The 144,179-nt window shown below is 39.2% G+C and overlaps 6 protein-coding genes, 6 long non-coding RNA genes and 1 other non-coding gene across 17 annotated transcripts; 6 read left to right on the top strand and 7 right to left on the bottom strand.

Annotated features, from left to right (window-relative positions):
• Window positions 1-37,872: 37,872 nt before the first annotated feature.
• LOC139192071 (uncharacterized) lies at window positions 37,873-39,157 on the bottom strand. Its single transcript, XR_011575868.1, has 3 exons — window positions 38,533-39,157; window positions 38,335-38,454; window positions 37,873-38,249 (listed from the first exon to the last, which is right to left on the bottom strand). It is a non-coding gene; the product is annotated as an uncharacterized lncRNA (long non-coding RNA).
• Window positions 39,158-42,548: 3,391 nt separating this feature from the next.
• On the bottom strand, window positions 42,549-44,976 carry LOC103405045 (1-aminocyclopropane-1-carboxylate synthase). Of its 2 annotated transcripts, none has more exons than XM_029094941.2 (4): window positions 44,704-44,976; window positions 44,452-44,547; window positions 44,160-44,320; window positions 42,549-43,983 (listed from the first exon to the last, which is right to left on the bottom strand). In XM_029094941.2, exons 1-4 carry the CDS (start codon window positions 44,848-44,850, stop codon window positions 43,002-43,004), a joined length of 1,386 nt encoding a protein of 461 aa, XP_028950774.2. In that variant the 5' UTR covers window positions 44,851-44,976; the 3' UTR covers window positions 42,549-43,001.
• Window positions 44,977-55,085: 10,109 nt separating this feature from the next.
• On the bottom strand, window positions 55,086-55,634 carry LOC114821364 (uncharacterized). Its single transcript, XM_029093443.2, has one exon. The coding sequence runs from the start codon at window positions 55,632-55,634 to the stop codon at window positions 55,086-55,088; it is 549 nt and encodes a 182-aa protein (XP_028949276.2).
• Window positions 55,635-57,259: 1,625 nt separating this feature from the next.
• Window positions 57,260-59,224, top strand: LOC139191831 (uncharacterized). Its single transcript, XM_070812855.1, has 6 exons — window positions 57,260-57,446; window positions 57,536-57,693; window positions 57,792-58,016; window positions 58,140-58,478; window positions 58,640-58,991; window positions 59,079-59,224. Exons 1-6 carry the CDS (start codon window positions 57,260-57,262, stop codon window positions 59,222-59,224), a joined length of 1,407 nt encoding a protein of 468 aa, XP_070668956.1.
• A 5,096-nt stretch (window positions 59,225-64,320) lies between these two features.
• LOC139192606 (uncharacterized) lies at window positions 64,321-66,987 on the bottom strand. The gene is made up of 3 exons (XR_011576821.1): window positions 65,073-66,987; window positions 64,733-64,907; window positions 64,321-64,628 (listed from the first exon to the last, which is right to left on the bottom strand). It is a non-coding gene; the product is annotated as an uncharacterized lncRNA (long non-coding RNA).
• A 933-nt stretch (window positions 66,988-67,920) lies between these two features.
• On the top strand, window positions 67,921-70,229 carry LOC114821658 (uncharacterized). The gene is made up of 4 exons (XR_003769355.2): window positions 67,921-68,453; window positions 68,588-68,800; window positions 68,882-69,060; window positions 69,697-70,229. It is a non-coding gene; the product is annotated as an uncharacterized lncRNA (long non-coding RNA).
• A 4,115-nt stretch (window positions 70,230-74,344) lies between these two features.
• LOC139192599 (uncharacterized) lies at window positions 74,345-88,416 on the top strand. Of its 3 annotated transcripts, none has more exons than XR_011576812.1 (2): window positions 74,345-74,778; window positions 88,135-88,416. It is a non-coding gene; the product is annotated as an uncharacterized lncRNA (long non-coding RNA). The 3 variants fall into 3 exon arrangements; XR_011576813.1 differs by having other exon boundaries at window positions 88,132-88,416; XR_011576811.1 differs by lacking the exon at window positions 88,135-88,416 and adding an exon at window positions 78,798-79,076.
• Window positions 74,427-75,461, bottom strand: LOC139192601 (uncharacterized). The gene is made up of 2 exons (XR_011576815.1): window positions 75,011-75,461; window positions 74,427-74,784 (listed from the first exon to the last, which is right to left on the bottom strand). It is a non-coding gene; the product is annotated as an uncharacterized lncRNA (long non-coding RNA).
• On the bottom strand, window positions 84,885-86,328 carry LOC139192600 (uncharacterized). Its single transcript, XR_011576814.1, has 2 exons — window positions 85,407-86,328; window positions 84,885-85,316 (listed from the first exon to the last, which is right to left on the bottom strand). It is a non-coding gene; the product is annotated as an uncharacterized lncRNA (long non-coding RNA).
• A 5,686-nt stretch (window positions 88,417-94,102) lies between the features above and the next one.
• Window positions 94,103-94,207, top strand: LOC139192629 (small nucleolar RNA R71). Its single transcript, XR_011576844.1, has one exon. It is a non-coding gene; the product is annotated as a small nucleolar RNA R71 (small nucleolar RNA).
• A 508-nt stretch (window positions 94,208-94,715) lies between these two features.
• LOC139191830 (pyrophosphate-energized vacuolar membrane proton pump-like) lies at window positions 94,716-117,134 on the bottom strand. The gene is made up of 2 exons (XM_070812854.1): window positions 116,634-117,134; window positions 94,716-94,799 (listed from the first exon to the last, which is right to left on the bottom strand). Exons 1-2 carry the CDS (start codon window positions 117,132-117,134, stop codon window positions 94,716-94,718), a joined length of 585 nt encoding a protein of 194 aa, XP_070668955.1.
• Window positions 117,135-130,035: 12,901 nt separating this feature from the next.
• On the top strand, window positions 130,036-134,327 carry LOC103451302 (8-amino-7-oxononanoate synthase). Of its 2 annotated transcripts, none has more exons than XM_008390732.4 (12): window positions 130,036-130,218; window positions 130,397-130,773; window positions 130,851-130,954; window positions 131,040-131,147; window positions 131,565-131,803; window positions 131,904-131,945; window positions 132,076-132,163; window positions 132,375-132,508; window positions 132,809-132,897; window positions 133,461-133,611; window positions 133,696-133,764; window positions 133,932-134,327. In XM_008390732.4, the coding sequence occupies exons 2-12, from the start codon at window positions 130,539-130,541 to the stop codon at window positions 134,056-134,058; spliced, it is 1,386 nt and encodes a 461-aa protein (XP_008388954.3). In that variant the 5' UTR covers window positions 130,036-130,218; window positions 130,397-130,538; the 3' UTR covers window positions 134,059-134,327. The 2 variants fall into 2 exon arrangements, with proteins under 2 accessions (XP_008388954.3, XP_008388946.3); XM_008390724.4 differs by having other exon boundaries at window positions 133,696-133,816.
• Window positions 134,328-136,724: 2,397 nt separating this feature from the next.
• On the top strand, window positions 136,725-137,342 carry LOC139191829 (uncharacterized). The gene is made up of 2 exons (XM_070812853.1): window positions 136,725-136,931; window positions 137,013-137,342. Exons 1-2 carry the CDS (start codon window positions 136,725-136,727, stop codon window positions 137,340-137,342), a joined length of 537 nt encoding a protein of 178 aa, XP_070668954.1.
• The last annotated feature ends 6,837 nt before the right edge of the window (window positions 137,343-144,179 follow it).

Raw genomic sequence — 144,179 nt, 5'->3', positions numbered from 1 at the left:
ATGCCCTAGGTTTTATATTCTTATATTTTTAATTTTATTATTTCTTGCATTTTATTTTGAAGTCATATTTCATTTTTAGTTTAATTTCAAATTTTCTCTCTTTTCCATTAAAGCTTCTCAATTACAATTTGTTTCAATTTAGTTAGTAAGATTTTTAGAATTAATTCGATCTCTGTGGGACGAAATCCGTGCTTATATGCTATACTGTCATTTGATTCGTATACTTGCGAGCTCAAAAATTCGAGACTTATGAGCCTAATTTCGGTTATCTAATTTTCGCAACACTCTTTACAAGTTCGCATGGGGGTGAATCAATGAATATCTCTAATCCAAAGGTTTTATTTGTTATCTTTTTATCTAAGGGTTACGATCAGGACACCCATTTGTTGATACAAATATCGTAGGGTCCACTTCGTACGGTAATTTAACGAATCTAACTGCTTATCTTTTAGGTATTCCCTCAAAGATCATGTATGCTAAAAATCCTCCAAATTTAAATGATAATCATTTTAGTGTTAATATGGTCAGAGGACACCTATTTTGACATAGATTTTGTCCAACATTTTGTAAGGGCCACTTCGTAATGTATTTTAACAATCCAACTGTCTATCTTTTAGGTCTCCCAAAGATTATGTCCATAAAACATCACCCAAATCTAAAGCTTTATGACCGTTGGATTAAATGATAGTCGTTTAAGTGTTTCTCCAAATGTGATCATGTGCATTGGTTGTACATGACTCGGTAACGACATAAACATCAATATTGTAACCAAATATCAACGTTCTATTAACAAGGATGCATTTACATATCAATTTCAAATATCCTCCATATCAACAATATGTCAATATCTATAAAATATCGATGAAATATCTATTGAAAATGTACATTGTTAATATGAATTAATATTGAGTAGCAATATTGTCGTTCATGCTAAGAGGATTTTTACCACCTGGAAAAGTGGAAATAAAAATACTTAAAAATACTTGCAAGAGAACAAGGTAATTATAGTATCAACAACTCAAGCAAAGTAGTTCTCCTCAGAATTGAATATATATTGTGTATTTAAATTGATTCTTAATTAACCATTTAAATAAAATTTTGAAAAGTTTGATTCTATGACTTAAAATAATAAAAATAAATTTAATAAATACAATTTAAAGGATTCGGCAAAAGTAAAATAATTAAAACGAAAAGGTTTTTGAAAATCAAATTGTAAAAGCACCAAGGTTTTGCCGTCATCTTAATAATTTCACGTAGTTCTTCCAATTAGGGATGGGCAAGGCCAGGCCAGGCCCAATTTTGAAGGGACCAAACCAAACTCGGGTTTAAAAGAAACGGGCCGGGCCGGGGTGGTTACAACAAATTTTAATACAAGAACGAGACCTAACCCAGCCCTTTTGAAACGGGCCGATTCGAGCCTGGTCCACGAGTCCATTTTCATATTTTTCTTTTGGTCATGAACGACCTCGTTGAGGTCGTTTTCCACAGCACAGAAGGGGACCAAGCTCCCTCATTTTTCCCCATCTATCTTGCCTATCTTTCCCAATCCTATATCGAGGTCTCTGTCTCTTGACTTCGATTGACGACGATGGTACGAGGGTCCAGATTAGAATATGACTTAGATCGACGATAATGCAAGGCTCTAGATCGGTTTGATAACTCATATATTTCATAAATTTATACCATCCATTCCTAGTCTCTTTGTGATATTTTTGAGTTAAACTAGTTGCGTTTTACTCTCTTTTGTGTTAATGTGCAGTTAATTGTATTTTAGAGCCATTTGAGGGTAAATAAGGCAAAATGGTGCTGAAAAAGGAGAATTGAATAAGGATTTTGATGTAGAGAGAGATTCAAAGTGAACAATTGAATATGGTGATGAACGTCTAAAATATATGCTCCATTACTGGGATGTCTTGACATTTTATAACAGCCTCTTTAACCTTATAAAACAGAGAGTTTCAACCACTTTTAAAAAAGCTTCCCCTTGGGGTCGCCCAAAGCTCTCTCTCTTCTTTTTCTGTGGCCTTTCTTCCAGAAATAAAATCCTTTCTCCATTCACCATCTGCAGCCACCAAAGAAACCACGCAGCAGCGCTGTTCTTGGAGAAGTTCAACATCAGAATTGCTTTAAGGGGGTTTCTTCTATGAGCTTTAATTTCACTCATGTTGTTCTTGATATTTATATATTATGTAATCATGTTGTGTAATTAAGCTCATAGCTGGGGATTTCGATGTAGCCTTGCAAAACTATTCTATGTTATTAAGTTAAAGTATTCGATTCATCAATCTGTTTTCTTGTTTCATTCACTGATTTCATAGTTCAATTTGTTTGTTTATCTTAATGTTTGATCACCATTAGGGTTTCTTATAGATTATTTGATCAAGGTTATAGTACACATCATGCTTAATCTTGATAGACATGTGAATGAATGAAGATTGCTATGCATGCATCTTGCCATGTGATTTCTTTGGTTCTTGGAAGTTTTCTTGTTCTTAATGGATTCTTATTTGGTAATCTAAGTTGAACATAACAACTAGGTTGCAGATTATGAATACTTGATCACAACCACACATCAAATGGATGATCATAAATGAGTAAAAAGAACCCTAGTTGCATCTTAGAGAGTTGAATGTGTTTTGACTTAATTTTCAAGGAATTGGCTTGTAATGGTGAAATCGGTATCCCTAGTTCCATTCCCATTATTTCTGAATTAGCCTATCATTTAACTTTATCTTTCTTGCATTTTTAAGTTATTTTAGTGTCCAGTTCAAAAAGCTAAATTCAAGTTTTCATTTTCATTGTTTAGTTAGGGTTCACATAAAGCTAGTAATTTGTAGACTTCTAATCAGTCCCTGTGGTTTGACACCCTTACTTGTGCCATTATACTATCCTTATATTTGCACTTAGATGGAACACAACACGGTTCAGTAGAGATCTAATGCAGTTGACGCAATTAACGCAGTCGATTCGAGGGGTGGGAGGGAAAAGAGAGTGAGGAATGGGTAGTGCCATCAAGGAAGAGATAATGCGTGAACCAAAGATCTCAATGCCTGTGATAGGGTGGTGGTTGTTGCTACGGCGGTGATGGGATGATGATGGATCAGTGGTCTAGGTTTTCAGTGATATTGTCGAGGGAAATAAAGATGAGTATAAAAGATGAGATGAGTGTCGAAACTATGGAACTCGGGAGGGAGGGAGACTGGAAGGAGGACAATCAAGAAGATGGGTTGTCGTGGTGGTCGCCAGACTCGTGACAATGGTGATGTTCTGGGTGGTGAAGAAGATGATTGACAAAGACAGAGAGTGTGGGTGGAAGGGAGGAGACACAAAAGAGACTCAGGTTTGATTGAGACCTAGGGTAAAAATTAACATTTAAGATTGGATGATATTGTACGCTTTAATCTCGTCCGTCCATTACAATTACAAACGGGCCGGTCCGGGGCCTCGTTTTTAATATATCTAGACTCGGCCCGCCCCTAAAATGGCATTGCCCATCCCCGCCCTACCCTGTTTTCCCTCTTAAAAAATTAAAACCGACCTGTACCCGCCCCGAGCCTGGATTACTCGCCCCGACCTGTGATTCTTATACACTTTTGCCTGCCCCTACTTCCAATTACTTATGACTTACTCATTGATATTTTGAAGGTTGGGGTTTCCTAATTTATACTCTACTTGGATCCCTAATATAGAACGTATATTAAACATGCAAAGCTCATTAAGTTTTATGAAAACCCCTTGAAAAACCATGCATCCCTTAAGATGTGGTATTCATTCTAAGTGAAATTACAATTATTAACCACAAGAAGCCTTTACCAATTTCAGGGACAACCCTACAACCAAAATTGCATCAAGCATTAAGACAAATAGATAGTTTCAAACTCGGTGATTAATAATACAAAATGTTGATGCACAAAATCAGTGAGGACTTTGGTACAACAGAAAATGTTAAATTTGTGACATTCGCTAGATTGCTTCGGTCACTAGTGTGGATAAGTATGTAAATGGATAGAGACAGGGAAGCAAACACAAGATGTACGTGGTTCACCCAAATTGGCTATGTCTATGGAGTAGAGGAGTTCTCATTAATTGTGAAGGGTTTACACAAGTACATAGGTTCAAGCTCTCCTTTAGTGAGTACAAGTGAATGATTTAGTACAAATGATATTAGGAAATATTGTGAAAGAATGATCTCTATTTATAGAAGATAGTTTCTAGTTTTATTCTGACATTGACACGTGTCGTGTTGTGATAGGCTTCTGATGTTGACACGTGTCATGCTATGATAGGCTTCTGATGTCGACATGTGTTGCGCTGTGATTGGCCTCTTGGTTGGAGGGAAACTCTTCTGGGTCCTTGATGGTATAATGTTGACCGATGCTCAATAGTTTCGGGATTGGTTAAGTATGGTACAAACAGTGCTCCCCTAAGTTCCCGAGTGAGGAAAGCTCATCGGTTGGGGACTTGCAAGATCCAAGCTATTAAGTAATCATGAAACTTCTAAGTACCAAAGTGTGGTATCATTTTCACTTGCCTTATCTATCTCATACGTAGATGTGGCATCTTCTCTGGCAGTACTTTTCCTCCATCCAGGGGTGGTATCTTTAACTGATGAAGATGCACAAGGTAATGTATCAAATTCACTTGAAGCTTACTTGTAGTTTTGGGCTTGGTCAAGTGCGATACAAAACCCTATAGTAGGAGTCCCCCAAGTCTCCGAGCTAGGTGATTTGCCGAAAGAGGTAACAGACAAGGTAAGCAATCAGACTTCCAAGCAAGCAACCTGGATCGGAGGTTTGACTTCGGCTTCCGATTAATTGTTCTCCTTCTCTTTATGTCGTAAACAGCAACAAGGATAAGGAGAAGCAAATAGAGAAGAGATGATATGAGACACTTTTGCTTTTGAAGAAGTAACTTTCCACATGCTTATTCTTGAACTGGGCTAGAGGGTTTTCTAGTTTCCTCCAGAGTATAAGGTCGACTCAAGAATTTGAGGGTTAAAACAAGTCCATCAAATCAAGAGTGCGTTTGACCTTGATGATATGGGATACTTTTGCTGTTGACGAAGTAATAGATGAATTGGCACGTGTTCTGTTGCGCTTGTCTCCACATGCTTCCTTGTATCCTTCTCATTTGCCCTATCTGTTCCTCAGGCAGATGTGGTATCTTTTCTGGAAGCATAAGATGTTGAAGTTGAGTACTCGAGAGCAATGCCAGGTAAGTAATCAGGCAAGAGGTTCCAGGCAGTCAGTTCCTGACTAGAAGCTTGATTCCAAGTGTTGACTGATTGCTCTCTTTCTCCTTATCTTGCAGGTAAGAACAAGGGCAAAGGAAAAGACAAGGAAAAAGCATGATATGGGATACTCTTGTTTTTTACCCTTATGATATGAGATACTCTTACTCTGGTGTGGCTGGTTTGCATAAGTATTATTGGGGGGGAAAGAAAGCTGAGTATTTCAAGAGGCTTCGTTGGGAGTGCCCTCTTAGATATGAGGAAGGGTTGAGCATTTTTATAGGTCTACTTGTCCATGGAGGATGAAGGTCGACATATGTAGGGGTCTCCCTAACAACAAGTAGTAATGCTATTCTTTTACCCTTCTTGGTCGTAGCTATGTAGTGGGAGCTGCAAGTTTCACGTGTTTTAACTTTGTCAGAGCACTTTGAAAAAGTGGTATGTGGTATCTGGAAAGCTGATGTTGCGTGTGAAGATTGCAGACAAGTTTTATCCAAGGAAATCTGGCTCTCGAAGTTCGGAGGGCGATGCCTCTTCGGTTTTCGAACAAGCAATCCTGTCAGGGATTTGGCTTTCGAGATTCGGAGAACGGTGCCTCTTCGATTTTTGAGAAAGCAATCCTGTTGGGAGTCTGGCTTTTGAGATTCGGAGAGCGGTGCCTCTTTGATTTTTGAGAAAGTAATCCTGTTGGGAGTCTGGCTCTCGAGATTCGGAGGACGGTGCCTCTTCGATTTTTAAGCAAGTAATAAAGTTATTCCTTTACCCTTCTTGGTCATAGCAATGTAGTGGGAGCTGCAAGTTTCACATGTTTTAACTTTGACAGAGCGCTTTGAAAAAGTGGTCTGTGGTATCTAGAAAGCTGATGTTGCGTGTGAAGATTGCAGACAAGCTTTATCCAAGGAAATCTGGCTCTCAAAGTTCGAAGATCGGTGCCTCTTCAGTTTTCGAACAAGCAATCCTATCTTGGTCAGAGAACGGTGCCTCTTCAATTTTTGAGAAATCAATCCTGTTGGGAGTCTGACTCTTAAGATTCGGAAAGCAGTGTCTCTTCGATTTTTTAGAAAGTAATCCTGTTGGGAGTCTGGCTCTCAAGATTCGAAGAGGTTCCTCTTCGATTTTTGAGCAAGCAAACTTGTTGGGAGTGTTTTCTCGAATGTGAGTAAAGGTTGGGCATTTTTGCCAGTCTGCCTTGCCACGGAGCATGGAGGTTGACACACATTGGGACTTTCTAGTTATCAAGCAGTGGTGTTATTCCTTTACCCTTGTGGGTAATAGTAGGGTAGCTGGACCTTCAAAATTTATGTGTCTAAACTTTGTCAGAGATCTTTGGAAAAGTTATCTGTGGTATCCGATGAGCTGATGTTATGTGTGGAAAGTGGTGCCTCTTCGAAATTCAGAGAGTGGTGCCTCTTCGAAATTCAGAGAGTGGTGCCTCTTCGAAATCCAGAGAGTGGTGCCTCTTTGGAATCCGGGGAGTGGTGCCTCTTTGGAATCCGGAGAGTGGTGCCTCTTTAATTTTTGAATCAAGGGCCCTGTTGCCTTTTCTTTTATAAGGGCACCAATTGTGTGCAAGGAGTACATTCAGAAAGTTATTACTATAGGAATTTTCCCCTTACTTCAGAGATTTATTGCACCTTATTTCTCCTTCATCATTTCTGAGAATGTCTGGTCCATCTGACCGTCGTTTTGACTTGAACTTTGGTGAAGAGGTAACCATGCCTTCTCAAGACAACATATGGCGCCCATCCTTCTTATCCCTTACTGGTCCTCTTACCGTTGGGGACTCTGTGATGAAGAATGATATGACCGTTGCGGTGGTGGCCAGGAACCTTCTCACTCCTAAAGATAACATACTACTTTCCAAACGGTCTGATGAGTTGGCTATTAAGGATTCTCTGGCTCTCAGTGTTCAGTGTGCAGGTTCTGTGTCTAATATGGCCCAACGCCTATTTGCTCGAACCCACCAAGTTGAATCATTGGCGGCTGAAGTGATAAGTCTCAAACAGGAGATCAGAGGGCTCAAGCATGAGAATAAACAGTTGCAAAGGCTCGCACATGACTATGCTACAAATATAAAGAGGAAGCTCGACCAGCTGCAGGAATCTGATGGTCACATTTTACTTGATCATCAGAGGTTTGTTGGTTTGTTCCAAAGGCATTTATTGCCTTCGTCTTTTAGGGTTGTACCGCGTAATGAAGCTCCAAATGATCAATCCTTGGTGCCTCCTCCTTCTGGAGTTCTGCCTAATACTAAGGCTCAAAATGATCAACCCTCGGTGCCTCTTTCTTCACTAAGTTCTTTGAATTTTTCCTTTTGTTGAAGCTTTATGAGTGAAGCATGTAGGTTGAGGTAGTGCTCCCTTAATTTCCCGAGTGAGGAAAACTTCTTGTTTAGAGACTTGAAAAATCCAAGTCACTGAGTGATTGTGAGACTTCCGAGTATCAAGGTGCAGTAGCATATGGAGTCCCCCAAGTCTCCGGTCGAGGGAGTTGACGAATGAGGCATTTCCTTTCTAAGTGGTAGCCTAAAACTCCTTCTTTATATATATTTGTTATGAAAGTTGTTAGGTCCAAAGAAGAGGAGGCCTAGGCAATTTTATTTTTTCGATTTTTTTTTCGATTTTTTGAATTTTTGAATTTCCGAATTTTTGAATTTTCGAAATTCCGAAAATATATATATATATATATATATATATATATATATATATTTTAAAGCTTTGTAGATGAAGCTTTGTAGGTGAAGCTTTGAGGTTGAAGCTTTGTTGGGCACTATGAATTGATTTTGCTTCACACTATCTTGATCAAGATAGTGTGAAGCTTTTGTAGGTGAAGCTTTTGTGTTGAAGCTTTTGTGGGTGAAGCTTTTGTGGGTCAAGCTTTTGTAGGTGATGCTTTTGTGGGTGAAGCTGAAGCTTTTGTAGGTCAAGCTTTTGTGGGTCAAGCTTTTATGGGTGAAGCTTTTGTAGGTCAAGCTTTTGTGGGTCAAGCTTTTGTAGGTGAAGCTTTTGTGTTGAAGCTTTTGTGTTGAAGCTTTTGTGGGTGAAGCTTTTGTGGGTGAAGCTTTTATGTTGAAGCTTTTGTGGGTGAAGTTTTTGTGTTGAAGCTTTTCTAAGTGAAGCTTTGGAGTTGAAGCTTTGTAGGTGAAGCTTTAGAGTTGAAGCTTTTGTTGGGTACATTGAGAATTTGTAGTTGTCCTCCATTGATGAAGCTTTGTTGAATTCCCTTTTTTTTTTTAGGAAACTAGAAATTTGAAAATGTGGGAGAGACAACATATACAAATTTTGCTTCCACACTGTTGAGCAAGAGATTGTGATGTAAGCCACACCTTGTAGTAGTCGAAGGTTTGGATGAACCATATAAATTGAATTTACTTCGAAGGTCTGAGAATTGTAGTTGGCCTCAATTGATGAAGCTTTTGTTGGCACCATAAATTGGTTTTGCTTCACACTGTCTTGATCAAGAGTGTGTGAAGCTTTTGAGAATTGTGGTTGAACTTCTTTGATGAAGCTTTTGTTGACACCATAAATTGGTTTTACTTCACACTGTCTTGATCAAGAGTGTGTGAAGCTTTTGAGAATTGTGGTTGAACTCCTTTGATGAAGCTTTTGTTGACACCATAAATTGGTTTTACTTCACAGTCTTGATCAAGAGTGTGTGAAGCTGTTGAGAATTGTGGTTGCCCTCCATTGATGAAGCTCTTGTGGGCATCATAAATTGGTTTTGCTTCACACTGTCTTGATCAATAGTGTGTGAAGCTTTTGAGAATTGTGGTTGAACTCCTTTGATGAAGCTCTTGTTGGCACCATAAATTGGTTTTGCTTCACACTGTCTTGATCAAGAGTGTGTGAAGCTTTTGACAATTATGGTTGCCCTCCATTGATGAAACTCTTGTTGGCACCATAAATTGGTTTTGCTTCACACTATCTTGATCAAGAGTGCGTAAAGCTTTCTACGAGTTGGAGTGTTTGCATTGTTACAGAGGGGAAATGTTTGAAGCAGATGCAAGAGAGTTGAATAGCTTGATCTTCGTATGCCATGCACTGAAGTTGCTGTTAGCTTGCAATAAGACTTTGTTGGTGACTATAACTCTTGTTGGGCATAAGTGCTTCCCTAGTTGAGTTGTCAAGCTTGAGGGTTTTTGATTATTTGTGAATGCTAGGAGTTCACATGTACAAGTTGTACCATTTGTCTTCTGGTAGGTGGAATGAATGGTGAGTTGCTTTCATCATTTGGTTGGTGGTACGAAGGTGAGTTCCTTCTTCCCCTGGTTGGTGGCATGAATGGCAAGTTTCCAAATGATATTAGAGTACGGGTTGTACATTTCATCACCTGGTTGGTGGCATGAAGAAGAGTACAGGTTGTACATTTCATCACCTGGTTGGTAGCATGAAGATGAGTTTTTTCTTCACCTAGTTGGTGGCATGAGTGGTAAGTTGCCAAATGGTATTAGAGTACGGGCTGTACATTTCATCACCTGGTTGGTGGCATGAAGGAGAGTACGGGTTGTACATTTCATCACCTGGTTGGTGGCATGAATGGCAAGTTGCCAAATGATATTACAGTACGGGTTGTACATTTCATCACCTAGTTGGTGGCATGAGTGGCAAGTTGCCAAATGATATTAGAGTATGGGTTGTACATTTCATCACCTAGTTGGTGGCATGAAGGAGAGTACGGGATGTACATTTCATCACCTGGTTGGTGACATAAAGATGAGTTCCTTCTTCACATTTCATCACCTGGTTGGTGAGAATAAGGGCAAGGTGTCTAGACACATTGTAGCAAGTGTCGAATGACACAAAATATGTTGAAACCTTTCAAAGCACAGTTGGCTTATGTATGAATGTGTTGGAATGTATGATTGAACGAATCTACTGTGAAGTTGTTCGTTTATTTGTATAGTCTTGTTGACATATACTTAGACTTTGTTTCATGTTTGAAGCATTCATGTTGAAGCTTTGAACCCGAGTGTTTGATTGCTAGAAATGTAAGAGGATTAGGATCGATTTGTCTAAATCACCTCTTTATTGAATTCATGCCAAATAGTCTTCGTTACATAGGATGTTGAATGGCTAAAGCTTAACACTTGTACAATGTGAGTTTACTTGTAATAGTAATTCAAGTGATCAGCATTCCATGGATGGCCAAGGGTCTTGCCATCGAAGCTTCTAATCTTGTAGGAGCCAGGGCGACTGATGCCAACAACTTCAAACGGTCCATCCCAGTTTGGACTAAGTGTTCATTCACTCAGGACTTTGTCGTAGAGTAGTCTTTTCTTCAATACCCAGTCCTTCACTTTGAAAGAACGAGGTTTAACCCTTGAGTCATAGTAGTTGGAAATGCGCTGCTTGTAGGCGACATTCCTCAAATGAGCCTGATTTCTGTGTTCCTCGACTAGATCTAAGTTGAGGGTAAGTTGTTTGTCATTTTTGCTTTGCACGTAGTTCTGGACTCGGAACGTTGCTTGCTCAAGCTCAACTGGGACAACTGCCTCTGTACCAAAGGCAAGTGAGAATGAGGTTTCTCCTGTTGATGTCCGATACGAAGTGCGGTATGACCAAATAACTTGGGGTACAAATTCTGGCCAACAATTTTTAGCCTTGTCCAAGCTGGTTTTCAAAGTTCGCTTGAAGGGGGTGTCGATGATCCTCCTTGTGAGAGGGCCAGGCCTGGGTTGGTTCCAGTCAGGTATCTCGGCCTAACGTTCAGCCTTTAACTTGTTTACTTCTTCAAGGAGCTGTAGGACAAGGGGTCTTCAGTGGAGTCATGTACCACTGGGATTTTCTTTTGTAAGTCTCCATCGCCTATTGGAAGTAGGAAAGTTTGAGCAAGGGCGTGTGATTTTTCCTTGGACTCGCCGTACTGACTTCTAGGGGAGTTTGTCGGAATACCTCAGAGTCCCCTGTACCTTCATGTTCCTCTAGGATATGTCATTCCTTCCCTAGATTGGCAGCTGGCCTGGGTCGTAGGAGGGGACCAAGTCTTTCAGAAACCCTTGGGTCATTGATCTTCGAGCATATATGGAGGGGATTATCTCGACATTGCTTTAGGAAGTCTCGGCAGTCACGATAAACGGTTTTCGATCCTTCCAACCCTTCTGCAAGGAGGTGTCTTCCTCCATTTCTCCTGCTTCGGGTTAAAGCAACTGGGTTGAGAGAAGTCTCATGTTGATCAATGTTTTGATGATTAGCTCGTTCCTCATCAGGGATACCCATGTCGAATGAAGGTGACCCTTCGTGTTGGGGGGCACCCAAATGATGGTTGATGTCCACAGGGGCAACAAGCTCGCGTGTTTGAGTACGCATAGTTTCATGGAGCGTCTCAAAGAGCTTTTCATACTGCTATTGGAATACCTCATTCTTCATTGCTATCTTGTTGTTTTGAGCTTCTAGCTCATCGACTTTAGCTTGAAGAGCAACCCTCTTTCCTTCCTTCTTTCGTTGCTTCGCACTAGGTGTAAGAGGGGTGTCATTCTGTGTGTTGTGGCTTCCTTCGCTCCCTATGTTGGAGAGGGAGGCCTGGTCAAAAAAGAGTGTACGAATGGTGGAAACCACCTTGACAAAGCTGAATAAAGTGGGACTAAGTGTCGTTTCCCACAGATGGCGCCAAATGTTGATGCACAAAATCAGTGAGGACTTTGGTATAATAAAAAGTGTTAAGTTTGTGACCTTCACTAGATTGCTTCGGTCACTAGTGCGGATAAGTATGTAAATGGATAGAGACAGGGAAGCAAACACAAAATGTACGTGGTTCATCCAGATTGGCTACGTCTACGGATGTTGTGAAAGAATGATCTCTATTTATAGAAGACAGTTTCTAGTTTCATTCTGACCTTGACACGTGTCGTGTTGTGATTGGCTTCTGATGTTGACACGTGTCGCGCTATGATTGGCTTCTGATGTCGACACGTGTCGCACTGTGATTGGCCTCTTAGTTAGAGGGAAACTCTTCTGGGTCCTTGACGGTATAACGTTGACCGATGCTCAGTAGTTTCAGGATTTGTCAAGTATTGTACAAACACAAAATATGCATGCATAAAAGCATAAGTAAGTTTAAAAGAAACGACTATTCTTGCTAAGGCTCGTGGCCTCGCCATAGCAAAAGGGATTAGTTACGCACAATCATAAAGAAAAATATTATTAAGAACATAGATAGAAAACACATTGTAAATAAACTTGAATTGTCAAAAGCTCTCTAAGTCGAATTCTCTAAAGTAGTGCGTTTTTTACCCTAATGGCTAATTAGCCTATGTCTAGTACTACAGAATAAAATCCTTCCAAGAACAGATCTTCTAAAAACTATGCAACAAAATAAGTTAAGAGATACTAGGAAACATAATCCCTAAATGAAAAGGAAAATCTGCCAGCAAAAAAATAAAGCCACGTTCTGGACTTTAGACATAGGGGTGGGTTCAATTATTTGTTTTGGGTATTATTTTCTAAACCCAATTTGTAAGTTAAAATGTGCTAAACCCAATGTGTTGCCAAACTTTAAGCTCAAAATATTAAAAAAGGCCTATAAAAACTCTAAACCCTAACCTATTATTTCTCCCCCATATAAGGTTCCAGAACCAAACCTCTTCCTGAAGTACCTATATTCATCTCCATAGCACTGTCTACTTCTGCCCCAGCTTTCTTTTCCAAATCTACTCTCATATAACATGTAACAGAATCCATTAACATTTATTTCGGGTAGATTACTTGCATAATTTGTGATGGAAAAGAATCCATCACACACTAAATAAATCCACCCACGCATTACTTTTACTAATCAAGTTGTCGACATGCAGTTACAAGCATACAGCCCTGATCTTTGAACAACATCATACAAATTAATTTTTCTAAATCATTTGTACGATTTTTGTGTTGTGAGGTTGTTAGTTTGGACTTTGGAAGACTTGATTGATGATTTTATTTCAACTTTAAATGTTTATTTTCATTGTCCTTGATTCTAGTTAGAATGCTTATGTTATGATTGTGTTGGAAATGTTAAAATTTAAAATTTTAATGTTTTTCATTTTTTGAAGAAAAAAAAAACAAAAAACCGAAACCGAACCGGAAAAAACTGAACCGAAAAAAAACCGAACCGAACCGAAATTTCGGTTTGGTTTTGGTTTTGGCAAAAAACCGAACCGATTTGAACCAAACCCACCCCTACTTAGACACCTCCAAAACAAGTTCAACATGACTTATTTTAAAGCTTAAGATGTCATAAACATATTTGTAGAAAGGTGCGAACCCAGAAAATGCCATCTTGGATGCCAAAAGGCTCAAATAAGCCCAAAACGTTACTTTGACAGTACTGCACGCTGCTTCTTTTTTTCATTGCTATAAATTAACCACTTCGTAGAAAAATCTGAAACTCTGAGACGAACAAGTTGAAAGACTGACGAACATCTTCCAACTGGAATTACTCCAAAACTTGTCCACTTGATTACTTTTTGGGATGTGATATCCACACACCCCATTTTACTTCTCACACACCTTTTTAATTTTCGACCGTCGGATTGGATGAATTGAAGAAGATCAATGGACATAAATTATCAAGGGGTGTGTGAGAAGTCAAATAGGGTGTGTGGATAGCACATCCCTACTTTTTACTCAAGAGAAAGTCACATGTCCTACATTAGAAATATACTTTAAAATATCAAAATTCTCACAAAAAACTAATAAATTAATACTAAGAATAGAGCAAAATATATATTATAATATTGAATCATCGCACGCCATAGAGCACAAAAACTGTATTATTTGATATTGCTAATAGGCCGAATTTTTTGTTGGGCTGTCCATCTGTACATCGGCCGGACCAATCTTGAGATTGCATCCTCCCTTGTAGGATATTGGATCATACCAACCTCTTTTGGAATGAGTCTTACGCCAGAAGTCCAGTTTGAATAGAGGGGTGTGGTGGATGGATTAGAATTTGGTGACCTCAAATCCAAATTCTTAGACTAATTCAAACATTGAATTCATATTTGTCCTAAATCCTTCTGGCATCTTAGAATGGACTCTCTTTTTAAAATTCTTATCGACTCCGGGTTTTGGATCTTGAAAAGCCTTAACTGAAATGGCTTGGTGATTCAATGTGGTTGATTTGGCTCATTGTGCATTGTGTTCATACAAAACATTTTTAAGAACACGTGCGTAAACTTAAATTAAGTTTAGAATTCCAACCTTTAGATTTCATAGAAGGATGAATTTTTGGCTTGGTGATTCAATGTGGTTGATTTGGCTCATTGTGCATTGTGTTCATACAAAACAATTTTAAGAACACGTGCGTAAACTTAAATTAAGTTTAGAATTCCAACCTTTAGATCTCATAGAAGGATGAATTTTTTGTTGAGACTCTCAAGTGTTTGCCCTCTCCTAATATCCACATGAATGAATCTCAAGTTGATGAAGAAAGAAGACGACAAACTGCTAGGTCCTTGTCCTCTACTAGGTGCGTCGGCAAGGAGTATAGGGTGTGGTGTTTTGTTTTCCAATTTCTCTAAATTTCTAAAACCTAATTCCCCCTTCTCTCAAATTTTTTTATTACACAATGTGTAAAATCCACTCTGGGTCAAAAGACCCTCTAGTCTTATATATATATATATATATATATATATATATATATATATAACAATTCCATAAACCAGTAGAAGTACAAATTAATCCTCCACCACACATATATGCCGCATGCGATACAATTCGTTTGGGCTTGTCGCACAACCCTTTCGTCACTGGATTTTTGCCTAGCTCGCTGCTAGTTTAGTTATTTAATTAATTTGGTCTTTCATTTCGAACTGAATTTCCTTATTTTATTTGAGTTTGAATAACTTACAATAAATATAAGGCCTAAGTAGGACTTAAGTTTGAAACTTTGAGTACATATTTGAGAAATATGAAAACGGAGTCTACTTCTATGTCTTGGGTTTTGTTAAAAGTCTTAGTTAAGCTTAAGCTTAGTGCACCATTGAGTTTTGTCCGATTCATCTTGGGCCGTTGGGTTATACCGGTTAGCAACACAAAAACCCAGTTTAAACTTGCTCCTTCCAACGGCTTTTTGTTTGCCCAAAGTAGGCAAAAGGTTATTGGCGAAAAGGAAAAAAGAAAAAAAAAAGCCAAAAGGTTCAGTTAAGTATGTGAATAAAACATAGAGTGTTATACCACGTACCACTATTAAAATGGTGAGGCATGTGTGTTAAAAAGTTAATAACTTAAAAAATAAAATTTCTCACAATTTATATAAAAACATGTAATGTATCACCCGCCTTTCAGTCACAACAAAAAATTTCTCGTTAGGTACCACCAAGTTAAAGGCAACTAAGCATGTACTTCCGTGGAAAAAGGAAAATTGTAGGCACCAAATACTTTGTTCCGAATATTCAACATCGATCTTGGGGAAAGAATCGCAAGACAAAGACATTTTCTTTGAGTAAAATGAAATTATTATTCACTCCTTCTCCTTGTATGTCTAACAAATGCACAAATTCTTGAAAGCACAATAAGGAAAAACTTGTTCTTACATATTAAAATATGACTTGTTTGTAAAGAAAAACGACTCATCCCAAATAAGCAGCCGACTAGGCATTTGTTCTTGAATTTAAACCTTTTTTGGATCACCATATTCCAAGCGGCTCCATCCTGAAGTGGCATTCCTCTTGCAACATTTGTCTTTTGAATACAAAATTTGAAGGTTGAAACCTTACGTAAGGACAATTGGAGACCGTCGTACTTCACCTGTGACCCTCACCACTTCATACCCTATTTTAAAATCGAGCATGCAGTACTAAATCCAAAATTATCTCCAAGGTGAAGGCAGGTTAGGCCTTAGGGTCAGATTTTTTTACTCTGGACATGCATGAGCTTTCATGGAAGGTGCCCTGCCGGTAAAAGTTTATGAGGTGACCAAATCACTGTACACCACTACTTGAGCGTGATATCAGGGATATCTCAGCCACTTTGGGAGGCAATACGGAAAGCTAAAATTTGTATGTGTTACATAAAGGAATACACCGCCTTTGACATTGTATTGAAATCAATCAACAAATTTGTTGATATAAGAGAGATGGTGGGGGAATCAAACTCAGACATTAGTTGTATTGGTGAATGCTCTTAATTGCTAGAAATCTATTGTATAAAGGATGCATGATATAAGATTTTAATTTGTACCGTAAAAAAATCAACCCTTTACTGATGTTTGATGTATTATCAAACGTCTAAAATTAGAACCATACATTTAATTAAAATTCATGAAAACAATGGTGGTAAGTTGTTTGGTAAGTGAATTTGCTTAACGTCGTACACGACATTCCCACACAAACTCACCATGAAATGGGCCAGCTAGCTATTATGTCTGCAACCAAACAAAAAAGTGATATGGTATTGGTAACCTGTCCCCTTGATTCATTAATGATAATGACCTATACTGAACTCTCAAACGAAATAGTCATTGGTCAATAACATATCCTGCAAATTGATCCTTGCTTGAAAAAAAGGCTCTTCACGAAAAAGTATGTGCACGTAGAAACTTAAAATATCGATCGTTGCGTTCATTCCTGTTGGCCCCTTCAAGCTTCACTACAAAAAGCTCGTATAACTTTATATATACATGTAATAAAAGTTTGTGCACGTACAAAGAAAGCTTTGTGTACTCGTAGAAAGAAAACTTTTTCTTTTTCTGTATCAATATTCTCTATGTACTAATATTGAATTGAAGCTGCTGCATGCTAAACAAGAAATCACAAATTAAACAACCAGAAAGTGAGAAATAACAAAGCATTTCCATCATATAGCCCTGTAGTGAAGACAAACATCTCATTTGCTCAATCATTCTCAAAAAAATTCAACTGAGAAACTAATCTATCTGTGGAGCCTTATTGGTAGATACCCAAAATTTCTTGGTATGGGAAGTACTTACGTGGGTTAGGAAGCGCTAGTGTGCGCTCAAGCAATCAGCCATTTTCATGTGATGTGGCCCTCCTTTGTCTCCACCCATGTATTCATGAACTACGGGAGAGCATATCAGTTTGCTTTTTTCACTGGGGTTCTAGAGAAACCCACATCATATCGAACTTTAACGATTCGAATTATTTGTTTTTTAAGTTGCACCTCATAGATTATTTTTACAAAATATTAGTCAAATTGGAAATATTTGAGGTATCTAATTGAGTTCAAAGGAATTGACGAACACTATGTTCTAAGAAATGAAATTTTATTGTGACAATCAAATAGGCAAATGGTTTAGGATTGAATTGAATTTTTGCATAGATAATCTATTAATCGAGACTTATAAAATAGACAATTCCGATCATTCAAGTTCGATGTGAAATGACACCCACAATTAATCTCCATGTTTAGAAAAAAATGAGGATCTATTCCCCTCAAATGCGATACCCCAGGGCTTGCTCATGTTAAACCCACATGTTCATCCATACCCACGTAACCAAAATTTTCATGTCCTGCCGCCAACCGAAAAAACTACCTTGAATAATGGTAATTTGGATATATTTACTTCTAATTAATTTTTGAGAGAACTACATAATTTTTTTCTACCTTTCATGTCATTGTCTCTATATGAAGATGATAGTTGTAAAGTAGACACTGTACGGTTATTTTAGGTCTAATGGTAATGCGAAATGTTTGGTGTCTGCTTCTTTGTCGAAGTACAATTTTATCTGTCAAAAGGTTTCCGTGTCTGAATTTTTTCTCGTCTTGTCTGCATGAAAAGTAATTAATTAGCTGTTTCCTGACTTAGACACTGCTTTGTTGAAGTACATAGAGCACCTCTAAGAGTTTAATTAAATTTTTGCTAAATTAGATAGTGAATAGTGCTATGCTAGTCAGTTTAACTTAATATTTTCATCAAAACTTTTTATATTAACATAATTTTACGACTAAATGTTAGGTAGACCAATTTTTTAGATTAAAATTACAAACTATATGATGTGTTACCAATAAAAATAGAGAATTTTCATGAAAAGGCTTGGACTAAGTTTATTTTAATAAAAAACTATGCCATAACTTTATTTAATGAAAAAGACTTAAATTTTAATGAAAAACTCTTAAACTTTAATAAAAATGACAATTTTTTTTTAACAAAAAAGACATAATTTTAATATTAAAAAAAAAGACTGAAGTGCAGACCCGCGCGCCACTCATACAAACTGTTTATGAAACATACTACACTGTTTATAAAACTGAATGGTACTACGCTGTTTATGAAACTTATTACACTGTTTATGAAAGTTAACGATACTACACTATTTAAGAAACTTAACGGTACGACACTGTTTATGAAAATTAATAGTACTATACTGTTTATGAAATTTAACGGTTGATGCTTGTCCCAGATTTTCAAGTTTTTTCACCATAATGCAATAAAAAGATTTATTTAAAAAAAAAACCATGATAGAGATCAACATCAACGCCCACACCTGACTGACTCCCTCCCAACCATACTGCCCCAAATGTGGTTCTGAGTCGAACATAACCCACTTCAATTTGAAACTTTAATTTTAGAGGAATAAAGTATGTTTGGATTATGTCAAAGGGTTATGCAACTGAAGGATTGGTTGGGTGCTCTTTGCACGCACCTTTAGATAGGTTTTTTTGTTTTTTTTTTCTTTCTCTTGTTCTTATCATTAAATAAAGTTATAGCATGATTTTTTGTTAAAACTCAAAGTTTTGAAACATTTTTTATTAGTTTTCCTTAAAAAATAAGCACATTAATCAATACTTAAGTAATAATTTAACCATCAACCAATACGTCATATGATTTACAAAAATATAGTTTAAATTGTTGGCCTCTCTAGCATTATCCAACATTAATATTTTATTACATTTTCAAGAGGGAGATCTTTAAAAGGAGAGAGAAAAAGAATTGAATAGTTGGTGACTTTTAATAATTGGATGGATACCTAAACCATATAATATAAGATGGATGGATGAAGTGAAATAGTGCATCATGTCTGTTGTGCGATCTTTGTATGCCACTAAACCTTAATAAAATATTTTATAGGACGGCAATAAGGCCAACAATACTCTATGACACGGAATGTTGGCGGTCAAGCATCAACAACAACAACAACAACAACAACAAAGCCTTTTCCCACTAAGTGGGGTCGGCTATATGAATCCTAGAACGCCATTGCGCTCGGTTTTGTGTCATGTCCTCCGTTAGATCCAAGTACTCTAAGCCTTTTCTTAGAGTCTCTTCCAAAGTTTTCCTAGGTCTTCCTCTACCCATTCGGCCCTGAACCTCTGTCCCGTAGTCACATCTTCGAACCGGAGCGTCAGTCGGCCTTCTTTGCACATGTCCAAATCACCGGAACCGATTTTCTCTCATCTTTCCTTCAATTTCGGCTACTCCTACTTTACCTCGGATATCCTCATTCTCAATCTTATCCTTTCTCGTGTGCCCACACATCCCACGAAGCATCCTCATCTCTGCTACACCCATTTTGTGTACGTGTTGATGTTTCACCGCCCGACATTCTGTGCCATACAACATCGCTGGCCTTATTGCCGTCTTATAAAATTTTCCCTTGAGCTTCAGTGGCCTACGACGGTCACACAACATGCTGGATGCACTCTTACACTTCATCCATCCAGCTCGTATTCTATGGTTGAGATCTCCATCTAATTCTCCGTTCTCTTGTAAGATAGATCCTAGGTAGCGAAAACGGTCGCTTTTTGTGATCTTCGCTAAATTGCTCCGGTCATTAGTGTGGATAAGTATATAAATGGATAGAGATAGGAAAACAAACACAAGATGTACGTGGTTCACCCAGATTGGCTACGTCCACGGAATAGAAGAGTTCTCATTAATTGTGAAGGGTTTACACAAGTACATAGGTTCAAGCTCTCCTTTAGTGAGTACAAGTGAATGATTTAGTACAAATGACATTAGAGTACAAATGACATTAGGAAATATTGTGGGAGAATGATCTCGTAATCACGAAACTTCTAAGTATCGGAGTGTGGTATCGACTTGCCTTATCTGTCTCATAGGTAGATGTGGCAGCTTCTCTGGAAGTACTCTTCCTCCATCCAGGGGTGGTATCTTTAACTGGTGAAGATGCACAAGGTAATGTATCAATTTCACTTGAAGCTTACTTGTAGTTTCAGGCTTGGTCAAGCACGATACAAACCATGTAGTAGGAGTCCCCCAAGTCGCCGAGCTAGGGGATTTGCTGAAAGAGGTGACAGACAAGGTAAGCAATCAGAGCTCCGGCTGATTGTTCACCTTCTCCCCATCTTGCAGCAGCATGAAGGATAAAGAGAAGAAAAATGAGAAGAGATGATATGGGATACTTTTGCTTTTGAAGAAGTAACTTTCCACAGGCTTATTCTTGAACTGAGCTGGAGGGTTTTCTGGTTTCCTCCAGAGTATAAGGCCGACTGAAGAATTTGAGGGTCAAAACAAGTCCATCAAATCTAGAGTACGTTCGACCCTGCTGATATGGGATACTTTTTCTTTTGACAGAGTAATGGATGGATCGGCACGTGTGCTGTTACGCTTGTCTCCACATGCTTCCTTGTATCCTTCGCACTTGCCCTATCTGTTCCTCAAGCAGATGCGGTATCTTCCCTGGCAACATAAGATGTTGAAGATGAGTACTCGAGAGCAATGCCAGGTAAGTAATCAGGTAAGGGGTTCCAGGCTGTCAGTTCCTGGCTGGGAGCTTGATTTCAAGTGCTGACTGATTGCTCTCTTTCTCCTTGTCTTGCAGGTAAAAACAAGGCCAAAGGAAAAGACAGGGAAAAAGCATGATATGGGATACTCTTGCTTTTAACCCTGATGATATGAGATATTCTTGCTCTAGTATAGCTTGTTTGCAGAGGTATTATCGGGGGGAAAGAAAGCTGAATATTTCGAAAGGCTTCGTTGGGAGTGCCCTCTCAGATATGAGGAAGGGTTGAGCATTTTTGCAGGTCTGCCTGTCCGTTGGGGATGGAGGTCGACATATATAGGAGTCTCCCTAACAACAAGTAGTAATGCTATTCCTTTACCCTGCTTGGTCATAGCACGGTAGTGGGAGCTGCCAGCTTCACATGTTTTAACTCTGTCAGAGCACTTTGAAAAAGTGGTATGTGGTATCTGGCTCTCGAGATTCGGAGAACGATGCTTCTTCGATTTTTGAGAAAGCAATCATGGTGGGGGTCTGGCTCTCGAGATTCGGGGAGCAGTCTCTTCGATTTTTGAGAAAGTAATCATGTTGGGAGTCTGGCTCTCGAGATTCGGAAGGCGGTGCCTCTTCGATTTTGGAGTAAGCAATCTTGTTGGGAGTGTTTTCTCGGATGTGAGTAAAGGTTGGGCATGTTTGCTAGTCTACCTTGCCACGAAGCACGGAGGTTGACACACAGGGACTTTCCAATTATCCAGCAGTGGTACTGTTCCTTTACCCTTGTGGGTAATAATATGGTAGCTAGACCTTCAAAATTTATGTGTCTAAACTTTGTGAGTGCTGTTTCTTTGCTATTCTTTTACCTTTCTTGGTCAGAGCGATGTAGTGGGAGCTGCAAGCTTCACGTGCTCAACTTTGGCAGAGACTTTGACAAAGTTATCTGTGGTACCCATGAGCTATTGTTGCGTGTGGGAAGTGGGTGATTGAATAGTAAGATTCATGTGCTTTCTACTTCACCAGAAGTCTTCGACAGAATGCCCATAATTTCCGCAAAGCTGAGTGTGCGTGTGACAGGTGCTGACAAGGCTAGAAAAGAAGGTGCCTCTTTGATTTCTGAGATCGGCCCTCGTGGTCTCTGAGCAGCCCAGCTTTTGAGAAAGCGAGCGCCTCTTCGATTTTTGAGAAAGCAATTATGTTAGGGGTCTGGCTCTCGAGATTCGGGGAGCAGTGTCTCTTCGATTTTTGAGAAAGTAATCATGTTGGGAGTCTGGCTCTCGAGATTCGGAGGGCGGTGCCTCTTCGATTTTAGAGCAAGCAATCTTGTTGGGAGTGTTTTCTCGAATGTGAGTAAAGGTTGGGCATGTTTGCTAGTCTACCTTGCCACGAAGCACAGAGGTTGACACACAGGGACTTTCCAATTATCCAGCAATGGTACTGTTCCTTTACCCTCTCTTCGATTTTTGAGAAAGTAGTCATGTTGGGAGTCTGGCTCTCGAGATTCGGAGGACGGTGCCTCTTCGATTTTGGAGCAAGCAATCTTATTGGGAGTGTTTTCTCGAATGTGAGTAAAGGTTGGGCATGTTTGCTAGTCTACCTTGCCACGAGGCACAGAGGTTGACACACAGGGACTTTCCAATTATCCAACAGTGGTACTGTTCCTTTACCCTTGTGGGTAATAATATGGTAGCTAGACCTTCAAAATTTATGGGTCTAAACTTTGTTAGTGCTGTTTCTTTGCTATTCTTTTACCCTTCTTGGTCAGAGCGATGTAGTGGGAGCTGCAAGCTTCACGTGCTCAACTTTGGCAGAGAACTTTGGCAAAGTTATCTGTGGTACCCATGAGCTATTGCTGCGTGTGGGAAGTGGGTGATTGGACAGTAAGATTCATGTGTTTTCTACTTCCCCAGAAGTCTTCGACAGAATACCCATAATTTCCGCAAAGCTGAGTGTGCGTGTGACAGGTGCTGACAAGGCTGGAAAAGTAGGTGCCTCTTCGATTTCTGAGATCGGCCCTCGTGGTCTCTGAGGAGCCCAGCTTTTGAGGAAGCGAGCGCCTCTTCGATTTCTGAGATCGACTTTCGTGGTCTTTGATCAGCCCAACTTTTGAGAAAGCAAACACCTCTTCGATTTATGAGATCAACCCTCGTGGTCTCTAAGCAGCCCAGCTTTTGAGAAAGCAAACGCCTCTTCGATTTCTGAGCAGGCGCCTCTTCGATGTCTGAAGCTCCGTCGAGTGCAGCTTTTTATAGGGGCTGGCATTAAGTTCCAAAGCACACTTGAATCTCCACCAGTAGAAGCTCCATTCTTGCACTTCTAAGATCTTGATTTGTCCGACCTCTTCTCTCTTCAATACCTTTGAAAAATGTCTGGCCCCTCCGACCGTCGTTTTGACTTGAACCTTGTTGAAGAGGCAGCCCCGCCTTCTCCAGACAACATATGGCGCCCATCCTTCGTCTCCCCTACTGGTCCTCTTACCGTTGGGGATTCCGTGATGAAGAATGATATGACCGCTGCGGTGGTGGCCAGGAACCTTCTCACTCCCAAAGATAACAGACTACTTTCCAAACGGTCTGATGAGTTAGCTGTTAAGGATTCACTGGCTCTCAGTGTTCAGTGTGCAGGTTCTGTGTCTAATATGGCCCAACGCCTATTTGCTCGAACTCGCCAAGTTGAATCATTGGCGGCCGAAGTGATGAGTCTCAAACAGGAGATTAGAGGGCTCAAGCATGAGAATAAACAGTTGCACCGGCTCGCACATGACTATGCTACAAACATGAAGGGGAAGCTTGACCAGATGAAGGAAACTGATGGTCAGGTTTTATTTGATCATCAGAGATTTGTGGGTTTGTTCCAAAGGCATTTATTGCCTTCGTCTTCTGGGGCTGTACCGCGTAATGAAGCTCCAAATGATCAACCTCTGATGCCTCCTCCTTCTAGGGTTCTGTCCAGTACTGAGGCTCCGAATGATCCCCCTCCGATGCCTTCTCTTTCTGGGGCTCTACCGACTGCTGAGACTTCTCCTAAGCAACCTTTGTGAAGGCTCCATCTTGTTTGTTTATTTTGACTCATGTATATGTACATATTTGTAGCTTATCGGGGATATCAATAAATAAGTTTTCCTTCATTTCAACGTATTGTGTTAAATACACCAAAGCCTTCTTCGCTAAGTTCTTTGAATTTTCTTTTGTTGAAGCTTGTATGTTGAAGCTTTCTGAGTGGAGCATGTAGGTTGGGGTAGTGTTCCCTTAATTTTTCGAGTGAGGAAAACTTCTCGGTTGGAGACTTGGAAAATCCAAGTCACTGAGTGGGATCGGCTATATGAATCTTAGAACGCCATTGTGCTCGGTCCTGTGTCATGTCCTTCGTTAGATCCAAGTACTCTAAGTCTTTTCTTAGAGTCTCTTCCAAAGTTTTCCTAGGTCTTCCTCTACCCCTTCGGCCCTGAACCTCTGTCCCATAGTCGCATCTTCTAATCGGAGCGTCAGTAGGCCTTCTTTGCACATGTCCAAACCACCGTAACCGATTTTCTCTCATCTTTCCTTCAATTTCGGCTACTCCTACTTTACCCCGGATATCCTCATTCCTAATCTTATCCTTTCTCGTGTGCCCACACATCCAACGAAGCATCCTCATCTCCGCTACACCCATTTTGTGTACGTGTTGATGCTTCACCGCCCAACATTCTGTGCCATACAGCATCGCCGGCCTTATTGCCGTCCTATAAAATTTTCCCTTGAGCTTCAGTGGCATACGGCGGTCACACAACACGCCAGATGCACTCTTCCACTTCATCCATCCAGCTTGTATTCTATGGTTGAGATCTTCATCTAATTCTCCGTTCTTTTGCAAGATAGATCCTAGGTAACGAAAACGGTCGCTCTTTGGTATTTCTTGATCTCCGATCCTCACCCCTAACTCGTTTTGGCCTCCATCTGCACTGAACTTGCACTCCATATATTCTGTCTTTGATCGGCTTAGGCGAAGACCTTTAGATTCCAACACTTCTCTCCAAAGGTTAAGCTTTGCATTTACCCCTTCCTGAGTTTCATCTATCAACACTATATCGTCTGCGAAAAGCATACACCAAGGAATATCATCTTGAATATGTCCTGTTAACTCATCCATTACCAACGCAAAAAGGTAAGGACTTAAGGATGAGCCTTGATGTAATCCTACAGTTATGGGAAAGCTTTCGGTTTGTCCTTCATGAGTTCTTACGGCAGTCTTTGCTCCTTCATACATATCCTTTATAGCTTGGATATATGCTACTCGTACTCCTTTCTTCTCTAAGATCCTCCAAATTCATACATGTCCGATGTAAAGTAGGAGCAGCCAAAATTGAAAATAGGATGAAAGAAATCGGTTAAGGTGGTTTGGAATGTGAAACGAAAACCTACAAACACTTTGGTTAGAAGATGTGATTATGAGACAAATGCTCAGGACCAAAGGGGTAAATGAAGACCTAAAAAGACTGGGAAAAAGACTCTAATATGCCAAGAAATGAGGAAAACATGAAAGAATCTAAAACGTCCACATAGAACTCCGTGTAGGCCAATAGGGGCCATTTCGTCCTTTTGCAAATTAAAAAAAAAAACAATTTACGCCAAAATTTCGGGACGCATTGTAACAACCACGAGCATGAAATACAAAATTTAAATAGTGAAATTCGAGGATGGGATTTCACAATTGGTCTCCTAGTTGGAGAAACTCATATGCTTCGGCAAGGTGCCTCGGTACAAAGACTTTAGTAGGTCCATGAGGGTATAAAGTGATTGGTGCTCAATTGTTTTGGGGGTAGAGCATCTCCACCGGTCCCTTTGTTGCCATTGCAATTGGGTTAAATTGCCTCCAAGCCACAAAAACTTTCTCCACCGATCAAAAATTAAAGAGGCAATTGGGCCAAAGGCTTGCAACCTTGCAAGAATTACACGGACTTGCGCCTGTTTAATCAGCAGGAGGGTGAGGGAAGGCCCCACCTATGTGACAGCCAAGCCCAGAAACCCATGTGACAGCACAATTTCAGCACGCTTGCAGACCTTTGGATTTCCAATAGTTCTTTTATCTTAATCGTTAGATTTTGTACGATTAATAAAATTTGATAATTTTGTATCGCCGCCACGTGGTGCTTTGTGAGCGTTTGATTCAAAAAATTGGAAACTAGGATGGCCATGATTAATGCAACTCTAAAAAATCCAAAATAAGAAAAAAAAATCATAAAAATTACCAAAAAAAAAAAAACTTATAAAGTTCACACTTTAAAAATCTTACAAAGTTCAAAACACTTGCAAATTAAACATTTAAAATTACTCAAAAATCTACGGTGATAATGATATGTAGGGATAAGAAGAACAAAAGAAAAAAAATAAAAAAATATTTGAGAATAGTAATCGCCCTTACCCTTCCTTCTTCCAAACGGGTGGACTTGCACAAAAGTAACTACTGATTAGAGTGAATAGTAAGAACAATTTTATTGCCCTTACCTTCCAATTGCCCTTGCCCTCCACCAATGGGTGGAGACGCTCTTAGTGAAGTAGGTACAAACAATGCTTCTCAAGTTTCCAAAGTGAGAAAAACTTCTCGGTTGTGGACTTCTGTTGTAAAAGGGGAGGAAAACCCTTGCCCTTTCAAAGTGATCCCTCACCTCGCTTTAGAGAGAGATCTCAGTCCAAAACTGTACCCTCTCTACTTTCTCAAAGGTAACTAGCCTCCTTGTATAATGTAACTCACATTTACACAGTGGATACGAATCTATACCGACGTAGACGTAAACCATGACATATCTATAAGAATTGTGCTTGATAGTTTGAGTGTATTGTATTAATGTTTATATAGAGATTACAAGTAGAGTTTGAGTGAAGAGCAAACTCTTCAAAACAAACCAAAGATAATTTACAGATGATACTATTAACAAATAATCTATTTGAATTCAAAATCATTCAACAGCCAAAGGATTGGACTGTTGAAAAGTTTCATCTAAACCTTCCTGTTGACTCATTCCATTGTGATCTCCAATAAGTTTTGTGGCAGGAAGCTTGGATTTCAAACATAGCTTATTAATATCTTATTCATTCTTGTGTTTGTGGGATTTACTTCCGGATCTAAGTTGGTCCAAAATCGATTCAATTTTATGAATCATCAATTCAAACAATCCATATATGAAGGAAAGTTCAAGAAAAACATGAAGAGTAACGTACAGATCTATGCTTAATTACCTACCGTACTATTGCTGAGGTACAAGATTAAAGTGTATGTTTCTTTATAATTAAGTGATTTGACTAAGTAAATATTTTTTGCACTCCAAAAGCTTTAAAGGAAATATATATTTACATCTGCCGTTTGGGATCTCGTTGGCCGTCCTCTTTGACCCTTGATTACAAGAAAAATATTGAGATAGTTAAATATGCTAATTAAATTATGGTGTATGGTAGGCCTACCTGAGATCTTCAATTAGTTTTAATGCACGCAGTCTTACTAAGACACTGATAAGTTATAAACCCAGAATATTTGTACATCAAAAACCAGGTTTTATTGAGGAACACATGCAGAAAATCAACAAAGAGCATGGAAATCGACAAAAATTCCGACTTCCATATTTTAATTGATAATTTATAGGAAAAAATAATTGATACATATTAATTATAACTTAATGAGAGCTAACCAATTAAATCCTATCACATGCAAAGATCATGGGCCGTTTGGGAGGTTACTTATCAGAAATTTGTTGAAATAATCGAACAACAACCAGATCAGAATCATCATAAATTTGATTTAATTTGAAACTATAATACGGATGGTAGGTGAATTATTTAAATTTAAATATGTTCAACCAATTTTATATTTTTATTTTTTAGATAATATTTTGCTTTTCTTTTTGGAAGATAATATTTCACGCACTTTCTAATCGATACATGTCAACGGGGGGCTAGCAACATTTTATTCTTGTCACATGTCATCGAAATGGCTATTACTTGGACTTCGCATAATAAGATGAAGAAGGCTAATCTAAATTATGAATGAATCCGAAATTCATATTAAACAACACAAATTAAGGAGGCTGCTCACCCCAATGTCTTATTTTCTCATTTATAGTATATAGAGTTTTGTTCTCCTAAGGTCCTCAATTTTGAGCACAAGATCATATGGCTGTTAACTGGACTTCGCATACTAAGATGAAGAAGGCTAATCTAGATTATGAATGAATCCATTAAGGGATATTTTGGACGCGGTCCCTAATCCTTAACATTCTTTGATTAAATCCTTAATAGTATTCAAAGTTTGATCAAGGTCCCTTGACTTTGTACACCTCATTATATTACTATTAATATTTATATTTTTATTTTTATAGTTTTGACATTAATTGTTTGATATTTTATGAGATTTATAATCCTATAAATTTAAAATCCATCATTATAATACTATTAGAAACGGTTACAATAAAAAAATTCAAACATTTTAACATTTTGATTGTATAAATGGATAAAAACTATGTAAAAATAAGAAATAATAAATGACAAAAGAATGTATCCATAGTGTTAAAAAAATTGGTACATTTTACAAAACAATGGTACATTTCACATATAACAAAGTGGTACATTAATAAAGAAAAATGGGTACATTAGAAATAAATTAGGGTATAGATAAAATATTAAAAATTATGAATACAAATGAATTTTTAAAAATATAGGCGCTAAAAGAAATTAATATATGGGTATAAAATAAAACTAAAAAGAAAATACTATAAATTTAAAAAAAAAATGTTGCAAATTAAAAGTGGGTACAAACTAAAAATATAAATATATGACACAAAGTTTAGGCATAAAACATAAGTATATCATATGTAATTTTTCTATTATTGATTAAATATACAATGTCACGTGAGGGTATACACACGGGTACAAACACAAATAAAACTTTAAAAAATATGGGCACAAAAAGAAACTAATATATGGGTACAAATTAAAAATGAAAAGAAAATTGGTACAAATTAAAAAAATATTTGCAAATTAAAAATAGGTACAAACTAAAAATAAAAATATATGATAAAAAATTTAGCCATAAATATAAATATACTAATTGTAACATTTTTAACATTAAAGGAATATATTTAAAAATAAAAATATTTTATTATTCAAATAATTAATGATGTTATTAATACCCAAGGACCTTAATAAAAAATTGAAAATGAATAGGATTTTAATCAATGGAGTAACAAAAACAAGAATGTGAACCTAATTTTCCCTTATATTAAACAACACAAATTAAGGAGGCTGCTCACCCTAATGTCTTATTTTCTCATTTACATATTTATAGAGTTTTGTTCTCCTAAGGTCTTTATTTTGAGCACATGTGAGGACTAAACGCATATTAGCCACAAAATTATATTCATATATATCCAAAAGCTTAAAATATTTGACAGCTTAATAAAGCAAAATAAGAAAATAAGTTTTCTAATTGTTCATGAGTTTTAAGTTGGTTTTGCTTTATTAAGGTGTCAAATATTTTAAGTCTTTGAATCTATACTAATATGATCTTGTGGATCCTTAGGAGAGCAAGACTGTTACATTATGATCTCACCCATAATAAACAAAATTGAAACACTATTTTCCACCCACTTTATTCCATAATAAACTCTAATATATATAAAAATTATTTTGTAATATTTAGAAGAATAAATATTAGAGTGCTAATAAAGTCAGCTGAGCCTCCACTCACCAAGCTTCCATTCTTGATTTTTATTCCGGTTAGAATTCCAAAATCTGGTCACTTCCTAGATCTTCAGCCAATTACAACTCTCTTTCCCCTTCTCTCCAAACACCCTTCCACCAACGCAACCCTGTTCCAAAATCTTGTGTAGTGCTGACAATCCGCTTTGAACTTCCACAACAGTTCCAACTTTAGGTTCATTATTCCATTCTAGTACTCCTTTTCAGTTCAACATGCATTGTCATACAAAGAGAACTTCGTGACCCTCAATGGCTTTAAAATTATTAATGATTACTAAACCAAAAACTTTCACTTTTATTTTTGGTAGAGCAATAGTGTTAATGAGTTAGATATTTAGTTGTTAGGGAGACAGAAATCGGTGCGAGTTGAACACACACCAGAGTGCATAGATATGATTGCTTTCCGTCAATGCGGCAAAACGTCATCTGCTAAACCATTTTATTTTTAGTTTGACAAAGAAAAAGATATTTTATTTATAGACATTTGATAAATGATGGGAAAACATTTCACCCTTTCAAATTTTCATACTATAAGAGCATATTTTGTACAAAATGACAGAAATAAACTTTAATTAGACATATCTTGCGTAGGCTAAAATAGCTCAAGGCTCTTCAGAGGGTCAGTTTAGAGCATCTCCACTCATTGGTGGAAGGCAAAGGCAAACACAAACACAACAATGTTATCCTCAAGCCCAAAAACACCTCCATGTAATCCAATAAAGCAAAGGCAAGTGGTGTGCCAACCACTGCCCACCCAAAAGTCGAGTAGGAGAAGCCCAACCTTGTGATAGAGGAAAAGCCGACGTTAGTATGATGTCAAACCGATGCCAACGCATATTTTATTTTATTTTTCTTGCTAGGGGAGTGTGTTCTTAGAAGGAGAATGGCCCGACAAAATTGAAAAGGTGGACCCCACTGCAAGGCAAGAAAGGCAAGACGGGAAGGATAGGGTGATCATATCCTGACACATCAACAATGAGTTTTCTAATTCAAAATGTTTTTGTAGAAGTGAAAAAAAAATCACATCATGAGAAGAAGACTTATCATGAAAGATAAGGAAGTTCCATACACATAATGGACCGAGTCACAATGACTTTATCCCCTATGTTGAATGCTATTAAGAATATAATTGTTTCAATTTCGCAGTTGGTTAAATTATTAAGGGATTTTTTTTTTTTTGCCTTTTTTAAATTAATTATATTTGTGTAATACTATGCTTTTGCCTTGTATTTGAAATAATTTAATATAATTAAACATTTTCAAACTATAAAAAGAATGGAATAGTACTTGGCCTTGCCATTTCAAATGATTGTGTGGGGCCATGATTTTTCAGTGCCAGAGTAAGGCTGATCCGCATACAGTTAGCTCAGAAATCCAGTCATAGACTCACCAGTTTTGGGCAAAGCTGTATTAGACAGGGTAGTGGTGCCACCATCAATCGACTTCGGGGCATTAGGCAGAGTCTTAGCGACTCTGTTGGATGACCATTCTTGATCCACAAGACACGTGATCTGATACGTATATGGACACAATAAAATCCTATAAGTATGGGAGTTCTTACAATCTAAGGATTGGCATGCGCCACAAGTAATGACAACTCCTAAGAGGGTGCAATATCTAATTCTAGATATCCTAAAGGATTCTCTCAGCTTAGAACAAGGATTCTATCCTAAAAATGTCTCTTTCTCCACAGAATAAATACACCCACCTAAGGTTCATCTATGGTAACGCAATCTAAACACTTGAATTCTCTTGCCCACTGCTTGAGTCTAAAATCATTCACTAACTTGACCATTGGAGAGCATTTGGCTAAAACACCCCCCTCCCCTAGGCTCTTGGCTTGCTCATTATTGTTTCACTGTTTTGCATGTTGCTCTAATTTGTGCTTAACCACTGCTCACGGAGGTGCACGAATTTGGTTCCAACAGTTAAAGTTACACAAAGGCAAGTACTATTTAGTATAAATAGTGCCTCTACCCTTGCTTTGCCCTTGTCTTTGACTGATAGGTGGAGATCCTCTTAGGCCCTGTTCTAGCCCAAAACTTCTCAAGGGAACAATTTATGAAAAAATGGTAGCCAATGAAAACCAGTCTAGCTTTATCATCTAAATTAACACTAGAAAATGACATTACTAAATCCTACTTAGGACAAGTTCGAGATTATCCAAGATAGTCCTAGGAGTCTAGCTCCATGAGAATACCATTAATATGTGCTTTTTCTCGTGGGGATGTGCATTTTCTCATGGGGATGCAAGTACTATATATATAACCTATTCCTATAATGGTTCCTAACTCTTCTTTTGATCGAAAAACATTTTAGCATATTTCACTCAAACTAGAACATGTGAATTTGTTTTTATTAATATAGCCTACTAATGGGATATGCATACATGTCACTTGCGCATATTATAATACGTGAAAGGTTCATCATCACCTAAATATATTAAAATTTGACTTTCCTACACACGGTTTCAAAAATGTAGAGGGTATTAAAGCATTAGTGGAGATCTGCCGTCGAACGTCAGCAACGTATATATGACATGAGCATATGATTCAGTCACCTTCTCAAGCCGCAAACTACAGTGGTACCATTAAGTATGCTATATGGCAATTGGCAAGGAATGTATGTGTTTGGGTTAATATTTGAACATTGGGTTGCAAGTGTATGGAAGCCCAGAGATACCAACTAAAGGGAGACCTGCCCGAAGCCTAAGCATCAAGCCCAGAGACAAATTGGCGCATTCCCATTAATGCATAGGCCATGTGCCTATGATTTTAAATGTTAAGTAATGGGGACTAACTCACAATCAGCCAAAAAGCACTTTTAAGTGGTAATACAAGTAAAAAGTTGATGACTCACTACCCTCCAAGTGCTTTTGGGCAAGAGCAATGTCACAGCAGTCGGGCTAATTCACCTATAAAAGGAAGAAAAGGCCCCAGAGACAACGATACTCAACCAATCAAACAAACAAACAACCAAACTCTGCTCTCAAGCTAGATTTACATCCAAAAGTTGTAATCAGCCCAAATCCCAGTCCTTTTAGCAATAGATTCCTTAGAAAAGCTATCTTTTGTCTAATTTATTAGCTCTACTACTCACCCGGTAGTATTGATCTCCTTTGTAATTTATGTACAACTCATTTCCAGTCATTTAGGTCACAAGCAATCTACAATACCGGTCATTTACATTCCTCTGTCATTTACATTTCTAGTAACCTTGTCATTTACATGTTGTTACATTTCTCCACATAAGTAAAGTCCTTATCTTTAAGGCAAAGAAAGAACATTGTTTTGAGCCACTGCCACTCAATAGCACAATCTCTTGGTTAGAAGTTGAACTCAGCGGCAATCTCAATCATTCAAATCTCGTCTACTAGCGGCATCTAGTAGTGGCATGCTCGCAACCCACCAGTTCCATGTTCGAGTAAATTCCTGGCATGTCTGTGATGCATATGGTGAATTTAGGGGGTGGGCAGATTAGCTCGCCCAGTGGGACACATTTAGTCTTGTATGCCAAGAAGAAGAAGGAAGAAGAAAACCTTCAAGTGGAATACAAAATACGAGCCACCCCAGTGTCTACCAAAATCAAGCATGACAGATCAGCTAGAAGATTTCCCCATCTCACAAAGAAAAGATATTATGGGAAGCCTGACCTCATCCGAGAAGTTAGGAAGGAATGTGACCAATGAAAACTTGCAAGCCACTATGATGCAAGTACTGAAAACTATAGAGTGTATAACTCTGGAAACCAGAGGAGAAGTAAGCAGACTCTATTCTTTGATAGGGGGTTTGCAAAGAAGATTAGATCTGGAGTACTTTACTCCAAGAAATAGTCATGCCAGGGAAGTAATGAGAGAAGCTAATCCTGAGAAAGAACCAGTTATTCCCTTGTTTCCTTTGCTTGAGGAAAAGAAGGATAAAGGAAAAAACAAGGAAGAATATGGACCTAGTTAGCCAGTGTTGGAGGAAATGCTAGAAGCGGAGTTGCCCTACCCCTTATTATTTTCACTAGATAGTAGGGGGTAGAATAAGAAGGAGAGACCAAGGTATGGGATGCCCCCGTTGATTAGAGAATCTAGTGGAAAAGGCGACCCTACCAAGGTAGAGAAGCCTCCTCTTTATAGCCCTCTATCATTGACCAGTAAAGGAGGGGATGCTAAGTGGAGAAAGCTCGAACCAAGGAAAGAGACTTTCTAGAGCAATGATCGCAGCCCAAAGTGGGAAGCCCTACATACCCTATACAACAACGCGGCTCACCAACAACTCAAGGATGAATTGGCCGAGCTAAGAAGGGTGATAGCTTAGAATGCTCAACCCCAAGCTCGCCTGCTGTTCAGAATCACTTATCAAAAGCCATACTCGTAGTATATTGATGAGCAGAATCCTTTTCTTCTCAACTTTAAGATGCCCGTATTTCCAACTTTCAGAGGAGATGATGGCAGTGTATCCTTTAGAGATCACATCTTCAAGTTCTCCAACCATTATGTGGCATTTGAAGATAATCCTAATTATAAGTTGAGGTTGTTTAGGAACTCGTTGGTTGGCTTGGCATCTCAATGGTACTCTTTGTTGCCCCTCCAATTCTATTGCTAACTGGGGGTAAATGGAGATAGCCTTCCATGAACAGTTCTATAGGATGAAGCCTGAGATGTCCATTAATGACCTTGTGGAGGTGAAACAATATGAACATGAGTCTACAGAAGACTTCATGATGAGGTTTAGAAGGACAAGAATAAGGTGCCAGTTCCCTATCAATCATGCCCAACTCATATTCGTTGCTCAAAAGGCTTTGTGGCTACCTTTAAGGAAGAAGTTTTATGATGTGCAGTTCAATGAGTTGCAAGAGTTGGTGATTGCTACCACAAAGTATGAGAAGCTGTTGCTTGAAGAACAGTAAATGAAGCACTCGTCTAAGGTGCCCCATTTCTACAAAAGCAAAGCTGCAATCCACCAAGTGGATTTTGAAGAGCTAAAGCCAGAACAAAATGATGGCCATGGAAGGGAAGGGATGGACATGTGTGTAGCAGAGATGACTACCCCCTTTAAGCCTTTAATAGTGAAGGGGTTAGTCCAGCCAGTCAAGGATCAGAAAGTGGTAATGAATGATGATGGTTTTATCCCTATGAAACCCCCTAAATACTAGAGTTACTCTTTTAATTTAACCAAGGTCGTGAAGATCTATGAGGAGTTCGTGCGGGCAAGAGTGATTGTACCCGACAGTACCAAGAAGATGCCTAAGCCAGAAGAGCTAAAAAGGAAGAAGTATTGCAAACTGCATTATACTTCTAATCAATCCATAACCAACTGTGTCCAATTTAGGGATTGGATACAAGACCTTATAGTGAAAGGAAAATTGCTGCTGGAAAAACCACAAGCGAATATGATGATCGACATGGATCCCTTCCTAGAAGCCCCAATAAACATGATCAACCTAATGTGGGCTGAGAAGGGAAATGGAAGGTCACCTGGGAAGTAAAAGCAAAAAGGAGGCAAGTAGTTGACAGGCCAACATAAGGAGCCATCAAGTTGCCTGAGAAGCCTAAAGCAACCATAGTAAAAGAAGTGGTATTATGTGGCAGGTGTCAGTGTGAATGTGAGTTGGAAGTACCAGCATCATGAGCTATCATTGATCAGGAGTTGATCAAAAGAAGAGAAAACGAATAACAAAAAACCCGTAAAAGTGTCTTACGAACAGTTGAGAGAGAGACCTTAAGAAATGTTTTCCAAAGGTTGGGAGGAGATTCTCAATCGTAGGGCTAGTTAAAAGTATTCAGAAATTATGAAACCTCTGAAGAAGTGGAAGACAGAGAAGCCAAAACACCAAGATGGGTGGATGTGAGGCCACCCCAGCCAAGCTATGCTGGTGAAGATGTCAAAAGAAGGGAAATGATAGTGAATCTAGTCACAAAGAAGAATCATGCCTGACGCGGGCGGAAATGGTATGTGGTTGGAAAAGATAGGAAACTTGTCAAGGAAATTGGAGCTTCTATGATTAGGAGAGTTCAGAGGTATCACAAAACCCTTATGAACTCATTAAAAGTCCCCACTGCCTCAGAAACCTACGAGAATATGAAGTTTGAGAAAGTACCTCATGGGGAAGAAATCAACTTCAGTGGAAAACAAAAATAGGTAGAGTTAGCAAATAGCAAGACTGAATAGGAAGGAGATCATGTGCCACATAACCCGCATCCAGGAAAGTACAAAATCTTGATGAGAGCTCAAGAGGACATGGTGATGATATCAACACCAAGATGGAGCCTGAAGCCAATATGCTTGGGAACTATCTCACCTGAGAGAGGGTTGCCCGCACCATTGCTAGTTGATACTCTCTGTGAAAACTCAGCACGGACACAGAACTTTGGCATAACTCTGGAAGAAAGGTTGCCCGAGTTGATGCTACCCAAAGAAGCAGAAGCCTGGTTAAATGATTCATGAGCCACATTGGGAGCAAGAATAAGGACTTACCTAGGCTAGCAACTTCCACATAAACATGACATATGTTCTATCTGCTATGTTTTGTCCCAAGCATAATCAACCCGGCACAATGAAGGGTGATTACTTGGCAACAGAACCTATGATGGCACATGTTAGTGTTGAAGAAGTAGGAAAAAAGGAGTTGGGCATAATAGTTTGCCCAAGCTTGCAAGGAAAGAGCCCGATAGAGTGTACTCGGACATAATGGTCTTCAGTCGCCCGAGTTTGACCCTAGCTAACCATCTTAAGCCTATTTATATAACTACTTATCTAGAGGGAATACCCTTCAAGAGGGTTTTGATTGATGAAGAAGCTGCAGGTCAATGTGTTGCTATACAAGCAAATGAAAAAGATGTCTAGAAATGAGGAAGATTTTATCCTCACGGATCTAACAGTTTCCAGTTTCTCCGAAGCCATTACTAGAACTCATGGGATATTGCCTTTGGAGGTTGACTTGGGCTTCATGCAAATCATGCTAGCCTTCTTCGTTGTGGATAGTACTTCCACATATGAAGCTTTACTGGGCCAATATTGGATTCATCAGAGTCTCTCGGTGCATTCCACCCTACATCAACAAGTAGCAGTTTACCATAAGGAAGGAGCTATAAGACCAGGATTTTGGGAAATGGTGGAGGTCGAGTCACGGCCATTCCTCCCCACTGCCAATGTGGCAGAAGCCAACTTTTATAATCCTAGTATTGGGATTCTTCAGTGCTTAGAAGCTGATAAGGACGACTACCCGACTAAGGTGACGGCCCAAAAGCTTCTGGAACAAAGGTTATTCCTTACCAAAAAAGAATGGGATAGACCCCATATTGTCCCTACTCTCCAACACCAGTAATGACAGAACAAAGAATAAAGGACCAAGTAATTGTAGTCAGGTCCTTAATTAAAAGATTGTGGTGTATGGAAGAGAGAAGAAACAGGAAAATGAGAATTGTTGCCCGAGCATACAACAAATGGGTAAAAGTTAAAAACCTTCAAGTAAGGAGAGCTAGTATCGAAAACAATTCTACCTTTAGGAGCTCAAGTTGGAGGCTTTAGGAAAATGAGTCTTACTTGAGGAGGACCTTTTATCATTCACCAAGCACTGGATAAGGGAGAATATTGCTTGACAGATTTGGAGGAAAACTTGCAAACACATCCAGTTAATACCAAGTTTTTAAAGAGATATCATCCAATTCTCGGGGATGTTAGAAATTGTTGTATTAAAGAGAGTTAGTGATTTTAGAAAAGAAGTGAAGTTAGATGGTGCTGTAAGAGCTTTAATATAATGCAAGAAGTAAAGGCAAAGAATAATGTTATTTCATAAAAAGAAAGTTACAATGGCCTTAGCCTAACAAATCTACATCTTCACCTATAGTGATTATTCTGGAGTGGTAAGTCTGCATAGTTGAGAAAATTCTGCTAGGCTCGGCCAAAACAGTGCTCCTATTGATAAGTTAAGACTTGGCATCTTCTAGTTCCATATTTGCCTTCTTCACTTCTTCAACTTGCTGCTGAAGTTTACCAAGGAGAGTCGCTTGCTCAGCCCTTAGCACAGTTAGTTGCTCCTTTAACCTTTGGATCTCAGAAGACACTATTTTGATCCTCTCCTTGGTGGTTGATCCTTCATCCACCAACTGTTGGATATGAGTTGAAACAGTGGATTGTTTCTCTTTAAAACACCTCACTCGATTGGCTTGCCTCTCAGCCCTTAGATATTGATCCCTCAGAGCTCTCAAGTTCTCGAAATATGAGAGGAATGACTCATACTGAACTTTTGATAGTTGATCAGCCTTAAACAAGTTAGTTACAACCTTTTCTACATCATGGAGGGCCTTGAGACTGAATGATGCTGAGAATTTTCTCCTTGACCACTCTTGGAAGACTCGGCATTGATCTTGAAGACCTGAAGACTCAGAAGGATACCTTAAGGATCTTAGCTTTGCCTTAAGTTGCCCAAACTCTTTAAAAAGCTTGGGTAAAGATGTTTTTATAGAAGTAGGTGCAGAAGTGGAAAGTAGTGTTCCAGCTTCTTTAGAGAGTGTAGCAAGACAGGAAGTTTCAATAGAAAGAGGCGCTTGAGAAATAGGAGCAGTTAGGGTCTTAATCTTCTTCTTAGGCCTAGGGATAAGAGTCCCCGTGACCCCAGAAGCTAAGAGAGGTCGGGGAAGCTCGGTCTTACGCAATAGATGAGGAGGATATTTGCTTGAGTCTTCACCAGAACCCTGTGGGAAACCAAGAAAATAAATTAAGAAGAAAGATTATAAATCAGGACATAGAACAAAGAGTAAAACAAGAAAAGTGGTGTACCTGAGTTAAGCCTAAAGCCTTGGAAGAAGGAGAAGGATGAGTGGTGACATATGGGTGTTGAGAGGGATCATCTTTGCTAACTAAAGGATGAGAAATGGTGCCCAAACCTTCACCAGAGGCCTGTGAAATAGAAAAAGATAAGTGTCAACAAACTAACTAATGCAGAAAAGAAAAACAGAAGGAGAAAAGTTTCTATACCTTAGTAGGACCCTAAGAAGGAACGGGCAAGCTAGCCCTATCTGCAGCTTGAGAAACTTGCGGGTTAATAACCTCTGAAACCACAAGGATCTCAGGGAATACATGCTCCATAAATGCAGATGTTGTCGATTGATGAAAGGTTGGTGCAGGGGAAGACTGAAAAGAGTAAACAGAAAATAAGTATAGAATGAGGAAAGGAGGCTTCAAGCATAAAAGTGCTAAAATAATAAATACCACCAAGTTAGTATCCTTGTCTACAAAATGCATCATTTCCTTTGTCTCTGGATTGAATTAGGAGGTTGGAGTCACCGACAACACAGGTTCCTTAACCTTAACCTACAAAGATAAAAGACAAGTGTTAATAAGATTGGTAGATAGACAAGTCAAAAGAATGAAAGAGAGATATACCTTTGAAGACTTAGCCCGAGGATGAGAAGTTTGTACCATTCAGGTTGAAGGTGAAGAGGCCTTAGGTGAAGAGATCTTTTCTTCCCTTATGGCCTATTTCAAGCAATCGGGCAAATAGTTAAGAAAAGGAAGAGGTTAAGGGAATAATCTTGAGAAGCAGGCCATACCTCTAGTACTTCAAGGGTAGCATCTTGCAAATCTTTAACCTGTTGATGCATCTCGGCCCCTAGAGGATCATCCTTGGAAACAACAGTAGGCCTCTTGGTTTTGTAAGGACCTAAACCCAAAAGAAATTGATTTTTTAGTTCTTAAACACAAAATGCAAGTAAGAAGGAAAGGTTGAAACAAAATTCACTTATTGGAGGCTTTCTGTTTCTTCCTACCTATGCCCGCCTTAGCCTTGGAAGCGGAAGACTTGTAGGATTTTGAAGTCTGTGGCCTTATTATCTTCTTGGTGGGGGTTGCCCGTGACTCAAGAATGGAGGGCTGAGCCTAAGGTTGCTCTTCTGGCTCAGACTCTGAAGTCTCCACTACAGTTGCCTGAGGCTCCATTACAATCTCTACCTCACCCGCTGAGTCTCTAAGCGACTTGAAGACATCTCTGCCCTCTCCAGCACCTTGCATTTATGCCTCAGCTACAACTTTTTGAAGGATGAAGGCGTTTGCAGCATTTTCATCTTGCCCGATGACCATCTCTGTAGGGTTGCCTTGAGTTGCAAGTACAAAGAAATCAGTAAAATGATTCAAGTGGGTAGATTCATAAGAATTTCAAGTTAAAAAAGTAAGAAATACCTATTAAAAGGAGCTGGTTTTTCTGATGAACCATTTCCTTCTAGGTCTCAAGCTCATTTGAGCTAAGATAAGACTTGATAGAGAGATGATTGAAGAGGCGATCATGGGCTTCGTGCAGGTCTCATCCATATATTGTGGTCCACTTTATCTCCCACCAAGAAGCAAAGCTTGAAGTACATTCAAAATTAAGAGCCATGGGCTTTCAGGCGACCTTGCTCATGACCTCAAAACTGCGTCGGGTGGCTTGAAAAGTAACTTCAGGTGGAGAATAAAGATGGTAGAAGGTGCCACATTGAACGGAGTCAAAGAATGGCACCAGAATAGCTTGTCTAAAGCCCAACTGCCTACTATAGAAGTTTGGGTGATCGACTTCTAGCCCGCGCTCGTAGCGGTCAGTCCTCACACCTCAAGCCAGATCCCTCGACTGGATGCAACTGATAAATCTCTCTCTACAAATAGGACTAGCATATTCTCCAAAAGCGTCTTGGAAAGCTTGGTCACTGAACCATGGGTATCTCCTAAGCACTAAAGCGCCCCACTCCAGATCTACCCGAGTCCTGCAGACTCTGAAGAAGTACAGATATCAGAATGTGAAATGATTGGTAGGAGATGCTTCAGCGAGGATTCGGCCAGGGGCCACTTCTTCTAAGAATTCTAAGTTGGGAGCCCGAAGCTTGAAGAGATACCATTGAAGCCAAAGCTAGATCATCCAAGTTAGGCCATTAAGGTTGGTTTCGAATGGTTTACCCTTTGTGATCTCATACAAAATATGATAGAGATGAGCAAGGAGGAAGGGGCCCGTGGTCACAACATCAAAGTTATGAAGAGCTTCCACCTGAGGAATCCATTTGATCTTCATTGCCTTGGACTTATTGGGGAAGACATGTTTGTTGAGCCAGTAGAAGAGGAAATACATATGCTCTTGATCTCTGTTGGCTTTGGAGGAAGAGGGGCCAAATTCCTTCTTGGAAAATGAGATAAAACCCATGAAGGAAGTTCCATAACTCTTAAAAGTCATAGAGTTATACTCCAAATGAAGAAAGGGGGGATGATTGCTCGAACTTTCAGCGGTCGGACTAGAAGGAGGAACCTAGTCGTAGGTAACGTCCACAATTTTGCCTGAAGACCTATGCCATATCCAGGATAGTTAAGGACATTGGACCCATCCTGAAGTCAAAGGTATTGGTGCCCGAGTTCTAAAAGAGAAGAATTGTTGTAAGAAGCTCGGGTTTAACGATCATGGTGGTTTTAGAGAGCATTCTCAGCTCATAAATTTCGTTGTTCATCCACTTCTGCTTAAAGGTGGGCTCGAGTTCTTTTATCCATTGTGTCTATGCCTCATCTTTCATGACTGGGAAGCCACGACGTTGGTTTGACCATTTAGAGGAAGAAATGCCCGACTTAGCCTGAAATGAGTTGGAGGTGAACCATTTCTCCTTGGGCATGTTTATTTCAACAGCAATAAGGACCTGAGAAGTCCATGCAGGTCCCAAAGAGTGCACTCCTCCCTCATTGAACAAGAGTTCAGTGTACAGGCCTGCGTGAGGGCGATGAAGGCCATTGAGTAAGCGGCGCATGGTGGAAATCCCCTTATCAGTCTCGCAGGAGGATTGGATTTGAGTAACTTTGGGTGCCATTAAGGACTTTGAGAAGAAGATAGAAGGAAAAGTTGGAATTAGGGGGCAAGAATTGAGAAGGCAAGAACGTACTGGAATTTCTAAGAGTTCGAACGCTTGAAATGGTTAAAATGATTTGCTGAAGAGGTTAAGTGAGGATTATATAATAAGTGGTTAATTAACAGTGGAATTCATGGATTAGTGCAAAGGTTTTAGTTAGCAAACGATTGCTTTAAATGGTGTAAGTCCCGAGAGAAGGCGTGCGACGGCTATTTAATCATTATTAGCGCTTGGGATTATAGCCTCAACAATGATTAAAGGGGGCACTGTTTCGGTTAATATTTGAACATTGGGTTGCAAGTGTGTGGAAGCCTGGATATACCAACTAAAGGGAGACTTGCCCGAAGCCCAAGCATCAAGCCCAGAGACAAATTGGCGCCTTCCCATTAATGCATAGGCCATGTGCTTATGATTTTAAATGTCAAGTGATGGGGACTAACTCATAATCAGCCCAAAAAAAAAAACTTTTCAGTGGCAATACAAGTAAAAAGTTGATGACTCACTACCCTCCAAGTGCTTTCAGGCAAGAGCAAAGTCACAGCAGTCGGGCTAATTCGCCTATAAAAGGAAAAAGAGGCCCCAGAGAGAACGACACTCAACCAATCAAACAAACAAACAACCAAACTCTGCTTTCAAGCCAGATTTGCATCCAAAAGCTGTAATCAACCCAGATCCCAGTTCTTTTAGCAATATTTTCCTTAGAAAAGATATTTTTTGTCTAGTTTATTAGCTCCGCTACTCACCCGATAGTATCGATCTCCTTTGTAGTTTATGTACAACTCATTTCTAGTCATTTACTTTACAAGCAATCTACAATACCAGTCATTTACTTTCCTCACCCTTGTCATTTTCATGTTGTTGCATTTCTCCACATAAGTAAAATCCTTATCTTTAAGGCAAAGAAAGAACCTTGATTTGAGCCACTCCCATTCAATGGCACAATCTCTTGGTTAGAAGTCGAACTCAGGTGCAATCTCAACCATTCAAATCTCGTCTACTAGCAGCATCTAGTAGTGGCACGCTCGCAACCCGCCAGTTCCCTGTTCGAGTAAATTCTTGGCATGTCTGCGATACCCATGACGAATTTAGGGAGTGAACAATATGATTATGGGAGTTCGCGCTAGAATAGAATATACATGATACACTAATCACATTGTATAGAATCAATAATGCATCATAATCACAATGGAGTAATTTTTGTTTTCGAAGACATAAAGGAAATTTGGTGCCACACAATCACCAAAACTAGTTTTACAAAGGGGTGTGATATCCACACACCCCATTTTACTTCTCACACACTTTTTTAATTTTCGGTCGTCCAATCGGATGAATTAAAGAAGATCAAGGGACAGAAATAATCAAAAGGTATGTGAGAAGTCAAATAGGGTATGTGGATAACACACCCTTTTTACAAATGAAGCGAAAGCCACTTCACATCCCCAAACACGGACCGTGTGCACTTCTCTACATTCGGAGAAAAAAAAAAACTAAAACGAAAAAAAAATTCAACCAATTAACTTTTTGGCAGAAAAAATGTTTGGTCTAAAATGTAATTTTCCTTAGCGGTTTCTTGTACTCAGACCAGGCTACCTTTCATCTACCGGGAATAGGACCGCGGTCATCGAAGGATAGCCGGGAAACCCACTTTGTGAGCGACTGTCTTCTTGAGTGGCTTAAATGGCTGCTTTGGCTGCCGCCATTGACCTCAGGGACGTTGTAATACTCCCCCACAAATGCCTTCAGTCTCTGCATTGCCAAGTCCAGAGTTCTCTCGGGCAAGTTGGCAAAGCAGACACGGAACCAACCAGGTTCCGTGCAATGACAAGACGATCCAGGAGATATATTGAGGTGAACTTCGTATACAATCTTTTTCCAGAGCTCCATTTCGGCTTCAAAGGTGTTGGACCTAAGCAAGTGCCTCATATCCACCCAACAGAACAAGCCAGCATTGCCGTTGAGGCAGCTAATGCCAGATTTCTGAAGGCCGGAGACGAGCTTTTTCTGACGTTGTTTGAGTCTTTTGTGGTTCTCGGCTATGTAGTTCTTAGTGAGTTTTTTGTCGGATAGCATGGCGGAGAGAAGGTGCTGAGTTTGAGAAGAAACAAGACCAAAGCTTGACATTTTTGTAGCGGCGGCCACAACCATGTCGTCGTTGGAGTAGATGGCGCCAACTCGAAAACCCGGAAGGCCAAGATCCTTAGAGAGGCTATAGACAACGTGAACTCGCTGCCAAACTTCGGAATTCTCATCACAGTTCCTATCTTTGAGAACTTCCATGACGCTTATAAAGGATGGGGAGCTAAAAGCTGTGCCGGAGTAAATTTCATCGCTAATGAGGTGGATGCCCTTGTCTTCAACGAAGGAAAGGAGGAGGTAGAGTTCGTTTCTGGTCATTGTGGTGCCCAATGGGTTTGATGGGTTCGTGACCAAGACTCCTTTGACTCTGAGATTGCGTTTTTCGGCTTCTTGGTAGGCTTCTTCCAGAGCGGTTTCAGTAATTTGGAAGCCATTGGAGCTTGTGCAGTGAATGGGTACAATCTCGACTCCAGTTCGCCACTTAAGGTCTCTATCAAATCTGTAAGACACGTAAGAAAATACTCGGCTATTAGGGATGAAATTAGTGTTTAGTTATTTCTTATCCCGAAATGGAGTTCATGCCCCACGTCAGAATACTAAGAAAGTAGGTCTTACAGTTCAAATTGTTTGTTAAAAACAAAGAAAAAAAAATGAAGTGAAGGTTAATATACGTACCCTGGGTAGTATGGGGTAGGAATAAGAACGGCTTCGCCGGGGTCAGCAAGGCAGAAAATAAAGGTCTCATTCGCTGAAGTTGCACCGGCGGTGAGCACTAAGTGGTTGGGATCAAAGGTCACTTTGTTCCCTCGGATTTCCGCCATGAAATCTACCATTGCCTGTAAGAAAAAAATAATCAAAAGCTGAGTTAGACATGCAACCGGCTAGAAGACTTGTTCTAGTAGTAGCTTTTAATTGCATTAACGAAAAGTGAGCTTATACTATAAATTATTATAATTTATAAGTTTACCTTTTTGAACGCGGGAAGGCCATGATAATCTTGGAAGAGAGCAAGCTCTGCAAATATGGATTCTCCATTTTTTTTAAATGCAGCTGCTTCTGGATTCTTAGCCAGCCATGACTCGAGAAGATCAAAACAGAGCTAGAAAAAAAAAATATTGAAACGCGCACAAAGTTTATATACTAAATATAACTACATATGGTAACATATATGCATGGTAGTAATAAAAAATTAAGCTCGTAAATTATAATAATTAATTACCTGATTTTCTGCTAGACCCATCTGAATAATCCCGTTTGTGTTGTGGACCTCATGGTAGGGGTTCTTCTCATACTCTTGCCAACCTAAGAAGTAGGAGGAGTCTTGGCCGTGAGAGTTGAACGTAGCGTTTCTGGATAACATGCGCATTTTGGTTAATTTTCTTGTGTATGGATACAAGCTGTAAGAAAGAAGTGTGGAAAGGAAGAGAAAGCAATAGAGAGAGAGTTTGAGGTTTTGGTTTTGGATTACAAGTTTGAAGTGGGATATTGGATGTTGTTGGACTGGAGGGGTCTATATATAGCAAAAAAGTAATAATATAAATTTAAATATATAGAAATTATTTGTCTAACAAAGGAATGACACGTCACACTGAGTAGTCATATTTTTTATAAATGTTAAGGAGATTATCTTAAAATTGTGCTTTCTATGAATTCTCTGTTATCTTACATTTTAACATTAATTTTTGCCCCGATATTATAAATATTGTACCAAAAACATGATAAATAAATTATGAAGAATCTCATTTTTAAGAAAGTCTCTTTAGATTTCTCTGGTTCTTTTTCTTAACATTATGATCCAAGTATTTTGATTCAATAAAAATCCAAAAACAACATGATAATTAATTGTACGCGCTTTTGCTCCACCATCTAAAGACATTGATCATGAAGGACCTTCAGACACTCCCAAATCCCAAAGCAATGAAGTTTTAGTGTTTACTAATCAACATTAAATAATTAATTGAGGGTAATACTAAAGACTAAATTTGTAAATAAAATTTTGGAAACTAAATTATATGGTAGTTGATGATTGATTTATTATTTAAATATTGATAAATGTGTTAATTCGTATAGGTGACATATTATATAATTTGCAAATTTTATCTCCAAATTTAATTTTCCATGTATCATCCATTAATTTATTTTCTCACTATTTGCTTGGACTGGGAAGTGGGTAGGGCGTTCACCATTACCTGGCATTACCTACAAACTTGCGTGGGGATTATAAGTGTACATAGAAGCATTAATCGGCTTGTAATTGAAAAAAAAACAAAGAAACAAGAATTAATACTCGGGTCTAGTTTTGTTTACAAAACCTTACCGACAACAAGTATCATAGAAAATGCCAAGAGCGACCCACCCTGGTCCATATGCTTCTTGACTCTAGTAGCCACAACTAATTTTGTCGGGCATTTTTCTCACTTTCTATTTTTTTTAAGGAAAATTAATGAAAAATACTTAAAAACTTTGAGTTTTAAATAAAATAAAGGGTAAAATAAATAATAACAGGATTGACTTTTTAATGTAAAAGTGTGAATTTTTGTTAAAATAAACAATACTGAGATTTTTTCGTTTAAGTTTTTTTTTTTTAACCTTTTTTTTAACCTTTAAGTTCGCACAGGTTTTTATGTCTGCTCAGTTCATTACTCCAATTACCAAACAATGTTTTGATTTGAGTCAACCTCGAAAATCCGGTACGAACAAAAATGGCATCTCTCTTTTTTTCTTCATTTAACATCATCACTCTATCCCCTTTAGAATTAGGTATACAAAACAAGGAAAACACTAGAATCATTTGTTATAATAAAACCATTTTTGTTAAGGAAAACTAATGAAAAGGGTTTGAAAACTTTGAATTTTAACGATAAGGATAAAATAAAGGGTAAAGTGAATAGTAACAAGATTGACTTTTTAATGTAAAAATATGATTTTTCATTAAAGTGAACAGTACCGAGAGTTTTGCGTTAAAGTTTACTTTTTGTTAACCGTTCATTTAGAGGAGAATTTGGATTTTCCATGAGATAAATAATTTTAAAAAAGTTGAGATTCCACTAAAAATTAATTGGTAATATAAGAATAGCCTAAATTACTTATAAGTCGATGGAAGTGCTAGAAAAAGAGTTGTAAACACGAAATTCTTGCAATAAATAACCCAAGAATACGTATACAAAGTAATAATTGGTATTAATGAATTTAGGGTTACAATCTCTGCTACAATTTTTAATCCTCTGATTCGATCTTCTGGGTGAAAAAAAGTGTGTGTTGTTGATCCGAAAATCGTGATGACTTGATCTCGAATAAACAAATGCCTCAGGGTTTTGGCTAATGGCGATGGAGGAACCGGCATGTGTAAAGGTGCTTGGTGGTTCTTCACAAGTATGACAAAGAACGCAGAGATTTTTCTGTATCTTCTGAGTGTTTGGGAGTTTGAGAGTCTAGGTGTTTTGATGAATTTCTGACCCATTTCTTTGTCTTGGAGCCTCGTATTTATAGGCTCTCCTAGTCTTGCCTACAGTTGGATTTGGCCTTGATTGTGGATTTTATTCATCGATGAAAGAACCAGAACTTGATTTGAAGCTTGGTTCGTGATTTGACTCCATCAATTAATCAATCACATTTTAAATTTAAATCAATTAATTTATTTGATTTAAGTTAAATTAATCAAAGAATTAATAAGGATAAATCCTTAATTAATTTTTGCCAAATGTTGACACGTGTCACTCTTGATGACTCGTCTAGTTTTGATAAGCTACATGCTATTTGTACGATTTGTGAGACACATGGTGCATGCCAAGTAAGCCCTAGCACGTCAAGATTTTATTGTGTTGGTAAACATTTACTTCACTAAAATTTTGATGTCTACGAATGACCCCATTTCAAGGCATGGTGTATATATGTGCTTGTCACGTGTAGAATGTGCGTTTTGAAGTCCCTCCACATAGTGAATGTATTTTGATCAGTATGCTTTGAAGTCTCTCAACATAGATGTCGATGCAAGACCATTGAGGCTTGATCTATAATTGGGCTGAAAGTTTCTTCAAGGGCCATCGAGGCTTGTCTTGAATGAAACGGGACCATGAAGAGTTTCACGTGATGGTGGACGAATCGGTATGTGTTTTTTTTTTTTTTTTTTTTTTGTGCTTGTTGAATCTCCACAAGCTTGATGAAGAATTATAATGTTTTCTTTGGGCAAAGAGCTTTCTGGTTTCCTCCAAAGGTTTGGATTTACTTCATTCCTCTAGAGCGAATTTTATTCAAGGGTGGTGTACTCTTGGTCTTGAATTAGACTTATAATTTCTTTAGGGGTCGTCGAGGTTTGATCTTGAATGAATGGGACCACCAGGAGTTTCATGTGGCGGGCAATCTTCGACTTTAATGTGGATGAACCAACACATGTATTTGTTGTGCTTGGTAATTCTCCATGAACTTGATGAAGAACACAAGTGTGAGCTATGAAACATGGTTCACAAACTTATGGTTTAAAGCCTCTCAAAGTGAACGCTTTCGTGCTTATTTAGGCTACCACCGTTAATATGAAATGAATGAATAGGCATATGAGGACCCTATGAGACGGACTTGTAATTTAATTTGAAGCCTCTCCTCTTCTTTTAGACTTGTGATTTGAAGGCTTCTATTTTCCTTTGGCAGAGATGCACACACTTTACCTATTTGGCTCCATAAAGCTTTATTAGACTTAGTTCTTCCTTCGGGAATGTGGTGAATTATAAAGTGTAATGACTCAAAACTACTCTGCGAATGTAGGGAAGCTCTAGGGAGGGTAATGAAAGTGGATCGGACAAAAATGAAAAGTTTGTAAATTTTCTAAAACGCAGTTTTTGGGGTCTAAAGCCATCTCCAACCAAATAGTCCAGAGGGCTAGAGGGCCGAAAATAGACCGAAAACTGTCTCCAACCGAGGGCTAGGCCAAAAGGCTTGTGGGCCCCATTGGACAAAAAAGGGCCAAAGGGCCAACTGGTTGGCCCAACCTCGCCAACAAGCCAGCCTTGGGCCAAGCCACATGTTGACATCATATTTAATTTTTTTATTTTACAAAATTAAAAAAAAATTAAAAATTCTATTTTTTTCCTATAACTTCCTAAGTCATTAAACAACATTAAGTGACATTAAGTAACATGAAACAACATTAAACAATATTAAACAACATTAAATAACATTAAGTAACATTAAACAACATAAAAAAAATTAACAATATGAAATTTAAACAACATTTTTTAAAACATTTAACAACATGAAAATTATTGACAATCCATAACATAAAATTATTGAGGTAATTTAATTTAAGTAACCATAGTAATTCAATTAAAATAATAAATTATGTTTGGCCCTATGACTCTTTGGACCTCGGTTGGAGATGATTTTTTGTCACAGGGCTATGTTTGGCCTATGGTTCTTTGGCCCCTTGGTTGGATATGGTAAGAAATATAGCCTTGCACTATTCATTAAAATATTATATTCTTGGAGGGCCAAAGGGCTAAAACAAGCCCTCTTGCTTCCTTCGGTTGGAGATGGCCTAAATAACCTTGGATGACCGAAATCCATCTTATGTCACGTTAATGTTCGCATTGCTTGTCGGCTCACTCGCTAATGTTTGCATTGCCAGTTGCATTTTTGCCACTATTGTACACTGCATTGCTTGTTGTTGCACCGCTGCTGCCTTGCTGCACTGCTTTCTACGTGTTGCACTGTTATGGCTGCTTCTTCGTGCTGCACTGCCATGGCATTGACTGCCGCACACTGCTACCGGCTGCAAGGGTTATTGCCTCGCTACAAGGGCCACTACTGGTTGCGAGGATTGTTGCATGGTGTTGTTCACTATTACACATGGGTCAACTTGCTATGATATCATGACAAATTTGAGGATCCACCATAAAATCAATCAATAATATAGGGAATAACCCAACTTATAGTTTGATGCAAGGCCCATTCTCCCATCAATGTATTCATCTCAATACTTCTGTTAATTATGATTCCATGAAATTATATACACTATATACTTTCAAAGGATTTAACATTAGATTATTTATGAATTAATAAAAAAGGTACTATAAATTTCCTTCTATTATGGGTTCGTTTGGAAGTGTTTTTAAAATGTTTGAAAGCGCTTTTAGTGAAAATGTTTTTGAAACCAATCTTCAATAAAAATTCAAGTGCATCATGGAAAAGCACTTAAAGTGCTTTCTACAAGAAGTATAGAAGCAAATACCTGATGCTTCTTCCAAAAAGCACGCTTTTGGAACCAAAATCAATTTCACCAAAAGTGCTTTCAGTCATTTTAAAAGTACTTCCAAACGAGTCTTGTGACAAACTATTATCAGATAAATTAAAAAGAAGACTTTCAAAAGATGACTCATTTATATCATCAACTTACCCATTGCATCTAAAATACTAGTTTCATACCTTACTTCAAAACTAGAATATGCATGCAACTATAAAGTTTTCAAGCAATTAGCAGTTTAGCATTATAAAGAAAACACACAAACTAGTTAGTAAAATCCAGAGATACCAATTACAAATAAATTTTTGAAAAAAAAAATTACATTTAACAAAAACAAATGAAGAATAATTATACACAAATTAAACAACTAATCTCCATACACTGAAAACCAAATAACTAATATCTATCACCGAACTAATAATTATATTGAAAATATAATAACAAAAAGAAAGAGATATTATATCTAGAATCCAAATACTTTATTTAGGGGGTCCATTTTTTTTAGAAATCAAATATTTTATTTAACGAGCTCAATATATAATGAGTATATGGTATACAGACGCAATTCAAAATCAAAATGGTGTGGTTGTTTATAAATGATTTTATTACCAAATACCTTAAATCTGGTTTTGTTTTCTGTTATTCCAACTAACTTAGTATTATTGTTTGCATAAAAAACTGTATTATCGCCAAAATCTAAACCATCTTTCAAATCCTTTATTAATATTTTCTTTTCTCTCCTAATACGCTGCCCATTGGTTGGACTTCCGAAAATTGAGATGCAAATCGTGATTGAACAACCGAAAATTGATCAATTTTTATAATTCATGAGTGGGGCATCCTAATTGGACTACCAAACTTGAGCAGCAAATCTTTGGTAGTCGTATTTTCATGATAATGTCTTGCCTCTTGGACGGCGGTGATCGGGTGTGCTTTTCAAACTTTGAAATGCATTGTTAAAGCTATAACATAAAAATAAAAAATAAATAAAAATACTTAATTAGGTTGAAAATATAAAGTGATGGTTGGATTACGATTTTATAAAAGCAAACAACAATTATTATTCTTAACAACTTCTAACCCATAGTCCGCCCTTTGTTTGTGCTACCTGATTTCTCAGTTTTACTTCCCATTGTAATTCGCATAGATTAAAAGTCTTAATAGTTGTCGCGACAGGAAGTAATAAAGTTCAAAACCCACTTAACAAATGCATTTCTTTGGTTAATTAAAGTGATTAAGAGAGACAGTTGATCTCTTTTTAAATTTGTATTTGATTGAAGCAATTAATTAGTACGTAACAAGGCTGAGTAAGTAGGCGATGGTGATGGGCCGCTTCATTCACTGGCTCCCAGATTTGAATCAAGAGAAGTTAGTGACACCTCACTGTGGCATATAGCTGCACTGATCCTCTCTGGGGTTGATGGCTTCCTATTAGAAGCCTAGGTAGGTCGGTCAATATCAAAGAAACAACCGTATTTTACGGGGTAATTTTCATTGTATTACTTCATTGAAATATATACATATACAATCCTTTGCTCCATAAGGAAACAAATAAAGGAAACAAACAATATCCAACCTAATAAGGACTCCTAGTATTTACAATATTTTACTTTCCTTTTTTTCCCTAAATACCGACTCACGTTTAAACTCCCCCTCAAGTTGGTACAAAGATATCACACATGCTCAATTTGACTAGTGAGTCATCAAACTTCTGACTACACAACGCATGAGTAGGAATATCTGCAAGTTGCTCATCCGAGTTCACAAACGGTATTGACACAATCTTCTTCTTAAGCTTCTCTTTAATAAAATGTTGATCAACCTCTACATGTTTTGTCCTATCATGCTGCACTGGATTATCAGCTATATATATCTCTCGCGGACTTGTTATCACAATATAGTTTCATAGTCTCATTCAGCTTAAACCCAAGACCCCCAAAGAAGTTTCCGAAGCCAAAGAATCTCACAAATGTCGTGAGCCATGCCCCTTTTGTTTCTTATTTCACCATGTAACCAGATTTCCTCCTACAAAGGTAAAATACCAGAAGTAAACTGCTTATCACTTACATTACTTGCCCAATCAGCATCTGTGAATCCCTCAATCTTCAAATGCTCGTGCTTCTCATACAAAACTCCTTTCCCTAGCCCAGACTTCAAATATGCTAGGATACGCATATGATCTACGCTCGGTGAATGCATAAACTGACTCACTACACTCATAGTATAGGCAATATCCGGACATGTATGAGCTAAATAAATTAGTCTTCCTACAAGTCTCTGATAACTACCCTTATCAACTGATTTCTGATTCAGATCCAAACATAAATGATGCTTTTCAACAATTGGAGTGTCTACCAGCTTACACCCTAACATACCAATTTCTTTTGAGAGATTATATTCACACACCCCAAATTACTTCTCCCACACCTTTTTAATTTTTTAATATTTTCTACACACCACTAACACTTGATAGAAAAATATTAAAAAATTAAAAGGGTGTGGGAGAAGTAATTTGGAGTGTGTGAATATAATCTTCCTTTCTTTTAATAAATCTAGGACATATTTACGTTGAGACAAGACGATACCTTCAGAAGAGCGAGCAACTTCAACCCCAAGAAGGTACTTAAAATCTCCTAGGTTCTTCATTTTGAACTCAGCTGCAAGATTTTCCTACAACTTCGAAATTTCATCAAAATCATCCCTGCTTATAATCATGTCATCTACATGGATGATTAAGGTTGTCACCTTATTTTGTTTCCATTTCACAAACAACGTGTGATCAGAATGACTATGACAATACCCATTCTTTTTCATAACCTAAGTAAACCTATCAAACCACGCACGAGGCGATTGGTTAAGTCCATAAAGTGACTTACGCAACCGACATACTCCGTTATTTCCATCAGCACTCTACCCGGGAGGAAATCCATATATACTTCTTCCTCCAAATTCCCATGGAGAAAAGCATTCTTTACATCGAACTGTTTTAATGGCTAGTCCATATTGGCAGCTAAAGAAATCAGAACACGTATCGTATTCATCTTGGCAACTGGAGAGAACGTTTCCTAGTAATCTACACCATATGTCTGGGTGTATCCTTTAGTTACCAACCTTGCTTTGTACCTGTCAATTGATACATCAACTTTGTATTTAACTGTAAATACCCACTGGCATCCAACCATCTTTTTTCCTTTGGGTAACACGGTCCCCTCCCATGTATTATTTTTCTGCAACGCCAACATTTCCTCATCCATTGCTTTTGCCCACTTTGAATCCTTTATAGCTTCCTCCACATGGGTTGGTACTCGAACTAACTCCATATTGTCCACCAAAGTTCGGCACTCCGGTGCAAGACCATTGGATGAGACATAGTTGGCTATTGGATACTTCACCTTCCCTTTCGAAGAAAACCTGTCAGGTGGCACACATCAATTGTGTCTCGGTGGCAACTGATACGCACTTACATTATTATTTGGATTAGTTATATAATCATCAACAACATTTACCTCAGGTATATTTAGAAAAGACATATTGGGCGACACTAGGGAACTAGAGAGAGAGGTTATATCCATGGTGACATACATATGTCAGGTCTCATGGTGATAACATTTATATCCTTTTTGTTGAGGCAAAAAACCCACAAACACACACCGTAGGGCACACGGATCCAACTTAGTGCGATGAATTTTCTGAATGTGCACATAAGCCACACACCCAAATATTCGAGGAGTGAGAGTATTAGTAGACACCACTAGAGCATGTTGAGTGAGGACTTGAAGAGGTGTTCGAAATTCGAGAACCTGAGACGACATACGATTAATCACATATACTGCATAAGTGATAACTTCAGGCCAAAACACCTTAGGAACAGAGGCTCCAAGAAGTAGAGCACATGCCATTTCTAAGATATGGTGATTTTTCCTCTCAGCAACCCTATTTTGTTGTGGGGTATGAGGATAGGTCATTTCATGGAGAATGCCTCGATCACAAAGAAACTCTGACAATGCTAAATTAATATACTCACCACCATTATCTGAGCATAAAACTTTAATCACAGACGAATATTGTGTCTGAATCATCTGAGAGAAAGATCTAAATACCATACCAACATCACTTTTATTTTTTAACACATATAGCCAGGTCATACAATGTAACAAACCATTTAATGCCAGAAGAAGTAACATCTGGAGAAGGCCCCCAAACATCCGAGTGTACAAGTTCAAAGGGCAAAGACCTTTTATTTAGACTAGGAGGAAACGAAGCACGATGGCTTTTAGCAAGAAAACATACTTCACAATGTAAGTTTCATTCATTTATTCCACTAAATAGACTAGGCAACATATGTCGTAAATACCCAAAAGATGCATGCCCTAACTGATGATGCAATAACCATACTTCTTGTAAATTACTAGCACGAGACACTCGAACCGCATTAGCTCTACTAGGAACGACGTCATCCACATAGTACAACTCCTCTTTCTTAGTTCCACGTCCAATTATCTCCTTGGTCTGAATATCCTGAAGTAGACAAAAGGACGGATACAGTAGAACAACACAATCCCATTGTTTAGTAACTTGTGTTATTGATAATAAATGATGGGAGAAAAAGGGAACAAGCAAGCAACGATGCAAAGGGAGAGATGAGGTGAGATGCACGGTGCCTGCGCCACACACGGGTGCAAGGGTACCGTTGGCAGTTGCTATGATTTTCCTGTAAGTTGTGGTCATATATTGAAACATATTTTTATCATACATTATGTGATCTGTTGCACCAGAATCCAACATGTATGTTGCTCAGTTTTGGAGGCTAAAAGAACACGTCCCGTAGTACCAGACAAGTCACCCTGAGTAGTACAAGTCAACAAAGTTTGACTAAGATCACTAGAACTAGGCTTGGCTCCTTTGGCTGTTGGTGTAGCAGCGGCAAGAACAACCTCCACTGGTTCCCGCTGTTCCACGTTCCTTGGCACGCAACTTCTTCTTATATTCTGGAAACCACTCAGGCACCCTATGCTTGGTGAAACAGTGAAACATGTTTCTTTAGTATGACGAGTCTCACAATAGAAGGTACACTTCAAATCATCTTTATTTTCTCAGGAAAAAGGATGAGAATTTAAAAATTGATTAGAAGCATTAGAAGGATGGATGGGTGCAGGTGGCCAAGAGATCATGGCCACGGACGACAACCCTCATTGGTTGTTACTCCTACTCATCATAGTGGCATGTAGGTGTGTTTCACGCCTAACAACAGAAAACACCCCATCAATAGATGGTAAGGGTTGAGTACATAAAATATCATTACGTACTTTATCAAATATTTCATCCAAACCTACCAAAAAAGTATACACACAATCGATTGGAATCTCTTCCTAAATTGTCTTGAGATCTGTAGCACATCCCATCTTAATTGGTCTCCATTGATCTAACTCTTGCCACACGGACTTGAGGTCAGCGTAATACACACCAACCGACCAGCCTTCTTGACGAAGTCTGAATGATTTGACCTTCAATTCATAAATTTGAGAAATATCTGAACCATCATAATAGGTCCAAGCCAGCTTTTCCCAAACTTCTTTAACTGTACACAGGTGAATAAAAAATCCCATAATAACAGGTTCCATGGAATTGATCAACCACCCTTTTACTATTGCATTCCCTATCTCCCATATCTCATATTTAGCATTATCCTTAGCAGGTTCCTCGGTGCTCCCTGTCACGAAGCCCTTTTTACCATGTCTAGCAATGTGCATCTCCAATACCTTGGACCAAATAAGATAATTTGATCCATTAAACTTCACGGTGCTTGATACAGCCGATGCATCGTTCTGAATCACAATGAGACTCACTACCGGGTTGTTGGTTGGTGTGCGGAAACCACCTTCCAACTTCAAGGTTGAGTCATCTCTTATATTTGCCATCGCGACTTACAGAGAAGAAGGAAAGAATCACAAAACCTAAGTTGTGCAATAAAACCTTCACGACAGCAGTAAGACACTGCTCTGCAATACCAGGATACATAGCCTGACAGATTTATTCAACAATAGTGCATGAACCAAGTTGACTGAACACAGCAGCGGAAGAAAAATTTTGTTTTATAGTTTCTAGGATTACGTCAGCTTGGCTCTGATGCCAAATAGAATTTTATGAGGTAATTTTCATTGTATTACTTCATTGAAATATATACATATACAATCCTTGTTCCATAAGGAAACAAATAAAGGACACAAACAATATCCTACCTACTAAGGACTCCTAATATTTACAATATTTTACATTCCTTTTTTTTTCCCTAAATATCGACTCACGTTTATAGAAACAACTATGAAGTAACCCTAATATTGGCTATCATATATGAAGGTTTAACACCCTTATAAGCATTTATGGTCTTGGTTGTATATAGGTATGTATAGTATATATAAATTTCCCTTCTGCTGGAAAAAAAATTCAGTGAGCAAGTTTAAATGATGTAAATTAACCATCTAGATCGGAAGATGTAAAAAAATGTAAAACTTAAAATTTATATCTATCAGTTAGACCCAAAATTACATCATCTCCTGAAAATAAACAGAATAATGCCTTTTTTTACTTTTCAAATTTGCAATTTTCATTGTGATATTCCCAACGGGTGGAGACCTAGTTGGACAAATATGTTGTAAAATAAGGTTCCACTACATTTCACCATAAAAGAAAACAGAAAGTCCATTTCAATCGCATGAAGAACTGTAGACTTTGATTCTTTTGTACATATATATATATATATATATATATAGTTATATTGTTAGTCTTTATTTAAAGATCATTCTTACAAAAAAAAAATCAAATTAAAACTATTAAACTATTTAGTTATAGCAAAAAAAAAAGAAAAAAAAGAAAAGACAAACATGGAATATCTAAAAAAAAAAGAGAAAACTTGATGAGAGTCAAACTTTTTTAGGCATAATTAAGAATAATCTACTTTATTAAAATAAGTCCAATCTCTTAAGTTTAGGATTATTTCTTTAATGATAAGAATTATAACATCTTTAACGAGACTTGGGATAAGCAGGATATTGAGGGTCAGGAAGAACTTGGAGCGAGGTAGCTCTCGGAGCAGGAGGTGTTTTCAGGGTGGAGGTGGCGAGGGGGATAATGCAAGGTATCGAATGTGGTTGGGTGGTGTTTTTCCACTAGAGGATCCCCTCCGACGGTTTGGGTCTTTCTCAAATGATGTGGTGCGTGAGGGTGGTGCGTTACTTGTGGCAGTTCCTAACTTGAGGGGGCTCGTTACCTTGGAGTTAGGGGAACGGTTGGTAGCGGGCAATAAAAGGTGCAGAGATAGGGATTCTCATGCTAGAGACGAGGTTTCTATTGGTTCTAAGAAGGGGTGCTCTAGTTCATCGGTGGGATTTGTCGGCTAACAACCCCACCGTTCACAATGAATTGCCTAAGTTGGAACTGCCGGGGGTTGGGGGACTCTCGTGCAGTTCAAGCGTTGCTGGAAATTATCCAGTGACAACATCCTCTTTTGGTCTTCCTTTGTGAAACCAAATGTAGTTCTCAAGCTATGGAGATTAAGAGAGGTGGATTGGGGTTCCAAAATTCAGTTATGGTGGCAAGTAACGGAAGGTCAGGGGATCTGTGCTTGCTTTGGAAGGAGGAAGTCGAGTTAGTGGTTCAGTTTTCATCCCCGAATCATATTGATGCTGAGTATAGGTTTGGACGGATTAGTGGCGGTTTACAGGGTTCTACAGGTATCCGAATATTGTTGATTGCCATCTGTCCTGGGCATTATTGGCTACATTAAGTCAACAATACTCACTTTGATCGTTGTGTGTGGGAGATTTTAATGAGGTGCTCAGTGCTTTGGAGCAGCTTGGAGGGGCGGGATGGAAGGAGAGTCAAATGCATGGTTTTCGTCAAGTGGTGCATGAGTTCCAGTTGGTGGATGTAAGGTTTGTTGGTAGTGATTACACATGGATGGATAATAGAGAGGATGAGGTGCGCTTGCCACACAATCCTGGATCAGTTTGTTTCCCTGCTTTCGGATTTGTCACCTTAATCCATCCAAATCGGATCATTTACCTATTGTGGTGGAGATTCAAGACTCGGTGGGTGGTGTTTCTCGGAAGCCTCGTCGATTCCGCTTTGAGGAGATGTGGTTGCTTAAAGCTAGTTATGAGGAAACTATAGCAACTATGTGGAATATGCTGCGAAGGGGGACGACCTTAGTGCAGGTTTGTGACAAGATTAGAGCCACTAGGGTGGCTTTGCTCGAATGGCAGCGCTCTACTTTTGGGAATACTAAATTGGAGATTGCGAAGGTAAGGGACAAACTAGGCGTGTTATTCGAACATCCTTCATCGCTGAACCTTATTGAAGGTTGAGGAGTGTTAATGCATGAGCTTGATACTTTGCTTGGCTGAGAATAAACGTATTGGAGACAGAAGGCACGGACTCAGTGGCTCAAGGAAGGGGATCGAAATATGAAGGTTTTCCATACTCGTGCTTCGAATAAACAAAGGAAGAATACAATAAAAGGGTTACGGGGGGAGTATGGGGTGTGGTATGATTCACGGGAAGGGATAAATGACATGGTGGTGAGCTACTTTCAAATGATTGTTAAGATGCAAGAAGTTCTTAATAATGCGTTGCAGGAGGTACTGGGGGCAGTTTCACGTCGTGTTACCCCAGAGATGAATATCTGTTGTTATAGCCATATTCCGTTGAGGAGATTAGAATGGCGGTGTTCCAAATGCACCCATCCAAATCTCCAGGGCCAGATGGTATGTCCCCACTCTTTTATCAACAATTTTGGCATGTGGTTGGGTTGGATGTTGTCGAGGCGGTTAGGTCTTTCTTGTAGTCTGGGTATTTTGGCAAAGAAATGTGTTTTACCCATGTGGTGTTGGTTCCTAAAGTTAATGAGCCACATGATATGTCTTAGCTACGCCCTATTAGTTTGTGTAACATGCTTTATAAAATTGGAGCTAAAGTGATTGCAAATCGCCTTAAGGGTATGATGGTAACGATTATCTCGCCAAATCAAAGTGCTTTTATGCCAAGGAGGCTTATCTCTGATAACTCTTTGGTGGCGGTGGAAATTGGGCACTTTTTGCATAATAAGATAAATGGTCGGGATGGCTTCTTTGCTCTTAAACTTGATCTTAGTAAAGCATATGATCGAGTTGAATGGAGATTCCTGGAGGTTATGATGGAGAAGTTGGGATTTGCTGGCGAATGGATTAAGATAGGGATGACTTGTGTTACATCTTTGTCATACTCTTTCTTGGTCAATGGTTAGCCATGTGGTTATATATTGCCGACCCGGGGACTCCAGCAAGGAGATCCATTGTCACCATATTTATTCCTATTGTGTGTTGAAGGTTTATCAGTGCTTATTGCCAAAGAGGAGCAAGATGGGGCTTTGAGTGGCATTCAGTTGTGTGGTGATGCTCATTCAATTCATCACCTTCTATTTGCGGATGATAGTTTCCTTTTGGAAAAGAAAATGTGGATGAATGTGTGGTGATTCAACGGATCTTTGATATCTACTCTCATGTGAGTTCATTTGATCAAGGAATGTTAGCAGGCTTTTTGGGGGTTCAGTTAGTGGAGCGGTATGAGAGATACCTAGGTTTGTTGACTTGTGTGGGGAAGGATAAAAAGTAAACGTTTTCGTATATTAAGGAGAGAGTGGCACAACGCTTGAATAGGTGGAAAAGCAAGCTTCTAAGCCATGCAGGGAAGGAACTTCTTACAAAGGTGGTTGCCCAATCTCTTCCTACGTATGCCATGAATTGTTTTCTGCTCTCGAAGACTTTTTGTGATAAGTTGCATCAACTTATGGCACGGTTTTGGTGGGGGAATGGATCAGAAGATAGAAAAATTCATTGCCGTTCTTAGGATAAAATGTGTAAACCTAAAGGTGAAGGTGGGTTAGGCTTCCATGACCTCTATGCGTTTAATATGGCGGTGTTGGCAAAGCCAGGGTGGATGGTCATTCACCATCCCTCGTCACTAATAGCACAAATCTTTAAGGCAAGGTACTTCCCGATTTCTTCATTTTGGGAACCGAAGGCACCCTCATCGTCGTCGTATTGCTGGGAGAGCATTGTTAGGGCTCGAGAAGTGTTGGTAAAGGGTTCGAGGTGGGTGGTAAGAGACGGGCGGCAGATTCAGGTTTGGATGGATAGGTGGTTGCCAAGACCTAGCACTTTCAAGGTCCTCTAAATGCCTCATCCAAAGCAGGTTCATATGAAAGTTGAAGAGTTGATTGATACTTCCACAAGGGCGTGGCGTACCAATTTGCTATCGGAATTATTTAGCCCATAAGAGGTATCTCTCATTCTTTCTATCCCGCTTAGCTTTCGTGCTCGGCAGACATGTTAGTTTGGCACTATGGTGAACGGGGACGTTTTTCCATAAAGAGTGGGTATTGGGTGGCTCAGCAATGGCTCCAGTCTACAGATAGTAATGCTTCCTCTTCTTCCAATGCTAGTGCTTATGCAAAACTATGGAAGCATCTTTGGAAGGCTAATATCCCACCTAAAGTGAAAAACTTCACTTGGAGGGTGTGCCATAACATTCTTCCCACTAAAGTGAATCTTACGAAGAAAGGTGTGAGGGTGGAGTCGGAGTGTGGGATATGTCAGGGAGAGGAGGAGGTTGCGGAACATGTCCTTTTTACTTGTTCATTTTCCAGAGCAGTATGGTTTAGTTCTCCGTTAGGCCTGAGAAGGTTTAGGGGCTATTCTTTTCTGTTAAAAGAGTGGATGTTGGAGATGCTTGAACGATGGTGTTGTGGGGTATTTGGCTCGAAAGGAATGCACCGGTGTGGAAGGGATCCAACGTCCCACCCATGGTTGTTGAGCAGCAGGTGTCATCATGGTTGTTGGTGTTTTAGGAGGCTAATACGAAAACAACTAGGACGGGTGGTCTCCCTTCCCCATGGTCGGCTCCCCCTTCCCAATGGTGGGTCAAGCTTAACACTGACGGGGCACTGAGAGATCGAGATAAGCTCGGTGGGGTAGGGGTAGTGATTCGGGACTGGAGGGGATGACACTTGACGGCAAGGGTGCAACAGTACCCAGGCATTGTCTCAGTTCTGATCCTTGAGATGTATGCAATTAGGTTTGGCTTGCAGTTGGCTCAGCAGTAGGGTTTCCAATAGGTGGTGGTGGAGAACGACTGTTTGAAGGTTATTACAACACTCAATCACTTTTTCTGACGCCTTTGTGCTTGGTATGATTGCGGAGGACGTCCTGCAGCTGGCATCCAATTTCCCTATGGTGAGATGTATCCATGCTAACCGCTTATGAAATGGTGTTGCACACCATCTTGCCAAGTTTGCTTTGTCTAGTGGCAATAACTTAGTCTGGTTTGAGGAGCCTCTTATCATTATTCAGGAGCTTCTCTTCCAAGATTTATGTACTCTTCATGAGTTTGATTAATGACTATATCGCTTTCTATTATAAAAAAAAAAAAATAGACTGATAATAAAAATTGATTTTTTTCCTAATTATCTCTTTAATTATTTCTTCTTATTTCTTTTTTTCTTTTTTGTTGTTTCTTGTTCTTCTTCTTGCTCTAAACCTATTCATAGATTTTTTAATTTTTATAATCAACCTATATTATATGTTAATTGTATTTATGTACACATATATGCTAGATTTTGTTTTATAATCAACATGCATCACAAATTAATGTGTCTAGCTTGTAGGTATATTATGTTTTTATTTCTTTTAGTTAACTATTATATTATATCAGTTTTGTAGGTAGACATCTTTTCTCTTCATATATAGTAGGTAGTTACCAGATAATACTTTAATTTGAATATTTAAATATTCCAAAGCTGAATAAATGATATAAAAATTAAAATATTAAAACATTTTTAATTGAAAGGACAAAATTGGTATCAAGGCATGTAATTGGATAGCTAGACTCATTCTAAAAACAACTTACGTTTCTGGACCTAGATCCAAAATATCCAAAAGAAAACAAACAAAAATTAAATTGTGAGGCTTTGAATTTTAGAAAAAATTGCAATATCGTTAGGGGAAGACCAAAAGACTACCAAACAGTTCGGGAATCCGAAAGTACATTGTAGAGGATAAATTTTTTATTGTGACGGGAACACAAGTGGTATACCACGTGTTTTAATAGAAGTGGTGATAAATTTATTTTTTAAGTTATTAACTTTTTAGCATACATTTCCCACCATTTATATAATAACACGTAGTGTACCATTCCGTATACCGGTTACACTAAAAAATCCCTCACAGAGTGGTCTGAGTGGGCATAAAGAGAATACCTCTTATCAACTTATTTGAGGAACCCTTAAAAGATCATCACACTGTTCCATGCATTCACTTTTCACAGACGATGAATATCTTGGCATAATGGATGAAGATATGACTATCACATTGTTTCACTAAAGCTCGTTCTTTTTATAAATAAAGTTTAAATTTACATATCTTGACAATGTTTGTTGGATTCTAATAACAATTATTTTTTTTCATTAGCGTCCACTGTAATGCTTTGAAATTGATCATGTATGTAATCAATAATCCTTGCATTATAGTCCAAGCTAATTAAGATTATTACCCATGCATTTAGAACCATACGTGAAGTCTGGTCTCTCATTTGGCTAAAATGATCTGATTGATGCAAATATGTGAAAACTAATTAAGGTTGGTCCACTTTGCTGGATTGAAGCATGGTTATGGGACGACAATTAAGATATGACCAGATACTTCAATTCCCAAATAATCTAATCAACTATTAGTGTTTTAAACGACCAAATCAATTTACTTAATCTCGTATTAGCCATTGCTGGCTAGCTAGCAAAAAACGCAAGATGGAAAGGACATGAACACAGATAGAATACGATGAAGATGGAAATAATTAAAGAACATGTGATAGTAGCCACGTGGTTTGTAGTGGAGAGGGGGTTATTAGGGCACGTGAAACTCTCGTTTAAGTCCCCCCCAACCACACCCAGCGAGCTCTCTGTAAGCAAGATATACATTTACAGTTGGGGGACCATGGGAGACGTATTCCATGCTGACAACTAACATGATGCTCACGTTAGACCATTCCAGAAGACATTGCCATGGACCATTTGCCCCCTTTTCTTCAATTACGTAGGTCCCTTAATTAATTCATAATTCCTCGTTCATATATTGATTAGGAATCCCTGTTCTCGTTAACTCTAATGTCCAAAAAAATCATGGTCATTCACTGTTCGATATTAACCTAACCGCAGAAAAAAAAATAAACAACAAAAGAGTTGAATGGTACCACCATTGAATTAAGATCAAATGATGAGCGACTAGAACATGTTTGGTGTATTGGTTAGTTACACTCCAATCCAATTTACATTTGTTAATTTGTATATATGCATACATTTTGTTATATATTATAATTTTATAATATTAACCATTTGAAGGTCAACGAAAGCTATGGATACCGGCCATTTGACTACAAGAAGCAGAATGTAAATTCAACCCTATTGCGTGCGAGAGGAGATCACATTCACGTCCACACATTCATGAATAACCCTCCTCGTATATATCTTAGTTACAGCGTATTCAGATATAGATTCAGAGACTCATAGATTCATGAATCCCCCATATATATCTTAATTATAACGTATATATAGTTAGCTAATTACGTCGGATTTAAATTAAGCTATATATATGGTTCTCTTCTCCCATACATGGACGTACGTGTTCGAACTCTTCCCCTGCATACGCATGCAATTTGACATATAGAATGCGACAAGACAATTAATTAATTACGGTATGTGTGTCGCTATATTTTGCTTCCCCATTTTCATGCATGATTTTCATTCTTTTCATCTGCATGTCAACCTATATATGGTAGAACCTCAACCACATATATATGTTCACAATTACTGATTGCATATTGCACTACCAAGTTTTACCATCTCGAGGATAATCATGTTCAGAGTATATCTCACTTACGTTGAAGAATATTCGATGTGCACTTTTGGACAAAGGATAATTTGTTCCCCACATTAATATTGGAAATGCACATATTCTACCATTCTCAAATAACGTATTTTTATCATACATGACTTACAATTAGAATTGTTCAGCTTATAAATCTTCATTTGAAGATCATTCTTATAAGAATTATTCGAATCGGAGATTGTTTATAGTTATTCAAATGTATCAAATAAAATGACGGTTCCTATGTTACTTGATACTCATACCGTTCTATCTGTTCTATAAATTTGGATGACTAAACGATGTCTAATTCAAATGACTTTTGTAGGAACACTACAGGAAAAAACATTTTGCCGGACGGAAAAACGTCATAGGCTCAACGGCAATTTGTCACCGTAATACTAAACTGATAGAGGTTCGTCAGACAAAAATAGTCGGGCAAAATCCATCACGCGGAGTTTTATACGACGGATTAAAAAGTCCGTCCGGTAAGTTAATATTTAACCGACAAAGACCGCTGTCGGCAATGCATGTATTTAACGGACATGATTCTTCTTACTCGAAGGAAAGTACCTCGTTCGATAGGAAATAATTATATAGTGGGGTGAGCTTATCCCGACAGAAGAGTAGTAATATGAGATTTGAGCGACGACAGTTCAGTCGATGAAAAATTTATTAAATTAAAATAATATTTAATTTTAACAATAAAAAGGAGAAAAATAAAAATATTAAAATCAAACATTTTTAAAAAATATTGTAAAAATGGAAAATAATATTTACAGCTAGGACGGCTCTTAGGACGGCTGCTAGGCCGCATAATTCATTGCCCTTCCTTCACCCAACCTTGTCCATCAGCACATGAAAAGACACATCTAGATCCAGTGTTAGCTCCTCCGCAGGCACGTCAGGATGATTATGGGAGAGATTGGCGACGTACTCAGCCTTCTTCTATACCATAGAAACCTATAAAAAGAAACCCAAAGAATACAAAGTTAGATTATCGATTATAATTAAAACCATGATTATTGTAATGAAATTATAAATAAAAAATACCAAAATACACTTACATAAATTTTCGTCCGCAACCTCATTGCCATGATTAGCATGGCTCTCCCCCCAAATCACCGGCACCAGGAACTTTTCCCCAACCTCTCGCCGACCCAGCAAGGTAGGGGGTCGAGAACCGAAATGGTGATCGTACGGCTTCTTGTCTTGGTTTTCTATATTTGTCGCTGATTTTTTCTGTCCATTACAAAATATTTGTTTAACTTGAGTAAAAAAATTACATTAAAATAAAAGCTAAAATATTTGTTTAACTTAAGTAAAAAAATTACATTAAAATAAAAACTAAACTATTTGTTTAACTTAAGTAAAAAATTATAAAAAATAAAAACTAAATTTCATTACCTGATAATTTTCACTCTTAAAATGAATTAAAGCCACGTCCACTCGTACCCTCTCCAATAACTCTTGGGGAGGGTCTACAAGTGCTGCCTCAGGCGTCAGACAAGTCTCATAGTACTTGTGGAGCAAATAAAAAATCAAAGAGTTGGTTTAAAACGACAAAAAATTAATTTTAAAAAATATTATTAAATTGAGCAAGTATTTGTACATTTATCGAAAGCTGGTGGTTCATCTCGGCACGAATCGACGCTCTATGCATAATCCAGGAATCGGCATCTATAAGGCATTTATTGCAGATGAGGGTACCGCACTCATGAGTCAACAAGTGTTTTAACTCCTAAGGATGGTAGGGAGGTGTCTCTCCTACTATAAAATCCTGTCTCCGGAATTTCACTATTCATTAAGTATCTCGTAATTTAAGTTCGTATTTCACGTTTACGTCATTTTTATTACTTAATTTTAATTCCGTAAATTTTGGAAATTAAATCGAATATTTATCGGGTTTGAATTTTCGTAATCAATCTTTATCTTTCGTTGACTTTTCGAAGTTTTAAATAGTATTTTTAAATAAATCTCGAACCCACGAATGCATAGGCGAAAACCGTTTGTGAGTCCGAGTTATAACGGTATAGTTACGGATGTTTGAAGTTGTGAACTATAGATTGTGGGAATTATTTAATTCCCACATGTGGGTTAAAGGTCAAGTTAGTTTAAAAAGGGGACCAATCAGATTTTTTTTTTAAGGGAGAGAAAGGACCAATAAGGGAAAGGGACATTTTCTTTTTCCCCATTTTGGTCAACATGTGCTCTTTCACAAAACCGGCTCTAACCTGGCCAAATTCCAGCCAATCTTCACCAAATTTCAGGCCATTCTCACCCTTCCACCACCTGCAACTTGTTACACAACCTCTCATTTACCAAATTTGCTCAAAATCAAGGGTTTTTAAGGCCAATTTCTGGTAGAACTCCACAGGAGAACCTGGGGGTTCTCAACGATGATTCGTCATTCCGGCGAGTATCACCATTCACCATCACCCTCAATCAACTTCCCTTGGACCCAGGAACAAGACCCAACTGGTGGTTGGGGCGTTGGAACACCAAGGAAGCTGAATTGAAGAACACCCACCTTAGGGTTTTCGGTGGGTGCAAGCCAATTTGAGGGCCTTCCCGGCCAAATTGGACTCGGCCATAGGTATAAAGTTTGCTCTACTTATTGAGCCTTCATTCTTGTATAATTTGATAATTTTTGGAAAAAGTTGAATTTTCCGATGTGTGACATTCGATTTATGAAATGTTGTTGGTTGAGTATAGTTTTGATAAGGTCCGCAACTTGAATATTCTAGCAATTGACGATCTTTACCATTGAGTTGACACCAAATTTTTAGTATGCTATTGTAGAGATTGTTTAAGGACCTTAGGAACTTACTAGTGAAAATCTAGTTGTTGGATCTTACAGAGCAAGTGATGTAAGATCATGGACCATACCTTTGATCAACGGTTTGATTCTCATTAAATGTCGTTGTGGGAGACTTATGAGAGTTTTGGGTATGTGAATTTATCGAGAGAAATCTAAATGTGGAGTTGTGCTTTGTTTTTGGCGGTGATAGAGCTTGATGCCTTCAATTCCATGCTAGAGTGCGTTAGTGTGGACCTCAGGTGACCTTAATATATGTGATATTGGTGATTACCCTGTTTTCGTAATTGTTATCCTATGTGGATATGACTTGGTTTTATAAATATGTTTTCTATTGAATTGTTATTTTTAATGTTTAGCCATTGATTTAAGTTTATGAAATGAGATTTGACATGTATATATTAAAATATGGTTTGATTGGTTTGATTGGCAAGTTGTGATGAAATGTGAGGACTAGTGGTAGACCATTAACCCGTGGTGATGGGGATTTGTTGCTTCGATATGGTTTCATCTCCTACTTTGTTGATTCGTTCTAAATTTAGTATTTGTGTCTTATTTCCCTTGGTTGAGCTTTTGTAAATTAGGTAACTTGTGCTTGTCTCATTTCTTTGAGCTATTGTATATATGGTTGTTGGCCTTTCGCGATTCCGTTGAGTGGTGATCCGGAATCGTATCCACTCGGATTCCGTTGAGAAATGGTCCGAAATCCCTCATACTCTGCAATTCTGTTGAGTAATGATCCAGAATCGTATCCATCTTGGGTTTCATTAGTGGTCCTGCATCCGCATTGGGGGACTGTACTATATATGGACCGTGCTTGGTTAATCCGCATTGGGGGACTGTACTATATATGGACCGTGCTTGGTTAATCCGCGTTGGGCGATCCTTATGACCATGTATGCTTAGGAGTGATCATGCTTGGTTAATCCACATTGGGTGATCACTTCCTAACAAATGTAGGAGTGACTCTGCTTGGTTAATTCGCATTGAGGAGTCACTGCATACTTGGTTACTTTCTTAGGGATGGCGCTGCTTGGTTAATTCGCTTTGGGGGGTCACTTCCTCTTTGGTTACTTATGTAGGCTTTGGCCGAACTGGGTCCATCTAGCCTTAGTTTTTAATGTTCGTATGATCGATGGTTTTTGAGAATCTTGTGATTTGAATTAGAAAAACCGTTGGATGTCTGGGTAACTGCTTCGGAGTTTCCAGTGACTTGATAATGATTCCATAAAGCATGATTCTATACTGGATGTTTATAGATTGTGATCGATGGTCTGTTTAATTGAATATCACATACTTGTATTATTGTCACTCACTCGAGTTTCGCAACTTACCCGAGTGTCTGATTTACAGTGAGCTATCTCCATGATGTAGGCATTGATTTTACATATGACAGGTCTGGGTAGATAACGAGAAGTAGGAGCAAGAGTGAGAGCACTAAGAGCAAGAGTGAGAATGGCGCAATGAAGAAGAAAGAACAAGGTGATGGGCTTATAACATTTTAAACCCTTACCCGATAGATGGTTCGTCGAGTAAAACCTTTTAAAATTTTGACACATGTTCATTACCCTAATCATTCATTACGTAAATCGGCAAATATTTCAAAAAATTCAAAATTTTGGTTAAGTAAAACAACTTGACTCGACGAAATATCCAGATGGTCGGGCAAAGCTAGTCAACTTGACCTGACGACAATGTCACCCAGGCTCTCATTACTAAGTCAATAGCCAGCCTTGACAGTTTTGTGCAAACCGAGCTGGTATTCCGATCTGCTAGTCAGCCTCACAACCACAAGCATGAGCTTGTGGAAGCCTTAGCCCATGACCAAAGAGCTCTCCACCAGTCCGAAGAGTCCAGGGGATCTGTAAAGGGTTAGCAAGCAACCAAATCACCCCTGTATCACAGGCTTGGATCCCATTCGATTACCTCTCGATCCCAAATCATCAATGAACGAGTAATAAAGTCAACAGGTTAGTGCCGAGATGCTAAGACAGATTTTGGCAAGTGTACAACTTTTTTAATTTATTAATATCTTTAACTTTAGTTATTTAATGTGGTTTTAACTGATTTTTTGGTTTTTTTTTTTTTTTTTTGGCATTTCAAGCCAACTTCGAGATCAACATGGAGGACAATGGAATACTGACTGCCTAGGGTGGGTGTGGAGGGAGCGGTATAAGGGGTTGAAGTATGAGCTGCACTGTTGCTACAAGAATTGTGCACCTCCTAATGTAGCTTTTACTAATCCACCTGTAGAATTTCGGGAGAGGATACGTGAGTGGCAATGGATGTGCACTCAGTTTCAAGTGAAAAATTTAAGGTAAGTTTTATTTATATTTTAATTTTAGTTTAGTTTTTCAATTCTTTTAGTTAAGTTTAATTAATTTTTTTTAATTTATAGAAAAAATCAGCGACAAATAAAGGCAATTGGGAAAAGAAGTCATACCTTCATTATTTTAGTTCTCGACTCTTATCTTACCACGATGAGGAATAGCGGATGAGTGGTTTGCATTTCCTGGAAGTGGAGGTTTGGGGGAGACACCTTCCAATTTTGGTAACCAGGTTGCAGACGACATTTTTGTAAGTATTTCGTTTTACGTTTTAAGTTTAAATTTTATTATAATAAAAATGGTTGAAATTATGATCAGTAATCTTAATTGGTTTCTCTCTTTTTTGTTGTAGACTTCTATGACATAGAAAAAGGACGAGTACCTCGTCAACCTCTCCTAGTAGCTAGGGGTTCGGTTTTTTGCCAAAACTGAACCAAATCGAAAGTTTGGTTCAATTCGATTCGGTTCCTTTTTTTTTTGTTCGGTTGTTTTTTTCAGTTAGATTTTGTTTGGTTTTGTTTCGATTCGGTTTCCTTTTTTTATTTTATAAAACCTGATTTTTTTTTTTAATATGGATTTGGAAAAGAGGCTTGCATTGGCACACTAATAATAAGAAAATGAGAAATCACAAAAACAAAACCACATATGACATGCTTGGTCTATCCTCCCATCATCTTCTTCCTACTCTAAAGGGATTCCTTAAGTGTAAAAAGATTTGGTTAGGTTTGGTTTTCGAACCTCCAAAACTGAAACCGAACCAATAAAGTTCGGTTCAATTCGGTTTTCATTTTTTTCCATTTTTTTTTTCAGTTTTTTTAGTTTTGGTTCAGTGTTTGGTCTGATTTTTTTCGGTTTTTCAATTTTTTGGACCCACCCTTACTAGCAGCAACATACATGCCTATGGAGGAGCTGACACCTGATCAAGGTGTCTCTACAGTTGTTGATGGATGAGTTTGGGTGATGGAAAGGCAAGAAACTCAGCTGCCTAGGAGCGGGTCAGGTTCAGGACATCAGTGGGTTTTTTTGTTCAGCAAGCTCTCATCCTTCGATCAAATCATCTTCTAGACTGTAGCAGGTGGAGGTGGAACTAGCACGCTAAAGAGAATAAGATGGAGGTAGCACGGCAAAGAGAAGAAGCGGGGCGCGATTGGGAGAAAAAGCTGCTCGTGAGCAAGAAACTACTACGCGTGACTGAGAATCAGTGAGCCTTTACATTGCGGGGATAGCCCAATACTTGTCTGCTTCTAGCATTCGCATTCTTGAATCCCCGAGCAACCTTTAGGCGCCATTCCCCTAGCCACCTCAGCACCCACGTACCCAAGTTGCTTAGGTTTATTATTTTAGTTTTTGTAACATAATTGTACGAAGAATTTTATTTTGAATGTAATTAAATAAATTTAAAAATTGTCATTGATTTTAGCTTTTTAAATTACTATAATTAGAACTAAATAGTTATTTACTATTAATATTGTTTCGAAAATGAATTTTTTTTAAAACAAATGAAAAAATTAGCCCGGCGAATAATTTCGTTGAGCAAACTTTATATATTTTTTATTTTGGTTTTAAACATATGCCCGACGACATGTTTGTCGAGCAAACTTTATATTGAGGTAATTAGACACGGAGGATACTTCTCAATTTTATAAATGATTGGAATGAATGAGTATTCTTCTTGAATAATTCCTCTCCGATCGCCACTTAGTACTACAGTCTAATGGTATTTCTCTTTACTTGTAAATGAGAGGTCTTAGGTTTGATTTTCGCCAAAGGTGAATTTGAACCACATTATTGCTAGCCCATTGTGAGACTTAGCACATTTTCCTACCCCTTAATGTAAATAATATTGTTTTTTAATTAAAATAAATAAAAAATTCCTCTCCTACCTCCAAGTTGGCCATAATTCTCATTAAGACCTTTTACGTTTTACATTAAAACTATTGACTTATCCATTCCAATACAATCATCTATACCAAACAAGGCCTTTAAGTTTTTCTAAGTTCAATAGACACGTTTCCCACTTTGAAGGTGTGTTAACGTTAGAGTTATGGTATTAACAAAAACATTAGAGTTATATCTTCAATGCTAAGGCATTTGGTTCACACATTAGGACTGTCATGAGTGTGGGATAGAGTTATAATTCCTTAATTAGTTGACATAATATTGGTCATATTAGCTAATATAATATCTATATATCCCACCCTAATGTCTTATCTTCCCACCTATCTTTGAATGAATTTTTTTATTACATATTTATCCATTTGTAAAATGACTACTTACCCTCTTTTGTGTTATTTTTTTTAAAGAAAAGTTTGGGCGTGATAACTCTCGTACTCTGTTTTGACGATTTGTCTACCTTAAACCCTAACTCATCTTCCCATCTCTTTTCATTTGTAGAAAGCAAAAAGAATGAATTTAGAAGATGACGTTTTTATTGAAGATGTAGAAGGTGATGTTTTATGGAAGAAGTAGAATTTGAAGAGGTAGAAGATTAATTTTATGTGTTAATCATTTGAATTTGTCACAACCGTATAATTGAATTTATCGCTATCAAACTTTTCATTTAAATTTGCATAGCTCTGTGGTTTTTCATTTGAATTTGCATACCTCTCTGGCTATGATTTAATATTTAACTTTTGCCTACAATATTATAATTAGTTAGGGTTTTGGTCAATAGTGCAAGTCACTTGGAGCTGCCATGGTCGATTGGTTTATGTCTGTTCATATGCGTATTTTATATATACATGTCTGTGTGCAGGCCCTTTATGTAAACCGATTCCCATTTTTTTTTTAAATGGGGATTAGGTGTGAGGCTCACTCTACACTTCAACGATCTGAACCATCTATTTTGTAAGTCTCGATTCATAGATTATCCTTACAAAAATTCAATTCAATCCGAAATCATTTGCTTATTTAATTATCAAGATAAAATTACATTGTTTCTTATATAACAAGTATTCGTTAATTTCTTTGAACTCAATTAGATGTCTTAAACATTTTTGATTTGCCTAATATTTTGCAAGGATGATTTATGAGGTGAAACTTGAAAAATAAATGGTTCAGATCATTAAAGTTCAATGTAGTGTGGACCCCACAACTAATCCCCATTTTTATAAAATAAAAAAAAATAGGGATCCCTTCCCTTAAAGATTTCCACTATGTGTGTATATATATATTGAGGGTTATTTTAGGAATAATAGTGGGTGGGAAAATAACATTTCAATTTTTTAACTTTTTATGGTGGGTGAGATTATAAAATAGGTGGGGAAATAAGAGAATGAAGTAGGTCTAGCAACTCTCTATATATAAAGTGAGCATCCTAAAATGATGAAACATTTAAAATACCATAAATTGCCCTTTAAGAATTTCAAAAATTACATTTGAACCAAAAGGAGTTAGTATAATTCACCACATTTCAAATTTGAATGAATTTAAAATTTAAAATATAGAAAAAAAAACTCTCACGTTTGTGGGTGGTTTCAAATTTTTGCTTAATTTCTTTCTTTTTTTAATAATTTTTTTAATAAAATATAAATTAATTATTTAAATAAAAAATATATTAAAGGCCAATTGTCTCGGCATGTGCGTGTGGCAACATACTAGTATATATAAATGTAGCACCCTAAAATGGTGAAATATTCAAAATACCATAAATTGCTCCTTAAGAATTTTAAAATTACAATTGAATTAAAAGGAGTTAAAATAATTCAACAAATAACAAAACTCCACGTTAGTGGGTGGCTTATGTTTAACTTCTAATTTATTTTCAAAAATATCTTTAATAATATATATATATATATATATATATATATAGAGAGAGAGAGAGAGAGAGAGAGAGAGAGAGAGAGAAAACTTAAAATTTTTAATTTATTTTGTAAAAAATTATTTTAAAAAAATAAAACTTTAATTTAACATACAAAGACCAATTGTCACATGCCTACGCGTGTGACAAGAGGGTAGTGAATAACAAAACTAGATAAATAATATTTTTGTCAATCCTCATGTATATGTATTCCTCTATATCAATATTGACTGATTTATTATAATTGACATGTCGATATATGGATTTCAAATACAACCTATATATACACGGTTGACAAAAAAACAAATTAATCAGTAAGTATAGCAGGTGTCCCTTCATCCTTTCTATATAATTGAATCAAATCAAGTTGTTCGAAGTCACACCTCCACTGGCTATAACCTATATCTACCAATAAGCGACTTATGATTTATGAACGGAGGACCATTTCATTTTCGTTACATAGTCTCTGTCGTGAGCTGTAGGTCTCGGGTTCGAGACTTGGGAGCAGCCTCTCCATAAATGGGGGTAAGGCTAGCCGACATTTACCTCTCCCAGACCCTGCCTAAAGCGGGAGCCTTGTGCACTGGGTACGACCTTTTTTTTTTTTAGTCTCTGTCGTGCATGGTTCTTTCACACCAGGTCAAATTTTGTCTTGTTATTGGCCATGTGGGTCACTGAAGGAGCAGTCAGGCATGGAGTGTGCCTCAATTCCTCGTCAAGGAGTCACATTTTATGAACAAGTTCTTGTAATTATTTGCAAGCTGCAGGAATCCAAAGCATCCAAATCAACAGTAATCCCAGCGGCCCAGCCGAGTCATGCATGCAGTTTTCTCCTTATTGCGGACTCTTCCAGCCAATCTTTGAGAGTGAGAGTTGCTTGCTTTGTTTTATTCCTTCACTGTTTTTTATAGCGTGGCTAGATCGTACATGTATATTCGCTGTTTTAAATTATAATTTCTCTGACCTTTGAAATTGGACTATTGCATGTTCGCTTGATTGGCATAAGCCATTTGGTCTAGTGATATTCTAAATTTAAATATCATGAACAGCATTCGTTTTTTCTTAGTTAGATGAAATACTAAATTTAAATATTTCTTAGTTAGATGAAATACTAAATTTAAATATCATGAACAACAATTGTTTGAATAACTAAAAACAATGTTGAATGAGTTGACATCGTTTTTCGAGCTATTATAATATGTAATTTCGACATAAGAGAAGCCAATTTCATGGCATGCTTTGAATTCAAACAACGGAATCAAATCAAACTTTGGAGCATTGACTTATGCTTGCATTTGTTTCAGCTTTTTGATAAAATGATATTTTATATTAAAGGGTGAAGAATTTAGGCTAAGTCACCAAATCGATAAGTCATAATAATGTGCAGTGAAACTTGTTATTCTTGAAAATTGAACTAAGACCTAACTTGTAAGTGAAAAAAAAAAAGAAACTACTAGACCATAGTTGTAGTGACATGGTGCAGGTTTAAGGTTGATGGTACCGTCTCCTGAGTTCATCTTGTAAGTCTTTCCCCCTATAAAAAAAAAAAAAAAAGAGTTTAAAAGAAAAAGTTTGGACTAATGAGAATATGTTTGATTAATAATTTAAGACACTCTGGATTGCTGACAAGAGGACACTAGTACATGGGAGCAGGACAAGTAAACCCTGAAGTATATTCATAGGCCCAGACCCACAAAGACCAATACTGGACACACAAACACTGGACCCAGTTCATTTGAGCTCCATTCTTTCCATTTCCTGCACCTCAGGTGGTATGTTGACGACAGTTCCAAACTTGAAAGATGTTTAAACTGTGATGGCAAGATTAAATTTCTTTTATATTCACCCATTTAATTTTCTGTACAAAGTAAAACCAGTGGAATCGAAACATCAAATTTGTTTAATGAGTAGATTCCAGGAGCTTCAAGCAGCAAACTATCTTGAAACCTAAAGCACAAAAGCATGGTTGATGCTGCAGAGATTAAGTACAAAGGTATGGTTGATGCTGCAGAGTTTAAGTTTGAGTTGGATCAGCTTCTTCTGGACCTTGTTCGGATAGGAGATAGCATCATTTTTCTAAATCTTCATCCTTAGACTTACTCTCAATGGCAGCACGCATGTCTTTGTCTCCAACGGGAACAAACTCAGCAGTTGCAGGATCTTGAAAAGGTGAGTCTTTCGTAGGCACATGATATCAATGTCAACCAAAATAATGGTCATTTTTAGCTGCAACAATCTTAACAATTTGCATAGCACCAACACAAATCCATTTCACCCATAGTTCAAATTTATAATTCAGATAATCCTAACTGAAACAATACTTCGTTAATTAACAATAACTCTAAACCGGATAATAATCATGAAAAAAAATTCATAAAACATAGCTCTATAAAATTCAAACCTGCGTTGCTGAAGTATGAATCCAAAGACTTGTTCCAAATGGTTAATAGGTCGAATAGTTAATAGGTTTTGGTGCAAAACTTATAAATTATCACATATACTCAATTTTTTTATTTTTTTATTTTTATTTTTTAACATTCACACTCAATTTCAACATAATAAATAAACCTTATACTTATTTGAGACTTCTGAGAAGCCTATTCATTTGTACGGCGCTGCTTTTGGTATGTCCCCATTGATGAAAATCATCGTGGAAACGTTGTTGTCCAGAACAATTTTTCCCAAGTGTTTAAAGATGAAAAATCATATTAGAATTTTTGCAATAGAACATGAATACTGGGAACTAGTAAAGACAGACTGAAGCCTAAAGTGACAACGTCAAATTGACTGCTTCGTCGAAGTAGCTCGCCTAGCCGCCCGTCCTATGGCAAAGTCTTACAAATTACCTCGAGCAGGCAAGGTTCTTGAAGCATCAAAGCCAAGACTAAAGCCAAAAGTGAGGATGTGGGATCAATTGCTTTGTCGAAGCAGCTCGCCCAGCCACTCGTCTTACGACAAAGTTTTGCAAATCGCCCCAAGCAGGCAAGGCTCTCGAAGCCCCCAAGCCAAAACTAAAACCTAAAGTGGTTGTATGGGATCGATTGCTTCATCGAAGCAACTCGCCCAGCCACTCCTCTTATGGTAAAGATTTGCAAAAACATAGTGAAATTGCAAGAACTAAGTAAAGCAAAGAAAGCAGTTTATTAAAGTTCTAGCAAATTGATAAACTAGCTCAAATGCCAACAAAGTTCAAGCAAAGCATAACAAAAGGAAAGAAACAAGAAAATTCCTAAGTCTGAGCAAGAAGACTACTCATTGACAGCCTACATGATCACTGGATCCTCAATTGTCATGCCTTTAACAACCACACCACTCTCAGTAGCCAAAGCTTCCATCATTTCATCCTCAGCTGCCTCTACCTGAACAGTTTCACCCTCAATTGCTCCACCAAAGGTAGCCTTAATGAGAAGTTAGGCAGATCCACTGGAAAATGGAGTAAGTCCCGAAGTCTTTCTAGGAAAATTCATAATTCGACAGTCTACCCTAGAAATAGTCTACATAGCCAAGCTTGTAAAAATCAGCCTGATAAGAAGCAAGTCCAACTTCATGACCGACCCTCTCATTCTTCAGCTACTCATTCTCTTTAACAAGACCAATGTGAGAATCCTACAACTTATCCAATTCATGCTTCAGGTTCTCGCTAGCAGACAACGTACCTTGCAGTTCCAATTCCTTGGACTCAAGCTTACTGGCAACATCCTTGAGACAAGACACTTCATTATTGTGGAGCCAAAAATAATCGAGAAAAATATAGAGGCGACAAGTGGATTCTAGGGTAAAAAGGACAAAATTACCCTCGAGGAATACCGGAACTCCTACGCGCGAGCAGTGAACAATCATAACTCAATCAAGGTCAAAAGTGCTCAAAATAGGTAATTATTCAAAACCTATTTCATCCATCCTCATCAAATCTTCTTCACAAGGTAACCCCCAAATCATTCCTTTCAAATTATATTAATTAGCTAATTAATTGATTTATTACTCAATTAATTTATTAATTAGCTAATAAATTGTGAATCACACCCAAAAAACCACCCAAGTGACTGGTCCCCATCTCTCCCAAAGGGGCCCGACCACACCCCTATAAACATCACCCCATTTTATCCAAAAACCCAAGTTGAATCCTTTTGCTAAATTCTCTAAATTCTCCAAACACTTTTCCCTCAAAATTCTAACTTTGGCATCGGAGGTTCTTCGGCCAAAGCCCCCTCCCAACCAAATCCATCGTGGGCGCGTGAGGCTTTTAGCCTTGACCTAAGATGTTATTTGTTTTGTAGGTGGAATTTTGTCCAAGAACAAGAAGGAAGAAATTTGCATCCACAATTATGCGTAAAGATAAATTCTCGTCCTTGGCATAACAAGTAGATCAAAGCTCTTAGTCGACACACTCAAAGTCCTGAACCATTGGTGAAAACCAATTAACTTCCTTTTCTGCAGCTTCCAACATCGCCCCAATCGCACTAAGCTTAGCTTTCAAATTGCCAACTTCCTGGTGAATGGTTTCCAACTGCACAAAAGTAGAGGTAGAGACATCAGACCCCTTCAAAACAACAAGTTCAGATTTGAATTTTTCAATCTTTTTCGCAATCGAGCTAAGCTGAGTCGTCAACACTGCCTTGATCTCCTTAGCAGCATCCTGATCAACTTGCTTGGACTCAATTGCCAAGATCAAAGTATTCTGCATAGTAATAAGCAGGGAAGACATTCTTAAATAAACAAGACGCTCCGTAAAAGAGTCTGAGCAAAATACCTTCACGACACTATTAACAAACTTGGCGTATGCATTAACGTCCTCAAACAAGTCAACTTTCAGCAGGGCATAAATATCAGGAAATTCCTTAGAAACAAATTCGGTGGACTTCTCATAACTGTCCACACGAGTAGACTTCTCATTCTCAACAGACGAATCAGTCGCATAAGCAGGATGAACAAGCCCTAGTGCCACATGCAGAATTCACATTCCCACTCTTCATAGCGGTGAGCTTCTCAGAAGCCAAACTAGACTTGGCTCCAGACGGATGCTTCGATACAAACCTAGCCACTGGGGGCACCATAGAACCCTTACGCCGAGGAATCTTCTCAGCAATGGTTGTGGCCACCTTCGGAGCAGCAGGTTTTGCAAGGTTAAACTCATTAGTGTTTTTCTCCCCTTTGGGAGAAGTCAGATCAATGGTAAGTTTTTTAGCAGCAAATGGGCCCTCACAAGCAGCAGAAAAAGTCTTTGGCTTTTTTTCAACCAACGACTCTCAAGGAGGTGACGAAGATCTCTTCTTTACACTTTCATTGCCAGCAGGTTCCACGGCGGCGATCGGATGTGCAAGCACTTCCTCCTTGATTAGCTTAATCTCTTCCCTCAGAGGTAGTCCACCTTTCTCCAGATGAAGAAGATTGAACATCCAGCACCACTCACAGTACTCAACAGGAATGCCCAAAGCAATGTGCACTTTCTTCATATCCGACGAAATTCTTGGAGTTGAGCCAAATTTTGAATCTACACAAAGTAAGAATGATGATTAATAAATTAAAGTCAAGGGCAGCTCAACAAAAATTCCAAGTAGACCAAGAATGAAGCAATTTACTTACCATTGATAATTTCAATCAGAACGCGTAGTTCAGGCGGGGAGTCGAACTCTCACTCCTCGCTAACCTCTAAGGTATCTCTCACCTACTCATGATCACCCTTGCAGGAATGTTGTGTTCCTTTCAAGTTCAAATATAAGGATAGTATAATGGGTATAATGGCATAAGTAAGGGTGTTGAACCACATGGACTGATTAGAACTCTACAAATTACTAGCTTTATGAGAACCCTAACTAAACAATGAAAATGAAAGCTGGATTTAGATTTTTCAATTGAAAACTTAAATAACTTAAAAAATGCAAGAAAGATAAAGATAAATGATAGGTTGATTCATAAATAATGGGAATGGAACTAGGTATACCAATTTCACCATTACAAGTCAATTCCATGAAAATTAAGTCAAAAACGCTTTCAACTCTCCAATTTGAATACTTTAACTGAATAACATAGAATAGTTTTGCAAGGCTACATCAAAATCCCCAACTATGAACTTAATTACACAACATGATTACAAAATATATAAATATCAAGAACAACATGAGTGAAATTAAAGTTCATAGAAGAAACCCCTTTGAAGCAATTCTGATGTGGAAATCCTTCAAGAACAGCGCGACTGCGTGGTTTCTTCGATGGCAGCGAATGGTGAAGGGAAATAGGGTTTTGTTTCTGGAAGAAAGGCCAGAGAAAGAAAAGAGAGAGAGCTCTGGGTGAACCCAAGGGGAAGCTTGTGCAAAAGTGGCTGAAACTCTCTGTTTTATAAGATTAAAAGAGGCTATTACAAATTGCCAATACATCCCAGTAATTGGGCATTTAATTCCTACGTTTTTTTGCTGTTATTGGTCTTATAAAGAGCCTTATTCATCACCATATTCAGTTTCCACTTTTAATTCTTTGTCTACATCAGCATCCTTATTCAATTCTCCACTTTTAGCACCATTTTACCTTATATGTCCTCAATTGAGCTCCAAAATACGATTAGATGTACACTAACACAAAAGAGGGTAAAATGCAACTAGTTTAACTCAAAAATATCACAAAGGGACTAGGAATGGATAGTATAAATGTATGAAATATATGAGTTATCATCAGCTCCAAAAATGACATGTTTTCACTTCTTTTGCCTTTAAATTAATCCTAAATTACATGTAACTACAACTGACACAAAATAAGGTAAAATGCAACTAGTTTAACTAAAAAACATCACAAAAGAGGCTAGAAATGGATGGTTTAAATGCATGAAATATATAAGTTATCAAGGAAGCATCAAACAACCTGTAGTGAGACCTCAATTGCCCCCACACTTTCCTTGTGGCCAATCTCGAAGAAGTACCATAACTCATTAATGGTCAAGCCTAGATCAAAGAACTTGTTTAAGTTCGAGAACTCCACCATTACGCGAACTGCATTCGGGAAACATTGAGTAGGCCCACACTTCATGGAGCATATCACCTCTTAGAAAAGCGTGGCATGGGAAAAGTGAATCCCCACACAAAGTAGTACGGATGGAATCCGATAGCTCTATTCCAAGCCTTGGCAACTTCACTACATAATTTATGGCTATTATCATCCTTCTCCCACTTGAGGCGAACCCCTTATCGAATTGCATATTTGTACCTCTCAATGAAATCCCAAAAAAACTCATCAAAATTGATCTTGACATGAGCAGCCTTGCAGTAACCTACTTTGCCGAAGGAACCACCTTGACGATACAAGGGCATAGGATATTCGTCACTCGTGCTACTGAAGGAAGACATCTAAAAAATCTAAAGTACAAAAATAAATATTTACAAGGCAGCTCGAGAAAAAGAAGACAAAAAGAATATATATGCAGAATCGCAGCATCCGCACGCTAAGCCTTAACCAATTCCTAGCAGCCTAAAAGGTTGGCTCCTCTTCCATCGTGGGCCAAACAGTAGAAGCCCAACAACACGCTAGGCTCCATGGCATGATCCATTTTTTCTCTCTCTCATGCTTAGCTAGGCCCAAAGTTCTCTCGGCCTGGTTTGTTAAAGGGGAGTGAGTGCCCATCGCTTATCTCCCTCTCTTTCACCTCCAGCAGGCCCAAGCCCAGTTCAGCGCCCCCGTGCCTTCGACCCATAAGCTAAGTTGTCACCTGGCCCATGCTAACGCACGCTGAGCCTTAGCTCATGCCGCCAGCATCTCAGAGAAACTAACTTAGGCATTGAAGATCCATTAGCCTAACCCCCCATTCCCTCCAAAACTCACCTCTTGGGCGCGTGAGGTTTAGGTCTTTGATCAAAGGTGTTGATTGTTTTGTATGTACATTTTTGTCAAGATTGAAGACAGCAGAAGTTCGCTACCACACACGTGTCATTTAATGAGTATGGAAGATAAATTCGCGAAGGTAAGAGGTATAGGCAGATCCATCATTGACACGGTTGGTCCCAGAAGTCTGAAGAAATATGTGTGAGGATTTTTTAGGATCACCCAACGACCTTGGCAGGTGGTGGAAGAAAGAAGACCACCATGACTGTGCATGTTGTTTGTACCATACTTGACCAATCCCGAAACTACTGAGCATCGGTCAACGCTATACCGTCAATGACCCAGAAAAGTTTCCCTCCAACCAGTAGGCTAATCACAGCGCGACATGTGTCGAAATCAGAAGCCAATCATAGCGCAACACGTGTTAACATCAAAAGCCAATCACAACACGACACGTGTCAATGTCAGAATGAAACTAGAAACTCTCTTCTATAAATAGAGATCATTCTCTCACAATATTTCCTAATGTCATTTGTACTAAATCCTTCACTTATACTCACTAAAGGAGAGCTTGAACCTATGTACTTGTGTAAATCCTTCACAATTAATGAGAACTCCTCTACCCCGTGGACGTAGCCAATCTGGGTGAACCACGTACATCTGGTGTTTCCTTGTCCCTATCCATTTACTTACTTATCCACACTAGTGACCGGAGCAATCTAGCGAAAGTCACAAACTTAACACTTTCTGTTGTACCAAAGTCCTCGCTGATTTTGTGCATCAACATTTGGCACCGTCTGTGGGAATGACACTTATTCCCACTTTCTTCAGCTTTGTCAAGCTGGTTTCCACCGTTCGTACACTCTCTTTTAACCAGGCATTCCTCTCCAACATAGGGAGCGAAGGAAGCCACAACACACAGAATGACACCCCTCTTGCACCTAGTGCGAAACAACGAAAGAAGGAAGGAAATAGGGTTACTCTTTAAGCTAAAGTCGATGAGCTAGAAGCTCAAAACAACAAGATAACAATGAAGAATGAGGTCCTCTGATAGGGATTTTTACTACTTATGTGAACGGGCTTAAATCTCCTATTTTACTTGCAAGAATCACAAGGTTATTGTAGTATAAACGGATTTTGCAAGGTCATCTCCACAAGGATTATTAAATAATTCGAACTAATCAGATTCCATTTAATTATTGTAAAGTAGAAATTGAAGTGATTGATTTTATAACCTAATTAAAATAAAAACGAATTTAATGAATTAAAATAAACAATCTGCAATATTAGGACTAGAGAGAAGAAAACAGTTTTGAGAAAATCAAATTAAGAAAGCACTAGGGTTCCACCATCACCTAGCAATCCTATGAATTTTTACAAATTACTTATGATCTACACATGCCACTTTGAAGGTTAGATTTTCCTAATTCATATTCTACTTGGAACCTCCAACATAGAACGTATATCTAACATGCAACCCGTCCGGACGTTCGGATCAAATCTAAACATGAAAGACTCATTATGCTTTATGAAAATCCTTTGAAAAACCATGCAATCCTTAAGACGTGATATTCATCCTAAGAGAAATTACAATTATTAATCACAAGAAGCCAGCGTCAATTTCAGGGAACCTTCCGACCAAAATTGCATCAAATTACTTTTCTAAAGATCCTAATGGTGATTAGGCATTACGACAATTAGATAGTTTTTATCCCGGTGATTAACAATTCAAAGTACGCATGCAATCAATCATAAGCAATTAAACAAAAATCACATATTCATGCTAAGGCTTAAGGCTTCGCCCTAGCAAAAGAAATTAGTTCCGCATATTCATAATTGAAATCATAGAAAATATCTTCAAGAAAAGGATTGAAAACACCTTCAAGTAAAAAGTCTTCAAAACCCTAACAGTTCTCTGTCTCCCAAAATTGCATAAAAGAAAACGTCCCCTAAAACTGTAGACGGCCAAGCAATATATTTGCTAAGCCTCCACACAAACCCTAGCCAACTAAAATTAATAAAAACCCTGAATAAAAATAGTAAAATTCGTCTAAAATCTGAACAGCCACGTTTTGGCCCATAAGCTACTCCAAAACTGGCCCAATATAGCTGGATTTAATGTTTGGAATATTCTGAACACTTTTCCAAAAGGCCACGAACCCATCCGAGGTCATCTTAGGCTCAAAAAACGTCATTTAAGCCCAAAAACGTCATTTTCCAGCACTGCGCACTGCTTCTTTATTTCATCGCCAGAAAATAACCGCTTGGTGGAAAAATCCCAAATTTTGATACGATCAAGCTAAGTGACTCACAAACATCCTCCAACTGGAATTACTCCAAAATTCGTCCATTTGGTCATGTTTTGCTCCAAAGGAAGTCAGAAGTCCTATATTGAAAATACAATTCAAAATATCAAAATTCTTCCAATATATTAACCAAAATATACTAAGATTAGGGTAAAATATATAATATAAAATCTACTCATCAAATACCCCCAAACTTAGCTTTTTGCTTGTCCTCAAGCAAAATAAGACTCAAACAAAAATAAAAACTTAACAAACTAACTAGCTAAAATTAACTGACAAAAATTTTCACCTTCAAAATTGCAATCCATAGCAAATTTAAAAAACTAGAACATTTTTTTCAAAAGTTCCAACTAATCCCACCACATAGTCTAAGCCATTTAGAATCAATTAGAAAAGAATTCACAAACTTCCTTTGTTGTAAAGTGAACCAACATAATTAAGGAGACTCGACTAAAACCCTTACCTCTCGTCCTTATTTATTTCACACATAGTAACTTTAAATATAACTCTCTTTCTTTTTCTTTTTTTTTCTTTTTCACTTTTTCTTTTCATATATAACCTTTTTTTTTTCAGTAACAGTAGTGGTCGTGCAATGTTGGTTCACTTAAGCTTTCGATCCAACCCATGTAGCGAGCTTTAGGTCAATAACTCCCAAACCACTCGGGCTTTAGGGCACTAGGTGTAGAACACCCTTAAGGACTTATTAACCCGAGCTGAAAAGGCTACGAAACCAACTAACCACCCTGCCCCATGCCAAAACTCTACCGTTTGACGCGAGAATCACTGCTGATTAGGCAGGACTGGCCCGGTTACTAGGCAAAACCTCGGGTGAGACAATTATTACTTTATTCACAATAATAACTGACTTTACTTAAAACAAAAATTAAAAATTAAAAATAACTTAGACTAAAAGCAAGTGTTTCAATCTCACTCCCCACAAACCATGTTGGTGTGATGTGCAAAGTTCAAAGTATAATTCATGAATTAGTATCTAAGCAACGATAAATAGAAAAGACTCTACTATGGGATTAATCTTCACCATGTCCATTTGTTCTAACGTTTAAAATAATCTATTGATATTAACTTAACAAGAATGAAAACTTTTAACCGACATAAAAATTAAAAACCTAAAATGTTATTTTCCCACCCCAAACTTATTTCACACTTTGTCCTCAAGGTGTGGAAAATAAAAGAAAAATGACAAAAATGAAATAAACTTAAACTAACATATAAGAATTATAAAAGGGAAAATGAGGAACAAAACCAAAGAAAAAGAAAAAGACTACCTGGGCGTTGAAAAGGAAGTGCTGGTTGATAAATGAGTGGCCAAATAAAGGCCACGCATAGCCCATGCAGTGAGAACCTGCCAACAACCAAGGCCATGTGCACGGCACATGTGCACCAACTCCTAGCACCAACTTGTGAAAAGCATTGGATTCTCTTCTTTGAAAGGCATGCAGCTGGCATGCAAGTGGAAAGTGGCGTGCAATTCAGTAGGGGTGGGCGCGGTGCGGTTTGGTGCGGTTTCGAGTGAAACCACAACCGAAACCAAAACATTTTGCGGTGCGGTGCGGTGCGATTTTGAAGCCAAAACCGAAATGAAACCAAACCGTTTGGTTCGGTGCGGTGCGGTTTCAAACGGTTTCGGTTTGGTTTTTGAGAAAAAAAATGTACAATTTAAAATATACACCTATTTATGCAATAAAATTGCAGCAAAACTGCATAAAAAACAGCACCAAAACAGCACCAAAAACTGCACAAAACTGCACAAAATTGCACCAAAAAATAATGCACCAAAACTGCATAAAAAAACAGCACCAAAACAATACCAAAAACAACACCAAAACAGCACCAAACAGCAGCAAAACTGCACCCAAAACTGCATAAAACTGCACCAAAACTGCACCAAAAAAATGCAGCAAAACTGCACCCAAAACTGCACAAAACTGCACCAAAAAATAATGCAGCAAAACTGCATAAAAAAACAGCACCAAAACAGCACCAAAAACAGCACCAAAACGGCACCAAAACAGCACCAAAAACTGCACCAAAAAACTGCACAAAACAGAACAAAAAATCTGCACCAAAAGTGCAGCTAACTTGTACCAAACTTGTACCAAAACTGCAACAAATGACAACTACTAAAATTGAGACAACATCCAATGCATCAAAGGGTTTAAACTTTAAATCCTTATGCATCACATCTACTAAAATTGAACTTGATCACCAATCACAATACTTTACAACCCAATTGAAAGGTTAAGTTTGCCATAATACAACTAAAGTTCAAACTTCAAAGTTTCAAACAAAGTTCAATGTTAAAATGCCTTATGGCATTAGTACAACAAAAAAAATAAATGGTTCATGGAATTAGTACTTTGCATTGTGCAAGTTTTCAAACCTTTGCCTTTCTTTTTCCTTTTGGACACTTATTCTTTGAAGGTTGAGGAGGCCTTTGAGCTTGTGAAGACCTTGCATCTTGTAAACGCATAAGGGGAGGCTCTTGCGAATTAGAACCTTGAGATTGCTTTGGAGCTTGTTGTGCTTGTTGATCAAGAGTAAGAGAGGCTATGCTTGAAGTCGATTTGGCCAACTCTACATAATACAAAACATAAAAAATATAATTGATGTTTGGTTGAAAAAAGAAAACGAAGAAAGTTCTTTTACTTCAAATGATATACTTACCCGATTCAATACTTTCATAGAACTCAATGTGGTCAATTGAAGGTGCATCATCCTCCAAAGTAATAATATTGTCACCCCTCAACCAATTTTGCATGCATATCAAGGCCTTCACCGATTTAGGAGTTAAAGAACTCCTAAAATCCGAAATTACTCGACCACCGGTGCTAAAAGCACTCTCCGATGCCACGGTCGAAACTTGAATTGCAAGAATATCTTTTGCAATTGCGGCCAAGATAGGATACTTGTTACCATTCACCTTCCACCATAGGAGAATGTTAAAATACTTTGTGGACTCCTCTTTTGTAATTTGTACCAAAGGATCCAACAAATAAGAATCCACCTCATCTCCCACCACTTTCTCATCACTATCTTCAACAAAATGCATCCATTCGTCAATTAGATTATCTTCCATCATGGCCACATTAGATGAGGTAGAAGAAGGTTGTGATTGTAAATTTTCTGATTTCTTCATATATTTTCCACCTTCAACATTGGGAGCATATTCATCATAAAGGGCACGCAATATATTTTTTATTTCTTCAATTTTCAATTATGCCTCAATTTCGGAAAGTTTCTTTCTAAGGAGTTGTATGACATGCCTCAACTTGAACCTCGGATCTAAAACAAGTCCAATCACAATAAGAGGGTTCAATTCATGGTATGAGTCAAAATATTTTTCATATTTTGATCTCATATCGGATGCCATTGCCTTCAATAATTGCTCCAACTGTAAACCCACTTGCATGTTGGCTCGGGATTCCAAGTTATTGATGGCGGTCTCCACTTTTATGACATCATGGAGGCCGGTATGAACCATGGGATGTGTAGAAGCACTCACCCTCAAGGTCACTTCATAAAACACCCGTAAAAACTTAACAAAAACTTCCGCCTTGAACCAATCTTCTTCCGTTGGTGGTCCAACCCTTTTCCTCCCCTTGGTTTGGCAAACAATAATCACACCATCTTCATCTTTTTCATCCTCAACTTCCTTAAAGTAAGCCAAGAAGGGACTTGCTTCATCCTCCGCCATTGTAGCAAATGCCTTCTTAAATTTCAAGGCTACATCCAACATAACAAATGTAGAATTCCACTGAGTAGGGCAATCAAGGCAAACCGTTGCTTTGCACGTCAATTTCACCATTTTCACGGCTTGCCTAAAAAGCTCCAATCTTTGTGGAGAGCTCCTCACGAACCTCACACAATTTCTTATAGCTAATAGACCATTATTTAGCCTCTTCATCCCATGACTCACAATTATGTTGGTTATGTGAGCGATGCATCTCACATGTAAATACTTGCCACATAGAATAGCTTGTGAATTTTCCCACCTATTCATTTTTGTCATAAGTTGATCCAACGCAACTTTATTTGCGGAAGCATTGTCCACTGTGATTGTCATAACTTTGTCTATCCCCCATTCCAACAAGCAACTTTCAATTAACTTTGCAATTGTGGTTCCATAGTGGTTAGGAATAACACAAAAGTTTATGATCCTCTTATGCATATTCCATTCATGATCAATGAAATGTGCAGTAAGAACCATATAATTGGTGTTTTGTGTGCTTGTCCAAGTGTCGGTAGTGAGACAAATTCTATGGGCACTTAAGGTTTTCTTCAAATGAGCCTTCGATTCATCACACATATTGAGAAAAGTTCTCACAAGAGTTCTTCTAGAAGGCACTTTAAACAATGGAATACCAACAGCACAAAAAAGCCGAAATCCCATCTTATCAACTGTACTAAATGGCATCTCATCTATGACTACCATCTTGACACATGCTTCTAACACATTCTCTTGTGAAAATCCAACAGCAACCAAATTGTTACCTTTACTTTTATCCCCAACCAAAACTTTTTGCTTTTTACTCCTATTCCCTTGGTAAAATTTACAATATCTTTCAATGTGGTGTCTCATGCTTGTGGTGCCATTAACTCTCGGTTCAGCTGCATAGTCACCTACACTGCTCTGTTTTAGGCAATAATTACATTTAGCTCTCCTAAGTTTTACTTCGGCCAAATATTTCTCCCCCTTTTCTTTGATTTTTGATTGTTTTCTTGTCACATAATATGTTGTAAAGTGATCCCAAACCCAGCTACATTTTCTTGAATCAGAGTTACTTACTTTTTCATCTTTGCCCTCAGATTCTTTGCCGTCATTTTCAGGGTCACCTTCAACGTCTACTTCATTTTCCGAGTCAATTTCTATTGCCTCGTCCTCCGGCTTCTCAAGGGAGTCCCCAGTAGAAGAGTAACCAATCCCACTATGCTTGCTGGATTCTTCATATCTTGACTGAAATAAAATATGAAATGCTCATTATCTTACATAAATGGAATGCACAAAATCTACAACACACAACACAAGTATTTAGGGTCTAAGGCTTATATTTTTGGCTTTTGGCCTACCACTGGACATGGTCTTAAAGCCACTGTCATAATGTCATTCACATGACTACATCCACACCAAATTATACATCCACACTTGATTTCTGTGCATGATTTCTGTACATAATGTCTTAAAGCCACATAGTTTGTTTTTTAGAAGAAATTAAAGCCACATAGTGCATTTCTATTAAGGTGCGAAAATGAGATAATGTCTTAAAGCCACACACTGCATAATTTTCTATTAAGGTACGATCTGACAAGACAGATTATGTAAATAATTCAAGAAACAATAGGATGTAAATAATTCTTATCTCTTTGTTGTTTTTCTTGGAAAAAAATTCAGCAGAGACGTAGAGATCTTTGATCTTCTTCAACAAAGGTGGATTAATTTTATAACAGACACAGAATTGTGTCGTGGCGATAAAGGCAGTGTATTTCTGCAAGAGGACATAAAGAACTGCAATGGCTCCAACACTTTCCGCTAATCATATAAACAATTTCACCAAAACCATATATGCCCCATTTATAATATGTAACATATAAATGCAGTGCCTTTGAAGCACATTCTGTTTGTTTTTTTTTCCCAGCATGTACACAATGTCCAATTTCAAATCTTTTTTTTGCACTCTGTTTTCTTGTATTTTAATGTTATGTTTACTTAATTGAAATGAAATAAGTCAATGATTCGAACAAGGAAAATAATGAATGGGAATGAGATCAACTACCCTAGTTAATCTAATTCCTAGTTAATGTCGAACCAATGTTTCATTTAAGTAAACATACTCTAAATTTTGATCAGAATCGAAAACTAAAAGGTCCTTACGAAAAGCAGTTCACTAACATTTGGCAAAGAAAAATCAAACTTAAAACATTACATATTGTTTGAGCAGTCTCAATTCAACATCATGGACAACAATTGTGGGTCGACAAAATTTAAACATTAGTATGCCTTTTCACCATACTCTTTCTTTTCTTCCATCACTCCCTGAGTATTAATAAGACAACTCCCTCAATATATTTCCACTTCACCAATTTTCTTCCATCAAAATTTTGATCAACTTGAAATCAAAAGGGTCACAGAGAAAGAGAGAGAGAGAGAGAGAGAGAGAGAGAGAGAGAGAGAGAGAGAGAGAGAGATGGCATTGCAATTAGTGGGCGGGAGGAATAGGGGTTTTGGCGGCTGTAGCAAGAGGTGGTGAAGCAGGGGCGGAGGAATTAGTACTACTAGCTATATATATAGATCAAATATTGCAGAATGATGAATGATACAAGTTCTAAGTTCTTACCATATTGCAGAGCTTTTGATTTGCAGAAATTAGATTAGGGTTTGCAGATGAAGGGGATCTGGGCAATGGGCATGCAATGCAAGGCAAGCTGACTCAGTGACTGTGAGGTTGTAGTCGCAGAGGCAGAGATGCAAGCAGGTAGTCGCAGAGGCAGTGATTTGCAGAGTTGAGGTCGTAGACTCGCAGTCGGAAAGGCAGAAGTAGAGATGCAAGTAGAAGCAAACCGTTTTGCAAACCCACGGCAAAACCAAACCTATAAGTTTAAAATATAAGTTATATAACATTTATTTATTATATGGTACGGTTTCGGTGCGGTTTTGAAAACCCAAAACTAAAACCAAACCGTTTTGTGTGTCGCGGTTCGGTTTTGAAACCGAAACTGTTTCAAAACCGCAAAACCAAACCGTTTGGTGCGGTTTGATTCGATTAGTGTTTCGGTTTCGGTTTTCGGTTTCAAGTGCCCACCCCTACAATTCAGTCTTCTGTCTATGTCAGGCATCAAAACATAGAGCCCAAACGGCTCTCTCCCCTTTCTTCAAACCGTGGCCTAGGGAAGTATAAAAAAATTGATGAGGCGCAGACGTGTCAAGCATTAGGCAGGGGAGCTCCATATGATTCGAAATTAAGGGTGAAGATCAATCCATTGACCCATCTCTCTCTAGAAAAGCTAAAAAGGCTTTTAATCCTTCTCAGTTCGGCATCCCTCTTCCTGCAAACCTTCCATTTTATTTTTCAGCCCTCTCTCTCTTCTTCATCAGACCCTAATGCATCCTTACTCTCTCTCTAAAATCATGGCTCTCAGAAACGCAAAATCCTTCTGTCTCTTAGAAATTCAGCCACCTCCCCTCTCGGATCTCTGCCCTCGCAGCCCTTTCATGTCTCAAATCTTCTTTGCCGGCAACTGAACAACGTACCTCCCCCTTTGTTGACTAGCCCATCCGTGGTAGAAAATCGGAAAAACTAACAGACAAAGGTAAAATCATCCTCCAATCTTTTGTTTTCATGTCTCAGATTTATTTGTTTTAGAGAAATAGAACTAAATCTAACACATGCATGTCGTTTTAGCTGTTTGAGGACCCCCAATAATTTCAAATCCGAGACAACAACACAAGAACAACACCCTGACTCTCCATCTCATCTCAACAAAATCATGTCTCCCAAGCTTCAAGCCATCACAAATTCGAGTGCCATTCTTGTAGATCGAGACCACTGCACATATGCAACGGTAAGCATCGCCCACTTAGGTCAAAATACATGTCGCTCAGCTTGCGAAAAATCTCTGTAAGTTATATGTTCATGATGAGTCTCTGTAGAAGCTTACACAAATTATTTTTTTTAGTAGGTGTCCGAGATGCACAAAGAGACTGAAGAGACAAACTCGAAGAGCTCCCAAACTCACGGATCTGCAAATTGCTAGGTAGAAACCGTAACCCTTTTGATTGATTGATTAAGATCTGATACTGGAATAATAACCACTACTGTGACTGAAAAATTTTCCCTCAACTCCAACGTACAACCGAGAGACAACAACCTTGAGCTTCCGGTCTAGTGGTTACTGAAGGTAGCATAAATGACAAATGTCTCGGCCTCTGCAAATAAGTAAGGTAACGATCTTGTACTCCGTTCATGATGGATTCCATTCCGTGAGACCGTTGCTTCATTATACCTGCATGTAATTAAACTGGTGTGGTATGTTTGTAGAACAAGCAGATCCATGACAGATCCGAAAGAAAGAATGCTCAACTGGATATCCATCAGACAAAAGGCAGGACACATCGCAACATCCATGACTTAGCAACCTTGAAGGTATAAACACTCATCCCGGCAGAAACTATGACTTTCACAATATTGTGTGGTTTTCAAAATTTTTTTTTTCTGTGTCTCGACATAGTCTCATATTGGTGTGCTCTGTGCGATATAGGCGGATCACTGATAGATCCGAGGGAAAGAAAAGGGTGGACAAAGATCAGCTTCAATAGACAAACGGTACAAGCTGCCAAGAGCCCAGATCGGTGAATTTGGGAGGTAAAATTTCGTATCCTTGCAAGTGGAATTGTTGTAGATCTGGTAATAATAGCTGTACTCAGTTCTATGGTGTATGGATCTGTGATTTAATTGTGCTTCCTCCATGCATCGCAAAACTGAGCTGCAGAAAATTAACTGCTATAAATTCTGTTCATGTGCTGGATCTGCAACAATCTCCCCTAAACTTGCATCTGTGAATGATTGTTATGTTAACTGCTTTAAATTTCCAGCATAGTGTAGATGTGGTTGATGTGAACGTTAGACTTGCTGCTGGGTGCAGGATTCCAGCATAGGACGCACTTTATTTTCCACATTCGCAACCTGCAATAAACCAATATGCGTTAAAAAAAATAATATCAATAAACTGGGTAAATAAAATCAACCTGCAATCTTCCATTTTTGTTTTTGAAATTTTCGTTTTTTTTTTCATATTAAAGAGAAAATCAAACGAAAATTAAAATTAGGAAAGAGTTTAGAAAAATTGGGTTGCCTCCCAATTAGCGCTTTATTTTAAGTCTATAGCTAGACGTTGCTAAAGTTCGGTGGCTAGATCATTGGTTCCTTCAAAGTTGATGACTCGCCTACACCAAATTTCTCTATGCATGGTTTGAGTTGATGTTTGGTCACCTTCAATGAGAAATCTGTGTCCTTAGCTTTAATGTCCACATTACCATTCTGAAAAACTTTAGTAACCAGAAAAGGGCCTCTCCATCGAGACTCTTGTTTCCCTGGGAATGATTTGAAATCTGAACTTAATAACCACATTTTTTTACCAGGCTGTATTTTCTTAAAATTTGGGCTGCTTGGTAAATTTTCATGTTTTTTCAAAGTGTTAATTGGCTGGTCTTCATGTAGCACCCTTTGCTGTTGTGGTTTAGGACTTGTACAATCACGAGTTAAATTCGGGGGTTTTATGGACAGATGGTCAGTTGATGATCTGTTCATAAACTTGGCACTTGGTAAACCATCCAATGCATCAATACGCATGCATTCTTGCTTGTCACCTGAATGTATGCTTGCTTCAAACAACTCGAAAACAACAGTTTGATCTTCTTCTGTTGATGATAAATCAGCAGCTATAATAACTGGCAGCGAAGAATCTGCACCCAAATAAACATATTTCAAATATTCTGGAAGAACCTTTAACTCCAGTTTAGGTGGTTGTACCTTAGAAGGCTGCAACAACTTCTTGGGTTCCCCCAAATTCTCAAAAACGTGCCTCCAACGTGGAGGTTGAAAAGGGACACTTTCCAAAACTGAAACATACTCAAAAACCTCTTCATCTTCTGTATTTTTATTCTCAAACCCATGCAACACATTTAACAATGGATCAGATGTCAAACGTGGCATAATTTGAGCATGTAATAAGCTGTCAAGCACATCAACACGCATACAATCATGCACATCACCTGGCCTTTTGGTAGCTTCAAATAAACTGAACACAACAGATTGATCTTGCACTCTAAGTGTAAGTGTCCCAGCCTCTACATCAATTAACGTTCTAGCTGTTGCCATGAAGGGACGTCCCAAAATAATCGGTGTTTGCATATCTTCATCCATATCCAAAATCACAAAATCTGCAGGAAGATAGAGATTATCCACTTTAATAATTAGGTCTTCAATAATACCCCTTGGATAAGCAACTGATCGGTCCGCTAGTTGTAGAATAATTGATGTAGGCTTGATTTCTCCTTGTCCTAGTCTCTGAAAAACAGAAAAAGGCATTAAATTAATACTAGCACCTAAATCAATTAAAGCACGTTTAAAATGAGAATTTCCAATTGTGCATGAAATTGTAAAACTCCCTGGATCTTGTTTCTTTAGGGGCAACTTGTGAAGCAGAACAGCGCTGCACTGTTCTGTAAGAATTACTTTCTCAAAATCAACAAGCTTCTTTTTCTTTGTGCAAACATCCTTAAAAAACTTGGCATAAGACGGAATGTTCTTGATGGCATCAATTAACGGCAGATTAATTTGAACCTTAGACAAAGTCTTCATAAAATCTGTCAATTGTTGATCTTTAACTTTAGGCTTCAACCATTCGGGATACGGAATAGGTGGCTCATAAACACGATCCTCAACAATATCTTCTGCACTATTTTCGAAACTGTTAACTGGCTGTTCTGAATCTTTCGAATTGGCAGATTTTTCAACATTCCCCGAATCAGTTTTTGGCTGTGAATCCACCCGCGAATTTAGAATGCAATTTTCATCCCTGTTATCAAAACTTTTGCCGGAACGTAAAACTCTAACTGCCTTGCAATCGGCACCTCCCCTAGGATTTGGTTCGGTTTGGCTGGGAAATGTACCTGGTGCCCTTCCAGAAACCTGCAAAGCAATCTGCCCCATCTGTTTTTCGATGTTTTTCACTGTTGCCTGTAGATTTTGAATTTCTTGAGTGGTAGTATTTGCCAATTTTTCAATTGCAACCTCCCAAGCAGCCTTAGGTGCAGCAGGTTGCTGTACCTGCTGTTGAAATTGAGGCCTAGTGTGCTGTTCCTTGTCCCACCTTAGATTAGGATGATCTCTCCAACCGGGGTTGTAGAAATTAGAATATGGGTCATATCTGGGCCGCTGGAAATTGTTAAATGCATTAACCTGCTCAGCTGTAAAATCTGGTGAAACATCTTTATGTGGGCAGCTTATAAAATCGTGAGTTATCATGTTGCAAATGCTGCAGGCAGCTTGTACGGGCTGCTGTACAGCAACCTGAGAACCTGGCATTCTCTGTAATAACATGTCAAATTTTGCGTCAAGCCTTTTCTCCATTTTTTCAATTTGTGCTGTAACATATGGAGAACCATTTGACATCTCAAAAACAGACCTAGATTGTGGCTGCTCAACTGCCTACTGCTGAGTATCTGCTGCCATTTTTTCAAATAACAAACAAGCCTCTTGTGCGTTTTTATCTTTATACGAACCTCCGCAAGATGCGTTGACAAGAGTTTTTGTAGTCATATTCAACCCTCTGAAAAATATATGCATTTGATCAGTAGTGTTAATACCCGAATGCGAACATTTTCTAATCAACTCTTTGAACCGCTCCCACGCCTCGTGAAACTCTTCATTTGGTTTTTAGGCAAACGATAAAATTTGAGTTCTCACGTCAAGGGTCTTAGAAGCTGGATAATACTTGTTTAAAAAATTTTCGCTAAGTTGGGCCCAAGTTGTAATGCTTCCAGATGGGAGTGTGAGGAGCCATCTCCGTGCCTGATCTTTTAGAGTGTATGGAAACAACCGCAGCTTAATAGATTCGGCTGAAAATCCCCTCACCAAAATGTTTTTGCACCCCATTAAAAATTCTGCAATGTGCATGTTAGGATCATCAGATGATAACCCATGAAACGTAGGTAGAATATTCAACATGTGCTGTTTTATTTCAAATGCAGTCCCTTCCTCCACTGCCGGATATGTAATGCAACTGGGTATATTTGTGGAATGGGCAGTCAGTGAATCACCCAGGGGCAGACCTGCCTCTGGAATTACAAACGCCATTTTTTCTTTGTTGTGCAGGTCCCCAGAAAATACTGATTCCAGAAACGTCTCCTGCAGAGGACGAACCCGCTGCAAATTTTGCTCCCTGCGTTTCCTCCTTAAATGCTGCTAAAATTCTGGATCAAATGAAATCAATTTCTGCACTGTTGAACGGGTGCTGACCATGCACAGATTTCTGAAATCTGTACTGTTGTACTGTTGTAATCTGTAAAAATAAAATGAAACCGAAAATTAAATATACTTTTTTTATATGTATAAACAACAATAACTAATTGAAAATCTGATTCGTAGGGATTATTTTAAATAATCCCCAGCAACGGCGCCATTTTCTTGATAGGGATTTTTACTACTTATGTGAACGGGCTTAAATCTCCTATTTTACTTGCAAGAATCACAAGGTTATTGTAGTATAAACGGATTTCGCAAGGTCATCTCCACAGGGATTATTAAATAATTCGAACTAATCAGATTCCATTTAATTATTGTAAAGTAGAAATTGAAGTGATTGATTTTATAACCTAATTAAAATAAAAACGAATTTAATGAATTAAAATAAACAATCTGCAATATTAGGACTAGAGAGAAGAAAACAGTTTTGAGAAAATCAAATTAAGAAAGCACTAGGGTTCCACCATCACCTAGCAATCCTATGAATTTTTACCAATTACTTATGATCTACACATGCCACTTTGAAGGTTAGATTTTCCTAATTCATATTCTACTTGGAACCTCCAACATAAAACGTATATCTAACATGCAACCCGTCCGGACGTTCGGATCAAATCTAAACATGAAAGACTCATTATGCTTTATGAAAATCCTTTGAAAAACCATGCAATCCTTAAGACGTGATATTCATCCTAAGAGAAATTACAATTATTAATCACAAGAAGCCAGCGTCAATTTTAGGGAACCTTCCGACCAAAATTGCATCAAATTACTTTTCTAAAGATCCTAATGGTGATCAGGCATTACGACAATTAGATAGTTTTTATCCCGGTGATTAACAATTCAAAGTACGCATGCAATCAATCATAAGCAATTAAATAAAAATCATATATTCATGCTAAGGCTTAAGGCTTCGCCCTAGCAAAAGAAATTAGTTCCGCATATTCATAATTGAAATCATAGAAAATATCTTCAAGAAAAGGATTGAAAGCACCTTCAAGTAAAAAGTCTTCAAAACCCTAACAGTTCTCTGTCTCCCAAAATTGCATAAAAGAAAACGTCCCCTAAAACTGTAGATGGCCAAGTAATATATTTGCTAAGCCTCCACACAAACCCTAGCCAACTAAAATTAATAAAAACCCTAAATAAAAATAGTAAAATTCGTCTAAAATCTGAACAGCCACGTTTTGGCCCATAAGCTGCTCCAAAACTGGCCCAATATAGCTGGATTTAATGTTTGGAATATTCTAAACACTTTTCCAGAAGGCCACGAACCCATCCGAGGTCATCTTGGGCTCCAAAAACGTCATTTAAGCCCAAAAACGTCATTTTCCAGCACTGCGCGCTGCTTCTTTATTTCATCGCCAGAAAATAACCGCTTGGTGGAAAAATCCCAAATTTTGATACGATCAAGCTAAGTGACTCACGAACGTCCTCCAACTGGAATTACTTCAAAATTCGTCCATTTGGTCCTGTTTTGCTCCAGAGGAAGTCGAAAGTCCTATATTGAAAATACAATTCAAAGTATCAAAATTCTTCCAATATATTAACCAAAATATACTAAGATTAGGGTAAAATATATAATATAAAATCTACTCATCATCCTCCAAGAGCAGTATGAGAAGCTCTTTGAGACGCTCCATGAAACTATGCGTACTCAAACACGCGAGCTTGTTGCCCCTGTGGACATCAACCATCATCTGGGTGCCCCCCAACACGGAGGGTCACCTTCCTTCGACATGGGTATCCCTGATGAGGAGCGAGCTAATCATCAAAACATTGATCAACATGAGACTTCTCTCAACCCAGCTGCTTCGACTCGAAGCAGGAGAAGTGGAGGAAGACACCTCTTTGCAGAAGGGTTGGAAGGATCGAAAGCCGTTTATCGTAACTGCCGAGACTTCTTAAAGCAACGTCGAGAGAATTCCCTCCACATATGCTCGAAGATCAATGACCCAAGGGTTTCTGAAAGACTCGGTCCCCTCCTACGACCCAGGCTAGCTGCCAATCTAGGGAAGGAACGACATGTCCTAGAGGAACATGAAGGTACAAGGGACTCTGAGGTATTCCGACAGACTCGCCCTAGAAGTCAGTACTGTGAATCCAAGGAAAATCACATACCCTTGTTCAAACTTTCCTACTTTCAAGAGGCGATGGAGACTTACGAAAGAAAATCCCAGTGGTACATGACTCCACTCAAGACCCCCTTGTCCTATAGCTCATTGAGGAAGTAAACAAGTTGAAGGTCGAACGTTAGGTCGAGATACCTGACTGGAACTAACCCAAGCCTGGCCCTCTCACAAGGAGGATCCTCGACACCCCCTTCAAGCGAAGAAAAAACAAAAGCTTGGTTTACAACTCTATACTGGAAGGGAGGACCCAATTGAACACCTTAACCTCTTTGAGTCCACCATGGCATATCAGATGCACACCGACGAAGAGCGATGTCTTCTCTTCCCCTCCACCCTCTCTGGCGAAACTCTAAACTGGTATTGCCGTCTTCCACTTGAGACAGTAGACTCATTTGAGGAACTGAGGAAACTGTTTGTCTCTCAAGACATCATTCCAGACCGATCGCTTGCATTCTGTAAATGACTTGTACACTATTCGCCAGAAGCCGGACGAGTCACTACGAGAGTATGCTGGTCGTTTCAGCCATGAGTATTCTCGCTGCGCTGAGGCAGATGACAAGACCGCCCTCAAGGCCTCCACGGCAGGCCTACATGATTGTTTCTTCAAGTACATGATCAATGCCAACACTTGGAAGACTTACTCTGAGGTGATGGCATAGGTTTACAACCATGCCTCCGCCGAAGCAAGGACATATCAAGGGAAACCCCCCCACAACCACCCATTATCAGCAAGTAGGGAGTGGAAGCCAGATCCAACCAAATGAGAAGACCTCGACCTTCCAAATGGCAGTGATGCCTCCCCCTGCCTACTTAATACTTTGCCAAGTCAACAGATATCAATCTCAGGGCAAAAGGAAAGATTTCCATCCTTACCAGTCTCATTTTAGTAAAAGGAGTAAGGGACACTACCGTGATAACCAAGGGTATCACCATGATAATCCCCGAGCCCAAACAGTCAACACAGTGGGTTAAGCACGTGTCAAGACAGCCCATACCCCGAGGTATAAGGCATACACACCTTTGAATGCCACATGCGTGGCCATTTACCCCAATATAGCACACTTGATACCGAAGCCAAAGCCGAGGCACCCGAATTACAAGCCCACGAAGAACACGGACACGTTTTGCTGCTACCACGAGCATAATGGCCATGACGGCGAGAAGTGTATCACCCTTCGTGATCATATTGAAGCTTTGGCACGTGAAGGAAAAATTGATAAATTCCTCCTTCACCCTCCAAGGGGTAATCGTAACCAACGCCAGGTAAATGTGATATATTCCATAAATGGTGGCACATCCATATCTAAATCTTCCAACAGGGACATGAAAAATAGTGAACAAGCTTTAAGGTCTAGCCACCAAGTGTTTCACGTGGAAGACATCAAGGGAGGTAAGTATCAAAAGCCTAACTAGGATCCAATATGTTTCTACCCTAAGGAAGAAAGAGGTATCATCTACCCTCACAACGACCCACTGATCGTGGAAGCTCACATAGCCAACTTTGAAGTACGACGAATCCTGGTAGACATAGGGGCTTCGATCAATATCATGTTTGCTGAAGCTTTCAGGGCACTTAATGTAGCTGAACACTTGCTCGACCGCTCGATTTCCCCTCTGATAAGCTTCTCCGGTGATATCGTGCAACCTTTGGGGAGTATACACTTACCTTTCACCATTGGTACAGGCCTTTACACAGCTACCATTACCACTAACTTCCTGGTGGTTGATTGCCCAACGGCATACAATGTCATCTTCAGACGCACAGGCATCAATGATCTCAAGGCCATGGTATCCACACATATGTTGTTGATGAAATTTCCAACCCCCTATGGCAATGGTTACATCAGAGGAGACCAACTTAGTGCACGATCATGTTACAACACTTCGGTCAAGCAATAGCACCTGCCTGTGCCCAAGGAAACCCTTTCTATACATGACCAAGTCATAAAAACCAGCCCAGACGAAGCCAACTTGGATCTTCACGATAGTCAACCCGACGATCCTCGAGATGACTCTTTCACCCAGCAAGCACAACCCGCTGAAGAGTTAGAGAAAGTCTTTATCTCAAAAGATTATTCGGATCGCATGGTGAAGATTGGTACCACCTTGTCACCACCCATTCGGTTGGCATTGATCTCTTTTTTGCAAGAGAACATTGAGGTCTTCGCCTGGTCATATGAGGACATGCCAGGCATCTCTCCCGATATAATCTATCATCGCTTAAGTATTGACCCCAAGACCAAGCCAGTGAGACAAAAGCGAAGATCTTATGACGTTGAACGGTACGAGGCAATGAAGGTAGAAGTTGAAAAACTCAAAGGCATAGGCTTCGTCCGCAAAGTCAATTATCCAACTTGGGTAGCAAATGTTATCCTTGTTAAAAAGAATCCGACCAAGGAAAGTCTCCTATTCCAAAAGTTCTTGTGGAGAATGTGTGTCGATTACACCGACCTAAACAAAGGATGCCCGAAGGATAGCTTTCCTCTTCCTCTCATAGACAGACTCATAGACTCTATGGGAGGGTGTGAACTCCTGAGCTTTATGGATGCTTACTCAGGATACAACCAAATCCTTATGAACCCTCCGGACCAAGAACACACAGCCTTCACTACCGACATGGGACTATATTTCTATAAAGTCATGCCCTTCGACCTAAAGAATGCAGGAACGACTTATCAGAGACTGGTCAATTCAATGTTCGCCGAACAAATTGGGAAGAGCATGGAAGTTTACGTTGATGATATGCTAGTCAAGAGCAAACATGTTGACCAACACATCACCAATACATCTGAAACTTTCACCATTCTAAAGAGGTATCGAATGAGGTTGAACCCCAACAAATGTGCTTTCGACGTAGGCTCTGGCAAATTCTTAGGCTTCATGATAAGCCAACGAGGCATTGAGGCTAATCTCGAGAAGATCAAAGTAATCCTCGACATGAAGGAACCGGTAACTTCAAAAGACATCCAGAGTCTTACTGGCAAGGTGGCAGCCTTAACTAGGTTCATCTTTAAGGCCACCGATAGATGCGCTCCTTTCTTCAAAGCGCTTAAGAGAAGTAAGAAGTACATTACATGGATTGATGAATGTGCTGAGGCATTCAAGAACCTCAAAGACTACATGAGTAAAGCCCCTTTGCCCTCCAAACCTGAGGTCGATGACACTCTCATTATCTATCTGTCGGTATCGGCTTCAGCAGTAAGTTTCGTTCTCATTCGAAAGGATGGTAATGTCGAATGGCTTGTCTACTATGCTAGCAAGGCCTTATAAGATGCGGAGACACGATACTCCAACATTGAGAAATTGGCTCTAGCATTGGTCATGTCTGCCGAAAACTTTGCCCTTACTTCCAAGCACACTTCATCATCATGCTTACCAATCATCCTCTTCGACAGATACTCCAAAGTCCTGACACTTCCGGGTGAATGATCAAATGGGCGATAACATTGGGTGAGTTTGACATCTCCTACCAACCAAAACCAGCTGAGAAGCGCCGAGCAGTGGCAAACTTCATCGCCGACTTCACATATCCGGTTGACATTCTTTCTACGCCTAAAGAAGTGGTTTCATTACCCTCGGAAGCTCAGAAAATATAACCAACAGCCCTAGCATGGAGTCTATATGTTGATGGCTCGTCCAAACAACAGGGTTGTGGAGCAGGACTAGTCCTTACGACCCTTGACAAAGTGGTGATGGAGTATGCTATTCGTTTCAAATTCAAGGCGTCGAACAATGAGGCCGAATATGAAACCCTCATAGCAGGCTTACGTTTGGCCAAACACCTTAGGGTTAAACGAATGGATATCTTCAGTGACTCCCAATTGGTGGTTAACCAGGTCACCAACAACTTTGACGCTAAGGATAGCTCCATGGCAGTATATCTGGCACAAACACAATTGTTGCTCAAGCACTTCCACTACCAGATCACCCAAAATTCCTCCAGCGGTAAACAGTCATGCAGATGCTTTGGCTCGCCTCGCCTCAGTGGTGGAAGACAAGATTGGGAGAAAAATTTAGGTCGAATTGTTGGCAATACCAAGCACCATGGCTGCGAAAGTGTGCAACTTACAATAAGGAGATAGTTAGATTACCCCGATTTATAAATTCTTTGCTCATGACACCCTTCCAAATGACAAAGTCCAAGCTAAGCAGATTCGATACAAAGCTACCCGTTACTTGATCATTAATGACCAACTCTACAAGCGGGGTTTTAACCTACCATACCTAAGATGCCTTACGCCCGTAGAGGCGGAAATTGTCCTTCGGGAAATACATAAAGGAGTCTGCGGAGATCATGCTGGATCTCGATCCCTAGCACACAAGGCTTTTCACCAAGGATATTACTGGCCAACACTCCACCAAGACGCCATCAGAATATCCCGTTTATGTGATAAGTGTCAACACTACGCAACTAGTCATCACTCCCTTCCCAAGCCGCTCACTCCTATGATTAGCCCTTGGCCCTTGGCCCAATGGGGATTTGATTTGATCGGCCCAATGCTTGCAAGGAAGGGCAAGGTTCGCTATGCAATCGTTGCAGTTAACTACTTCACAAAGTGGGCCGAAGTAGAACCCTTGGCAACCATTACTGAGGCAAAAATAGAAGACTTCGTATGGAAGAACATCCTTTGCAGATTCGGCATGCCCAATGCGATAGTCACTGACAACGGGCGACAGTTCGACAACAATAAGTTCATGATGTTCTGCTCTAAGTTCAACATCAACTTATGTTTTGCCTCCCCAGCTCATCCCCAGTCTAATGGACAAGTTGAAGCCATCAACAAAATAATCAAGCGAACTTTGAAAACCAGCTTGGACAAGGCTAAAGGTTGTTGGCCAGAATTTGTACCACAAGTTCTTTGGTCATATCGCACTTCATATCGGACATCAACAGGAGAAACCTCATTCTCACTTGCCTTTGGTACAGAGGCAGTGATCCTAGTTGAGCTTGAGCAAGCAATGTTCTGAGTCCAGAACTACGTGCAAAGCGAAAATGACAAACAACTTACCCTCAACTTATATCTAGTCGAGGAACACAGAAACTAGGCTCACTTGAAGAATGTCGCCTACAAGCAGTGCCTCTTCAACTACTATGAGTCAAAGGTTAAACCTCGTTCTTTCAAAGTGGGGGACTGGGTATTGAAGAAAAGATTACTCTGTGACATAGCCCCGAGTGAAGGAACACTTAGTCCAAACTGGGATGGACCGTTTGAAGTTGTTGGCATCAGTCGCCCTGGCTCCTATAAGCTTAGAAGCTTCAATGGCAAGACCCTTGGCCATCCATGGAACGCTGATCACTTGAAGTACTATTACAGGTAATCTCATATTGTACAAGTGTTAAGCTTCAGCCGTTCGGCATCTTATGTAACGAAGACTATTTAGCATGAATTCAATAAAGAGGTGATTTAGACAACTTGATCATAATCCTCTTACATTCCTAGCAATGAAACACTCGGGTTCAAAGCTTCAACATGAATGCTTCCAACATGAAACAAAGTCTAAGTATATGTCAACAAGACTATATAAATAAATAAACAGCTTCACAGTATATTCGTTCAAGACTATACAAATAAATAAACAGCTTCACAGTATATTCGTTCAATCATACATTCCAACACATTCATACATAAGCCAACTGTGTTTTGAAAGGGTTCAACATATTTTGTGTCATTCGACACTTGCTACAATATGCCTAGACATCTTGCCCTTATTCTCACCAACCAGGTGAAGAAGGAACTCATCTTCATGCCACTAACCAGGTGATGAAATGTACAACCCGTACTCTCCTTCATGCCACCAATCAGGTGATGAAATGTGTAACCCGTACTCTAATATCATTTGGCAACTTGCCATTCATGCCACAACCCAGGTGATGAAATGTAGAACGGGTACTCTAATATCATTTGGCAACTTGCCACTCATGCCACCAACCAGGTGATGAAATGTACAACCCGTACTCTCCCTCATGCCACCAACCAGGTGATGAAATGTACAACTCGTACTCTAATATCATTTGGCAACTTGCCATTCATGCCACCAACTAGGGGAAGAAGGAACTCATCCTCGTGCCATCAACCAGGTGATGAAATGTGATGAAAGGTGATGAAGGAACTCACCTTCGTACCACTAACCAAGTGATAAAAGCAACTAACCATTCATTCCACCTACCAGAAGACGAGTGGTACAACTTGTACATGTGAACTCCTAGCATTCACAAATAATAAAAAACCCTCAAGCTTGACAACTCAACTAGGGGAGCACTTATGCCCAACAAGAGTTATAGTCACCAACAAAGCCTTATTGTAAGCCAACAACAACTTCAGTGCATGGCATACGAAGATCAAGCTATTCAGCCCTCGTGCATCTGCTTCAAACATTTCCCCTCTGTAACAATGCAAACACTACAACTCGTAGAAAGCTTCACACACTCTTGATCAAGACAGTGTGAAGCAAAATCAATTTATGGTGCCAACAAGAGCTTCATCAATGGAGGGCAACCACAATTCTCAAAAGATTCACACATTCTTGATCAAGACAACGTGAAGCAAAACCAATTTATGGTGCCAACAAGAGCTTCATCAAAGGAGGGCAACCACAATTCTCAAAAGCTTCACACATTCTTAATCAAGACAGTGTGAAGCAAAATCAATTTATGGTGCCAACAAAAGCTTCATCAATGGAGGGCAACCACAATTCTCAAAAGCTTCACACACTCTTGATCAAGACAGTGTGAAGCAAAATCAATTTATAGTGCCAACAAGAGCTTCTTCAAATGAGGGCAACAACAATTCTCAAAAGCTTCACACACTCTTGATCAAGACAGTGTGAAGCACAACCAATTTATGGTGCCAACAAGAGCTTCATCAAAGAAGGGCAACCACAATTCTCAAAAGCTTCACACACTCTTGAACAAAAGCTTCATCAATGCAGGGCAACCACAATTCTCAAAAGCTTCACACACTCTTGATCAAGACAGTGTGAAGCAAAATCAATTTATGGTGCCAACAAGAGCTTCATCAATGGAGGGCAACCACAATTCTCAAAAGCTTCACACATTCTTCATCAAAACAATGTGAAGAAAAACCAATTTATGGTGCCAACAGGAGCTTCATCAAAGGAGGGCAACCACAATTCTCAAAAGCTTCACACACTCTTGATCAAGACAGTGTGAAGCAAAACCAATTTATGGTGCCAACAAGAGCTTCATCAATGGAAGGCAACCACAATTCTCAAAAGCTTCACACACTCTTGATCAAGACAGTGTGAAGCAAAACCAATTTATGGTGCCAACAAGAGCTTTATCAATGGAAGGTAACCACAATTCTCAAAAGCTTCACACACTCTTGATCGAGACAATGTGAAGCAAAACCAATTTATGGTACCAACAAATGCTTCATCAAAGAAGTTCAGCCACAATTCTAAAAAGCTTCACACAGTCTTGATCAAGACAGTGTGAAGCAAAACCAATTTATGGTGCCAACAAAAGCTTCATCAATGGAGGGCAACTACAATTCTCAAACCTTCGAAGCAAATTTAAGACTGTTCGAAGCAAATTTAATTTATATGGTTCATGCAAACCTTCGACTACTACAAGGTGTGGCTTGCATCACAATCTCTTGCTCAACAATGTGGAAGCAAAATTTGTATATGTTGTCTTTCCCACCTTTTCAAAATTTGTATATGCTCAACAAAAGCTTCAACTCCAAAGCTTCACCAACAAAAGCTTCATCAATGAAGGACAACTACAAATTCTCAAAAGCTTCACACTATCTTGATCAAGATAGTGTGAAGGAAAATCAATTCATGGTACCCAACAAAAGCTTCACCCATAAAAGCTTCACCAACAAAAGCTTCAACTCCAAAGCTTCACCAACAAAAGCTTAATCAATAAAGGACAACTACAGATTCTCAAAAGCTTCACACTTTCTTGATCAAGATAGTGTGAAGCAAAATCAATTCATGGTACCCAACAAAAGCTTGAACTCCAAAGCTTGACCCACAAAAGCTTGACTTACAAAAACTTGACCCACAAAAGCTTCACCCATAAAAGCTTCACCTACAAAAGCTTGACCCACAAAAGCTTGACCCACAAAAGCTTAACCCACAAAAACTTGACCCACAAAAGCTTCACCCACAAAAGCTTCACCTACAAAAGTTTGACCCACAAAAGCTTCACCTACAAAAGTTTGACCCACAAAAGCTTCACCTACAAAATCTTGGCCCACAAAAGCTTCACCCACAAAAGCTTGACCTACAAAGCTTCAACATAAAAGCTTCATCTACAAAAGCTTCACACTATCTTGATCAAGATAGTGTGAAGCAAAATCAATTCATGGTGCCCAACAAAGCTTCAACCTCAAAGCTTCACCTACAAAGCTTCAACACCAAAGCTTCACCTACAAAGCTTTAAAATATATATGTGTATATATATTTCTTTTCGGAAATTTGAAAATTAAAAAATTCGGAAATTAAAAAATTAAAAAATTCGGAAATTCAAAAATTTGAAAATTTGAAAATTCGAAAAAAAAAAAATTGCCTAGGCCTCATCTTCTTTGGGCCTAACAACTTTCATAACAAATATGTATGAAGAAGGAGTTTTGGGCTATCACTTAGAAAGGAAGTGCCTCATTCGTTAACTCCCTTGACCGGAGACTTGGGGGACTCCTACCATATGCTACTGCACCTTGATACTCGGAAGTCTCACGACCACTCAGTGACTTGGATTTTTTAAGTCTCCAAACGAGAAGTTTTCCTCACTCGGGAACTTAAGGGAGCACTACCTTAACCTACATGCTTCACTCACAAAGCTTCAACATACAAGCTTCAACAAAAGAAAAAATTCAAAGAACTTAGTGAAGAAGGCCTTGGTGTATTTAACACAATACGTTGAAATGAAGCAAAGCTTGTTTATTGATATCTCTGATAAGTTACAAATATGTACATATACATGAATCAAAATAAAATAACAAGAGGGAGCCTTCACAAAGGTTGCTCAAAAGAAGTCTCAGCAGTCGGCAGAGCCTCAAAAAGAGGAGGCACCAGAGGGTGATTATTCGGAGCCTCAGTACGAGGCAGAGCCCCAGAAGAAGGAGACACCGAATGTTGACCATTTGGAGCTTCATTACGTAGTACAGCCCTAGAAGACAAAGGCAATAAATGCCTTTGGAACAAACCCACAAACCTTTGATGATCAAGTAGACCATCAGATTCCTGCAGCTCGTCGAGCTTCATTTTCATGTTTGTAGCATAGTCATGTGCGAGCCTGTGCAGCTATTTATTCCCATGCTTGAGCCCTTTAATCTCCTATTTGAGACTTATCACCTCAGCCGCCAATGATTCAACTTGGCGGGTTCGAGCAAATAGGCGTTGGGCCATATTAGACACAGAATCTGCACACTACACACTGAGAGCCAGAGAATCCTTAACAGCCAACTCATCAGACCGTTTGGAAAGTAATCTGTTATCTTTGGGAGTGAGAAGGTTCCTGGCCACCACCGCAGTGGTCATATCATTCTTCATCACAGAGTCCCTAACGGTAAGAGGACTAGTAGGGGAAAAGAAGGATGGGCACCATATGTTATCTTGAGAAGGCATGGCTGCCTCTTCACCAAAGTTTAAGTCAAAACGACGGTCAGATGGGCCAGACATTCTCAGAAATGATGAAGGAGAAATGAGGTGCAATAAATCTCTTAAGTAAGGGGAAAATTCCTACAAGCAATAACTCTCTGAATGTACTTCTTGCACACAATTGGTGCCCTTATAAAAGAAAGGGCAACAAGGCAGTTGGTTCAAAAATCGAAGAGGCACCACTCTCTGGATTCCAAAGAGGCACCACTTTCCACATGTAATATCAGCTCCTCGGGTACCACAAATAACTTTGCCAAATATCTCTGACAAAGTTTAGACACATAAATTTTGAAGGTCCAGCTACCCTACTATTACCCACAAGGGTAAAGGAACAGTATCACTGCTTGATAACTAGAAAGTCCCAATGAGTGTCAACCTCCATGCTTCGTGGCAAGGCAGACTGGCAAAAATGCCCAACCTTTACTCACATTCTAGAAAACACTCCCAGCAAGATTGATTGCTCAAAAATCGAAGAGGCACAGCTCTCCGAATCTCGAAAGCCAGAGTTCCAACAGGATTACATGCTCAAAAATCGAAGAGGAACCGCCCTTCGAATCTCGAGAGCCAGACCACCAACATGATTACTTTATCAAAAATCGAAGAGACACTATTCTCCGAATCTCGAGAGCCAGATTTCTAACATGATTACTTTCTCAAAAATCGAAGAGACACTGCTCTCTGAATCTCAAGAGTCAGACTCCCTACAGGATTACTTTATCAAAAATCGAAGAGACACTGTTCTCCGAATCTCGAGAGCTAGACTCCCAACACGATTACTTTCTCAAAAATCGAAGAGACACTGCTCTTCGAATCTCAAGAGCCAGACTCCCTACATGATTACTTTATCAAAAATCAAAGAGACACTGCTTTCCAAATCTCGAGAGCCAGACTCCCAACAAGATTATTTTCTCAAAAATCGAAGAGACACTGCTCTATGAATCTCAAGAGTCAGACTCCTAATAGGATTGCTTTCTCAAAAATTGAAGAGGCACCACTCTCCGAATCTCGAGAGCCAGACTCCCAACAGGATTACGTGCTAAAAAATCGAAGAAGCATCGCCTTCCGAATCTCGAGAGCCAGACTCCCAACTAAGAACTTTCTCAAAAATCGAAGAGACACTGCTCTCCGAATCTCAAGAGTTAGACTCCCAACAGGGTCGCTTTCTCAAAAATCGAAGAGGCACCATTCTCTGAATCTCGAGAGCCAGATCCCCGACATGATTGCTTGTTTGAAAACCAAAGAGGCACAGCTCTCCGAACTTCAAGATCCAGATTTCTTTGGATAAAGCTTGTCTGTAATCTTCACACGCAACATCAGCTTTCCAGATACCACAGACCACTTTTTCAAAGTGCTCTGACAAAGTTAAAACACGTGAAGCTTGCAGCTCCCACTACATTGCTATGACCAATAAGGGTAAAGGAATAGCACTACTACTTGTTGTTAAGGAGACTTTTATATATATCGACCTCCATCCTCCACAGCCAGGCAAACCTGCAAATAAAAAAAAAGCTCAACTTTTCTTCACATCCGAGAGGGCACTCTCAGCAGAGTCTCTCGAAATACTCAGCTTCTTTTCCTCCCAATAATACCTCTGCAAACAAGCCACACCAGAGCAAGAGTATCTCATATCATCAGGGTTAAAAGCAAGAGTATCCCATATCATGCTTTTTCCCTGTCTTTTCCTTTGGCCTTATTCTTACCTGCAAGACAATGAGAAAGAGAGCAATCAGTCAGCACTTGGAATCAAGCTTCCAGTTAAGAACTGACTGCCTGGAACCCCTTGCCTGATTACTTACCTGGCATTACTCTCGAGTACTCATCTTTAACATCTTATGCTTCCACAGAAGATACCACATCTGCCTGGGGAACAGATAGGGCAAGTGAGAATGATACAAGGAAGCATGTGGAGACAAGCGTAACAGAACACGTGCCGATACATCCACTACTTTGTCAACAACAAAAGTATCCCATATCATCAGGGTCGAACATACTCTAGATTTGATGGACTTGTTTTGACCCTCAAATTCTTAAGTCGGCCTTATACTCTGGAGGAAACCAGAAAACCCTCCAGCCTAGTTCAAGAATAAGCCTATGGAAAGTTACTTTTTTCAAAAGCAAAAGTATCTCATATCATATCTTCTCCATTTGCTTGTTCTTATCCTTGGTGCTATTTACGACACAAGGAGAAGGAGAACAATCAACCGGAAGCCGAAATCGAACCTCCGATCCAGGTTGCTTGCTTAGAAGTCTGATTGCTTACCTTGTATGTTACCTCATTCGGCAAATCTCCTAGCTCGGCGACTTGGGGGACTCATACTATAGGGTTCGTATCGCACTTGACCAAGCCCGAAACTACAAGTAAGCTTCAATTGAAATTGATACATTACCTTGTGCATCTTCATCGGTTAAAGATACCACCCCTGGATGGAGGAAAAGTACTTCCAAAGAAGATGCCACATTTACATATAGACAGATAAGGCAAGTGAAAATGATACCACACTTCGGTACTTAGAAGTTTCGTGATTACTCAATGGCTTGGATCTTGCAAGTCCCCAACCGAGGAGCTTCCCTCACTTGGGAACTTAGGGGAGCACTGTTTGTACCATACTTGACCAATCTCGAAACTACTGAGCACCAGTCAACGCTATACCGTCAAGGACCTAGAAGAGTTTCCCTCCAACCAGGAGGCTAATCACAGCATGACACGTGTCGACATCAGAAGCCAATCATAGCGCGACACGTGTTAACATCAGAAGCCAATCACAACACAACACGTGTCAATGTCAGAATGAAACTAGAAACTCTCTTCTATAAATAGAGATCATTCTCTCACAATATTTCCTAATGTCATTTGTACTAAATCATTCACTTGTACTTACTAAAGGAGAACTTGAACCTATGTACTTGTGTAAACCCTTCACAATTAATGAGAACTCCTCTACTCCGTGGACATAGCCAATCTGGGTGAACCACGTACATCTTGTGTTTGCTTCCCTGTCCCTATCCATTTACTTACTTATCCACACTAGTGACCGGAGCAATCTAGCGAAGATCACAAACTTAACACTTTCTGTTGTACCATAGTCTTTGCTGATTTTGTGCATCAACACATGTTGTGTAACATAAGCTTTAAACCAACAACAAATATATATATTTTAGATGAAGAGGAACACATAGAAGATTATCATGGCCCTGTTGTTCTTAGACCTTTGTTCCCACGAAGAAAAACTTTCTCTCTCCACTTCTCACGTGACTGACTCCCCATTTTTCTTTTTTTTTAATTGTTGTCTAATCAGGTTGTGCCACCTAACATTTAATTAATAAATTGATGGTGTATTACTCAACAAATACTTTTTATACAATATGTTGGACACCATTATTTTTATTAATTCACTATAAATTTATACGATATCTAAAAAATATTTCGTAAAGTGCTACGAACATGTAATCACTTGAACTTTCATCTCATAACATCAAATTCACTAAAATGTTAAAGCAAAATTTTTGATATTTTTATATGTTATATGTTAAACAATAAACCTAAAATAGTAAATTTAAATTCTCAATACAAGTATGTTTTTTTCTCAACACAAGTATAGTTTTTTTTTTAAGTGTAAACATATACTATTTATATGATATAATAAATTAAAGGGTAAATTACACAGTAGCCCCTCAGGTTTTGAGGTCTATTACAACTCCATACAACAACTTTAAAACATTTCACTTTCATACCTCAAGTACTATTTTATTTCAATATAATACATCCGTTAGATTTTCCATCCATTAATTTGTTAAATGCTGACGTGGTTGCCACATTTGTGCCACGTGGCTGCCAAATGTCTGCCACGTGGCAAAAAAATAATTTTTTATTATTTATTTTTTCTTTTCTTCCCTCTTCTTTTTCTTCTTCTTTGTCGCTGGGGTTGGGGGGGGTTAGGGACGATTTTTTTTTTCTTTTCTTCCTCCCTCTTCTTCTTCTTCTTCTTCCTATTCTTTTTCTTTTTCTTCCTCTTCTTCTTCTTCTTTGTCGCTGGGGTTGGGGGGGGGGGGGGGGGTGGGGTTAGGGACAATATTTTTTTTCCTTTCTTCCTCCCTTTTCTTCTTCTTCTTCTTCTTCTTCTTCTTCTTCTTCTTCTTCTTTGTTGTTGGGGTTGGGGGGGTTTCAGACAAATATTTTTTTTTCTTTTCTTCCTCCCTCTTCTTCTTCTTCTTCTTTTTCTTCTTCTTCCTCTTCTTCTTCTTCTTTGTCGCTGGGGTTGGGCGGGGTTAGGGACAAATTTTTTTTTTCTTTTCTTTCTCCCTCTTCTTCTTCTTCTGGGTCGTTGGGTGGGGGGGGAGAGACTTTTTTTTTCTTTTCTTCCTCCTCCTTCTTCTTCTTCTTCCTCTTCTTCTTCTTTTCTTTTGTGTCGCTGGGGTTGGGGAGGGGGGGCTAGGGACAAATTTTTGTTTTTCTTTTCTTCCTCCCTCTTCTTCTTCTTCTGGGTCGCTGGGTGGGGGGGGGAGGGACAAATTTTTTTTTCTTTTCTTCCTCCCTCTTCTTCTTCTTCTTCTTCTTCTTCTTCTTCTTCTTTTGGGTCGCTGGGGGGGGGGAAGGACAATTTTTTTCTTTTTCTTTCTTCCTCCCTATTCTTCTTCTTCTTGTAGACTTGGGTTTTTTTTTTTTTTTTTTTTTTTTGAGAAAATTCAGGTTTAAAAAAAATTAAAAAAATATTTTATTTGCCACGTGGCAGACATTTGGCAGCCACGTGGCACAAATGTGGTAGCCATGTCAGCATTTAACGGATTAATGGATGGAAAATCTAACGGATGTATTATATTGAAATAAAATAGTACTTGAGGTATGAAAGTGAAATGTTTTAAAGTTGTTGTATGAAGTTGAAATGGACCCCAAACCTGAGGTATGAAAGTGTAATTTACCTTAAATTAAATTAAATTTGCCTATTCCGCTTAGACCCGTCTAGGTGCATAGGTGTGAGACCCCAATTTGCCGCCTAACTAGCACCTAACGTACCTTGATTAGGACTACCCGATGTTAGAATCTTGGATCTCACCACTGGTAGAAGGTGAATGTAGCTAACATTCCTTTAAAATCTTACTCCTAGTCCTTGCTCTTTCCACTAGACTTGCACTGAAGCTATCTCCAACCGAAATGGCTAACACATGGCCTCCCCATCTAGAATTATAGGCCTGCAAAATAGAATCTTTAAACAAACAGTATCAAGTCATACTCATATACTATCTTCAACCGAAAAAGCAAAACATAGTCTTCTGGATAATTTATTAGTTTTAAGTTTATACCTTAAATTTGTTGGTTAATTTAATTAAACTATTGTTGAACGTTTTCAAATCTAGCCGTTGAATTTTAATTAATTATTGCAACGGGTGTGGCTACATTTGGCTAGCCTGATACCCTATTGGCTGAATAATGACTTGATAAATTCCATAAAATTATAGATTAGCCATCGATTAGGAATTAATTTTTAGGCTAAGGTCAATTTTTGGCTTTTGATTTTTTTTAACTCTCTCTATTAGACATAGGGCTGTTTTGGTATGGGATACCAAACCGAAAACCATGTTCCTGTGAACACGGAAAATTCCTGAAACGAAAGAGACAAGAACAACGTGCACAAACAAAATATTTGTATTTTGATGATTTTGGGTTACAATCTCTCTCTAATTTGATCATCTGATTCGATCTCCGTAAGGTGTTGATTTATGGATGTTTCGTTGATCCAAAGGCCGTCGGGGCTTGATCTTGGATGAACTGTTTGGAAGTTTCTTCAAAGGGCCGTGGGCTTGATCTTTGAAGGTGGATTTGAGCGGATCTTCAAGGAGCCGTTGGGGCTTGATCTTGAGGATGAATGTTTCTTCAAGGGCCAGGTGTTGACACGTGTCCTATTTGATAACTTTTCCAACTCATTTCAATTTTCGTTGAGTCACACGCTACGTGTAAAATTTATGTAATACATGAGCGTTGACACTTTGATTTATCGGTCAACATTTATTTACCGAAATTTCGATGTCTACAAATGCCCCCACTTCAAGGCACGTCGTATACATGTGCTTGTCACGTGTAGGAGATGCGTTTTGAAGTCCCTTACTGTAGATGTCGATCCAAGGGCCGTCGAGGCTTGAATCTTGAATTGGGCTGGAGATTTCTTCAAGGGCCGTTGAGGATTGATCTTGAATTGGGCTTGAGATTTCTTCAAGGGCCATTGAGGCTTGTTTTTGAACTTTCGTTTGAAATTTCTTCAAGGGCCGTTGAGGCTTGTTCTTGAACTTTTATTTGAAATTTCTTCAAGGGCCGTCGAGGCTTGATCTTGAAGGTTGAAATTGGACCACAAGGAGCTTCATGTGGTAGATGATCTTTGGCTTTGGTAGTGGGTGAATCGACACGTATTTTGTTGCGCTTTGTTGACTTTCCACAGCTTTGATCTTGAACTGGGTTGAAGGATTTTCTAGATTCCTCCAATTGTTGATTTTCCACAGCTTATTCTTAAACTAGGTTTTGATTCAAGGGTGGTAGACACTTAATCTTGAATCGGACTTGTGATTTCTTCCAGGGCCGTCGAGGCTTGATTTTGAATTTGGCTGGAAGCTTCTTCAAGGGCCGTTGAGGCTTGATTCTTGAAGGCTGACTCGAACACACGGCAAGCAGGCACGAGGTGAAGGTGACGACTTGTTGCTTTGTTCAATCTTTCTAATTCACACCTGAGTAGTTTGGTCAACGGTATGATCTTCGAGATTGATGGGCTCTTCTTCCAATTGGTGACTTGGTCTTTAAGGATTTGATTCAAGGGTGTTGAATCGGCACGTGCAGCCCACCACGCCTAGTAAGTCGACCCAAGAATTTGAGGGTCAAAACGAGTTCACCGTCCTCGGGCAGATGCGGCATCTTCTCGAGTTCTTCATCTCAGACTCTTTCTGCTGAGTTGACTGCGCATGCTGCATTCTTCTCTGCTTGTTTCTTTAGGCAGATGTGGCAGCTTCTCGAGTTCCTCAGTTCGGACTTCTTCTGCTGAGTTGATCGTGCAGACCGCATTCTTCTCTGCTTGTTCCTTCTGCACATTGTCTCCACATGCTGCAAGGTATCATTTTCACTTGCCTTATCTGTCCTCCAAGCAGATGTGGCAGTTTCTTTGAAAGTACAGCAGCAGTGGGAAACGAGTACTCGAGAGCAGTGCTAGGTAGGCAATCAGGGAAGGGTTCCAAGCAGTCGGTTCCTTACCCGAGTTTGAGTGGAAGTTCCGGCATATTGTTTTCTTTATCCTTGTCTTTGTAGGTAAGAACAAGGACAAAGGAAATGACAGGTAGAACGCATGATATGAGATACTCTTGCTTTCTACCCTGGTGATATGAGATACTTTTGCTTTGGAGTCATTGGCTTGTAGAGGTACCCCAAGGAATAAGGAACGCTGAATGACTCGAAAGGTTTCGTTGGGAAAGCATTTTTGGAGATGAAGAAAGGCTCTGTATGTCTGCCTTGCTATGGAAGGTGAAGGTGGACAGTTATAGGAGGTCCCTTAATACCTGTAGAGGTACTATTCTTTCACTCGTGTCGGCAACTAACGCGTGATTGAACAGTAAACTTCACGTGCTTTCTCCTTCACCGAAAATCTTCGACAAATTGCCCGTGATTTGCGCAAAGTTGAGTGTGCATATGATAGGTGATGACGCGGTTGAAAAAGACTGGCGCTTCTTCGATAACTGGGATCGGCGCTTCGATAAATTACCCGTGATTTCCGCAAAGCTGAGTTTGCGTGTGATGGGTGCTAACGTGGCTGAAAAAGACTGGCGCCTCTTCGATATCTGGGATCGGCGCTTCAACAAATTGCCCGTGATTTTCGCAAAGCTGAGTTTGCGTGTGACGGGTGCCGACGCGTCTGGAAAAGCAAGATGCTTCTCCGATTTCTGAGCTTGCCTCTTCGATCTCTGAAATCCCGTCGAGTGCTGATTTTTTATAGAGGCACGCTGTTCGTTTCAGAGCACACTTGAATTTTACTTGTGAAAACTCCCTTCTTGTACTTCTAAGATCTTGATTCGTCCGACCTCTTCTTTCTTCAACACTTTGAAAATGTCAGGACCCTCCGATCGTCGTTTTGACTTGAATCTTGGTGAAGAGGCAGTCCCGCCTTCTCCAGACAACATATGGCGCCCATCCTTCATATCCCCTACTGGTCCTCTTACCGTTGGGGATTCGGTGGTGAAGAATGATATGACCGCTGCGGTGGTGGCCCGAAACCTTGTCACTCCCAGAGATAACAGACTACTTTCCAAACGGTCTGATGAGTTAGCTGTTAAGGATTCTCTGGCTCTCAGTGTGCAGCGTGCAGGTTCTGTGTCTAATATGGCCCAACGCCTATTTGCTCGAACCCGTCAAGTTGAATCATTGGCGGCGGAAGTGATGAGTCTCAAACAAGAGATTAGAGGGCTCAAGCATGAGAATAAACAGTTGCATAAGCTCGCACATAGCTATGCGACAAACATGAAGAGGAAGATTGACCAGATGCAAGAATCTGATGGTCAGATTTTACTTGATCATCAAAGGTTTGTGGGTTTGTTCCAGCAGCATTTGCCTTCGTCTTCTGGGGCTGTACCGCGTAATGAAGCCTCAGATGATCAACTTTCGGTGCCTCCTCCTCCTGGGGTTCTGCCTAGTACTGAGGCTCTGAATAACCACCCTCTTGTGCCTCTCCGACCTGGGGCTCCGCCGAGTACTGAGGCGCCACCTGATCAATAAAGGCTTTTGTTTGTTTGCACTTTTTTTTTTTTTTTTTTGGCATGTAAATGTTCCCTCTGTAATTTTCCAGCAAAATCAATGAAATGGACTTTATTTCTCTCAATGCGTTTTTTTTTTTTTTTTTTTTTTTTTTTGCTATATACATACATATATTATGTATGTATATATATATATATGTATGTATGTATATTTTTTCACGTGGACTGATCCACCATTCCAAAACCCTTCCCTTTTGCATGGTGCTAGCCACCAAGAATCCACCTTTTCTCTTTTTTTTATTTTTTTTATTATTTTATTATTTTTTATTATTATTTTTATTTTATATATATATATATATATATTTTTTTTTTTTCGCTTTCACATGGTGCTGATCCACCATTCCCCTTTTCTTTTCTTTTTTCACATGGTGCCAGCACCACTTTGCTCCACCATCCCTTTTTTTTTTTTTTAATATGTTTTTTCTGTATAAATTTGGGTGGTGGGTAGAGGAATTTGCAGGGAGCGGACGAAGACGGACGGAGAGCTGGAGTTTGAGGAAGCGCTTCTCGGCCGGCTAGTCGTTTGACAGCGGTCTTTGAAGTTGTTGGCAGTTGCGAGGCAAGAGACGGAGGAGGTCTTTGGGGAAGATGCGCCGTGGTCGGGAGGCTTGCGATCGAGGAAGAGGCAAAGTGTGCCGGAGGTGGAAGAGGGTCACGGCGGAGAAGAGCTGCTGGTGGCAGAAGATAAGGCAATCGCCAGCCAATTCTTTGGTCGAACTGCTAGTTGGAAGAGACGATGCTTCTGGAAGTAGAGGCGCCGTCGGATGTGGTTCTTGTGCACTCTTGTTCTCTTCACCCGTGGATACGCCTGTTAGGCTTTACAGAGACTGATCAAGCTCCCAACACGTCATCACTGCTTCCATTGCTTGAACTCGGACATGTTGTTGCAGTTTTCTTCGAATGAATGAAGCAGATGAAGGTCTTGCTTATCCATGACTCCAACATCCCCATTGGCTCACCTGATTTCCAATTCAGAGCCATCCCAGACGGCCTTCCAGATTCAGATACATATATTACCCAAGATGTCTCATTGCTTTGTGATTCAGTCAGAAAACAAAATTTCTTGGCTCCCTTCCATGTACTACTCATAAAACTCAACGGTGATGCCCACAGGACTGATGAGGAGAGGATACAACATAGGGGTGAACTCATGGTTGATTCCAAATGAGGAAATGGAAGCAACAACCAAAGTAGCATAAGATGATTCGGCATATGAGCCAAAGAGATCAGATCCCATACCAGCAATATCCCCAACATTGTCACCAACGTTGTCAGCAATCACAGCTGGGTTTCTTGGGTCATCTTTAGGAATGTTTTTTTTTCAACCTTCCTACCAGGTCAGCCCCAACATCAGCAGCCTTGGTATAGATACCACCACCGACTCTCCCGAAGAGAGCCATAGATGATCCACCAAGACCATAGCCAGTAATGGACTCAAAAAGTCCTTCCCAGTCATCACCATAGTACATCTTAAAGAGATTGATAGTAATGAAAAGTACTAAAAGACCATTTGTTGCAAGGAGGAAACCCATAACTGCACCAGACCTAAATGCAGTAATAAAGGCCTTCCCAACACCTTTTCTAGCCTCCAATGTTGTCCTAGCATTGGCATAAGTGGCAATTTTCATGCCAAGAAAACCAGACAGGACAGAGGTTATACCACCAAGTACAAAAGCTACAGTGCTAAAAATTGCAGTTGCAAGTGTTGGCTTGCAGGTCTTTGCGGCATCATAGGTGCAGGGCCGGCTCTTTGTGCTGAAGCCCTCCACAGACCCGAGGAAGAGGAAGATCAGGATTGCAAATACAACCATGAAGACCCCAACATACTGGTACATAGTGAAAAGAAAGGATGTAGAACCTTCAGAGATAGTGTTCTGTATCTCAGCACACTTAACGACGACGTTCTAGTTATTCATGCCTTCCTCTTCCTCAATTAGGTAGTCATTGTAGCCGTTTTTGCCATTGTTGGGGATAAGGGTGTACTGCCAACATGGAGAGGATCATGAGGTCACGGCGTTGAAGGACAGCAGCATGAGCTCATACTTGTCGAGTAAGAAGACGATGGAGATTAACCTGGACAATGGAATCATGGAGGAGCTGGTTTTCGCCATTGCTCGGACCTGGGTACTCAACTCCTTGCCGACTTCTTGAAAAGATACCTGATTCTGGGATTCGCAAGATGATACTTCATATGATTCAGTTGGAACCAGAGCTGCGACTTTCTGCTGATAGCTACCTACAGGAGCTTCTTCAACAATATAATGCAATAATTGCTCCACCTGGTCTCTATCTCGTAAAAAAAATTAATGAGACGAGTGTTTTAAGGCTTTGCATTCTTGGATGATCTCTTTTTCGTCCAGAAGCTCCTCTAATGTAAAATTTTCCTTGTCTAGCACTGTCTCCACAGGCGATGAGGCAGAGAGAAAAGTGAGCTTCCAAAACATGGTGAAGAGAGAGAGCAGAGCAGGGAAGTGAGAGCTGGCTTAGATCTGTAAACCCTAGAAGCAGCAGCAGCCGCAGCAGCACCAGGTGGAGAAGGAGAAGCAGAAGCAGAAAATCTAGGCCGTAGCGGGAGACGTGGAGATTTTTGGGAGTAGGCGAGGAGGTCGGTGGATTTGGAGCTCGAAAGCCGAAACCCTAGTTTTTTGAGAGATCAATGAGGGAGGAGGGAGCAGAAGCCGTGAACATCGAGAGACAGAAACCTCCAGGACCGAAATTCGAATCCGACCCATTTCGAACCACGACTTTTGGATTATGACCGTACAAATTTGCAATCAAATCATCGATCCCAACACTTCTCACATTCAAATTCGACTCCTTTTTCGCAAATCCCTCGTTTGCAACGTCCCCAACCTTGGACTCGCCTGCACCGGAGTCCTCTTCCTGCTCTTCCCCAAATAACGATAACGGCAAAGCTCTCTGCGGCTTTATCCACCCAGTTTTATCAGCCTTCGCGGGCTCAGTCTCAACTTGGATTGGCTTTGATTTCGTTCGGGTCGAGCTGCTTGCGGAGGAGAATTGGATGAGGTGGGCGAGCTTGAGGGAGAGGGAGTCGGGAGAAGAAGAGGTTGGAGTTGTGTGCTCTGCTGGGCTGCACTGTGGGCCGAGGAGAAATGAGGAAGAAGACAAGCTGGAGTTTGGGCCCGTTGTGGCTTGAGCCCTTTTGCTGCTGGGCCGAGACACTAATGAGGATGTGTTGCTGACGAGGGCCCGGCTTTCCAGCTACGCATATATACACACACATATATATATATATAATACTTGTGTATTCCCTTTTTTTTTTTTTTTTTTGTAAATACATAAACATATGTATTCATCATTTTTTTTAATAAAATTGACTTTCTTTAATAAAACATTTATTTATATTTTGATGTGACTGAACTCGAAATTTTGGAATATTCAAGCTACCTACGTACCCCTCCAAAGAAGAGATCAAGTCGTAACGTAGTTCAAATACATACATATATTTTATTTTTTTTGGTATTTTCTTTTATTTTTTTGTGCCGTTTGCAGTTTCAGCTCATGTAGGCAAGGAGCGTTGGTGTCGTTTGCAGTTTCAACTCGTGCAGGCAAGGGGCATTTGGTGCCGTGTTGCAGTTTCAGCTCGTGCAGGCAAGGAGCGTTGTTGTTGCCTTTTATGCTCGTGCAGACCAGGAGCTTTGTGCCATGCAGTTTAGGCTCGTGTAGGCAAGGAGCCTTGTTGTTGCCTTTTATGCTCGTGCAGACCAGGAGCTTTGTGCCATGCAGTTTAGGCTCGTGCAGGCGAGGAGCCTCGTGTCCTACAGTTTAGGCTCGTGTAGGCGAGTAGCCTCGTGTCCTACAGTTTAGGCTCGTGCGGACAATGAGCTTTGGTTCGTGCAGTTTAGGCTCGTGCGAACAAAGAGCATTTGTTGGTTCGTCAAGCGATCTGAGAGAGTCGTTCCTCGCAATCTTCATAGCAAGGAGCTTTGACCACGTGTTTGAAGAAGTTTTCGGGCAAGAAGTCGCGCATTGTGATGGGGATGGACAGTCTATGTGTCGAAATTTCATCATCTTCAACACGTTCACGTTGCTTTGAAGGTTGACAAGAGCTGCTTTGCCCCCTTTCCGATTGGCGGACTTGTGGAAGAGACGTATGTTTCTTGTGCAATTTCTTAGGAGTGACTTGAGGCCATCCTTCTACTTTGCTTGTCTTGGAGGATGCCCCCAACGGTTGAGGTGAAAACTTTGAGTCGGAAGAGCCAGAAGTGAAGGTGGTACAGTTTGACTCCCCCACATCGTCAAGATCTAGCTCGATGATTCCTTTCTGAGCCAGCTTCATGATGAGATCTTTCTGCACGAAACACTTTTCTGTCGGATGACTGATGAAGCGGTGGAATTTACAGTATCTTGGACTGTCAGTACGATTCATCTCTTCCGGCCGTCTGCACTCAGGCAAACTGATCACCTTCTTGTCCAATAGGTCATCTAGCATGGCAACCACATCAGAGTCTGGGAATGGATAAGTCTTCTCCTCAAACTCCTTCAAAGTGCGTCTACGCGTTTCTTGATCACGAAAAGCTTCGGTTTGAATCGCCTTGCCTCGTGTGGATATTTTGACGGGAGATGTGTTGACCGTCATCGCTTCCTTGGTGGGTTTCCATGCAGCCTTTTCCACCTTTGTCCCAAGAGCTTTGTCGTTCTTGTAGTCGGCGATCGGTTCTTTCTTCCCATGATGGGCGATGCTCAACTCCATGTCATGGGCGCGAGTGGCCAATTCCTCGAAGGTCCGCGGTTTAATGCCTTGAATGATGTATTGCAAACCCCATTGCATGCCTTGGATGCACATCTCGATTGAAGAGGTTTCCGAGAGCCTGTCTTTACAGTCGAGGCTTAGAGTGCGCCATCTGTTGATGTAGTCAATGACTGGCTCATCCTTCCACTGCTTTGTGCTCGTTAGCTCTAGCATGCTCACAGTGCGGCGGGTGCTGTAGAAGCGGTTGAGGAATTCCCGCTCCAATTGCTCCCAGCTGTTGATGGACTCAGGCTCTAGGTCCGTGTACCACTCAAAGGCATTTCCTTTCAGCGAGCGCACAAACTGCTTGGCAAGGTAGTCTCCCTCCGTCCCCGCGTTGTTGCAAGTTTCGACGAAATGTGCAACGTGCTGCTTTGGGTTTCCTTTTCCATCAAACTGCATGAACTTTGGTGGTTGATAACCCCTTGGCATCTTTAGGGCATCAATCTTCTTGGAATAGGGCTTCGAGTAGAACAAGGAGGTATGTGAGCTCCCTTCGTACTGTGCCTTGATGGTGTTGGTGATCATCTCCTGCAGCTGCTGGATAGAAAGAGATCCCATGAGTGCCGCTGCTTGGTCTGGCTCCGGCTTCATATCGATTTTCTTCACCGAGGGTTCTTCGTCTCCGCCAGCTCCTCCCTTTAGTGGATCATCCTCTGGGTCGGGTTTATCGCCGTCTTGTGCCTCCAATCGGTTGACTAGTGCAGCGATTTGCAAGTCTTTTTCTTCCACAGTTAGGGTTAGCCTTGCGATTGCTTCATTCATTTGAGCCAGCTGCTCATCGATTGAAGTTGCTCCAATGGTCATGACTTGCATGGCTGAACTGTCGCTTGAATCGGCATCGGAGAGCATGGATTCAGAGTATTTCCTTGGGCTTTCCCCCCTTGGTGCCCTTAGTGAGGCTAAGGTGATCAAAGGCTCGTGCCTTGGGTACTTTTGTTCCCTTGGCAGAGTTGATGCAGAGGTGAAAGAGGCGGCAGAAGTAGCCCTTACCATGCTTCGAGTCGTGATGCCCAAAGTGACACCAGTTGCGACGAGGACGCTTTTGTTCTTTGCGCCGGTTGCGGGAACAGTTTGAGCCCTCCTTGATGCCATTAATTTTTTGAAGTGCGCTTGAATTTCTTGAACGAAGAAAGAGATGAGAGGCAGAGATTGTCCCACCGGGCGTGCCAATTTGTGAACACGGAAAATTCCTGAAACGAAAGAGACAAGAACAACGTGCACAAACAAAATATTTGTATTTTGATGATTTTGGGTTACAATCTCTCTCTAATTTGATCCTCTGATTCGATCTCCGTAAGGTGTTGATTTATGGATGTTTCGTTGATCCAAGGGTCGTCGGGGCTTGATCTTGGATGAACTGTTTGGAAGTTTCTTCAAAGGGCCGTGGGCTTGATCTTTGAAGGTGGATTTGAGCGGATCTTCAAGGAGCCGTTGGGGCTTGATCTTGAGGATGAATGTTTCTTCAAGGGCCGTTTGAGGCTTGATCTTGAATAACGGTGATGAGCGGATCTTCAAGGGCTTTTGGGCTTGATCTTGAAGAAACAGTGATGAACAGATCTTCAAGGGCTTTTGGGCTTAATCTTGAAGAACAGTTGGATGTGTGTGGATTTGTCGACGTTGTTGATCCAAAGGGCCGTTGGGGCTTGATCTTGGATGAACGGATGATGAACGATGGTGCTTTCTTCAAGGGCCGTCGGGGCTTGATCTTGAATTGGTGGATGATTGTTGATCCAAAGGGCCGTTGGGGCTTGATCTTGGATGAACGATGAACGAAGAACGAAGAGAGCTTTCTTGATTCTTCGGGAACCTGGATGCTTGAGAGCTTCGGAGTTTCAGAGCTTCAAAGCTTCAAGGTGTAATGTCAATTGGTTTTTTTTCAAAATGAATGAAATGGGCTTGTATTTATAGAATTTTCCAAGGCCTAATTTTGAATATAATATCCCAGATGAAATAAGTCGTTTCTGCCAGGTGTTGACACGTGTCCTATTTGATAACTTTTCCAACTCATTTCAATTTTCGTTGAGTCACACGCTACGTGTAAAATTTATGTAATACATGAGCGTTGACACTTTGATTTATCGGTCAACATTTATTTACCGAAATTTCGATGTCTACAGTTCCGATTCCCAAACCGAAGTTTTCGGAAATCCCAATTTCAAGACCTATCCCAAACTAAATTTTCAGGAATCCTGAAATAGTGACCAATGCATAAATTGCCTTAAGATTTGCTAAACTGAAGTAACTAAATGACAAAGCTATGCAGATTACAGACAAGAAACAAAGTTATACCTTGTGCCAAATCCCTCGAGCTCTTTTTCAATTAGACGCAATAACTTTATAAAACCTGAATTGGTAGCAAATGATGCAATAACTTCTAGACTAAATATTATGGAAATAAATTACCAACAAGAAAAAGCTCTTCAGCCCCATTAAAAAGAAAAATAACAAGTCGGGGAGGAACCCATCCATAATCCACCATGAGCCTTACTATTTCTAGCATTGATGCTGCAAAAGAATAGAAAAATAAAGAAAATGACATGAACATGCAAGAAATGGTTAAAGTGCCCCAAATTTCAAACGAAATTGAAAACCCCCAAATCCAAAACCCTAGAATTCAAATGCCCAAACTAAAAATGAATTGAAGCCACAAACAGACTTTACCACATCAAGATTACTAGATGAAGACAAGAAAATTACCTTAATGAATAGAGAAGTAGAAGGAAGAAGAGGTGGCTGTATTGATTATCAAATGCAAAGGAAGTTGTTAAATGCAAAAAGAAAATGGAAGACTGGAGTCCGGATGTAGCATGAAGGTAAGGGGGAGAGAGTGAAAGAGTGAAGGGAGAGAGAGATTTGTGGATCTGAACTGAAAGGAGTACATGAGTAGGGAGGGAAGGAAGTGAAGGTGAAGTGAGGTCAGAGAGTTTGGCGGAGAGGTTAGAGAGTGAAGGTGACGTTGAGTTTCATTTTGAATGAACGGTTATGATTAATTCTCAACCAATCCAACGGTTATAATATCTAAAACTCCTTATATTTTAAGGAAATACCGAAAAAGTTTGATAGTAAGACCAATTCTCGTACCGAATAGTTCGGGATCGGTACCAAAAGTTTTGAGATTTTCGGTTTGGTATTTTTTCAGTTCGGTTTCGGGATTTTTGGTATTTTTTTCCACCCTTAATTGTACATAGCATTAGGAATTAGGATGGGTTTTATTAAGGATAGTTTATCTTGATTTTCTATTATAATTCTCTTGTAATTAGTTGTAGGACAGATAGGACTGTTGTGCTTAGTTGGCAAGTGTATAGCTGCTTAGTTGGCAAATGTATAGCTTTATATAAACCAATGATGTACTCTAATTATTAATCAATGAAACAGTTTTTCTAATATGGTATCTTTCGCCTTTGTTTGACGACCAACTCCAATTTTTTTCGATCCTCCTCTACCTTGAGTCTTCCCTCTTACGCTTCTATCCTTCTTCTCTCTGAAACCCTAACTTCCAGCAATGGCGTCTGCTGCTTCTCCCTCCTTTGATTCTGCAACACCTGTTCATCCAATTCCGGTGACAAATTTGTGCCCTAATTCCTCTGGCGATGGCTCGATCTAAGCTCCGCCGAAAGTTCTTCGAGATGCCTCTGGCAATCAGATCTTGAATCCTGAGTACATTGCCTGGTATGAGAATGATTAAAACATGCTCATCTGGATCAACTCAACTCTTTCCGAATCTTTGATTCCATGTACTGTTGGTGTCAATTCATCCCGAAAGTTGTGGTTCAAGCTTGAATCGCGTCTTGTCGCAGCTTCACAATCTCATATTCATGAATTCCGCTCTCGTCTTTGCAACTTCTCTAAAGGAGAATCCACCACTACCTTATATCTTCAGCAAATTGAGGAAATTGTTGATGCTCTTACTAGCGCGGAGCTCTGGTTGAAGATTCTGACCTCATATGTGTCACGCTTCATGGCCTGCCACCTGAGTGTGATTCTTTCGTTGATGCAATTCAATTTCATCTTGGTTCTACAACAATCGACGAGCTTCATGGCTTGCTTCTTAGCAAAGAAATTCAACTAACGAATCGCAAGAAAGCCACTACATCTCCTGGTATTTTTCAGGCTTTCTCTTCGAATCTTGGCTCATCAACTGGCCTTCTGCCTACACCGACCTCAAATTCTGGATCTCAGGCTTTTTCTTGCTCATAATTCCTTTTATTTCAATCAGTATCAAGGTCATTTTCAAGATCGCAATCAATCACATCCTCTATCTTCACAGACCAAGAACAATTTCTCTGGCTATCGTGGTAACAATCAGCGTTCGAATTACAATCGCACCAATCAATGACATCATCGTAGAGGTCGTTCAGGTTTCAACTCTTTTGGCAAATGACTCATCTGTCAAATCTGTCGCTAGTATGATCATGAAACTTCTGAATGTCCACATTGTTTGAATCCTCAATTTGGTAACAGAAATTCTCAAGCTGCTATGTGTGCTAACACTTTTCAGAATGGCTCTACTTCATGGCTTCTTGACTTAGAAGCAATTTCACACATGACAAGTTCCGTAGCCAATCTTCAAAATCCTGAACCTTACACAGGCCCTAAACAAGTCTATATTGGTGACGGCAAAGATTTACCTATCTCTCATTCCGGCTTTTCGTATATACATACTCATTCTCATCGTTTTGCTTTGAATAATATGTTACATGCTCCTGATTTAAAGCAAGATTTACTCTCTGCAAATCAATTTACAATTGATAATTGGTGTTCAATTCACCTCTATCATTTTCACTTCATTGTGAAGGATCTTACTTCGAAGAAAATGCTTTTTAAAGGCCCTCAGCAAAATGGATTTTATCAATTCTCTGCTTCTGTCAATGTTGGTTCCAACAAGTTTTATGCAGCCACTATTAAAGCTTTTCCAAAGGTTTGGCATCAAAGATTGGGCTATCCCTCTTTCAAAATCTTACATAAACTTGTCTCTAAGTCTAGTATTCATGTTTCTCCTAGTATGAATAAGACTTCCTGCTCAAATTGTGCAATGGGTAAAAGTTCCAAACTGCCTTTTGTATCTGTCTCTAGTGTTACAACTAAACCCTTGGAACTTTTGCACGCTGATGTTTGGGGTCCAGCTCCACTTCTCTCTGTATCTGGTTATAGATATTATCTCCTTATAGTGGATGATTTCACTCGTTATTGTTGGTTCTTCCCTATCAAATATAAATCTAAGATGTTCAAGACCTTTGTTGAATTCAAAACCCTTGCTGAATCTTTGTTACATACTAAAGTTTTTACACTGCGATCTGATTCTGGAGGTGAATTTGTCAGTTCTATGTTTACTCAATATCTTAAGGATAATGGTATTCATCATCAACTATCTTGCCCTCACACACCAGAGCAAAATGGTTGTGTGGAGCGTAAGCATAGACATATAATGGAAACTGCTCGAACACTTTTAGCTGCCTCTCATGTTCCCCATATTTACTGGGTTGAAGCATTCTCTACATTAGTTTATCTTATAAAAAGATTGCCTACCATGTCTAGATCCTGCCCTTGGGAAAATCTGTTCAAAAATTCTCCAGATTATACAACACTGAAAGTGTTTAGGTGTAGGTGTTTTCCTTGGTTAAAACCATATGTAGCCTCCAAGCTTGAGCCTAAAAGTAAGCCCTGTGTCTTTCTTGGCTATAGTCTAAATCATAAGGGTTGTAGGTGTCTTGATATTCAATCTCGAAAGGTTTATATCTTAAGACATGTCATATTTAATGAATTGACTTTTCCATTTCATCAAGTCTCTTAAGCCTTACCTTTCATAAGATCAGCCCCTCCTCCTTCATCTTCAATGCCTTTCACTCTTATCTTCACCAAACTCCCTACGGCTACTAATTCTTCCCCACCTATACACCCTGTTGCATCTTCCTACAATCACAATTCCTCACCTTCCCCACCCATCTTTCCCACTTCCATTTCTTCCATTTCTTCACCTATACAACCATTACCACCTCTAAACACTCACCCTATGCAAACCCGATCCAAATTCGGTATTTTTAAGCCTAAGGCTTATTCAGCCTCTAAACATCCTCTTCCTTCTCATATATCTCCTGATTTCCTTCCCACCACTTATCTCCAAGCCTCCAAACATTCTCACTGGAGATAGGCCATGCAGAAGGAATTCAATGCTTTGGTTAACACCAATACTTGGTCTCTTGTTCCTCCTCATCCATCTCAAAATCTTGTTGGATGTAAATGGGTTTTTTGCATTAAAAAGAAAGCTGATGGAACTATTGACCGCTATAAAGCACGGTTAGTAGCAAAAGGTTTTCATCAACATAAAGGTTTAGACTTCAGAGAAACCTTTAGTCCTGTTGCCAAACCAGTAACTATATGACTTCTTGATAGGAGCATATTTATGCGACTTAGTTGGCTTGTTCTTGTGCATTTATGTCGTGTTTCCTTAGTTATTTTAATGTTTAAAGTCATTTTCGTGTGTTTTCAGACTCTAAGTACAAAGTATGCAAGAAGATGCATTTTGGAGGCCTTTGGAGCATGTTTCGGGCTTGGAATGGATAGCAAATGCATGGACCAAGTGGATGGACGAATTTGAGAACTAAAGAGGCCAAGAATGTGAAGAATTATGGTCCAAAAGATGAAGAAAACAACCCAAAAATCTGTCACCCCAACTTGCATTCCTTGCCATGCAAACCACATAGAATTCCCTTTGGATTCCATGCCATGCTTGATCACTCTTGTCCCCTACATAATTTCTAATTTCATGCTTCAATTCATTTAATTATTACACTCAATTGCTTGATACCTCTTGTTCCCTTCACTCATTAGATTTTAGACAACATTTACATCCATTACATGCACCAATTGATGCTCCATCATTCACATTTGGAATCCCATGCCTTGTGTACCACATGTTGCTGCACCTTTGACCTATTTATTGACACATTTTCACCTCCCTTTCCATATCTATGCAATGTACACAATCATTCATGCCCCCTAGCTACAAGACCACTCCATTTTACCCTTCACACTTTGCATCATCACTTCATTTTCACCCTTGGACCATTGCACACCACACACACAAATTGCCATGCATTTCATCCTTAACCTAACCTGATTTTCTAAGGTTTTTGGGGGCCTATAAATACATGTTTACACCCCTTGGCCAAAGGAGAATCCCCCATATTCATCATTTTATCACAGAAATTCGTCCATACACACCCTAGGAAGCAAAACACCCCAAAAACACCATTCTAGTGCCTAGAAAACATAACAGCCACTCCACCTTCTTCCACCCTCTTTGCCTAGTTCTCCACCACCTTCCAACCATCAAACACTCTTCCACACTCACCCTAAACCCCTCCATATCATTCCCCATCCATTCTACACCATAAATCCACCCAAAAATCTGTCCACAAGCTTCATGCCGCAACAAGGAGGAAGGGAGATCCATTGATGCACTTGCTTTCCAAGTTGGAGCATTTTAGGTGTTTTCTTTCCTTTGATTTTAATGTCTAATTTTATGTATCTTTGTATTGCAAGAATGAGGAACTAAACCCCCTTAGTTGGGGGGTGATTCGAAACCATGTACATGCTTGCAATATGATTTGATTACATTCAGTTGTTATTTCATAAGTTGCGGATTCAATTCGTTCATCTACTTGATTGATAACTTATTTGTGTATGTTGATTGAGAGTGCACGCTTAGTTTTCATGCATGAATATAATGCTAGATTATGAGGGAGTTTCACCTAATAGTTACAATCTTATAATCACAAGTAGTGAAGGTCGCTTGAAAACGATCGCGTTGAATGAATTCTTGGCACTAGTTTCATGCTCATCATAGTAACGAATGCCTCGTCAACACTTATAGTTCTCATTGTGCTTCATGATTCTTGATTGTATCTTTATTGTGCTCATCACGTAAGGAACCTTTGAGGAATGCTTTGAATTGTTGTATGCGCTTTTCCATCCAATTCATTAACTTAAGGAGAACTTGAAGGTTAATTTAAGCGTATCTAATTAACTTGGGGTGTTGAGTTTCATAATTTATTGAAAGAACAACTGAAAATCATTTTGTTTGCAAGTGTGTCATGTGTGGAGAAGAACCTCCTAACTAGCCTTTTATCCATCCTTTTCATCCAAAAACGTTTTACAATCTGTTTTGTTTTAAAGTTTCTGTTTTGTTTTCAATTTTCGTCCAAAACAAATCCCCCTTTATTTTGAAGTCTTAGATTAGTTAGAAAGTGTTTTGATTTGTGTTTCTAAGTGTTTTGATTCAAGTTTTCATCCAACTTCGTCCAAGTTCTTGTTAGGTTCTCAAAACTGCCCAGAAAGTGGTTTTTAGGCAGTTTTGAGTCATTAGGTTGCTGTTTTGAGTTTTATGTTTGTTTAAGTATTTTAAAGTATAGTTTTGCATTTTTTGAGTCTAGTTTAGTGTTTTAAATTTTGTTTTTATGTTTTTAAGTCAGTTTTCAAGTGTTTAGCAATCCCTCATAATCCCCGACCTAGAACGATCCCTACTTACATCCATACTACAATTGTCAAAAAGAGGGTTTAATTTTGTGTGTTAACTTATTTTTCACATCACTTCTTCTCACTCTTGCATCTCAATATGACTGGTTTCTAAATCAGTTAGATGTCAGTAATGCCTTTTTGCATGACACTCTCTCTGAACTTATGTTTATGCAGCAACCCTCTGGTTTTCAAGATCCTACTAAGCCTAATCATGTTTGCAAGTTACATAAGAGTCTTTATGGTCTCAAGCAAGCTCCTCGTGCCTGGTATGAGAAACTTTATGGTACCTTTCAATCTATGGGATTTTGTGGTTCACAGAATGATCACTCACTCTTTGTTAAGAAGGATCCTTCTCTGGTGTTTATTCTTGTGTATGTGGATGACATTTTAGTCACAGGTCCATCTTCCCAAGCTTGCAAGGATACAATAGCTCAACTCAGTGCTCTTTTTCCAATCAAAGATTTGGTCCCCTCCATTTTTTTCTTGGCATTGAGGTTAACAGGTCCTCTTCTGGAATTTTTATCTCTTAGACTAAATATATCCTTGATCTGCTTACCAAGACAAACATGGTAGGTGCCAAACCGTGTGCTACACCTCTTAGTACCTCTAAGCTGGATCACTCATCTCCCTTGCTCTCTAAACCAAAAGAATACAGGTCTATTGTAGACGGCCTGCAATATCTTACTTGGTCGAGACCTGACCTCTCTTTTGTTGTTAACTTGGTTTGTCAATTTAAGCATTAACCACGACAATCCTATTTCCAGGCAGTCAAACGAATATTCCGATTTCTGAAAGGGACACTTAAGCTTGGTCTCTGGTTTCCCAAAATCTCAGGTTCTTTCACTGTTAATGCTTTTTCCGATGCAGATTGGGCAGAGTGTCCATTGGATAGAAGATCCACATGTGGTTATTGCATTTTTTTGGACAACTCTCTCATCAGTTGGAGTGCTAAAAAGCAGCCAACCGTGGCTCGTTCCTCCACTGAAGCAGAGTATCGCTCCTTAGCAAACACCGCTGCTGAACTTACATGGCTTTGCAAGTTACTGGTTGATGTTGGTGTCTTTTTATCAGGTTCTCCTACATTGTGGTGTGATAACATTTCGGCGATCTCCTTAGCTAAGAATCCCTTATTTCATGCCCAGACAAAACATGTGGAGATTGACTATCACTATATACGGGAAAATGTTCTCTTCAATGCTGTCATTATTCAATTTGTGTGTTCAAAGGATCAAATCGCAGATATTTGTACCAAATCTCTGTCCACTTCTCGGTTTTTACTTCTCAAAGACAAACTATCACTTCGGTTGCCTACGTTCAGCTTGAGGGGGCATATTAAGGATATTTGGCAAGTGTTGTGCTTAGTTGTAGGACAGATAGGACTGTTGTGCTTAGTTGGCAAGTGTATAGCTACTTAGTTGGCAAATGTATAGCTCTATATAAACCAATGATGTTATCTAATTATTAATCAATGAAACAGTTTTTCTAATAGGTTTGGCATCAAGATGGTCCAAAGACTTCAAAGCAGGAATAAGGTGCGTCATTTGAAGCAAAGTAGCACACGTCGTCTCGTCGTCTGGCTTGTCTCCAACTCCAAGCGATATTTGCTCACACTCTCACAGCTTCTGAATTCTGTTCTATCGGCCCAGGTCAGTTGGCTACTGTTTTTCCCTTTCAATTTTGATGTGAAATCTTACCATGTTTTGGACCAATGTTAGGTTAATTTCTGAATTGGAATTTTGAGTTTTGGGTTTTTTGTTTTCCGAAGTTGAGCTGTTTTTTCTCCTTTGTGGATTGCTTTTATGGCATTGCATGATTTGATGACAGAGAGTAGAGACTAGTACTGGATAGGAACAACCTGAAAATTGAAATGTAACTGCATCCCAAGAGAGTTGAAGGCACTCCTCCAACAGTCCAACTACCCCAGCCGGCTTCTCTCTCTGCTCTGCAAATTTCAGAACTTGAGACGATGAGGCATTGGGACCAGTGGGTCGAAGAGGCTCTTCACAAGCTTGATCGTCTGCAGCTTCTTCGTTCTCTCAGACCCATTTACCTCCATAATGGACCAACCCAAGAAGCCCAGAAATCTGCCGAAGATGAATTCAATGTGTTCGATGAAATGCAGACATGGGACCGCTCGTCTGTGGAGGTTCACATTCCCGAACCCACATTCGAAAAATGGCTCCATGACATTCCCAGTTCCGGTACAGTTCAATACAACCATTTTCCATTATATTATTTTCTTGGAATTTGGTCTAAATTACATTTCTGGAGTTTTTAGGAGATGAGGAAGGTACCCAGAAGTTTAAAAAGCTGCTACTTTTCTCTGGAAATGACTATTTAGGCTTGAGTTCACATCCTACTATTGGAAAAGCTGCTGCTAAGGTTCTCTTTCGGATACCACTTCTCAAAAGATTTCTTTACTTCACCATGTTCTAAAACCATGTAATGAGAATTTATATTCAACCAGGCAGCGCTAGAACACGGAATGGGCCCGAGGGGTTCTGCTTTAATTTGTGGATACACTGATTACCATAGGCGATTGGAGTCATGCTTAGCAGACTTAAAGAAGAAAGAGGTATAAGCTGCTCTGTATAGATAATATACACTCCTAACTTGCCTTCTTTATTTGGATTTTGTCATTCCCTTTTGTGCTGTTAAGTAACAATGGTGACAAGGGACCTTAACCTGAGACTCACTTTTAGACTGTATCCCCTTTTATGAACGGATTCCCCATACAATGAATATCATTTCCTTTTCCATTTCTAGATGAAGATTACAGTTTTGATTTGCATGATTTACTCAACTGAGTATGATCGTCTGAATTATGATTACAAAGTTAAGTTTTTGGGCGAAGTCCTTTGACATAATTGCTTGATTTATTGGCAGTCCAAGGCGTTGGGTAATATTGTTTTGAACTTTTTTTATTTACTCAATTACTTTTTTGTGTTTTAGCTGAAAACTGATGAAATCTTGTTTAAACTTTATCCACTAGGATTGCCTTCTTTGTCCCACAGGGTTTGCAGCCAATATGGCCTTGATGGTAGCTTTGGGAAATGTTGGCTCTCTTTTGTCCGCTGGAAAAATGCCTTTAACTAATGAAAAGATTGCAGTTTTTTCTGATGCACTGAACCATGCGTCAATAATCGATGGTATTCGTCTTGCTGAACGACAAAAATCTGTAGAGATATTCATCTATAGACATTGTGACATGGCACACCTTAATGCGTTGTTGTAGGTCTTAAACTTTTGGTTTAAATCTTTGTGTCCCTCTTCTTATTGGATATCTACTTCACTATCCCCGTTGGCTAAAAATGCAATTGTTGTTTGACAGATCAAGTTGCACAATGAGGAAGAAAGTCGTTGTGACTGATAGGTAAATGTTGCTATTTTTAGATTCTACTTTCTATACCCTCATTTCAGTCAGAATCAGTTTCATCTTTACAATGTTCTATTTTGTTTTGTTTGTTATCTTTCTCATGACTTGCATTTGTCTCTCACTGCAGCTTGTTTAGTATGGACGGAGACTTTGCACCAATCACTGAGCTTGTGAAGCTACGCAGGGAGCATGACTTTCTGTTAGTTATTGATGATGTAAGTCGTAGTAAAAAACTTGTCAAATCTTATACACCACATCAAATTGTCATAGTTGTGTTATAGTTTAGTTGTCTAGTTACACTCGCAATTCAACTAGTCCTCGAGTAACTATGTCCATATTGCAGGAAAAAGTTGCTGTTTTCTTTCATTTTTTATTTATGTGGTCTAAGGTATTAATGATAAAAAGAAAATATACTCCTCTACTCAGGCTCATGGAACATTTGTTTGTGGAAAAAATGGTGGTGGAGTGGCTGAGGAATACAATTGTGAAGGTGATGTTGACATATGCGTCGGGACTTTGAGTAAGGCTGCAGGTTGCCATGGCGGATTCATCGCATGCAGGCAATTATTCATTCTAGCTTTTTCTTAGTAAATAATACATATTGTAAATGTTTGGTGTATAGCAGTTGTAGCAAATATGAAATGGAAATGATGTTCTATTCGTGATTTACTAAATTCCTTTGAAATGATAAATATAGAGGAAAAAACTGTCGCAATTTGTGTTAAAACTTCACACTTTAGGTGCCAATGTCAAAACTTCAGACTTTAGGCGTCGATGTATTGGATTCTTGTGTGTTTCATCTCTGTTTGTGGAAAGTTATGAAATGTAACTACTCATTTTCTTTATTGTCATATGAACAGCAAAAGGTGGAAGCAATTCATACAATCAAGGGGTCGCTCTTTTATATTTTCAACTGCTACGCCAGTACCAATTGCTGCTGCTGCTCATGGTAATTTATATAATTTTGTATGGTTAGGGTGCTTTACTTGAATATAATTGCTTTCAAACATGTGCAACTTATTGCCACACTAGCTTTGGCCAACTTGCAAGCCGGCTTGAGCATGGGTCAAACTTAGGTTGCAGACTTGTGGAAACCCTGTGTAATTGTTTAGAAGGATGACGCAATAATATCGTCATGTTGAGTAGTCTTTCTACGGGCGCTGTGTGTGTGAGATATAAGGGAAGTATATGGGGAAAGGACGGATGAAGAAGGGTGATGGGATAGTTTTTGGCGTTTGGTTTTTAGTTTTCATTTTGTCTCTTTTCCTATACATCTCTCTCATAATTCTTCGTCCACTCTTCTTCATCCTTCATTTCTCCAATGCATTTCCCCTTTATCACTAACACAAAAAGTGAAAACCAAAAACAAAAAACCAAATGGTTATCAAACAGGCCGGCGCTCCATTACTCTATCAGTAATTTATCATCAATTGTTCACTTGGTGTGATTGTAGCATTTCCCCGCTCTTTTGTTGTACTTCCTGTTGTTAATAATACAAATTGAACTTTGCAGCTGCTGTTTTTGTGGCAAGAAAGGAAACATGGCGTAGAAGGGAAATTTGGAATCGGGTGAAAGACTTTCGTGCTCTCACTGGAATTCCCATCAACAGTCCCATAATATCGCTCATAGTAGGGAGCGAAGAGAAGGCTCTGCAAGCCAGCCAGTTCGATTTCCCACTCTATCTGTTTGTCTGTGATTTGTAGATCATTCAACAACTGCATCTAACTTTGTTATCATCAACGAACAGGAGTTTGCTAAAATCTGGCTTCCATGTGACTGCAATCAGACCCCCAACGGTGCCACCCAACTCATGCAGGTCTCTGACAAATCTTCTTTACACTTTCCGTTCTGCTACAGTGCATTTACAAGTTAGGGTTATACTCATCTTGTTCGTTTCGTTTTATGATGGTTTGCTATTTGACCTCATAAGTACTATGTTGTTTCTCTGTGTCCTTTACATCTTCATTTATTTTTTCTGACCAGGTTACGTGTGACATTGAGCGCAACGCACACGAGGAACGATGTCGAGAGGTTCACAGCTGCACTCTCCCGTTGCGTCAATTTCCAAGAAATTGGCATCCATGGCTCAAATGGATATGCAAGGCTTTAGGATTTTCATTCGCTAGATTCCAATAGTTCATTGATCTACTAATAATGAATAGAACATCACAGCTGCACTCTTTATTGGTTGCAGACATGAGCGTAACCAAGTTGGTTAGAATAGTGCTTCTTTCTTTTGCACTTAAGTTTGAATTGACAAAATCCCCCTCCATGTAGTTTGTAAGAGTAGAATCTCGCTTTGTTAACAAAAACTAATTTTAAAATCTGCCAAGCCAGATTTTGAAGTCCCTTTGAAATTAATTTCAGTTTTTGTTTTCATTTTTTTCTCACCCTTTTTCATTCAACAATTTTGTGTCACAGAATAGATATCATCCAGTCTCTAAACAAGTGTCATCGAAAGTAATAAAAAAGAATAATGATAGGAAGTGAATTTTGTAAATCAAATGATGTGGTTATTAATGATTGAATTATTACTTAAACGCAGTGTTCTAAAAATTGGTTGAGACGGCCGCCTAGGCGGTGCTTGGGCGTTAGGCGGCGGCGCTCCGCTGCGATTAACTCAAAATCGTTTCTTAAATCGGCAAGGTCCGTGCAGATGCTGGGCTATTTGGCGGCTAGAAGAGAGAGAGTGAGCGCCTTGGAAGCACAAAAGAGCTCGGAGAAGAAGCGAGAGAGGTTGTTGTGGAAATTTACAGAGCAACATAAGAAGAAGAAATGGAAAAGCAGAGTAATCGGAGAAGGAGAAGAAGAGGAAAAGGAAAAAAAATCAAAATCAAAACAACTTTCCTTTTTCCAAGGAAGAAAAGGAAAAGAAAGAAAACCCAAAAAAATTAATGAGTCCGCTTTCCAAGGCTTACAAACGGCTCCACCTTTTGAATCCAATCTGATGTGAGAAAGTGGGGTGGATGGGAGGTGTCGAACCTCACATCACACGTGGACTTTTATGAACCAAGCTTTTGATTTTTAAATGTTTGTGAACTACCCAAGCCACCAGGTGGGGTTTTTTTAATATTTATTGTTTAAAAACTAAATACTAATTATTTAAAATGTCTTGAATTATATTTTATCTCTCTTAATTTAATTAATTTAACTTACTAATCATTCAAAATGTTTTAAGTTATATGGTATATATGTTTAATGTGTTTTTAAATTTTGAATTTATTAGATACTCTTTTTGTATTTTATCATTCATTTATTATCTTATCCATGAATTTCATGCAAGTATAATTTTTTATGTGTCAATATGCACTTATTTACAAGATATACAAGAAATTTACCTAAATCCGCCTAGGCGCCCGCCTAGATCCCGCCTAGTCGCCTGGACGCTAGGCGCTAGCTCGCCGCCCAACTAGCGCCTAGCATTTTTTAGAACCTTGCTTAAACGTTGATTAACGTGTTTATTTCCTATTAGTGACACATTGTTTGATTTACAAATTTTGTTAAAAAAAAATTTGGTCTTCCTAGCACTACCAATAAATTATGTAGCTTTCCACATAAAATAGTAAAAAAAGTAAATTACACAAAACTACCTTAACTATTAAGCTAGTCACAATTTCATACCCCATCTTTAAAAAATGTCAATGTCATACCTCATCTACGAATTTATTACAATTTCACACCTTCCGTTAGTGTCTGTCAATTCCTCTGTTAAATGCTGATGTAGCTTGAGACGAGACCCGTTTCATATTAGAGCAGTTCCATCGTGGGAAAGGCCCCCTAGGGTTATCCACTATTTAATCCATCTAGTGAACAGTAATTGCCTTTTGCATCTCCACCCCTACACTTGAATAGCCATGACAATAGGTAAATAAAATAATAGTATTTTTTGCAACTTGCTTGGAATTTCCCGTGCACTCTCCACTTCTTCACGTCACTCTCTCTCACAAGCTCCAAGAGCTCTCACCCACTTTCCTCTTCAAAAATTAAACAAATCAAACTCCAAAACCATGAAAGCATAATCTTTGGGAGTAAAGGACGGTGTAAACCACCATTGAAGCTGAGAGCTAGGTTCTCTATGCAAATCTTGTTTCATTATGTCTTAATGTTGCTCGGGACAAGATTTGTGGTGTTTTTCCCGTTCGAAACCAGAGGTTTAACCCCTGCAATTTCTCTTAAACCTTGCCTAGTTTTTTGTCACCTCCTTGGAGCAAACTCAGGCAAGTTTGTGGGACACGTGTTGCGGATGCGGAGAACTCTAGCTGGGCATCGTTTTGCGAAGGGAGAAGGAGACATTTGGGAGAGTCGTCGTTGCCGCCGCCCATCCATCGTGAGACGACGACGTCGTTCAAGAACCATGAAGGTTGAGAGAGAGAGAGAAAGGGAAGTCCGGGCTCATCCACCATGTGGCTGGCGTCGCCCAGACGTCAGCTTTATGTCACATCCCTTTCGGGCTCTCGGGCTGGCAACTACAACTTAAATTTAAAAACTACACCAACTTAAATTTATAGGAAAAAATGAGATTTTTTTTTTTTTAATTTTGGCAAAAAAAAAAATTCAAATCCAATGGTAATTGACGTCAACTAGTCGTTGGATTTGAATTTTTTTGGGCTATAAATAAGGTGGATATTGGGCTATAATTCACACACCTTTGAATTCAATCTCATTCAATTTAATCTCATTCAATTCAAGTTTGCAATGAATTCCAACTTTGGATCCTCTTCGAATTCCAACTGGGGGTCTGAATCCAATTCCAAATTTGAAGAAAAATGGGCACAGATGAGACTAGAAGATGAGGAGTCTGATGAAGAAGATGAAGCATGGCGCAACATACAATATGTGGCAGCCATGGCTGCGTCCATGGTGTGTCAGCCAACTAAGAAACAACCTCAATGGGGTGGCTCTGTTGCTGGTCGCTCTTACAAACCACGAAACAGAGCGATGACTCATGACAATCTGATGAACAACTACTTCAACCCTAACTCGGTGTACACATAAGAGGATTTCAGACGCCGCTTCCCGATGAGGCGTCATGTGTTCAAGCATTTACTTCATGATGTCCAGCAGGTCAATCCATACTTTCGACAAAAGCTTGACAGAGCAGGCCGCCCTGGTTTCCCACCTCATCAGAAGGTTACTATTGTACTCCGAATGATGGTTTATGCCTCCCCAGCTGATGCGATGGATGATACATACGGTATATCTAAGTCTACATACCTTGATACTCTTGCTAAATTCTGTGACACAATTGCTCATCTTTACAAAGAGGAGTACCTCCGTGAGCCAAATAAAAAAGATATGGATTGGCTCCTTCGCAAAGCTGAAGATTGTGGCTTTCCTGGCATGATAGGGTCATTAAACTGCATCCATTGGAATTGGAAGAACTGTCCCACCTGATGACAATAAGGCTTTAACGAAAGGTCGAGAAAGCCAACTATTGTGTTAGAGGCAGTTGCCTCGTATGACACATGAATCTGGCATGCTTTCTTTGGAGTCCCTGGATCCCAAAATGACATTACAGTTCTTGGGTGTTCAACCCTCTTCAATAACCTAACGGAAGGTAAATCACCTCAACTTGACTACTACATTAATGGTCGTCGATACAATATGGGGTATTACTTGGCAGATGGCATCTTCCCAAAGTGGGTGACACTTGTCCAAGCAATTCCAAACCCTGCGAATGATGCCGAAAAGTGTTTTACCTTACACCAAGAGGCATACCGGAAACATGTTGGAAGAGCTTTCGGTAGTTTACAAGCACGGTGGAAGATCATTAAGGAATCGACAAGAGGGTGGAGTCAAGAAAACTTGGACTCCATCATGATGTCTTGCATCATATTACACAACATGATTGTGGAGGATGAACGAGATGGGTATTTTGATGGAAAGTCTGATGATGACCAAATGGATCCAAATAGGTCAAGAAGGGCTCGTGCAAAAATATATGATAAGCCTAATTTGCCTTCCAATCCAAGAACTGGTAGTATCTCTTTAAATAAGTACATGAGGTGCTATGATACGTTCTTGTGCCACAAACAAGTACCTACAACAGGATCTTGTTGCACATCTTTGGGCCAAAAGAAGCATGGAGTAGACATTTAAGTTTTATGTTGTTAAATCTTTTTAAAAATGTTGTTTAAGTTTCATGTTGTTAAATGTTTTTTTTTATGTTGTTTAATGTTGTTTAATATTGTTTAATGTTGTTTCGTGTTACTTAATGTTATTTAATGTTGTTTAATGGCTTAGGAAGTTATAGGAAAAAAAATAGATTTTTTTTTAAATTTTATATAAAAAAAATTATAAAAAAGAAAAATAACGGCTAGCTGACGTTAGCTAGTTACCGTTGGAATTCAAATTTTTCCGAGGCCGGCTGGATGGCTAGTTTGGGCCTGCCGGTTGGCCCTTTAGACAGTTTTCAAGCTATTTTCGGCCCTTTGGCCATCTGGACCATTCGGTTGAAGATGGCCTAACTACTTAGACAGTTAGACTGAGAAATTATTGACATAAATCCTATAATTTTACAAAAAAATGTCAAACCCGCCTTGAATTGTACTGGCTACTAAAATGGCTTACACTTTTGGGGGGATAACTAGCAAATATGCCCGCACTCTGCTCGGGTTTTCAAATCGTAACCCACAATTTAACACACCCGTTTCTAAATTATTTATAAATCAATCAAAGCAATTGAATTCATATGGTGAAATAAGTTTTTCAGTTTCATCTATATTCTATTATATTTACATTAAGTGTCTATGTACCATACAAATCGAAATTTCTAAGTCCTAACTTGTTACAACCACCCATCAATTATTCGTATTATATGTTGTTTTACTCCAAACTGCCACGTGGCAACACCCTAACCAACCTCCATTTTCTCCCTTTCGGTCCCCCACCCCGTGACCCCTTTTTCCTTCTCTCTCTTTCTCTGCACTTCTATTTATCTCTCTCTCTCGAAACCTTCTAGTCTCTCTCCTTCTTTTTCCCATGAACACACACACTAACAGCTGTATCACCTGTGAGGAAGGCATCATCACCATTAACCTCGTCTTCCTCTCCCTCTCTCTCTCTCGGCGCAGCTGGGACTGCAGAACCCAGGAACTCTCCGGCGAGTTCCCTTGATTTTTCCAGTTAGGTAAGTTTCGGATTATCTCAAATTCGTCTTGGTTGTTGCATGGTTGAGATATATTAAGCTTAAAATCGTCGTTTTTACATGGTTTTTGAAGGAAATCTGCTCGGGTATGCTAAACCCATCTCCGGCGAGCCAGTGGCTATCGAGGGGAATTTCGATCACCTTCAACCATTATATGGCAAACCAAAGGTAGTAAACTTCTTTTCTCACCTTGTGCTTTCGTTTGGTACCTAGATCGAAGTTTAGGACCCTCGTTTTCAGTCGATCGGAGCGGTAGAAGCTTCGGTGTTCATTCCTGATGAGATCAGGCCTTTCAGGCCGTGTAGAAGAACCCAGGGCCTTGGGCCTTCACCCAAGCCCAAACCGTTTCGAAACCCAACCCAAAACCCTTTTTAAATTTTGTTGTTTTATTTCTTTAAAACCCAAATACAATCGGGGGCCAGGCTTAAAACCCCAGCCTACTTGTGAAACTTTTTGAAGCAGGCTTTTAGGCCGTAAGGAAGTTGGGCCTTTGAGCCCGTGTAACTTGAATCCAACCCAGGAAAAAAGACAAGCCTTTGTGCCATGTAAGATCAGGACCTTTGGCCCGTTTACCTAAAAATCCTAAACCCTTAGACCTTAAGACCAAACCCAAAAACCTAAGCCCTAAACCCGGTCCAACCCTAAGCCTAGATCCAGTTGACTCTGACCGTTGACTTGGTCAACGGTCAGCGTTGACTTTGACTTTAACTTTGACCAATCAACGGTCAACGTTAACTTTTAGAGTTGACTTTAAGGGGTTTCGTCTAGGACATCTCCCAAGCTAATTGCAACGTCCTGGACCCGTTTTTGAAGTTCATTTTCCCAAATTCAATTGTTTGAATAGAATTTGACTAAAGGTACCCCTTTATGTGATTAGGTGAATCTATTAGCGGTGATTCCGTTATTCCTTGTGGTACAGCTTTGCATCATCGGTGTACGGTGAGTGGACTCCTTCTAAAATTTGCATAATTTTATAGTTTATTTGCATAAATGAAATGCATGCGTTACAAGTTTATGAATTGTTTTTATGTTAAGCATGTTTATGGAATATGTTGTTTATCGTCTCGTTTTTGGTGAGGAATTAATTGTTGGCCTATATTGAGCTATATTTTAATATATCGTATTTTCTATAAAAATCATGAACTGGTAGACTGTCTGATGGATGACGATAAGATGCCCCTCTTTATAGTATAGATGATGGATGACTTTATACTATGAAGTGGTTAGTTTTTAGAGGCGTAACTATTTGTGCGTACCTAATGGACACTATGCCGCCTGGGGCGAGGATCTGGTGTTGGCAGATAGGCCGGGAGAATTAATCCCTAGCTACAGGTTGAGGGACACGGAGCAGGCATTGGGCCGGGAGTTGGTAATCTCTGGCTATAGGCACAGAGACACGGTGCTGGCATAGGGTCGGGAGTTATATTTATTTAGTGATCTTACAAGTAGTACACTGTGCTTACAAGATGATCTGTGAGATGTTTGATGTTTTGATTTCCGTGATATGTCTTTTGAGATGTTTTCGGCATGCTAGGATTTTCAGTAAACCTATCACTTATTATGCTAGTAATTTTCGTTTTATAAACCTGGAGGTTAGTATGTTAGTAACTGTTTTATTATTATTGTATATTATGAACTTGGCCCACTCACCTTTGTTTTGCGCCCCCATTCAGGACTTAGAATCGAGGCATACAATCCCGACGTCCAGGCACTTCAGCATCGGCATCTTCGAGTTTTCTCGATGTATGACCCATTCTTTTATTCATTCAATTTACATTAATTCTTTTAGTATTCTAGATTAGATGTGTGCTCTGAACACGTTCCTTAAATGCATATTCTTTATTCTTTTACATTTATAAACCTTATCTATTTCCTATTCTCAACATTTGCATTCAATAAATGGCTTTCGTCACCCTTGGGTGTCGACCAGCACGTGCCTATCCTGGTATTCGAGGGATATCGAGATCGGGGCGTGTCAGATTGGTATCAGAGCGTGGTTTATTCAGAGCATGCTTAGGATCTTCTGTCACTGTAGTCGTGTGTCAGTCATGACAGCATTTGGATGTCACGATTTCCAGATTTAGGGCCATTCGGCGCAGTTGTGCAAACTTTTCTCTATTTAAATGGTCACCTTCTGGTTGAAATATTCATGTCGGGATTGTGCCTTATCGGTGACGTGTTTGATTTTTTGGACGACTTTCAATATCGGATTGATATTCTACGACGTGCATTCCCCAAGAATTGTGAGTAGAGTGGGCTCTACATCGAAATCCTAGGAAACGGAAAAATCTTGGCAATACGAATTGGTTAAGACCAACTGGAGTTCTGAATAGGTGATGTATTCTGTGACATGCGTTCCCTAGGAAGGGCTAACGGAGTCATATCGTGGTGGCAACTATTCGAAATGTTCGAAGTGTGTATTGAGAAAGTGAGTAAATGCTAATTGTGACGATGGTTAGTAAGTGTTTAGTGGTGGGATCAAAGCAATGTACTTGGACTCGTTCTTACTGAGGAAATTCGTGTTGACCTTTAGAACAATATTCGGTGATTGTTCTATCGATAACCTTCTTGATTTGTCTAGCGACGAAGTCAAGTTCCTTAACCTTTGACCGTCAACTTTACACCAAATTCTTCGAGTGTTGACTTCGTTTACATTAATTGATTTTCTTGGGAACTCCTTGGTAGCAGATTATTCTCATCAATTTTCAAAAAGGAGTTGTGATTCTTGTTGTGGTTGTACTTGGACTTGGATAAAGAAGATTCAGTCTTGTTTGGACGAACGGACTCCTTGAACTTCACCTAAGCCTGGTACTAGGTGATAAAACCTAACTTCTTGTCCTCATACTTTTTAGTAGAGGTGAACTTAGTCTCTTGCTTGCAGCCTAACTGACCAGTGCTGTTGTCCACAAACTATTTAGCCTTGTAAGTTTTCAGTGTAATGGCTTGAGACTCTACCATATTCATTATTGGATGAAGATCGAACTTGCTCTGAAATTCTCTAAACTCATTGAGCTTTGGTTTGCTTAGGAGCATCACTCTAAGGTAACTAATCGTGCCACTGCATACTTTTACAGGCTGCTTTGTATCTTTCTTCTTCGTCATTCTATTGATTCAGAGGTTCTATGTTTAATTTTTGAACTTTGAAACAAATCTCACAAAGTATTGTGAATTTCGAAACGTCTTTGGCCTCATCAAATCTTATTATTAGTTCTTAACTATTCTTGAGTTTAGACCTGTTTCCTTTTGGCTAAGAAACCAGTCGATCTTACTGTGATGATTAACCAAATAATCATAGACAGTGACTTCTATTTCTGCATCTTCACCTTCATTCACTTGTTTGTTTCTCAATGTAAACTGGATCATGCTGGAACAATACACCGAGGATAAAAAAATAAAAAATAAAAAAAATAAAAAACGTTTGTTCTCAGCGTGGTTTCTAGTTTAGATCCCAATATCTTGTACTCTAGATTCTAATGGACTTCTTTTGACCCTTAAATTCTTGAGTGTTCTTTCAGCTTTCTCGATATGGTTTCTCGTTCAATCAGTAAGAAATTCACGCTCAATCGTTTCGGCGAAAGTGTGCAGCCCAGTTTATGCCGATTCGGACATGAATGATAGGAGCATAACCTTTTCACAAACTTACCAGACTTACCAAAAAAAAAAGAGTTCCATGTGGGTATGAGGTTTAAGCTGTATTTTGGTAAGAGACTAGTGAAGATTGTAGTGCATGTGATCAGCAGATTGCATCACTATCTTCACGCTGAATTGAATGGTCACCCCTCATTTTCTTGCTATAATTCATAACCATCATATCTTACTCTGGTAGACCTTTTCGATTAAGTGATGTGTTCGCCTCAACGCAACCTTCCATTACCTTGCACCAGAATCCTTCGGTTTGCGAGCACGTGGGCGTGATGTTTGAGCGGTCTTTTAGTAAGAGTTGGATGCAAGTTTTAGTATAGAAGGTCAGCGGATTGTATCACCATCTTACTATAATTCATAGGCATCACATCAGTTCTTTTCCAATGTTATGTGTTCATCTCAACGCATCTTTTCACTACTTCACTCCAAGATTCTTTTGTTATGAGTATGTGGATGTCGAAACGCTTCTAGCAGATCCGTTTGAACTCTGGAATGGCACCACAATTCGGTCAAAGCGAGAATTGGAAGATCTTTACACTTCTCTCGATTGGTGTGTGCTCTCTTAGGGTGTTTAGGTTGATTACTTGCGAATCCTTCGTCTTTCCACCAACTTTGACCTTGGTTGACTAGAAATTTGTAACTAAGCAAAAATAGAGAGGTAGATTGAGCACTACAACAGTTCCCAAGAGATATTGTGTGTTGAGGAAGATGACTTCTCATTTTCTGCTTACTTGGTTCGAGCTTTTAGGTCTACTACTAACATGGTAGCCACTTTTCTTGAATCTCAAGGTACATTTTTCAAATGGGTTCTTTACTGGTGAAACTCTGGAGTAGTTGGTCACATTTGGAAGAACTGAGGAGAATATGATGCTTGGTGCTGGATAAAGTTTTACGACGACAGTTATTATTTTATTCGGTTTGAGTATGGCACTTGTTGCGACATGGTACAAAAGTTGCTACATGCAACACTGGTTGGCAGAAGAGTATTGCAAACTTTTATTCTAAAGATCGAATTTTTGACGTGTGAGATTGTGCACCCTCAAGAAATCACTATTTGCTTAACGAGACAACAAATGGGTAATCGATATCGCAGGCAGCCGACCGTGATATCAATGGCTTATTTGTTAGGTTCATTAAGCAAGTGGGCAGGAAGACCTGTCTTTAGCAGTGGTTATAGATTTATTATTGTTGGGGCTCGACCCAAAGACACATCTATTCTCGGAGTATGTGACATTTCGAATTCTTGGGCAAGACCCACTTTCATTTCCGATTTTGGATTATTTTAACTTCCGTTACTAGTTATTTATTTTGACGTTACAAATGTTTTGGGGGAAGTATTTCCATTTTTAGTTTTAAGTTTAGCACAAGTTTTCGAACTATATGTTATTACTTATCTATTTTGGTATTATCGTATTTTACGTATATATTTTCGACCTTACTTC

This window comes from Malus domestica, chromosome 15 (assembly GCF_042453785.1).
Source record: "Malus domestica chromosome 15, GDT2T_hap1".
Lineage (NCBI taxonomy): Eukaryota > Viridiplantae > Streptophyta > Magnoliopsida > Rosales > Rosaceae > Malus > Malus domestica.
The sequence above is the reverse complement of the archived record's forward strand: the minus strand, read 5'-3'. Positions and strand labels throughout refer to the sequence as shown.

Excerpts from the sequence above, each read along its gene's own strand:
- LOC139191831 (XM_070812855.1), top strand. The coding sequence starts at position 57,260 with ATGGAGATTAAGAGAGGTGGATTGGGGTTCCAAAATTCAGTTATGGTG. Across the intron at positions 57,694-57,791 it reads TGGATAATAGAGAGGATGAG|ATTCAAGACTCGGTGGGTGG; the intron begins GTGCGCTTGCCA and ends ATTGTGGTGGAG. Across the intron at positions 58,479-58,639 it reads CAAATCTCCAGGGCCAGATG|CTACGCCCTATTAGTTTGTG; the intron begins GTATGTCCCCAC and ends GATATGTCTTAG.
- LOC103451302 (XM_008390724.4), top strand. The coding sequence starts at position 130,539 with ATGAGGCATTGGGACCAGTGGGTCGAAGAGGCTCTTCACAAGCTTGAT. Across the intron at positions 131,148-131,564 it reads CAGACTTAAAGAAGAAAGAG|GATTGCCTTCTTTGTCCCAC; the intron begins GTATAAGCTGCT and ends TTTATCCACTAG. Across the intron at positions 131,804-131,903 it reads GCACACCTTAATGCGTTGTT|ATCAAGTTGCACAATGAGGA; the intron begins GTAGGTCTTAAA and ends GTTGTTTGACAG.
- LOC114821364 (XM_029093443.2), bottom strand. The coding sequence starts at position 55,634 with ATGGCAAATATAAGAGATGACTCAACCTTGAAGTTGGAAGGTGGTTTC.
- LOC139191829 (XM_070812853.1), top strand. The coding sequence starts at position 136,725 with ATGAGACTAGAAGATGAGGAGTCTGATGAAGAAGATGAAGCATGGCGC. Across the intron at positions 136,932-137,012 it reads ACTACTTCAACCCTAACTCG|GTCAATCCATACTTTCGACA; the intron begins GTGTACACATAA and ends GATGTCCAGCAG.
- LOC103405045 (XM_029094941.2), bottom strand. The coding sequence starts at position 44,850 with ATGCGCATGTTATCCAGAAACGCTACGTTCAACTCTCACGGCCAAGAC. Across the intron at positions 44,548-44,703 it reads TGGGTCTAGCAGAAAATCAG|AATCCAGAAGCAGCTGCATT; the intron begins GTAATTAATTAT and ends TGGCTGGCTAAG. Across the intron at positions 44,321-44,451 it reads GCCTTCCCGCGTTCAAAAAG|GCAATGGTAGATTTCATGGC; the intron begins GTAAACTTATAA and ends TTTTTCTTACAG.
- LOC139191830 (XM_070812854.1), bottom strand. The coding sequence starts at position 117,134 with ATGTACCAGTATGTTGGGGTCTTCATGGTTGTATTTGCAATCCTGATC. Across the intron at positions 94,800-116,633 it reads CTGATGTTGGGGCTGACCTG|ATTACAACAGTACAACAGTA; the intron begins GTAGGAAGGTTG and ends TTATTTTTACAG.